General features: G+C 38.1%; 2 long non-coding RNA genes, 1 other non-coding gene and 1 pseudogene across 3 annotated transcripts; 1 reads left to right on the forward strand and 3 right to left on the reverse strand.

The window, feature by feature from the left end:
* Positions 1 to 586: 586 nt before the first annotated feature.
* LOC116268696 lies at positions 587 to 691 on the reverse strand. The gene has a single exon (XR_004175869.1). It is a non-coding gene; the product is annotated as a U6 spliceosomal RNA (small nuclear RNA).
* Positions 692 to 10,672: 9,981 nt separating this feature from the next.
* LOC101022232 lies at positions 10,673 to 12,899 on the reverse strand (annotated as a pseudogene).
* Positions 12,900 to 13,396: 497 nt separating this feature from the next.
* LOC108587203 lies at positions 13,397 to 39,859 on the forward strand. Its single transcript, XR_004185793.1, has 4 exons — positions 13,397 to 13,482; positions 15,069 to 15,124; positions 22,981 to 23,021; positions 39,778 to 39,859. It is a non-coding gene; the product is annotated as an uncharacterized LOC108587203 (long non-coding RNA).
* LOC108587204 lies at positions 33,562 to 106,507 on the reverse strand. Its single transcript, XR_002523762.2, has 3 exons — positions 104,995 to 106,507; positions 102,756 to 102,841; positions 33,562 to 35,516 (listed from the first exon to the last, which is right to left on the reverse strand). It is a non-coding gene; the product is annotated as an uncharacterized LOC108587204 (long non-coding RNA).
* Positions 106,508 to 144,179: the final 37,672 nt, after the last annotated feature.

Consider the following 144,179-nt stretch of genomic DNA (forward strand, 5'->3'; position numbering starts at 1 on the left):
CTTTCCCAAAATGGTGACATTGTGACTGTAGTTACAAAGAAAGCCACATAATAAAACATATCCATCCCCAAAGATTTCAAAATAAAAAATGGGAAACTGTACTTGTATCCATCCTGTCAAAATATGAATGTTGTTCTCAACATTGAATGACATTTGGATGATCTTTTAACCTTTATTTTTCTATAATACTGTAGCTCCTAAACTTTACTGCACATCAGAATCACTTGAGCATCTTTATTTTTTTATTTTTTAAAAAATTATATGGGCCGGGCGCGGTGGCTCACGCTTGTAATTCCAGCACTTTGGGAGGCCGAGGTGGGCGGATCACGAGGTCAGGAGATGGAGACCACAGTGAAATCCCGTCTCTACTGAAAAAAAAAAAAAAAAAAAAAAAAAAATTAGCCGGGCGTGGCGGGAGCCTGTAGTCCCAGCTACTCGGAGAGGCTGAGGCAGGAGAATGGCGTGAACCCGGGAGGCGGAGCTTGCAGTGAGCTGAGATGGCACCACTGCACTGCAGCCTGGGGGACAGAGGGAGACTCGGTCTCAAAATAAATAAATAAATACGTAAATAAATAAATAAATAAAAATAAAAATAAATTATGTGGAAGGCTTGCATGTCATCCTTGAGCAGCGGTCATGCTAATCCTCTCTGTATTGTTCCAGTTTTAGCGTATGCTCTGCCGAAGCCAGCACATCTTTAAAAATAATACTCTGCCTCGGCCTCCCAAAATGCTGGGATTACAGGCGTGAGCCTTCAAGACCAGCCTGGCCAACATGGCGAAATCCATCTCTACTAAAAATACAAAATTAGCTGGGCGTGGTGGCTCGCGCCTGTAATCCCAGCTACTCCGGAGGCTGAGGCGGGAGAATCGCTTGAACCCCGGAGATGGAGGTTGCAGTGAGCCAAGATCAAGACTGCACCACTGCACTTCAGCCTAGGCAACAAGAGTGAAACTCCGTCTCAATTAAAAAACAAAACAAAACAAAGCAAAAACTAAAGTCTGGGGTACCTTCCCCAAACATTGTGATTTAATTAAGATGGGATGTGACTGGGCATCAGGGTTAAAACGTCTTCAGGGGATTCAGTGTATAGCAAAGTTTGGGGATTCCTGTTTTAACCTGTAGCAGAGTTACTTCTGGTGACATGTACCTCAAAAGAGCAAGTCTAGACACTCTGAGGAATGTTTTCTGACACTTGAATTAAATTATATTGCACAGATACCATGCTTGTGTGAGAGCACCACAAGCTGCTTTGCTTTGTAATGGGTTTTCCATTTGTTGTTTGTTTTTCACATGGGGCTTTCTTTGTAACTACAGTCATGGTGTCACCATTTTATATCATGACAGCATAAAGACCTTTAATTTTCCACCCTAATTATACACTTGATATTTGTGTAATTTGGGGAAAGTAGTGTAATGCTTAGATGTAGTTACTTATAGCCTCCAAAATAATCTTCCAACAACCAACTGATATTTATTTATATAACAACTAATTTTTCTCCTCTAAATTAAATGATTGTTTTGAAAGCATACATTTCTTTAAGAAATTTGCCCAAATAGTGTTTTAGCTATTTACAAACAAAGGATGTTATTTTGTAATATATTCTCAGCTGAACTGTCTCCAGTTTAGGTTGTGAGCACTTACAAATAAGAAAAGGAAAATGAATAAATAAAAGCAAAAGTTTCCAGGAAGACTGGAGGTAAGTTTGATTTCTATTTGGTTTCAGATTCTATATCCTATTTATTCACTTGTACAAACTTAATAATTTCAGAATTAGTGCCTTCCCAGATGCATGTAATTTATGCCAACTTTATGAAGACACAGGAGAGGTTTGATTAAGTGTCTAGAACATGCTGGATTTCAACAATGAGATAAATAGCTTTTTCAGGGTTAAAAATGGGAATATAAAAGCACATAGATTCTTAACGTTGCAAAGAAATTGAGAAAAATTTAAATATTTTTCAACTGATGCAGAAGGAAACGTCTCCTAGTTGGTGATTGAGTTATAATGTAGCAAATTCACTTCAGTTTATGGAAAATGTTTTTTTATTGTTAAAGAAGGCGAATGAATTAGTGATAAGCTTTGTCAGCAGGGAGCCTGCGGCAGTCATTTTCTCAAGGGAAAAATGACTAAAAAGTATGCATTTAGTATTTGTCACAACTTAAAAGAAAATAACTTGCATTCACCACTGTCTATGTGGCTAGTTCTGTTACTGGAGCTTCAAAATGAGAATTTGTTTTCATAAACAGATGCTGTTTTTCTCAGCACCTTGCATTGCTAGCATCCAAACAATTAAGATACAGCCAGCTCCAGAATTTGTGAAGCAATATAGTGAGAAGCACACCTTTATTAAGCATTATTTAAAAGATGGTTTTGTTTGTTTGTTTGTTTGTTTTACCTGTTTTGCTCATCTAGAAACTGGAATCTCCACTGCAGTTGTCTGTCAATAGGAGGCTACTGAGAAGAGAGAGAAAATTCTGATAATTGGGGCATATCTTTTATTTGAGAGATCATAATAAGCAAACAAGGATTATCTGAGATGACCAGGTCCATACTGTGGAGTGAACTATTAAGTTAACTCTAAGTATGCTAAAGAATAAATATATATTTAGAATTGCAAGTGGTATGCTTGTGGTACCATTTAGCATCAGTGTTAGCGTCACGTCTTGCCTCACTAGGGAGCTGTTAAACCACCACTGGAGTATGAGAGAGAAATGTTATTTATGCTCTAAGCCAATGGAAATCTTCTTTTGTTGTAATGGTCTTAGTATGGGACACTTTGTCTTGGACTCTGCTGATCCTTCTCTGTGCCCTAAGCTTGCCTTCCCTGGAATAATTGCTTCCTTGTATTTGGGCTTATGAACCATTTGCAGAGAATTCTGTCTCTGTCTTCAGTTGCTCATAATTCACACTTCATCAGCTTTTTGAATCTACAGCTGCTGCTATTTCTAATGGGTATTACACAGATCCAGGCAAAGCAGAGAGTTAAAGTTTGAAAATTTTCTCTATGTCACAGTCTGCTATGCTGGGAAGAATTTCTTTCTATCCATAGTGTGCTCTTGTTCTCAGGGCTTGGTCTATCACTCTCCCTACCCCATCCCACCCTGAGCTGCACTTACGGTGTAAGAGCCCTTTGCCTTCAGCTTCAGGAGAAATGTGTAGGCAGTCATGGTGGAATGGAAAACTGCCAGTCTTCGTAGATTTTTTTTTTCTAGAAATACTCCCCTACAGGGCATAGTAACTCTAGAGCAGTCTCAAATATACCATGCACACCTCCTGCTCAACCCATGACAAACAAACAGAATCAATTCAAGATTTGTGGTTTGTTAATTGATCAATTTCACTCTGACTTCTGAGTGAGAAAGAGTAGTAGAGATGATAAGATTCTGAGGGTGAAGAACTCAATATCCAAATGAGTTCAATGTTTATCTTTACTTTGATTTATTGTATTTTATTTATTTTTTTATCTACCTCAAGTCCAGTCACTAGCAATCTTGCTATTTTATTCATTCAGGACACATTGATGAGGTTTCATATGGGGCAGACATCATGTCAGTTGCTGGGAATAAAACATGACCAGGATGCTCTTCTGCCCCCAGGTGTCTTCACTCATGGTCTACATGCATCTTTTTATTGCAGCTCAATTTCTAGCTGTGCGCCTTCGGGTGTAGTCGCACAAGGCCATCTTCTTTGGAGAACATCCTAGTCAAGGGCATCTATCACTTGGTCCTGGTCAGCTCCCAAAACCCCAAAGATCCCTTATATTAAGAGTGGTTCTCAGTTCCAAATGTCTATGCCCTGTATCTCCCCAAAGAAGACATCAGTACATTCATAAAAGACAATTTTGGTTTCTTCCATTACTTTTAAAGTTTTTTTTTTTTTTTTTTTTTTTTTTTTTTAATATGCAAGAGATCCGATAGGGGAGATAATCTGGCAGTACTTTTTTCTTGAAAGCAAGCAAAGAAAAAACAGTGGAAAAAAAGAAAAGAAAAACAGAAACATTGTGTAAACATCAATGCAGCATTGGATGCATGGGGGCGGGGCCCCTTAATAGATATTGAGTTAAATTGGGCTGAATTAAAACCTGAGTAGAGCTGTGTGTATTGTGAAGTCTCCCTGCCTTGTGAGTACAGCTATTTAATTGAGAATAGCTATTTCTTTCTAGATGTCCTGGAACATATTGTGTTGTTTACTCACACACCTTTTAACACTTCCACCTTTCCAGATTATGTAGTTATAAAACTAGATCCGCAAGTAGTCAGTGTCTGCATTAGTTTGTTCTCACACTGTTTTAAATAACTACCTGAGACTGGGTACTTTATAAAGAAAAGAGGTTTAATTGACTCGCAGTTCCACAGGCTGAACAGGAGGCATGGCTGGAAGGCTTCCAGAAACTTACAATCATGGCGGAAGTGAAGGGGAAGCAGGCACATCTTACCATGGCGGAGCAAGAGAAGGAGTGAGTGAAAAAGCAAGTGCTACACAGTAGAACTCCATCACAAGAGCAGCAAGGGAGAAGTCCACTCTCGTGATTCAATCACCTCCCACCAGACCCTCCTGCAACACGTGGGGATTTCAATGAAACATGGTATTTGGGTGGGGACACAGAGCCAAACCATATCAGTATCATTACTCTGTGTTTATACCAATATTTGACTCCATACCTTACCAGAATGAAAATGTGGATGGGAGGACAGGAAGGCATCCAAGGTAGATCTTGGCAGTAGGACTCAACACCCCAGTAATGGCGGATGGGAATGCCAGTGTCTGGGCTCTCCTTCTAACACTGAGATCACACCAGGCGTGCTTCAGAGCTGAGGGAAATGTGATGGGTATGACAGAACTTCACAATAATGTCTCCTTCATTCGAATTCTCCTCAGCTGCTTAATAATGCTCCCGTATCTAAACATTACGCTACCTAAAATGCATGACAAAAATTGACATTAGAGGTTGTTATTTTATTTTGAATTTTTGTGGAATTTTTTGCTTAACATAGCAATGGTAGCTATAACCCAAGCATTTCTTTGGGACTTAATGACTAGATGGGGTAATTGAGAATGAGTAGTTGAACAAGTGACATATCATAAGCCACCATCATGATGGCTTAAATGGCTTTTTTTGGAGGGGACAGGGTCTCACTCTCTTACCCACGCTGGAGTGCAGTGATGCCCTCATGGCTCACTGCACCCTCAACTTCCCCAGGCTCAGATGATTATCTCGCCTCAGTTTTCATATTTTTAGTAGAGATAGGGTTTCACCATGTTGTCCAGGCTTGTCTCAAAGTCCTAGCCTCAAGAAATCCTCCTGCTTCCACCTCCCAAAGTGCTGGGATTACCGGCATGAGCCACCATGCCCAGCCTCATGACCTCATTTTAACTTGCATACCTCTGTAACAACACTGTTTCTAAATAGGGTCATATTCTGGGATGCCAGATTTAAGATTTCAACATATCTTTTTTTTGGGGTAGGGGGATACAATTCAGCCCGCAACATCACATCTCCACCATTCTAGGTCCCCATCCTCAGTGTGATCTACCCGATTAGGTCATAGGCACAATCTTAAAGTGCAAGACGAGGTTATTCAGTTCTGTGGGTCTCTGTGGAAAGGGACATTAGCAAGTCAGTGGGCCGGCAATGCGTTCTCCTTCCCTCTCATCTGGTAAGGCCCTCCCTAGAAGATGGAGTACCCAGGACAAAGCAGTATTTGATCTTATTCCTAGATCATGTTTATCCATGTGAACACGTGCAACTCCCTCTACAGACACACACACACACACACACACACGTTTGAGGAAACTGTGTTAAAATAAGTATCCAGGGAAGTCCCTGAAAAGAAATAGCAAGAAATAATACCAGTGTGCATGCTCTATATGAATAAGAAGTGCCTTTTCAGGAGCACCTAGTAGTTATACAAGTTCTGTAGTTGAAAACTGTGTCTTTTTGTACACAAGCTGGCAGATTCTCCTCTTCCTCTTTCACTGACTACACAGCTCTCTAATGACCTAGGCCTCGCTCCAGGTTGGGAAGCCTCTCAGTTAGTTGGGCTCACAGAGGAGCTATTGGTGATAATGACAGCCCTTCTTAAGGATGACAGTTGAAAAAATTTTTCTGAGTACATAGTAGGTGTGCATATTTATCAGGTACATGAGATATTTTGATATGGACATAAAATGCATAATAATCACATCAGGGGAAATGAAGTACAGGGATGACAGTTTTGGCAAGGCTAATATAAGCCTACAACTCTGAGTGCAGCAACTGGAAAGCTGGAAAGAACAACAGAGTAAATCCTGGGCTATTATTGCTGATTTGATTTTCTTTCAAATGCAAAAGTTCCAATAAATGGGTAATGAAGAATACCAAAATCGGCTAATAAGCCACCTATATACCAAAGCTAATACATGTAATATGCATAGAAATCAAGGTTTTCCCTCAGGTAGAAATTAAATTTTAAAAGAAGAGCTGGAAATTTTTGATAAATAATGATCCATGAACATACCTTTCAAAAGGTATGTTCTTTTAAATATTTGTGTGCCCATGTTGCATGCAGGGAAGGTAATGTTTGAAGTTGTAACTCTGTCTGCCTTACTCTGGTATGTAACAGACCCAGCAGTCCTTTACAGGAGGTGGGTTTCCTCTGTTTTGTGCTTGTTAGACCTAGCCACAAGCTGATCTTTTACAGGGATGCAGAAAATGGCTGAACCTGAGGAGACACCTGGTGGAGAATGGAAGCATTCTTCTCTCTGGGTAAGGTACACTTATTTCTTTTTATCCGTAATATTTCAGATGACAAGAGAGCAAGACAATGTCACAGGATCTTTGTATTTGCTTCTGAGCAGTCTAGAGATGTGAAGCAATTATACAAGAAGTAAAAAAGATGTTGTACTAATTTAGCCTTCCTACTAGTGCAGCTCATACTCAATGAGTTTAATTACTTCCAACATTTATTTATTTATTCACTCATCTGTGCATATAGATGCACCAGGGGAAGAGAGGTCTTGGTTCCTGTGTGCAGTTCATGCTGAGCTATGGAGGCAAGAGTGGGATACAGTCCTCAAGAGTGGGGATTAAGGGTGTAATTGAGTGGGATTAGACCACATCAGAATGCTAAGTTCCAGGTAAGCAGAGAATTGATGAATTAGGGGAGCTCTCAAAATCGGGGATTAGAAGAGGGGTGCTCAATCAGTAGAAGATTCCGTTGAGCTGAGAGGGAGAAACAGGCACTATATCAGATTATATGGAGAAAGAAAATCAAGTGTAGGAATGGTTGGTGGACAGACGCTGGACTATCTGTCACAGAGGGCTATGTTTGGGAATCGAGAGATATTTTGGACTAGATAAGGTACGGCTTACTAAAAGAAAGTTTCTTAGCTGAGTGCAGTGGCTCCCTCCTATAATCCCACCACTTTGGGAGGACAAGACAGGTGGATCATTTGAGGTCAGGAGTTTGAGACCAGTCTGGCTAACATGGTGAAATCCTGTCTCTACTAAAAATACAAAAAATTAGCCTGCGGTGGTGGTGCTCACATATAATCCCAGCTACCCAGGGGGGTGAGGCAGGAGAATTGCTTGAACCCAGGAGGCAAAGGTTGCAGTGAGCCGAGATCACGCCACTGCACTCCAGCTTGTGCAACATAGCGAGACTCCAAAAAAAAAAAAAAAAAAAAAAAAAAAGAAAGTTTAAAAGCTGTCTACCCATAGATATGTTTAGGAGGAGATCTGGCTGGCATTATAGAATGTCAATGATTTTTAAGGCAAGAGGAATGACTGCTTCTCTGTCTCAGTTCCTAACTATCTGTGTAGTTTTTGGCAATGTGTTAGTTAGTCCTGCAAAACTAAGCCAAAACACAGTGGCTGCAATGACCAACCAATTCTTACTCCTCATAGGTCTGGTCAGCTGATTGCAGTTGGGTTTAGCCAGGGTGCTTGTGCTCCATGTCCTTCTCATCCTTCTCCTGGGACCCATGGATCAGCTTGGGCATGTCCTCATGGTGGCAGTGGAGGGTCAAGAGCGTAAACGGAAACATGCAAGTTGCTTTGAGGCTGGAACTCAGAATCATTGCTTCCCTCTTGTTCTGATGGCCAATGCAAATGATAAATCCAGCGTCCCAGTCAAGGAGTCGGGCAATATTCCCCACTCCTTATGTGACAAATGACAGTCCCATGGTAAAGAGGATGGATAGAAAAGAGTGAGAAACTTAGCCAGGCATGCCATCTACCACAGGCAATTCTCTTATATTCCCAGACATATTTTCCTCATTTCTAAAACAGGATAATAATCCATTTTTCAAAAGAAGACATACAAATAGCCAACAGGCATGTAAAAAAATTTTCAACATCACTAGTCATCAGCAAAATACAAATTAAAACCACAATGAGATATCTCACACCAGTCAGAGTGGTTATTATTAAGGTAAAAATATAACAGATGTTGGCAAGGATGTGGAGAAAAGGGAATGCTTATAAACTGTTGGTGGGAATAAAAATTAGTACAACCTCTATGGAAAACAGTATGAAGACTTCTCAAAGTACTGAAAATAGAACCACCATTTGATCCAGCAATCCCACTTTTGGGCATCTACCCAAAAGAAAAATAATTATATAAAAAGATACCTATATTCTTATGTTTCTCTCAGCACTGTTCACGACAGCAAAAACATGGAATCAACCTAAGTGCTCATCAACAAAGGATTGAATAAAGAAAATGTGGCATGTATACACCATGATATGCTACTCAGCCATGAAAAATGAAATTATGTTTTTTTACAGCAACCCGCAAGAAACTGCAGGCCATTATCTTGAGTGAAATAACTCAGAAACAGAAAGTCATATACCACATGTAGATGACTCACTTATAAGTGGGAGCTAAGTAATGTGTTCACATGGACATAGAGAATAGAATAATAGGCACTGGAGAACTGAAAAGGTGGGAGGGTCGGAGAGGAGGTGAATGATAAGAAATTACTTAACGGGTACCAAGGGCACTGTTTGAATGATGGTTACACTACAATCCCAGACTTCTCCGCTACACAATATATCCATGTAACAAAACTGCACTTATATCCCCTAAATCTATCAAAATAAAAAATATGTAAAAATAAATAAAATAAAAGACATTCATAGTATCTGTCCCTTCACCTCAGTCATAATGAAGGTAAATATAATACTTAGTGTATGTGGATGTTTTTGCTCAGTAGTAAAGCATAAGGCAACGTAAGGAGTAATTTTTTTTGCATGTGCTTATATTCTCTCCTGATAGCAGAAATGAAATTCCTGTAATAGCCTCCTTTCCCTAAGCCTCCAATGCCATCCCCGAACCTCTCGCATGAGATTCTGCATAGATTGTCCTCCCTGATAAATGCTTCCTGAAGAAGTGTAGGATGGAAGTTTCTACAGTGACCTTGAATGGATCCAGATAAACAATTTAGAAAAATAAAACCCTTGCACGTTGCTGATGTTTTCTGATAAGGGTGAAGACAATGGGAGAGAGGCCCCATTGATCAGCGAAGTCTTCTGCGAGCTCCTTTCCCCACAGCGTGTTTCCACTCTGCTCATTTCACACACTCCTGTCACTTGTAAGCCTAAAGCATCAGTGGCTAAGAGAGTTAGCCTGGGTTCCAGAAGTGGACAAATGAAAGGATGCTACCTAAAACTGATGTAGAATCTTTATCTTTTTAGCATTAGACTTCAGCTAAAAGTGAGTTAATCTGCCATAAGTGTTCAGAATATTGTTCTGAATTGAGAATATTGTTCTAAACATGTTCACATACTTGTTCAGAGTTACCAGTTTGTTAAAACAAACAAACAAACAAACAAACTATTGACTCCCTGGGGTAAATAATATAGAACTCAGCAATCGATGGGATATATTGGCGATTCCAATGGGGACAGTGGTGGAAGAGACAGAGTTTTGCCTATCCGTACTATGATTTTTAAAAACATTTTAAATCTTTAATATATTAAGTAGCAAGGAAAAATATTTTATTTATGATAACTAAATAATATTAACAACAACTTTATGGGTACATATATCTACATTTGTATATCAAAGTATTTTTAAAAAAGAAAATCATTTGTATCATTAAAATAATGTATAGAAACATAATCAAAGACCAAATACATCTTGGGCCATAATTTTACCACTTCTAAATTCTTATTTTCAAAAAAACATTAAGGGTAATTTAACTCACTACTGCTTTCCAAAATGTTCTAATCAATTTGTCACATAGTAAAACTAAGTTGCCACCATACTAATTTAGGCTTAGAGATTTGTAAGGGTAACAAATATTTTAGAAACTTAAAATATAACCTTTTTGTTGAAATTTTATTTTTGCTTAGAACACAAAAGAAGAAAACAAGGAGTTTCTTTTTTTTTTTTTTTTTTTTTTGCCTGCTAAAAGTATTTGGGTAAATACTTTTTAGGTTTAAGATGGATCTTCTTTTAAAGATTTTAAATACATTTCTGAAAAGGCACTGATATGAGTTCCAGTTCTGAATGCCATGGTTATTTTCCCAGATTGTAGTGTTTTTTGCTGTTGTTGATTTTGTTTTGTTTTCTTCTTGAGACAGGGTTTCATTCTGCCACTCTGCAGTCCAGGCTAAAGTGCAGTGGTGAGATCATAGCTCACTGCCGCCTTAGCCTCCTGGGTAGCTGGGACTACCGGTGAGCACCACCATGCTCGACTAATTCTTTAAAAAAAAAAAATTGTACAGATGAGGTCTCAGTATGTTATTCAGGCTGGTCTTGAACTTCTGGCCTCAAAGAATCCTCCTCCCTTGGTCTCCCATAGCACTACATTACTGGTATGAGCCATCATGCCTGGCCTCCCTAGATTGTTTTTAGGCAGATATGCAAAGCAGGAGATCGGTGGATATGAATATACTCGGAAATTTGAAAGATGAAAGAAGTGACCAAGCTGATTCAGAATTAAAGTCTGTACGAAGACCAAGCCATGCAGAGTAAAAGAGGTAAAAGTGGTAAAAGAGAAAACAGTCAGGAGAAAGAGGCACATCATGATCGTTTCCCACTGTTAGCAACTGAATCAAAAAGCATGCTAATGTTAAGCTTCAAAATGGTGTGCTTCTGCTGTAAAATTGCAGCTAAGTCTTTTCAAGGTAGCAATACCATTCAGGTAGCTCAAATGTTTTGATTGGATTAAAATAAAAACTTTTGGAAACAAATCTATTTACAAAGTCCATGCAATCCTTCAGATATGTGTGTTTTTTTCTCTCCCTAGCTTTCTTTTTCTTTGAAAAGCAGTGCCTTGCAGCTCCTTTTTCTGAGACAGAAAAAAAAAAAAAAAAAAAAAATCAATGATCAACAACAGTCTAGTACTCAAGAACAACCTAGAAATAACAAATCAGTCTGTGTGTGTGACAGAAAAGGAGAGTGTATGTGGTAAGGAAAGTTGCTACCGTTTCAGACTTCCACAGGGCAATTATAACAAACAGTGGGCAGCCGGGCAGAGGCCCTCCTCAGTTCCCAGATGGTGCGGGGACCAGGCCGAGACGCTCCTCAGGTCTCAATCTCTTGACCTTGTGATCCACCTGCCTCGGCCTCCCAAAGTGCTGGGATTACAGGTGTGAGCCACCGTGCCCGCCCTGCCATGTCTTCTTTCTCCTCCCAAGTGGCTGTTTTCATCTCCTGGATTTTGATGTTCTACTTAATACCCCCATGTTCTTAACTATGTTGCCCTGCTGGAGGCGTCTTTCCCTTTGGGAAGCCTGACGCAGCTCCAACAGTGCCTCAGGAGATAGGCAGGGAAGCTTAGCAGGTGGGGACAGCTCGTCTCTATCCCACCTCAATTGTAGGGGAGGGGTCGGTGGCAGCGGCAGCGGTGGCCCTGACAGTTTTCTTTTGCGGGACCTGTGGCTGACAGCTCTGGGTGGAGAAGAGCCACTTGATGCAAGAGCTGCAGGAATCTTGCGCTGTAACTCCTTCCCACCATCAGCAAGCCTGGAGAGCTGGGCAGGTGGTCTTTACCCAGCACCTTCAAGGCCGCCTTCTCTGGACACAGGAAGCAGCGCGGAACTGGGGCAGGGAGCACTGTTGGAACTGGGTCAGGCTTCCCAAAGGCAAGGACGCCTCCAGCACGACTGTGTGAGCTGGAGACTCCACGCCCTTGGAGTAGAAACTCACTGCATGCCCCTGGACCTTGTCAGTCTGGTTCTTTTCTGTCAAGCCCTTGAGATGGACATTTCCCTCCAAGGGCCTGGGACTGCACCAGGAGGAGGTGAGGTTTCCTTGAGTCTCTAGGGGCCTGAAGGTGGAGGCTGCATCCCCATTGCTACAGGGGTGCCTTTTATTGTCCTCCTGCCCCTGGGTCTCTACCTGATCCACCTCCAGTGGTTCTTGGGGCTCTTCTTCTGCCCTCACCTCTGTCTTTGGAAGCGTGGCTGGGATCGGGGTCAGATTCCAAGACCTGATCACCTGCTCATCTAGCGAAGGAAGTTGGAGGTTAAGCTTGCGTCTGAGACTAGGGATCCTCACGCGGCTGAGGTGTCCGAACATCATGGAGTTGCGAGCAGACAGCATGGGTTTCTTCCTTGAGGGGAGCTTCCAGACCGTAGAAGGCAGGACCTCCAGTGCCCGTGTTCCGAAGGAGAAGACACAGCCTTGTAGGGGCGCCGTCGCACCTGGCTGGAAAAGAAGGCTCAGGACCTCTCAGAGGGTAGAAGAGGAATTGGGAAGAGTACAGGGTTCCCGGGACAGGCACAGGCGCAGGAGCGGAGTGGGGATCCCCGCCAGCTGGGAAGGCCTCACTGACAAGACAAGCAGATTGCCAATGGCGTTGCCTGGACCTGTGGAGGAACCAGGAACAAAATATGCTTAGACAAGCACGTTGCCTATGGCGTGGCCGAGACCTGCGGTGGAACCTTGGGAGGTCGAGGCGGGTGGATCACGAGGTCAGGAGATCAAGACCATCATGGCTAACATGGTGAAACTCCGTCTCTACTAAAAATACAAAAAAAATTAGCCGGGCGTGGTGGCAGGCGCCTGTAGTCCCAGCTACTCAGGAGGCTGAGGAAGGAGAATGCCATTAACCCAGGAGGCAGAGCTTGCAGTGAGCAGAAAGCATGCCAGTGCCCTCCAGCCTGGGCGACAGAGCGAGATTCCGTGTCAAAAAAAAAAAAAAAAAAAAAAAAAAAAGGTTAGAAGAGCAAGTTGCCTATGACGTGGCCGGGACCTGCAGTGGAACCAGGGACAAAGTATGCTTAGTGAATTGCTCATTTTGAGCGAATTGTGCGCGGACGAAAGTGAGGGTCAGAAGCGGAGAGGATACTCCTTAGTCACCCACTTCTCTGTGTCCTGCGCACACTGGGCACCTGGGACATCACAATTGGGCTGGTGGTAGAGCCAGGGTGTGGAGGAGTGCGCAGGTGAGGGCGCCTACGAGAGGAGTCAAAGGACAAAGGGCTAGGCCCCTCCACTGGGCCAGCTGGACTCTAGCCTCAGGGACGTCTTGCTCCTGGGGTTAGGTGTGTGGCCCTGGATGGGCCCCCGCTGTGGGGCTATGGGGGGTGCAGGGCTGATCCACCAGAGCCTTTCCTGCCTGGCGCCTGGCCTAGGCGCTGGCTAGCACGCAGTGGACCTGTCTTGGCCAGCCCTTTCCCCTGGGTTACAGGGTCAGAACCTGCTGGAAGCACAGCACAGGACCAGCCAGATCCCACCAGGCTCCCCCGGCGCCTCTCCAGTGCCTCTGTGCCTCCTGGAGCCAGGTCTGCCTTCTCCATGGCGGCTCTGGCCTCGAGAGCTGCCACCCTCACTGTGCAGTTTTCCAAGTAGAGGACGTGGTGCCCTGACCTGACTGGATGCTGTCCTTTACCACATCCCTTCCTGGCAGGCAGGGTCTCCACTTCTTTTTACAAATTTGCCTGAAACCGTTCCTCAGGTCATTCAGGTGGTCATGGCCCAGCCACTCTGTGATTCCACAGCTGGCACTCTGTCCGGTGTGCCTCCTGATCATGGATACAGGATGTATTCTTATTTTTTCCTGCAGTCCTGGGGTACTTAGCACTGTGGCATATCTGTAATAAGCACACGCACACCTAGAAGGAGGTCTTCAACATGTAAGTTGACCGTGGTCCACTCTGGGCTCCAGTCCTCTACAAAGATGTAGGGCAGGGACTACCAGTTGTCAGCACAGCACCATCCCACATTGCTCTTCCAATGGAGCCTTTCAGCCCAGATAGTCTTCTTTGTCTGGTGGGAAGGATCCAAGTATGTAAAGATTATGTTCTAGATCAGCTTTGGTCTATCCTAAAAGAAATTCACCAGTGGATTATTCCATATAGATAAAATTCAGTTTCTCTGGTCTTCCTAGAATGTGTCTAGAAAGCAAGTATATTATTTATTTACAAGTTAATAGTGGGTTAATGTTTTGGACTAAAATATGACCAACATAATTTGGTCATTGTGAGCATGCCAGCTCGGTCCACTCTTCACCACACATTATGATACCCTAAATATAAGTCTAGATTTTCTTATCCCCAAGAGAAGGACATACTCTTGGGTGTCTGGACTAGTGAAACATGTATGAAAAAATATTCGGCCACTTTACATCTTTTTATTGGAGAATTGGAACCATCTACATTCAAAGATATTATTGAAAGGCAAGAAGTTAAAAAAAAAAAAAAAAAGAAACAGTGCAGAAAACATGATTGGGGAAAGGTGAGGGAGAGCACCAATTCCACCTAAAATTATGAAAACTCTAGAGTTTGTATTTAGCTGGCTTCCTCCCACCTTCTTTGTGTGGCCAGCTCTGCTGTCTTCCTCACCTTGCTGACACTGAGCAGATCTGTGTGTCTCTTTGCTGCTGCACAGGGACACAGGATCAGTCAGTAACAAGATCAGAGGCAGCAACAGTGGATGCCTGACTTGGGGTTCATTGAGTATGAGTGGCTAAAAGCTAGGGCTTTACAGCAAGCAGCAAAACAACTCAAACTTCTCGCAGGTAACAAAAGACAATAGATTTGGAAGTCAAATAGCTGTGATTTCTAATCCAGACTTCCTAGCATGGCCTTAGAGAAGTGTCTAACTCTTCGTATCCATTTTTCTCATCTAGGGGAGCACAAGAAATGAACACTTAGCACAAACATATTATTGTGACAATTACATCAGGTAAGCCATAGAAATGACCTAACACGACGGCTTAAACATGGTAGGCACTTATACACCTGATCTAAGTGGTATTAGGAAAACAGGGGGTGCTCTTTGCTGTACTAATTATTCATATGAGGATTTAGAGCCTGCTAAAAGCAATGGTAGCATGTGGATTTGTGTGTAACTCTGAGTGATTGACAACATCTGCTTGGAGAAATGGGATGAGAATGATTTTGAGAAAGGCTCAGCAAGAAATAATGTGGTGTTTTGAGTGAGAAAAGAGAGAATGGGGGCCAAATATGCCAAATACGCTATTTCACAGTTAGCACCAGTAGACAAATACAAATAAATAAAACTAATACACAATAATATACATATCTGATCTTCAAGCACCACATGACCTAGCAGGCAATAAACACCAATAAACTGTCTGGGTGCAGTGGACAGGAGCTCAAGAGTAGCCAGGGCAACATAGTGAGACTCCATCTCCACAAAACAATGTGTGTGTGTGTGTGTGTGTGAGCTAGGCATGGTGGTGCACACCTGTAGTCCCAGCTACTTGGGAGGCAGAGGTGGGAGATCACTTGAGCCTGGGGAGCGGTCCAGGCTCCAGTGAGCTATGATCATACCACTACACTCCAACCTGGGTGACAAAGCAAGACGTTATTTCCAGACAAATGAACAAACAGCCAACTAAGTATTATAAAAGCTATCATACTTTCTAGTACCTGAATAATCTGGGCAAATACTGTTGGCATGCTAATCACACAAGGGAGTGCCACTGAAAGCTTCCTAAAGGGACAATGACAAATAGCCATGTGGAAGGCAGAGGGAAAGTAGCAGGTATTCCTCTAAGACACAACAACACCGTCAAAAGCAGAGTCAGGTAAAACTTCACTATGGAGGTCAAAAGCATGTAAATTTGGATAAGAATATTTTTATAGGGAATTGGCTGGAGAGGAAATGGTTGAGATAGGGAGGTCTGTGTACCACATTAAGCTCTACTAAGGTACTTCATTGACTTGACTTGGGCTACGCAGGAAGGAGCGATCCAGTTCATAGCTCCCAGAAATCCCCATTCACATGTGTTGAAAACAATTTGCTTGACAAGTTGAAACTTACAAACTGATGAGATGCCATTCATTTTTATATGCAGCTTCATTCTACTGACATGATCTGTGCCACTTCAGTAATGAAGTAGAACCTAAAGATGGATTAAAATTGTGTGTACCTATAGTTTATTTTTCTGATTGATTACCATTGTTTCATCATAAATATAGGCAAAAACAATAATGGAAAGCATGGATTTCTAGTGGACAGCTTTTGTTCATTTGGTTTGCTAGGACTGCTATGTCCTTTCTTCATTACTAATTATTTTCTCATGCCCCTGGGAAGCCTGTAAAAATTTCCCCTGAAATAATTACCCATCCTGCCTCTGTGTATCCAGAGCACATTGCTTATATCTTTGTCATGGTCTTTGTTCTATTAAGCCAGAATCTTGTTAGTGTTTTCATTTGTAAGCTGATGGAAGATGTCAGCTCTGTTCTGTAAACTTCTGAAAGACAAGGACCAGAGCTTATTTGTCATTGTACCTCTCACAATACTCAGTCCTGTGCTTTGCAAACAGCAGATGCCCAATAAGTGTGTGCCTGCATGAACTGACTGATGAATATTATTTGATGTTTGAATTTTAGTCATCATTATAATGGCATTGGTCATCTATCAAGTTTACACTATAGTTCATAAAGCTGTGTTTCTAAATACTTGCCATGTTATCAAGTTATTTTTATTCCAAAAATAGATTAATGGATGAAGGCTGCAATGAGCTTAAATCAGATATTTGTGGCTTATGAAAATAAAGCACAAAGCAACTACAACTATGACTTTGGTTATAACTGTAGGATAGTAATACATTAAACCAACTGAACCCTCAGTAGACACATTAAGGTTTTCAGTTTTTAGGGTAAAATTCCACTGGTTTTATAACAAACAAGTATCTTCTGAATTTACATCAAAGAATTACAATGTCTTATTTTAACCACACAGTAGTGTGTAGTTAAATGTGGGGCATGTTCTAGGTCTAGCGGAGATTAGAGGACTAACTGAGGAAATGATGACTAATGAAAATTATTTGTTAAGCCTAGAAAGAACTGCAGGAGGAGTGAACTATGATAATTATGGGCAGAAGAAAGGAGAGGTGACTTTTCAAAAAGAGAAGCAACTATAACTTTTTCTGTTTCTTTAATAAAGGGCTATGAGGAAGGCATGGAAGACAAGGATAACTCAGGGAACAGAGAATATGGCAGCACAGATAGTGTCACTTGGGGTTTTGGGAAGGGATGTAGATACTGGCTGCCACTCAGATCATGTGGGATAATGACCCCAGAACAGGTTTCCACCTTCATTAATACACAGGAGGTACCATTCAAATATTTGATTTCAATCAGTGACACATTTTGGCATTCTATGAAATGCAATGTGATTTTAATTACATGTTATTTCATCATGTTACAAGTGTACACTGAAATAACAATACATTTGGATTATCTGCGATGGAGTTTAGATAGTTTCAGGAATGTTGCTGAGTGGGTTGCTTAGGCAAAGGAGATAAGCAAGCAAGGTGACATTCACGGAAAATAATTCTCATGGAACTGATTTTCACAGGCATTGACTCGAATGTGCCAGCTCCATAAGATGCCATGGATACATAGAGGAAACCATCTCAGTTTTAAAGAGGACTGACTTTGTTTCAATGCTCCTTAATTTCCAAACTTGTTTTAACTCTTCTACCAGAGACTGACTCTTTTAGATCTCAGTCCAATAGTCCCAGTGATTGCGGTGCTCACACCTTTACATCATCAACAATTCCATATCACTGTGGACATACCTTCCATTAACTATTGAAGTATTTCCTAAGTAGAGTAGTAAGACAAAGCCCAGGGTCATGAATTGCTGAAACTCTAAAGCCATTGCAGTTTATCCTGGATACCTTTTGTTCTAGTTCATTCTTTCTTGGCTTTTAGGTATAACTTTTTTCTTCCATAAAATTTTACACTCAGGGTAGAAAGCCATTGCAGTTTATCCTGGATACTTTTTGCTCTAGTTCATTCTTTCTTGGCTTTTAGGTGTAATTTTTTTCTCCCATCAAATTTTACACTCAGGGTAGAATCTAGAATTAGTTAACTAGACTTTGATATGAGTTAGACACCATGTTCACAGATATCATTGACTTTTAGATATGAAAATGATTGTAAATATATCCTAGTCCAATCTCCATATGTTGTATGTAAGAAAACTGTGTCTCAGAGATAAGCTTTGGATTCCACAGCATGTTAGTGGCAGATCAGGGAGCCTGGAGCTTAGGTTAGAGAGTACGATAATTGCTTTTGATTGCCAACAATGCAAGGCCCAATATAAATAGCCTTAAGAAAAAGGCAGGTTTGGAAGTAAGAAATATGCTGGCTCATGTAATTGGCCATTCTAGGGGATGATCTAAACATGGCATGCTTTTCCTTCTGCCAGTTTTCAAATGTTCTCCTCTGGAGTCACTTTCATTGCCACTCTGCTGCTCTTTGGTGCTTCTATGATGGCTACCAGCAGCTCTAGGTTGGATACCTCATTTACATTCTGGAGGAAAAGAGAGCCTTTTTATCTCAGCATTCTCAGCAAAATTCCAAGGTTCACACTAACTTGTCCAGCTGAGATTCCATGACTTCTGCTGAACCAACTGTGTGGACACCGAGAAGAAGATTTCTGACATTCTGCAGTTTCGGTTCCCCAGAACAGTGTATCAAAACTAAACAAGTAAAGAAACTGCTTCTTTCACCAATATAGTCCTGGGTATCCTGTGAAGCTGGCCTCCACTGGTTACAGAGGAGTGTTGGGCAGGTGGCTGGATGCTCATTGCAACTAGGATGAGCAGGAATTGACACTCAAATCATACCTTTTGTTCAGCCCTGTCGCCCACTCTGTCAGTAACCATGACTGCCAAGGACTTGAAGCCTGCATGCTTCTCTGGGTTGCATGGTACACTCAATATTTTTTTCTCCCACTGCCCCCTCTCTATGATGTTTTATATGTTATGAGTCATGGAACTGTGTTATATATCTCAGGTTGGCCCACAGGTAATGTTTCTACAGTGGTATCCCATTCTCTTTCCAAATACCTGCTGCTGTCCAGTCTGTAGACAAAGGCCGGGGAGTAACATCAAAAGTAGTAAAGTTCTTCCTTTGAATTGCCTCTGAGTCTCTGGCTTTTCCGGGATTTTTCACAACTGCTTGGACCCTGCTTTTGTGTTTCCTTAGGATTTTGCTCACAGAGTTACTGTGCACTTGGACCTCACAAATTAGAGCTCGTGGGGTTTGATACCACATCCAATAGGATAGATAGTCAAAGTCCTTACTCTTTCTGTCCCTTCCAAAAGCTGCTTGATTTCTGCTCACCTCCATCTCAAATTTTCTTACAGTTTTCCCTACTACTTCACCATCTATAGCTCCAAACCTCCTCCGGGGAGTTCATATGAGGATGATGATGTCCAGGAAGGTCAAGTGACTTTTCTAAGGCCACAGTATTAGTAAATAGCAGAGTATGACTAAGTCTCTTAATGATAATTGTCAACTTAATAGAAAAAAGCGGAAACAATTATCAAACTACTGAAATCACTTTCATTCCAGCACATGCTGAATACTTTGGCTATAGCAATGCTCAAAATAACTTCCAAATTTACAATTTAGGGCAACGGGTGTGAGAAGGTAGACATTAGTCACAATGAGACAAAACAAGAGAGAACTGATCGTCTATTACCTTAAGCATTCACCTTTCTAGGAAACTATCAGGAAGTCAGAAAATTGCATAAATATAATGAGAGTATGACTCAAAGTATTTTTCCTTAAACTTAATAGTAAAAATATATAATCTCTAAATTATTACTTGTTTTCTTGCTTCAAGGTCAAAGTGAATAGCACATCTTTGGAATGCTCTCCATTAGGAGTGATTGACAAGAATTTCTTGTAAATTAACTACTCCCAATGTAAACATATTCTTGAATAAAGGAATGAATGTATGTCCGTTAAAAGCACGTTACCGTTTAATAAATCAAGGAAACCATTGCCTATTAACTAGATGACACACTTGAAAAAATATATATTTTTTTCTGACTCTGAATTCAGTATTTGGAAGTTCAAACTCTTCTAGTTTTGATTTCAAGGCAGATAGTCTCATGTAGACCTGTAAAATATCTTATTGAAGAAATCAGAAAGTGACCTCTTCAAACTGAATTAATTTTATTCAAGTTCAATAGCAGAAAAAAATGGTTTAGATTAAAAAATAGCTCTAGTTAATTATGACATTCCATTCTACTCTGATTCTATCAAATTTTCAGATAAGGACTGATCTTTGGGAGCTTATCAGAGCTGCTAGAATATTTTTTCTCTTCATTTAGACTTTAAATCTTTCTTAGCAAATTGCACAATGCTGCTGATTAGCTGATATCTAGTGATTCTTAAAGTTTTGACTTGAAAGATGGTAATTGCTAACATAGTACTGCCATGAGTTTAACAGAAGAAAAATAAAGTCAAAACGCTTTACTTTGACTTTTTCTAGAATACTATTATTTTTTCTCTTTGGCAATGCTTTCCAAATCCTTTGCTTCAAGCTGATCTTGGTAATTAAAAGAATGATTTTTAAAACTCTCCAAAAGGATTCTGCATATTAAAATGCATTAAAATGCAATGTTCACAACACAGGATATTTTACTGTAACTACCTATGGAGGGTAAAATGGGAAGGAAATTAGGTGCTTCCTCTATATTCATTGCTCATGCGTGTTTATTAAAATTTAGTTATATAAATGAGAACTTGACACATTAACAAGCAGTTACATGACTGTTAACTCAATTTCTTTTTAAGGACTTGAGAAAATAAGGGAAAAATGAAAGTTAAAAAGAAGACCCTGTTTGTTGAACTGCAGCCATTTCATTCTCATGAAAATGGTATGTTCATGGCCAATGCAGTTAATTTACTGGTGAACAAAACTAGTCCAAACTAGTTCATTGAAATAATATAGTGCAAACTCATTGACCTCAGAAATGACCTCAGAAACTTATATCTAAGCTTAAAAGGGGTCATTGTCCGGGTGCGGTGGCTCATGCCTGTAAGCCCAGCACTTTGGGAGGCCGAGGCGGGTGGATCGCCTGAGGTCAGGAGTTCGAGACCAGCCTGGTCAACATAGTGAAACCCTGTCTCTACTAAAAATACAAAGAAATTTGCTGGGCATAGTGGTGGGCACCTATAACCCCGGCTACTCGGGAGGCTGAGGCAGGAGAATCACCGGGAGGCAGAGATTGCAGTGAGCCAAGATTGTACCATTCCACTCCAGCCTGGGCAACAAGAGTGAAACTCCATCTCAAAAAAAAAAAAAAAAAAAAAGGCTGGGGGGCATTGTACCCAAACAGGTAGGGGGATCATTCACATAAGTTACTGGACATTGTGGAAACATAGCAACTAGATAAAGTATGTAATTTCCCCTAGACTGAAGTGTTATCGTGGAGACACAACCAAAGTGAGCCATGTAGTAGAAGCCTGGTGGGGAACATCCATGCCAAAGTGTTAGTGACACCTGGCTGTAGCCAGCCCTGGAGATGGACTGACAAGTAAGAAGTCCTCACCTGGACTTCTTATACTCATAAATACTCTGGATAGCAATCATTGTGAGTGAAAGGAAGATTTAGGAAGAGTTGTTACAGGCATTCCAAGAGGTCTGACTTTTAAAAAATGCTACAAAATACATGGTGAGTTGCCCAGTAACATTAGCCCAAATCATAGATAGATTGATCAACCAAATCCCATCAAATCAGCAAATATTTACTTAAAGGCTGTGTAGAAGGAGTAATAGAAAGAATAGAGGTAAAAGAAGAATCATACATACCATTTATCCTCTAGATGATATTAGTCAACTTAGAAAGAATAAAATTTTCCCTCTTGAAAACTCTGGTTTGAGCCAGCACAACTGTTCTCAATCTACATGAAATGCTGCTCTTGACAATAGAGTGACATTTAAACGCAGATTTAAAAATGTGCCATGCTTAAAAAAATAATTAACCACTTGTCTCAAGGCATGTGACAAAAATCCATCCTCTATAAATGTCTTTGATAAGAAATTTTCATATAAAATTTTTCCACATTAGAATGTGTGTGTTTGTCTGTGTGTGTGTGTGTGTATGCGTAGGGAGCTTCTGAAGATAGATATGAACACATTATTGAGTTAGATCATTGTGACATCTGATGAAGGCATCAAATAAACACAAAAATAAACATTCGCTGTATTTGCCTTTTATTTTTGATAAATGCCTACACATTCCACTTAAAGTGTACAAAGAACTGGATCAGGGGACATACACATTTTGGCAGAGCTGAGGAGGTAAGGAAAGATCTATACCACAGTTAGCAGTGTGGTATTCTCACTTTGAGCAGATGGCATAAAAGGCCAGATTCTGGCGAGAGCTTGGTGCTACATTGGGAGAAGCACACCAACGTTAAAATGCTCAAAGCACAACTTTTGTAAACTTCACAATTTAGTTCAGAGGCTTTCATGAGTAGTGAGTTAGAATTTTTGCTGCCTATTCCAATAATTAGATCTTCTCAAAATGACTCTTCTTCCCTTTACCATGGTAAGCCCTTTTAGAATGGCTCATGAACTAGGTTAGAGTCATTGAAGTCAATTTCAAGATCTGGAAATACCAGAAATAAAATTAGAAAACAAGAAAAATATTTACCTTTGAATCTTCATAGACCGAGAACCTAATAGACATTTACCAAATAATAACCAAGAAATTATTTAGGAAATACTGAAGGAATAACAAGTGTCTACTATTTTAGGAAACCTTGAATGGAAACATAAATGGAGGAAAGATTTACAGGTAATTTTATTTTTCTTCTTTGTGGCTTTTTATCCTTTATCACAGTATACAATGATCATTCTTATTATAACTTATAAAATTTTGCATTTTTATAATTGTTTGAAATATGCTGTTCTGTCAGACTGAAAGTTTCATTAACAGATGGTTCCGACTATTGTGTTTATTACAATATCCACAGTCCCTAGGATAAGATCTAGCAAATGCGTGGTAAATATTTCTTATTCGATTAATTGATAAATGATGACTGAATGAAGAGTAAATGAATAAAAAATAAACCATAACCTCTGTTTCCATTCCCACATGTAGGGAGGTTGACAGCCACCAATCTGTCCAAACAGGTAAAAAGTTAAACAAATTGAAAAATCAATCCACTCTCCTTAGATTAATAAGGACGGACCCAGGTCAAACCTGTGTGTCTTACCTCCAGGACTTTGACCAGGTTCTCACGGTAAATATGGAAGAAAAATCTCCCCTAGCTTCTAGCAGGGAAAGAGAAAAGGAGATCACTTAGAAATATTCCAGAACACTTTGTTCTTCTTAACAAGGTCTATTCTCAGCAGAAACTAGTTAACCAGAGCCTAACTTATGGGGATTTTATTAGAGCTGATCTAACCTGCGGTAGTGAAATACCCAACTCCAGTCCACTCTAGCCTTCCATGTGCGAAAAAAAAATGACCAAATCCCGGCCCACTGTAGCCATGCTGTTCTACCTAAGAGACAGGGGAGAAAAAGCACTGAGAAACAGTTATGAAACTCACAGTTCAGAGGCATAGGCTCATTAAAAGACTGAGACTTAATCATAGCACTATAGAATGCTCTGACCACCTCATTACTAACAGACTATTTACAGCAATATCTCCTAATTAGTACGTCCTGTTCAGTTAACAAGAAAAATTTACAACACATACTAAAAGGAAAACATACAGTTTGAAGAGACAGAGCATACATCAGGATGAGGCATGTCAGGGGTGTTGGAAATATTATACAAGAAATATAAAACAACTTATGATTAGTATGCTAGAGCCTCTAAAGTGGAAAGTAGACAGCATGCAAGAACAAATGGGCAATGTATGCAGAGACATGGAAATCCTAAGAAAGAACCAAAGGGAAGTGCTAGAGACCAAAAACACCATAAAAGAAATGAAGAACGCCTTCATAGGGCTTATTAGGAGAGTGGACTTGGCTGAAGAAAAAGCCTCTGAACTTGAGGATATATCAATAGAAACCTCCAACATTGGAAAACAAAGTGAAGAAATAGTTCAGAAAAGAACAGAATATTCAAGAACTGTGAGAAAACTACCAAAGTTAGAGAGATGTGTAGTGGGAATATTAGAAGAAGAAACGAAGGAAGAGAAGCAATATTTAAAATATAAAGACTGAGAGTTCTCTCAAATTATTGTCAGACTCCAAATCACAGATCCAGAAAGCGCAGAGAACACAAGCAGAATAAGTGCTAAAAGCATTACAACTAGGTGCATATCATTTTCAAACTACAGAAAATCAAAGGAAAAAAATTCTGAAAGAAACCAGAGGGGAAAACACAGCTTACCTATAGAGGAGGAAAGACGAGAATTAAATATGACTTATTGGAAACCATGCAAAGAAGAAGAGAGTGGAGTGAAATATTTAAGTGTTGAGAGATTTTTAAAAAGCACACCAATCTCACCAATCTAGAAGTCTGTATTCTACAAAGTTACTTTTGATAACTGAAGAAAAAATAAAGGTTTTCTCAGACAAACGGAAACTGGAGGGAATTTGTTGCCAGTAGACCTGTCTTGTTAGAAATGTTTAAAAACATTCTTTAAAGAGAAAAAAGCAATACAGGTCAGAAACTTGCAACTACATACAGAAAGAAAGGGCATAGAAAAGAAGTAAGTGAAGGTAAAATAAAAGCTTACTTTCTTATTCTTCCCCCGCTCCCGCAAGACCTGTCTCTCTCTGTTGCCCAGGATGGAGTGGAATAATGCCATCACAGCCCACTGCAGCCTACATCTCCTAGACTCAAGTGATCCTCCCACCTCAGCCTCCGTAGTAGCTGGGACTACGTGCATGCACCATCATGCCCAGCTAATCTTTTTGTAGAGATGAAGTTTCACCATATTGCCTAGGCTGGCCTCAAACTCTTGGGCTCAAGCAATCTCCCTGCTTCGGCCTCCCAAATTGCTGGATTTACAGTAGTGAGTCACCATGCCTAGCCTATTTTTTAACTCTTGTTTGATCTAACAGATACAAGTTTGTTTGCAACAATAATGGCAGCAATATATTAATTAGTTATTAAATTTTTATTTAATAACTCAAATTGCTGGATTTATAGTAGTGAGTCACCATGCTTAGCCTATTTTTTAACTCTTATTTGATCTAACAGATACAAGTTTGTTTGCAACAATAATGGCAGCAATATATTTAATTAGTTATGCTTATATATACATTTTATGTATATATATGCTCATGTATAAGTGAAATGAATGGCAGCAATGATACAAAAGATGGGAGAGAAGAATTCGAATTATTTTGTTATTATAAGGTACTTACAGTACCTGTGAGCAGTATCATGTTATTTGAAAGTTACCTTGAATGGCAGGTGGAGGGCCCATCCTGAGTGCATGTTGCATCATTGCTGTCTTTTAAAAAAAGTAAGTAATCCTGAATTAGTCATAAATATTTATTGCAAACTCTAGTTTTAAAAAAAGTATAACTGATATGCTAAGAAAGGAGGAAACAATGCAGTCTTACAAAATGCTCAATTAAAACAACAGTAGGCAGAAAAAGAGTGGAAGTCAAAAACAGAAACAAAGAAGAAGGGTAACAAATGGAAAACAATAGCAAATGTGGTAGATATTAATCTAACATATCAATAATTACTTTGAGCATCAATAATTAAATGCATCAATTAAAAGATAGAGATTGGTGGCATGGATCAAAACACAAGGCCTGACATACGTTATCTACAAGAAACCCACTTTAAATATAAAGATATGTATAGCTTACAAGTAAAGGAATGGAGAAAGTTATACCATGCTAACACTGATAAAAGAAATGTGAGAGTATCTATATTAATTTTAGATAAAAGAGACTTCAAAGGAAGAAATTTATCAGGAATAAACAGGGGCATTAAATACTGATAAAGGGATCAATTGTCCAAGAAAACATAACAATTCTTAACATGTATATCCTTAACAGCAGAGCATCAAAATACTGGAGATAAAACTGATATAACTGCAAAGAGAAATAGATATAACTGATATAACTGCAAGGAGAAACTATTATAGTTTGCAGACTTCAACAAGTCTCTATCAAAAATAGACAGATACAGCATGTAGATAATCAGCAAGGACATAGGTGAGCTCAACAGCAGCACCAATTAACTGAATATAATTGACATCTTTAGACTACTTTATCCAACAACAGTAGAGCACATTCTTCTCAAGTTCACATGAAACATTCACAAAGACTGCCTATGTAGTAAATCCAAATCAATTAACAAGCAAACTCTTGGAACCTGTAAGAGATGATAGCAAAAATGCAGGATGCAAGGTTAATATATAAAAGTCAATTACTTTCCTACATATCAGCAATAAAAAAATGAAATTTGACTTTTAAAACAAAATATCATTTACATTAGCACCACCCAAAATGAAATATGTGGCACAAATTTAACAAAATGTGTAAAAGATGGAGATGAGAAAAACGATAAAACTCTGATAAAACAAATCAAAGAGGAATTAATGAAGAGATTGCATGGTTATTGATAGGAAGACTCAAATTGTCAAGATGTCAATTCTTCTCACCTTGATCTAGGAAACTCAATGCAATCCCAATGAAAATCTCAGCAAGTTATTTTGTGGATATCAACAAACAAATTCTAAAGTATACATGCGGAGGCAAAACATCCAGAACAGTCAACACAATATTGAAGAAGAACAAAATTGGAGGGCTAAAGTATTTAAATTAAAAAAAAATAACAAAAGTACAGTAATCAAGACAATGTAGTATTGGCAAAAAAATAAATGAATAGATTAATGAAAAGTAATAAAGAACCCAGAAATAGACCCACATACATATAGTCAAGTGATCTTCAACAACGAAGCAGAGACAATACAATGGAGAAAAGATAGTCTTTTTAACAAATTATTCTGGAACAACTGGACATCCACATTTAAAAAAAGAATCTAAACACAGATTTATACTCTTTACAAAAATAAAGTCAAAACTGATCACAGGCCTAATGTAATATGAATTTTATAAAACTGTAGAATATAACAGGAGAAAATCTAAATAGCCTTGGGTATGATAATGGCTTTTTAATTTTTATTTTTAGAAACAGGGTCTGTCTCTCTGTGTCACCCAGGGTGGAGTGCAGTGGCATGATCATAGCTGACTGGAGGCTCGAACTCTTGAGCTCAAGTGATTCTCCTGCCTCCTCCTCCTGAGTAGCTGGGACAACAGATGCATGCCACCATGCCCAGCTTATTTTTTTAATGTTTTGTAGAGATGTAGTCTTGTTATGTTGCCCAGGCTGGTCTTGAACTCTTGGGGTCAAGCAATCCTCCTACCTCAACCTCCCAAAATGCTGGGTATGAGTCACTATGCTCAGCCAATTATGACTTTTTAGATACAACACCAATGGCATGATCTATAAAAGAATTGATAAGCATGACTTCATTAAAATTAAAAATTTCTGTGCTGTGAAGGACACTATCAAGAGAATGAAAAGCAAAGCCACAGTCTGGAAGAAAATATTTTCAAAAAACACAGCTAATAAAGGATTTTTTTCCAAAATATGCAAACGCCTATTAAAAATTAACACTAAGAGAACAAACAATCTGATTATGAAAATGAGTCAAAGACCTTAACAGTCATTTCATCAAACAGAATATATATCAAATTAACATATGAAAAATGATCCACATCATGTGTCATTAGGCAAATGCAAATCAAACTATAAGATACCACCACACATCTGTTAGAATGGCCAAAATCCAGAACACTGACAGCACCAAATGTTAGTTAGGATGTGGAGCAACGGGAACTTTCATTCATTGCTGCCAGAAATGCAGCAATGAATTTCCCTCTGCGTATATACATTAGAAATTTTTTTGCCAGAAATGCAAAGTGTTACAGCTGCATTGGAAGACAGTTTGGTTCTTTCTTACCACACTGAACTACTCTTACCATACAACGTAGCATCAAAGCTTCTCAGTATTTAGGCAATAGAGTTGAAACATATCCATACAAAAACCTGCACATTGATCTTTACAACTACTTTGATTATAATTGCCAAAACTTGGATGCAACTAAAATGTCCTTCGGTAGGTCAATGGATCAATAACCTGTGGTACATTCAGGCAGTGGAATATTATGCAGTGCTAAGAAGGAATAAGTTATAAAGCAATGAAAGGATGTGGAGGAAATTTAAGTTTACATTAGTAAGTGAAGGAAGCCAATCTGAAAAGGCTCATTGCATTGACCTTCTAAAAAAGGCAAAACTATGCAGACAGTAAAATATCAGTAATTGCTAGTGGTTGGGGGGACAGAGGGATGAATAGAACACATAGGATGTTTAGGGCAGTGAAAATACTTGGTGTGACATGATAATGGTGGATACATATTATATATACATAATATATACATATTATACTTTTGTCCAAACCTACAGAATGTGTAACACCAAGAGCAAACTCTAATTTAAACTATGAACTTTGGGTGATAATGATGTGCTAATGTCAATGCAGGTTCATCAGTGGTAGTAAATGTACCACTCTGATCAGGGATGTTGATAGTGGGAGATGCTATGTATGTGTGTAGGCAGAATATATTTGGGATACATCCATACTTTTCTCTTAGTTTTCCTGTTAATGTAGAACTGCTCTAAAAACAGGAAGCCTTTTAAAAATAAAAATAATAATTAAAAAAATCACAAAGGAGCCAAAATTGGAATTAAAATTTATCACTAGGAGTATGGCCCAAGAAAGTATTATACAGGAAGGAGCGACCAAGCAAATAAAGAGCTAGAACACACTAAAAATTTAAAAATAAATAATTATCACTCATTTTTTTCATAGTCTAATTCTAAACTTCTTGATCATTTTTCACTCTAAATCTTATTTTGCTTCATATCCTCTGAGCTTCTGACATCATTATTTGGTTTCCTGTATATGACTTCCAAGTAACCCAGATCAATCTTATTATGCACCATCTGGAATTTCTCACTGCCTTGGCATGCCCTCCATATTGCAATCCCTGGGACCCAAATTTGAATGAATCATATACGAGGTTAGTATGATCTTTGACACAGTGCTGTGTGGGCTGCTGAATTTACTGCTTTCGCCTGACTGGGGCTCTGTGGCTAGATGTCCCAACTACATACAAGGTTTCAGCATACGCTGGGGGCCTACGATCCCTGTGTTGGCCATACTCCACTTAGCTCAGTCCTGACCATTTTCTGTGGTGACACAGGCTGTAGGTAGGTTTTCAAATGAAATTCAGAAAATCACTCACCTTTTGAAGAAATGTGTCTCAAGGCAGAAAGAAAAGGTTGACATCAGCAAAAATGGCGAATTAGAGAATTCCAAAAGTTTATTCCTACACAAAAGCAACAAATAAACTGGCAAACTGTCAGAATTGACTTTCACAGAACTCTGGAAACTAACCAAATATAACCAAATGCTTGCAAAAAACAGAGAAATGCTTAATAAAGAAAAACCAACCGAACGTCAATAAGAGAGCTTTGTGGCATTTTAACTTACCCTAATCCCACCCCCCAGAATTCTACCTATATCTGGTAAAACTATCCTTCAAAACTGAATAAAAATTAAAACATTTCCATTCAAACAAAAATTGGGAGTTTGTTACTAATAGATCTGCCCTACAATAAATGTTAACAATAATTGTTCAGGCTGAAATGAATATACTTTTGGTTTTTAACTCTTTTTCTTATATAATGAAGAAAACTGCATAATTCAATAATTATAAATTGATGGTGATGGCAGCACAGTATAAAAATACACAATCTGTGACAATAATAACATAAACAGAAGACAACAATATCATGTATATACTAACAAAAACAAATTGGTATTAATCTGAACTAAATCATCATAAATTAAGATGTAAATTGTAATCAGCAGAACAACCACTAAGAAACCACTAAGAAAATTACTAAAACATATTTAGTAAGAGAAAAAAAGGAAATTGTGATTCACTAGAAAATATTTAACACAAAAGAAGACAGTAATGTAGAAATTGAAGAACAAAAAAGATATAACAAATCAATGAAAAATGGCAGAAATATTTTTTATCAGTAATTACATTAAATGTAAATTTAATAAACTTTCTAATTAAATGGTAGAGACTTGCAGATTGGATCAAAAATGATCCAACTACAGACTTTCTACCAAACACTCATTTTAGATGTCAAGACACACATAAGTTGAAGGTAAAAGTATGGAAAAAGATATTTCAGGCAAATAGTAATCAAAAGAGAGCTGGAGTAGCTATACTAATACCAAACAAAATAGACTCAGATACAAAAATTTTTTTAAAGAGACAAGGATATTATATAATGATAAAAGTGTCAGTCACCTAAAATGTTGTAACAATTAGTTGATTTATGCCCCCTAATAACAGAGCATCAAAATATATGAATTGAATAACAAAAGAATTGATGGGGGAAATAGGTAGAGACTTTAATACTCCTGTTTCAGTAATGAAAAGAACAACCAAATATATGATCATCAAGAAAAAAGAAGATTAGAGTAACACATAAATTAGCTAGACCTGACAAACATGCACAGAACAATCCACTCAACAATAGAATACACATTCTTCTCAAGTGAAAATGAAACATTACTCAGCATGGACCATGTATGTGGCCACTAAACCAACCTCAATAAATCAAAAAAGATGGAAATCATACAAGGTATCATCCCTGATCATAGTGGAATAAAATTAGAAGTCAGTAGTAAAAGAAAATCTGGAAAATGTACAAATATGTGAAAACTAATCAACTCAAATAAACAATCTATCAAAGAAGAAATCACATAAAAATTAGAAAATTATTTGAGATAAATAAAAATGAAAACATAACATACCAAAATGTATGGGGATGCAGAAAAATCTGTGCTCAGAGGGAATTTATGGCTATGAATGTCTACATTAAAAAGAAATATAGATTACAAACATATAGTTCAATTTCTACTGTAAGAAATTAGAAAAAGAAGAACTAAACTCAATGTAAAAGAAAGAGAGGAAATAATAAAGATTTAGAATGGAAATAATAAAAAAAAGAATAGAAAAATCAGGTGACTCAACAAAACCAAAATTGGTTCTTTGAGATAATCAATAAAACCGACACATTTTAAGCTAGAATGACCAAAAGAAAAAGAAGATCATTGAATTAATGACACATTTGAAGTTGGAGTGGTAGTACCAACAATTACTCAAACTACTAAAATAAGGATGAAAAGTAGAACTATTGCTATTAACCCTAAAAAAACGATTTTTAAAAAATATTATGATAACTTGTGTTCCAACAAATTAGACAACCTAGATATAGCAGGCTATATCAAAATTGCAAAAAGTGGTGGCTCAATCCATTCTTCTGGGCCTTTATGATCTAGACTCAAATTATTTTGGAAGTATCTGTAACTCGTACTTATGGCAATTAAAGTTTAGACAAAAGCCCATGAGTGCTGTCCAACAGTGACCACTGGGATTTTGGAGTAATATTTTCACACACGGTGGTATGATACACATCATCTGAAAAATAATTATTGGCTTATTATTGGGCCTTAATTTAAACTTCCCATATGACTGAAGGCCATATAATATTCTTGAAACCTAAAATACTCATAATGTCAGAGAAACACTCTAACAAGGAGAACAGTGCCAAGAAGAGTTCCATAATAAAATGAAAATGGTTTATACAGGAAGACGGTACTGGAAGAATGCAAGATAATATTCATAGTATGCATGATAAGGTAGCCCCTTTTCCTTTTGGACTGACTTTGTAACCACTTGAGGAGCTTCCAGATTTTATGATCACATGGGCAGTATCCTATTAATAACTCTTCATTGACCAAGAAGAAGTTGTTTGGTTTATGAATTGCATTTCCAAGGTGGATGGACAGCATCCTGTTTGGAAGACCATCACATTACAACTAACTGATGGAAAACTCTGATTGAAGAAGGTAAGAACAAGCCATCTCTGGCTAAATTGCATGCTGTTTTCCTTGCAGTGATGGCGGAATTTAACAACACTGAAAGTTCTAACGTTTGGGTATATATTGATTCATGAGTGATGGCCAATGACCTGGCCATATGGGCAGGCAAAAGCAAAATGGAAAACTGAGTTATTAAAGGGACACCTGAATAGAGCACGGTCCTGATATAAATCACTCTATGGGAATTTAAGGGATGCATTAAAGTAGAAAATATAGATACCCATCAAAATAATCTTTCCTTAAGTCTGTCTGTACTCCAAACTTACTCCTTCAAATGTTAGACATATTCATGCTGATGCAATTGCTATATCAGGCATATAAATGCTCTATCAAAATAATCTTCTTAATTGAAAAGGCACTAGAACCAGTTAGAACCAGGATATCCCGGTGCACTCCCTTTAGGTGGCCACCTAGATCCAGAAATGAGTGTACATGAGGTTTCTGCAGTAATGCTGAGATGAGTGATTATCGATATATTCCTCTCATGTCTTCTAAAAGCAAAGTACCATCCTAAGAGATAGAAATTGTAGATGGCTATGAGACAGACCTCCAGGGGAAAGGCCCGGCATATATTCAGCACATAGAAATCACTGGATCACTACCAGTAACCCTGGGAAACTATAAATGGGTCCTGACAGTGGATAGACATTTGATCTCGACTGGGCTTTGCATACTTAGTGATAGATGCGAATTGTATTAGTCTGTTTGGGCGACCATATCAACATACACAGACTGGATGGCTAAAACTACAGATGTTTATTTTATCACAGTCTGGAGGCTGAAACTCCAAGATCAAGGTGCTAGCAGTATTGGTTTCCGGTAAGGTCTTTCTCCTTGGCTTGCAGATGATCATTTTCTCACCATAGTCTCAAACGGTCTTTTCTCTATGTGAGTGTAGAGAAAAAGAGAGAGAGAGAGAGAGAGAGAGAGAGGGACTGATACTAATAAGGAAGACCCAGCTTTTTTTGGTCCAGAACATGTATTGTAACTGTATTGAGACCACTAGTACACAATGTCAACAACATTCATAATGGATTAATTAACAGAAAAGGGGCTTTAGGAGAGCTAAGTGGCAGACTAAGCATCATGGGATAAGCTGAATTTGCTTTTTTTTTTTTTTTTTTTTTTGAGACAGTCTCACTCTGTTGCCCAGGCTGGAGTGCAGTGGTGCGATCTCGGCTCACTGCTGCAACCTCTGGCTCCTAGGCTCAAACAATTCTCATGCCTCAGCCCCCCGAGTAGCTGGGACTACAGGCATGTGCCACCATGCCTGGCTAATTTTTTGGTATTTTTAGCAGAGACGGGGTTTCACCATGTTGGTCAGGCTGGTCTTGAACTCCTGACCTCAAGTAATCTGCCTGCCTCGGCCTCCCAAAGTGCTGCGATTACAGGCATGAGCCACTGCACCCCACCAAGCTGAATTTGCTTTTAATGAGGAGTGGCATTTAGAGGAAGAGTTCTTAACTAGATTAGGCTGATTAAAAGCAAAGGATTGGAATAAGCAAAGGATTGGGATAAGCATGAAAAGAAGATGGGGATTTAGTGAAGTGGGTCATGCAGGCTCCACAGATAATGGTGGATAAAGTTAGGACCCAGTGTTGGGAAAGGGATAGTACCCTGACCCAGCAGGACCTCTTGACTACGTTAATAAAGGTGGAAGACAAAATAGTCATAGTGCAACAGCTCCCCTTTCTGGCTACAAAGGGCACATCTATGGGAATCTCATGGACCTCTGTATTCATGGGAAACCTCTAAGGGCACTTGCAATTTGCATTGATGCACTCTGATTGTACTCACTCCAATAATACATCAGAATAAAATATATTCTGTAGTACAGTTACCAAGAAAAATAACAATTCTTAATAACACTATTTTCCTCCTCATAGGAGGCAAGTGGGCCCCATTACACAAGAGCGTAAAATTGATACCAGTCGTGGCACAACTCTGTTAACTGAGACAAAGTGATTGGCTTTATCCCTAACTGTCTTGGAACCCAGAAATAATTGAATCGTGGGCTAATTGCAGTAACAATTATCCATCATGATATCTGGCATATGACCAAGGTCTGAGTCTGTTAAGGGAAATATCTCTGTAATTTTTACTGACTTATTCTGTGTTAAAACTGTACTGATTTGTTCTGTATTAAAACTGAATTGTGCTGTAACTATATTGTGATATCGTGCAACACTGGCATTTTGGGTTAGATTCACCTACCATGTGTACATAAGTCATACGATAATACCAGATAATCAAATACGTGGAGAGACTGAAGTAAAGCCTCCTCAGGATGTAATACAATGGAAAGTGAATGACCCAAGAAAGAATGGGATTTAACTACCATCAACTAATTTGTATTCTATTACAAATAGAAGTTGGTGCAAAAGTAATTTATTTAATAAATCGTTCTGCACAAGCTTATCACAAGGCACAATAATGGTATATCAAGAGAACAGTGCATAATCAAATTAGTATGAAAATAAGAAAATGTATGTAATCCCTTTAGAGAACAGATTTTTCCTTAAGTCTGTCTCTACTCCAAACTGACTCCTTCAAATGTTAGGCATATTCATTCTGATGCAATTGCTATATCAGGCATACAAATGCTCTATCAAATGCAGATGCTCCCCAAATCTGATCATTTTACTGTAAGAGAACCCATGCCAAGAGCCAGAGTGAGAGGGATTGTGTGGGAAATGATAAACTTAGCCAAATACTGCACATTCCCAAGAAGAAGCTGTCTTCAGGACTGGCCCTTGGCTAACAAATGTGCTTCATATCGAACACCTGTTTCTGTATGTCTGTGGCCTTGGGCCATGCAGTATCAGTTTGATGAGATAGTTTATGTTAACAAATGTGATTTACGGCGAATTTCTCTTTTTCTTTGAGGGGCTGGAACTTGAGTAGATGAGATTTTGTTGTGTAGTTGCTACATGCCAACAAGAGTGACACTTCATTAGAAATCTTAGGCAGCAAGGCTTGGTTGAGCTTCCCTTGTTGGTGACACTCTGCACGTGCTGGCATAAATTATTGCTGGGAGAATTAAACATGTTCATATGATACTACTAGGAAAAGACAACTGGAAGCTTGCATCTGGTTTCTTCTGGACGTTTCCCATGCATTTTTTCTTTAATTAGTTTTAATCTGCATCCTTTGGCTTTCATAAATCATAGCTCTGAATGTAACAGCTTATGAGTCTTTGAGTCCTTCTCACTGAGCCTGCCAGTGGTCTTGGCAATCCCCGACACAGAAAATTTCCCAGTACAATAAAGGGCATCTGTAAAAAATCCAGAGATTTAAAATCATACTTAATGGTGAAAGACTGAAAACATTCTTCCTGGATCAGAAATAAAACAAGGATGTTCACTCTTGCCATCACCTATCTACATTGTACTAGAAGTTCTAGCCGGGACAATTAGACAAGAAGAAATAAATGTATGCAGATTTGAAAGAAAGAAGTAAATGACTTATATTTGTAGATGGCATCATCTTATATGTAGAAAATCTTAAGGAAACCCTTCCACTCACAAAATTATTAGAGCTAATAAATGGGTTTAGCAGAGTTGTAGGATACAAGATTAATATGCCAAAATAAGCTGTATTTCTATCCAATAGGAACGACCCATCTGGAAGAAAATTAAGAAAAAAATTGCATTTACAAAAATAAAGCAAAAATTCCATTCCACAAAAAATAAAGCACTTAGGAATAAATGTATCCAAAGAAGGGTAAGACTTGTGTACCACAAGTCATTTTTGAAACACACAAAACACTGTTAAAAGAAATTAAAGACCTAAATAAATGGAAAGAGATCCTGTATTCAAGGGTAGGAAAACAATACTGATAAGATGGCAATACTCCCTCAAATTAATCTACAGATTCAATGTAATCTCTATCAAAATTTCAACAGACCCTTTTTTGCATAAATTAGGACAATGATCCTAAAATTCATATGGAATTTCAAGGGACCCGAAATAGTCAAAACATTCTTAAAAAATAAGAAAGTTGGAGAACTCATATTTCCTGATTACAAAACTTACTGAAAGCTACAATTATCAAAACATTGTAGTTCTAGCATAAGGAGACACATTTTGATCAGTGAATAATAATTGAGAGTCCAGAAATAAACAAATATGCCTATAGTAAATTAATTTTTGCTAAAGATGTCATGACCATTAGATGTGGTAAGAATGATGTCTTCAACAAGTGGTTCTGAGGCAACTGGATATTCACACACAATGAAATTGAACTCTATCTTACAGCATATACAAAATTGAACTAAAAATGGTTCAAACTCCTAGATGTAAGAGCCATGTATTAGTCCATTCTTATGCTGCTATCAAGAAATACCTGAGCCTGGGTAATTTATAAAGGAAAAAGGTTTAATTGACTCACAGTTCTCCAGAGCTGGGGAGACCTCAGGAAACTTACAATCATGGCAGAAGGGGAAGCAGACACGTTCTCCTTCACATGGTGGCATGAAGGAGAAGTGCCAAGCAAAGTGTGAGAAGCCCCTTATAAAACCATTAGATCTCATGAGAACTAACTCACTATCATGAGAATAGCATGGGGGTAATTGCTTCTAATGGGGGTAATCACTCCCATGATTCAATTACCTCTCATGGGGTCCCTCCCATGACATGTGGGGATTATGGGATTACAATTCAAGGTAAGATTTGGGTGGGGAAACAGAGCCAAACCATATCAAGCCAAAACTATACAACTCTTAGGAGGAAATGGATAAATTCTCATGATCTTAGATTCAGCAATATGACAACAAAAACATATGATCAAAAATTTAAAAAAAAAAAGTGGGCTTCATTAAAATGGAAACCTTTTGTGCATTAAAAGGCATTATCAAGAAAATGAAATAACAACCCATAGAAATGGAAAATATATTTGCAAATCATACATTTAATAAGGGTTTATTATGCAGAATATTAAGGAATTTTTAAAACTCTTACAACAAAAAGACAACCCAGTTAAAAAATACACAAAGAACTTGAATAGACATCTCTCTAAAGAAGATGTACAAATGGTCAATAAACACATGAAAGGATATTCAGCATCACTAATCATTAGGAAAATTCAAACCATAATGAAATACAAGTTCACATCCATTAGAATAGCAATAATATTAATAATAATACATGTTGGAAATATTGTGACAAAATTAGAATCTCTGCACATTGCTGCTAGGAATGTAAAATGGTACAGCTGTAGAAAGCAGTTTGTTGGTCTCCCAAAATGTTAAACATAGAATTATCATATGATCCAGCAATTCCACTCTCAGGTATATATCCAAAAGAATTTAAAACAGGGATTCAAACGGATACTGTATATTAATATTCATAACAGCAATATTCAGAATAGTCCCCAAAATAGAAGTGACCCATGTCCATGAAGAGAATGAATAAACAATATGTAATATGTACCTATATTGACCTATAATGAACTATTAAGATAATGAAGTACTGATATATGCTCCAACATGCATGAACCTTGAAACATTAAGTGAGAGAAACCAGACATAAAATGTCACATACTGTATAATCCCATTCATATAAAACATTCAGAATAGGAAAATCAATAGACACAGAAAGTAGATATATGGTTGCCAGGGCTTGGAGGGAGAGATAATGGGGAGTGCCCATTAATAGGTAGAGTTTCTTTTGGGAGGCGATTGGAATGTTCTGGAATGAGGTAGTCATGATGGCTTCACAATCCTGTGAATGTACTAAAAGCCACTGAATTATCGTGATGGTTAATTTTAGAAGTCAACTTGACTGGATTAAGGGATACCTGGAGAGCTCTGGAGAGCTGGTGAGGCATTACTTCTACATGTGTCTGTGAGGGTGTTTCCAGAGGAGATTGGTGTGAGAGTCTGTGGACTGAGTGAAGATCCACCCTCACTGTGGGCAGGCACTGTCCAGTTGAGTAGGGGCCTGAACAGAACAAAACGGCAGAAGAAACATGAATTCACTCTCCTGTAGTTGGAACATCTTTCTTCTCTTGCCCCTGGAAGTTAGAACTCCAGGTTCTCTGGCCTTCAGACTCCAGAATGCATCAGTGGCTCCCTGAATTCTCAGGCCATCTGCATTGGATTGAGAGTTATTAATACATCATCAGCTTCCTTGATCCTGAGACTTTCAGACTTGGACAGAGTGAGCATTCCTGGGTTTCCAGCTTGCAGACTGTCTGTCATGGGACCTCTCTGTTTCCGTAATCACCTGAGGCAATTCCCCTCATAAATCCCCTCTCGTCTCTCTCTCTCTCTCTCTCTCTCTCTCTCTCTCTCTCTCTCTCTACCTATCTATCTTATTGGGTCTGTCGTTTTGGAGAAATCTAACTAATACAATTATATACTTTAAAATGGCTAAAGTGGTATGTTTTATATTATGGAAATGTTATCTCTATTTAAAAAAAGCAGAAGAAAAACCAAAACTGGCCTCCTCTGAGTGTTTTGGTTAAGGAGAAATAAGAATCTTGGTTGGAGGGTCATGTAGTGTTTTCGATGCTGTTACAAAGACTAAAATTAAGTTACTTGGAAGATAATTGCTGAACTCCTTGAAGTTTTAGGGCACCATCTTTTAGCGCATGCCTGCCTCCACACACGTGGTTTTACTTTTTCTCAGATTTTATTTTTTCTACCACATAGATATTTGCCCTAAGACTTAGATCAAAATTCTCCTCTGTGAAGCCTTAGAAACTCAAATCAAGTCAGTCAAATAGAGAGCCAGACATGTGTGCTCTTATCCTAGCTTGGATACTAACTGTGTCCAAGGCAGGCCACCTAATCTCACGCCATCTCAGCTTCTCAATAAAATGATTGTTCAGATCAATCTGAGGACAGTCACAGTGGGTAGAAACTAAGATGACCAAGAGCTCAGAAAGACCTCAGAGGCTACAATTTATTGATGATAGATTGTAGGTCTGTATTAGTCTGTTTGTATTACTATAAAGAAGTATCAGAGACCGGTTAATGTATAAAGAAAAGAGGTTTCATTGGCTCGTGGAAGTGTAGTGCAAGAATCTGCTTCTGTTGTGGGCCTTAGGAAGCTCACAATTATGGTGGAAGGTGAAGCAGGAGTAGACACATCACACAGTGAAAGTGGGAGGAAGAGGGTGAGGGAATGAGGTTCTAGACTTTTAAACAACCAGATCCCAGATGAACTAACTGAAAACTCACTTATCACCAAGGGGGTCGTGCTAAACCATTCATGAGGGATCCACCCCCATAATCTGATCACCTCCCACCAGGTCCCACCTCCAACATTGGGAACCACATTTCAACATAAAATTTGAAGGAGACAAACATCCAAACCATATCAAGGTTTTACTGAAGATCTTTCATCTTTGCACTTAGAACCATTGACTAGCACATGCATTTGTAGACATTGAGATGCATATCATTTCTTGAGCCATGGGGAATTAGTCCCATAGTATCCTCCCCTCTGGAAAATGAACATTCACAAAGGTAGGATGAGCATAGCAGCTCAGAAACTGGAAAATAAACTTATTGTTTTATGTTCCTGGCCAGGGAGAATAGGAATCTGGCGAGAAGAGAATGGAAAGATGACAGATTTGGAAGCTGTGTGCAGGAGCGTTAAGTGCCTATGGGGAATACACCGGAGCATATTGCCTGTGTACACTTTCTGGAGCAGTTGCTGCCAGCACAGACAAACAAAGCCTATTTATCGAAGAGCACTGTTTCAGCTTCCCCGCAGCTGCGTCAGAGAGTACAGCGAGGCTTCTGAGTCCATACAAAGCTGCCGGCTCAGGGAGAATGGTCGACAACCTTCAACATACACTCTTTTCAGAATGTGGGAAGACAAAACACAAAAGAGCCTTGCAGAATAACCTCTGGTAAAATGTGTCTGAATTCTTTATTAAGCAATTGAATGTAGCCTTTCTTGCTGCAAGTTGGATAGGCGCTGGGTATCTGTGAAGGGAGGGTGTGGAGAAGAAATGAGAGGTAAATTTTTTGTGATTAGGCAAACCTTTACATTCAGTTTTGCAGTGAGTATTACTCAAATGGTTTGTGAATTCTACAAAGCATGCTGGAATATTTTTCATTAACATTCCTTGAGCTTTAATGGTAGGTAGTATCTGCTGACAGATAACAGCCATTGCGGTTACCTGATGATACAGTTTATTCCATGGAAGGCAGCGTAGATGTGAGAATCCACTCCACTAAAAGTGAATACCCAAAGAGTATCAATTAGGTGGGGAAAACATGAGCTCTAGGAGTGGGGTAATTCAGTGCTCCTTTATGTTTTGTTTTCAAGACCTTTGGTTTTATTTTTTATTTCTTCTTCTTCTTATTTTTTGAGATGGAGTTTTGCTCTTGTCTCCCAGGCTGGAGTGCAATGGCTTCATCTTGGCTCACTGCAACCTCCGCCTCCCTGGTTCAAGCGATTCTCCTGCCTCAGCCTCCCAAGTAGATGAGATTACAGGCACCCATCACCACTCCTGGCTACTTTTTGTATTTTTAGTAGAGATGGGGTTTCACTACGTTGGCCAAGCTGGTCTTGAACTTCTCACCTCAAGTGATCTGCCGCCTTGGCCTCCCAAAGTGCTGGGATTACAGGCATGAACAACTGTGCCCGGCCAAGACCTTTGGTTTTAATAATTAGATGAAACCTGTTTCTGGGCCCGAGGTCCCTTCAGTAGTTGTGACATTCATGTGGTCTCTATGGGGGAAAAGTGAAGCAGAGACTCTCTGTCTTTCAGCATCTTCTAAAGCTTGTGGCATTGTGATGTATCCTGGCACCTTGAGAGTAGGAAAGCTGATTGCTCAAGTCCATGTCCCATGAATATATTCACAAAAATTAGTATAACCCATAACCCCTTCCATCTTACAACATCATGGCTCTCCCAGGTCACGTCCCTTTTCTGTCACCATAATAACCAATAGTCACTGGAATGTAAGAACCAAGAGAGCAGAAACCTTGTCTGCCTTGTTTTCTCTTTACCAAGTGGCTCCCAGAGTCTCTGGCACATTAGAGGCATCAGTAAATACAGCTGGATAGAATAATACCCCATCATGACAATGTAGCACTGAGAAATAGACAAGGGAAAGCAAGTCTGTAAAGATGAGCTCTCCCCCAATTTGAAGGTGCGCGTTTGACTTCATCACCCCATCCAGGGATGAAGTCTTTCTTCCTTCTGGACTCTAGGTTGTTAGGTCCATATTTTCAGTGGAGAGAACGTTCAAATTCTATGTGTCCTCCACAGCATCTCGATTTAATATTTCATATTAAATAAACTTGAAATGAATAAACTTGACCATAAACTTGAAAATTTCTGTATTCATTAATTAGGTTTTATTTCCATTTGGGAAGAAGGTTTTCAGATGTCTACTTAAGAAACGTGTGCCCTTGACCTAGTTTTTCACCACTCCGTTCCTTTATATATTATTTGAACACAACAGCTTTTAACTCTGAGAAAAATAAACAAATAAACAATAAAAATAAAAGAAAGAAAAACACCACCACCACTAAAACTCCTTTAAATTTAACATTAAAAATGAGAAAGAATGTAATAACGTCTTTTGCACGTTAATATCCGAAGAACTGGAGGCCATTATTCAAAGGGAAGTAACTCAGGAATGAAAAACAAACTACTGCATGTTCTCACTTACAAGTGGGAACTAAGCTGTGGGTACACAGAGCCATAGGGACTGGCATAGTGGACACTGGAGATTCAGAAGTGGGGAGGGGTAATGTACAGTATTTGGGTGACAGGTACACTAAAAGCCTGGACTTCACTATGTAATTCATCTGTGTAACCAAAAGTCACTTGTACTCCTACAGCTATTTAAGCTATTGAAATAAAAATGAATAAATAATAAAAAAGAGAAGGTTTATTTTACAAAAAAAAAAAACAAAACGTAATTTAAATAAAAATGTGTATCAGGCAAGAAGAAGTTATTGGAATAATGAAATATTTAGAAATCAAGTAAAATCTGGAGACTCCAAAAGACTTAGTGGGCAGATACTGGTTAGTTTGGGTGGGAATAGGTAGGCTGTCAATCTTTAAAACCATTGCAGCATCCTGAGCTTCAGCAATCAGATCATGAATAAGACATGAATTAGTTCCAAACCTTATGTGTGATCAGAGCAAGAACAATTGACACATTGTCAATTCAGCCTCCAGGTTCCAGGCCAACGATCTTTACTCCTTTACATCTTTGTAGGAGCCTGGACTAATTACCATCGACTACTGCTAGCCTGGATCTCCTAGTGAGAGATATCACTTTGCACATCCTTAAGCCATACTGGTTTTCATTGTGAACATTTCACAACAGACTAAGTGTACTATAGCCCTGAGACAAATGAAGAAAAATCATGTCTCTCTACCTGGTAGATGACATTAACAACAGACTGCAAAATGACTCAATTTGTAGCTCTCCTCAGCCTCCTCATAATTTGTCATAATGATGTGTGCATTTTGGGGCAGCTCTTCAAATCCAAAAAAAGGTGGGGGGGGGGTGGAAATAATCGACTGAGTATGCTTTTTTTTTCTTTCATTCTGTCCTTTTGTAGCTATGCTTACTTTTGTTTTTATTAATGATAATATTGGAAAAGGACAAAATAACATCTCGGACTTTAAAAAAAAAAAAGTGAAGAATAAACTGCAGCCCCAAACTTTGTGATTTCTCACTTTATTAGCCAGATTTCTAGAAAATGATCCTGGTGAGGGCTGGGCACAGTGACTCATCCCTGTAATCCCAGCACTTTGGGAGGCTGAGTTCACTTGAGGTCAGGAGTTCACCAACATGGTGAAACCCTGTCTCTACTGAAAATACAAAAATTAGCTGGGTGTGGGGGTGCACGCCTGTAGTCCCAGCCACTCCAGAGGCTGAGGCAGGAGAATCGCTTGAACCTGGGAGGCAGAGGTTGCAGTGACCTGAGATCATGCCACTACACTACAGCCTGAGTGACAGAGTGGGGAAAAAAAAAAAAAAAAAAAAAAAAAAAAAATCCTGGCGAGATACTTTGAGGGACAAGGAGGCTGCTAGTGACAAAAAATACTAAAGCTTCCATAACACTGTAACACAGACAATCTAGTGCTCTGTAAACCTTGCTATGCAAAATATTACCTGGGGCCTTGTTACAATATAGAGTCTGATTCGGCAGCTTGGGTTGAGGGTCCAAGAGTCTGCATTTCTTCCAGTTCCCAGCTGATAATGATGCTGCCGGTTTACAGACATCCTTTAGTTAGCAAGTTCTAGAGATGTACCTCCATGATATACTAATTTGTAACTGAAGCAAATCACTTACCCTGTTGGAACAGCAGGTTTATTTATTTATTATTAATTGGGGTTAGTAATATCAATAATATAAATGCCTATCTCAGAAAGATGTTGTGAGACATAGGTGAATAATTATGTTTATTTTACATATTGATGTCCATGTTTACAGCATGTGCTGGAAGGCTTCATGAAAATATTATTGATGAGGCCGGGTGTGGTGGCTCATGCTTGTAATCCCAGCACTTTGGGAGGCCGAGGTTGGTGGATCACCAGAGATCAGGAGTTCGAGACTAGCCTGGCCAATATGGTGAAACCCCATCACTACTAAAAATACAAAAAAATTAGCCGAGGGTGGTGGGGCATACCTGTAATCCCAGCTACTAGGGGAGGCTGAGGCAGGAGAATTGCTTCAACCCAGGAGGCGGAGGTTGCAGTGAGCCGAGATCATGCCATTGCACTCCAGCCTGAGCGACAGAGTGAGACACTGCCTCAAAAAAAAAAAAAAGAAAGAAAAAGAAAAGAAAATATTATTGATTAATCATTAGCTCACATCTACTGTTTTATTGTTGCCATTGTTATGACAAAGGGCACATCGAAACCTGTTAAAAGTCACCTTTCTCTTTCAAAAACCATCTTCTGTTCACATTAACAGGACTTTGACTTACTAAAAATCTAGTAGGTGGGCTGGTGGACACACAAGGACTTGTCCTAGCCACAAAGGCCATTGCCTTTCGCAAGGAAAACTGTACAATGCAAGACACTTGGGAAATCTTAACCTTGGTGCCATGCGGATTGCCATTTGATTATTACTATGAAAGAATGACTAGATAAGAAAGGCTGCAGATTTAAAACCAGGTTGGAAGCAAATAAGTGTAAAACAAAGCTGCATTCCCTTGGGAAAGGATGTAATGAACTGAACAAGAACTGCTGGTTTGTTCAACCAAGCTCTGTGCTTCCATTTAGGGTCTCTCTCTCTTTTTCTTCCTTGCTCCCTCTCTTTCTCTTTCTCTCTCTCACATGCAGAGCCAGGAAGATAAAAATTAAACTTCAGAAAGGAGCTGTTTCTGGACTGCCAGCTTTAAGCCAAAATTGATAGCGAGACACTGCTATCAGACCATCGCTATCTGAAATGGTCTCATCACAGACTTGGCTTATCAGATCAGTGGAGGAGGTAGTTGTCTCTTAGCTCCGAAGCGAGCCAGATTCAGTATATAATTTTAGAGAAAATATTTTTTCTGTATGAATGTCCTTTGCTGTACAGCTTGTTTTGGGAGCTGACTGTGACTGACAGGATATGTGTTTTCTAGTACAATTAGGCAGAACAGGGCATGGGCTAGCCTGGCCGTCATCAAGAAGTCAACCTCAACTGGCTGCACCAAAACACAGCTTTGTAACACACAGCCTCTTGAAAGCAACGAAAGATGGGATGGTACCTTACTTGCGGGCAATAGAGACAGGCTCTGGCTAAGATAAACAAACAAACAAACAAACAAAAAAGGGAATCGATAGGAAAGACATGGGAAATTCATGAGGTTGAAAGCGGGTGGCAGAATCAAGCCTGAGTCACAGAAACAAGGCAGCTCTAGATGGTGCTCGTAGCAGGAACGGCTCCATAATTTCCCCTACTAGCTGAAACAAGCTCTGCAGCTTGTGTCTTGCTGCTGAGAAATCACAGTCCCAAATAAAAGTCAGGTGAGCCATGTCTTAGGTAAGGGGGCATTGAGAGAGAGCATCTGGCTATGGAACCTGCAATAACTGCCTTAGCTTCTATAGTGAAAGGGCAGGTGCCAGAACTTAGCACCCCAGGAAATGATAGGAGGTGCTGAGTGAGTCTGCCTAAAAAATGTTCACTGAAGGAGAAAGGTTTAGGTGAGAAACTTAAAACTCAGATTGTAATCTCTTCTCTTCAGACTTCCATGTTAACTAGGTCTACATAGACCTACTTGGTGGATTTTGGATTTCTCACCATGAAGCAGGGTACTTTAAGCCTGTAAAGGTGGAAGCTGAAACACTCGGGCATGATGTAGTCACAGGCAATCTTTTTTCCATCATTATGGGACACAGATCTTGGTGACAGTTGCTAGAAGTGATTTCTGTACATGTACCAGGTCATTGCTATTGCTGGCATTGTGAAATCTGAAAGAAAAGAAGGAAGGCAGGAAGGCAGAAAGGCAGGAAGGAAGTTAGGAAGAGAAAGAAAGAAGGAGAAGGATAAAGGAAAGGAAAGGAAAGGAAGGGAAGGGAAGGGAAGGGGAAGAAAAGAGAGAGAGAAAGAGAGAAAAAAGGGAAGGAGGATGGGAAGGAAGGAAGAAAGAAAATAAAGAAAGAAAAAAGAAAGAAAGAAGAAGGAAGGAAGGAGACAAAGGAAGCAAGCAAGGAAGGAAGGAAGGAAGGAAGGAAGGAAGGAAGGAAGGAAGAGGGGTCACAAACCTAAACAGATTCATCAAAGATTATAATCAAGATAGGAAGCTGAATGAGTTGGAGAATAAGGTTCAAATAGACTGGGGGAATGGAAAGCAGCAGGGTAGCTCTCCGGTCAGCTTCTCATTCCGTTCAGATGGAATGATTTGACTTCAAACATTAAGACAGTCTCAGGTCAATGCACAGGGAGGACATGGGGACATGGCAGTCTTCCTCACAGCTTGGGGAAGGTCATTATAGCCCTGCCCCAATTATTATGGACCCAGGCCCAAGAGCCACGCTAGGACTTCATTGTAGGCTGACGAAGTAAAGAAAATAATTTAGGATCTATGGCAGCATGTAAAGAACAACAACAAAAATCAGTGGTCTCCAGCAGCATGGGTTAAAGACAGAGTACCATCCATTTCTAATGACAGGACAGGTTAATCATGGCAAACTCAGGCCTGATTTTCACTGTTACTGATATCAAGAAGTCTAATTTTATGGCCAGAAGTTTCTGGGGAGTGGCAGCATAATCATTCTGGTCTGGTTAAGGGTTTTGTTTCTAAATGGACTCGATAATATATAAAGTTCAATCCCTGCATTGCAGAGATGAGCCAGTTCTTACAGGGGGCAAGACAAAGTCACATGAAACATCTGGCCTCCATGAGCAGTAACAAGTTTCAAAGCATGCTCAACTGCTCATGTAGCTGATTTGTTCTCCCATTTTTAAAACTGGGCACCTATTGGAGAGGTTGCATAAAGGAAGCAGCCTGATAGGAATGACTTTGCCAGCTTTTACTTCCCCGTTCTCCCTCAAATCCAGGGTGCTTAGTATCCAACTACAAATCTTTCATGGAAGAAAGCAGGGTGCACAGTTAAAATAAATCCTGAGTTCTTACTTCCAGTTCCTAAGAAACAAAGTATTTTTACTTCAACTGTCAACTCTTAAGAGAACTGCAGATCTGTTGAAGGCTGAACAAGAGCAAAAAGTAAAATAACTTAAGTATACACCTGAACGTAACCAGACAAGAGTAGGGGCTAACAATGTTTCCAAAGTAATGGCAAGTTTTAGACATTTTCATTAAGGAGAATATATTTGGAGATGAACTAGTTTGAACTCTCAAGAGTGGAGGAACAGGAATGACCTTATCCTGTATCTATGTCTTGCTTTATGGTAAAACCTTTGAGAATGGAGACCCCTCTGAATCCATATAACTACAAAACTAAACAGAAACCATCAGTGTCAAACTTATTTCACTCTTGTCCAGAAAGATCAGGCTGTAAACCAACAAACAATTTCATTGTTTGCTTCATGAAGTTTTTGCAAATTAATATATGGGAACAGTTTCCTCAATCTAGGTAAATAGCTCTCCTATCTGGAGAAATAAATTGTTCCCCTGGGCAAACAACTCATTTATCAAACAAAAAATTTCCATATCAAGATTGGCTTTAAGACCATCCCCTCACCCATCTTTAAGTATTACATAAAAATAATTCATCCAAATCTACTCAGCTCCTAGCCTTGAAATACCTGCCTTATACTCCTTGAGTCCAGTCTTCAAAATCCTCTAAATATCTTCCCCTGACATCCTCCTTCTGAGCTACTACTAAGGCCCTGCCAGCATTGTATCTTTCTCTACTGTGATGTGCCCAGCAAACCTAGATTTGCTTCATCAGAGTGATTTCTGGTGTCCTTTGGGGAGCCCAGAGTTGACTCTTTCCCGATCATCCTCTTCGCTTCCATATGCTGCTTACTGATACTGTTTATGGAGACTTTGCTCTGCGGAGAATCTTCAAGACAGGCAGGAGAAATGAAAGACCAAAGAAAATGAACTGATGTCAGCGTGAGAGGTGGTATGATCAAATCTCTTTCATCTCTCTTTATGAAGAACAAAGTCTGTCTCAACCCAGAGAGCGTGATAATCCCTTCAGTTTATTTTCATGAGAGCTCAGTGAAGTACTAATTTAAATAATGTAAAGTTATTTTTTAAATAGACGTTTTTATCTTAATTTTTCTATAACAGGCAGGAGAAAAAAGTCCAATTCCCTAGTCATGCTTAGTCATGCTTACTGGGAATTCAGAAAGGCCAAGTGCATCCCTCCCATTGAGCTGGCATCAGTGAAGGCTGTCAGTGGCCCCCTGGGCCAGAGAGCGCTGTGCTATGTGAGCCCGACATGGAGCCTGGAGGAACAGGCATTCACATCAGGTATAAAGCAGTGAAAGTCAAGCTGCAGAATAACTAAATCAGCTCATTCTGACATTATTGTTTTCAAGAGCTGTGACCATCATTGACATTTCCATGGCATTTTAAGGCATTCCATAAATATCTCATAAACATTGCCTAATCCAAAGCCTGACCTTCCACTTAAAATACAGCTACTTACGAGATTTATTTTTTTCTGCTCCATATTTTCTCTTTCTTTTGTGCTGTCCACGTATGCTTATTTATTTATACCACATTTACTTCCATCGAAGTGATTTGAGGCAGCTTACAATAGAAGTGAAAATAAAATGAGGCCAAAATGTGCCTTCCAGTAGGAGTAAAACACAGGCTGCCTACACTTTTCTTTTTTTTTTTTTTTTTTTTTTTTTTTTGAGACGGAGTCTTGCTCTGTCACCCAGGCTGGAGTGCAGTGGCCGGATCTCAGCTCACTGCAAGCTCCGCCTCCCGGGTTCACGCCATTCTCCTGCCTCAGCCTCCCGAGTAGCTGGGACTACAGGCGCCTGCCACCTCGCCAGGCTAAGTTTTTTTTGTATTTTTAGTAGAGACGGGGTTTCACTGTGTTAGCCAGGATGGTCTCGATCTCCTGACCTCGTGATCCGCCCACCTTGGCCTCCCAAAGTGCTGGGATTACAGGCTTGAGCCACCGCGCCCGGCCTACACTTTTCATAAAAATTTCAGCAATATTACTGCTTCTTATTCCTCCAGTCCAATGTCCTTAGCATCTAACTGCAACTCTTTCTTCATACACATCCTGCAGAGTTGAAGGAAATCCTGAATCCAAATTCCCAAATCCAGAAAACCAAAGCATTTTTCCTTCATTTGTCAAGTTGACAAATGAAGGACAGAACTGGCCAGGCGTGGTGGCTGACGCTTGTAATCCCAGCACTTTGGGAGGCTGAGGCAGGCGGATCACGAGGTCAAGAGTTCCAGACCAGCCTGGCCAACACAGTGGAACCCTGTCTCTACTAAAAATACAAAAATTAGCTGGGTATGGTGGCGGGCGCCTGTAATCCTAGCTGCTCGGGAGACTGAGACAGGAGAATCGCTTGAACCCAGGAGGCGGAGGTTGCAGTGAGCCGAGATTGCACCACTGCACTCTAGCCTGGGAGACAGAGCGAGACTCTATCTCAAAAAAAAAAAAAAAAAAGAACTAGGAGTTCCACTGAAAGTGGTGATTTTGATTCAAAATATGCATCACACCTACCCACATAGAGGTGCAATAAATTAATCCATCAAATTTACTTCCTCCTTATATCCATGTGGAGTCAATAATCTAATTCAAGGTGTGGCAAATGTTTTCTGCAAAGGAGCAGATACTTTTGGATTTGTAGGTCATACACTGTTTTTGTTGCAACTACTGAACTCTGCTGTGGAAGCACAAAAATAGCCATAAAAATATGTAAATATGTAAAGAATGAGCATGGCTGTTTCCCAATAAAACTTTATTTATAAATAGAGGTGGGAAGCTGGGTTTTGGCCACAGGCCATAGCTGGCTGACTCCTCACTGGATGTTCTTCCTTCCTCCAATCTAGGCTCAGAGTTGAAGGTTAAGTTGAGGAAAGAAAACAAGCTAGAAGTATTCAAAGGGAACAGAAAATTGGCCATATTGCTCTTATTACCCCCTCTTTTTCTTTTGGGTTTTTAGTTTGTTTTTGTTATTGTTATTATTTTGATAGGTTGTGTTTTTGTTATTCCTGTTATTGTGGGCAGAAAGGTAGCCCCAAAGATATATCCATGTACTAGTCCCTAGGACCTGTAAATAATATTTTATTTGGAAAAGGGTCTTTGAAGATGTGATTAAGTAAAGGATCTTAGAGATAAGGATGAGGATCTTGAGACCCTGAATAATTTGGATAGACCCTAAATTCCCCCACAGGTATGCTTGTGAATTAGACAGACACACACAGAAGAGAAAGTGATGTGACAATGGAGTCAGAAATTGGAAAGATGCTGCTGCAAACCAAGGGATGCTGGCTGGCAGTCACCAGAGCCGGAAGAGACAAGGAGCAGATTCTCCCCTGGAGCCAGCAGAGGAAGTGTGGTCCGTGAAACTGACTCAGCCCAGGGAAGCATGCAGAGCATCTGTCTCCAGGACTGTTAGAGAATACATTTCTGTTGTTTTCAGCCATCCAGTTTGTAGTAGTTGCAGCATCCATGGAAAAGTAATACCACCTCATTTCTCACTTATAAGTGGGAGCTGAGCAATATGAACACATGGACACAGGGAGGGGAACAACACACACTGAGGCCTGTCCAGGGGGTAGGGTGGGGGAGGGAGAGCATTAGGAAAAATAGCTAAGGCATGCGGGGATTAATACCTAGGTGATGGGTTGATAGGTGCAGCAAACCACCATGGCACATGTTTATCTATGTAACAAACCTGCACATCCTGCACATGTACCCTGGAACATAAAATTAAAATTAAAATTAAAAAAAGTGAAATAAAGAAAAGTAATAAACCTGTATTTCCTTCCTCTGCATTGGAAATAATTTCCTTTCTGTTCTTTTACCTTTAACATGTATATTTGACTTAGCAGCATGTAAATCCAATCAACATCTCTATATTTTTACCAGAACAACTGAGGAAAATCAGAAAAAATTTTTAACCCTGCCATGTCAAATTACATGCCATTATTATTCAGCATTTTGAATTTCCTTATGGTTAACTTTCCACATTCATTGTTAAAATTTAAATATTATTTTATCTTTTCTTTACAATTAACAATTGTTTACCTATATCCTTACGTTTACCAATTTTACCAGTTTATTTACTTATTATTGCTTTTATCTAATTTTCTTACTGAAGTACATTCTTTTTTTTTTTTTTTTTTTTGAGATGGAGTCTCACTCTGTCGCCCAGGCTGGAGTGCAGTGGCATGATCTCAGTTCACTGAAAGCTCCGCCTCCCGGGTTCATGCCATTCTCCTGCCTCAGCCTCCTGAGTAGCTGGGACTACAGGCTCCTACCACGCCTGGTTAATTTTTTTTGTACTTTTAGTAGAGACGAAGTCTCACCATGTTAGCCAGGATGGTCTCGATCTCCTGACCTTGTGATCCACCCGCAGGAGATCATTCAGAGAGAATCTACAGAGAACAATTCTCTTACGCCTTCTTTTATTGGGAAAAAAAAAGTTTCGAATTTTGCCTTTAAATGATACTTGAGCTAGATGAAAAAGTCTAGGTGGACAATTATTTCACTCGACATAGTGAAGTGATTGTTTTGTTATCTTCTCCTCTCTATTGTGCTGCAGAGAGGTCTTCTTACAGTCTAACTTGTGTTTATTTTGTGATAATCAGCCCTTCCCTTATGGATGCTTGTATGACTTTGTCTTTTTCTTTTTTTTTTTTGGCTTTTTTATGGAATTTTTTTTTTTTTTTTTTAATTTATTTATTATTATTATACTTTAAGTTGTAGGGTACATGTGCATAACGTGCAGGTTTGTTACATATGTATACTTGTGCCATGTTGGTGTGCTGCACCCATCAACTCGTCATTTACATCAGGTATAACTCCCAATGCAATCCCTCCCCCCTCCCCCCTCCCCCCTCCCCATGATAGGCCCCGGTGTGTGATGTTCCCCTTCCTGAGTCCAAGTGATCTCATTGTTCAGTTCCCACCTATGAGTGAGAACATGCGGTGTTTGGTTTTCTGTTCTTGTGATAGTTTGCTAAGAATGATGGTTTCCAGCTGCATCCATGTCCCTACAAAGGACACAAACTCATCCTTTTTTATGGCTGCATAGTATTCCATGGTGTATATGTGCCACATTTTCTTAATCCAGTCTGTCACTGATGGACATTTGGGCTGATTCCAAGTCTTTGCTATTGTGAATAGTGCTGCAATAAACATACGTGTGCATGTGTCTTTATAGCAGCATAATTTATAATCCTTTGGGTATATACCCAGTAATGGGATGGCTGGGTCATATGGTACATCTAGTTCTAGATCCTTGAGGAATCGCCATACTGTTTTCTATAATGGTTGAACTAGTTTACAATCCCACCAACAGTGTAAAAGTGTTCCTGTTTCTCCACATCCTCTCCAGCACCTGTTGTTTCCTGACTTTTTAATGATCGCCATTCTAACTGGTGTGAGATGGTATCTCATTGTGGTTTTGATTTGCATTTCTCTGATGGCCAGTGATGATGAGCATTTTTTCATGTGTCTGTTGGCTGTATGAATGTCTTCTTTTGAGAAATGTCTGTTCATATCCTTTGCCCACTTTTTGATGGGGTTGTTTGTTTTTTTCTTGTAAATTTGTTTGAGTTCTTTGTAGGTTCTGGATATTAGTCCTTTGTCAGATGAGTAGATTGCAAAAATTTTCTCCCATTCTGTAGGTTGCCTGTTCACTCTGATGGTAGTTTCTTTTGCTGTGCAGAAGCTCTTTAGTTTCATTAGATCCCATTTGTCAATTTTGGCTGAAACTGGATCCTTTCCTTACTCCTTATATGAAAATTAATTCAAGATGGATTAGAGACTTAAATGTTAGACCTAATACCATAAAAATCCTAGAGGAAAACCTAGGTAGTACCATTCAGGACATAGGCATGGGCAAAGACTTCATGTCTAAAACACCAAAAGCAATGGCAGCAAAAGACTTTGTCTTTTTCTTTGTTGTTCTACAGCGTTTTTGTCTAGGAGCTCAGAGCTTGGTGGGCTTCATCAATCTGAGAATCCATGCATCTTCCATTCTGGAAAAATAATTCAGTTTTTATCTCTTTAAATATTGCACTTCTCTCATTTCCATTTTTCTTTATTTCTAAACTTAATAAGGCATATGTTCAACCTTCTCATACTACCTTTTAGGTCTCTTAATCTCATTTTTATAGTGTTCACCTATTTTTGCCTCTGGGCTGAACACTCAGTAATTTCAACCTTTTTTCTTCTAAGTTTTTGTCTTTCTAAGTCTTTGTTAAATCTTTTTAACCAATTAATTGAGTTATTACTATTATCATTATTTTTGTCATTAGTTTGATTTGTTTCTTTTAAATGTCTTCCTATTTTTCATGGTATCTTTTTTATTGTGATTTTATTTATTTATTTGTTTGTTTGTTTGTTTGTTTATTGAGATGGAGTCTCGCTCTTGTCGCCAGGCTGGAGTGCAATGGTGCGATCTCGGCTCACTATAACCTCCGCCGCCCGGGTTCAAGCGATTCTGCTGCCTCAGCCTCCCGAGTAACTGGGACCACAGGCACACACCACCATGCCACATTATTTTTGTAGAGGTAGGGTTTCGCTATGTTGCCCAGGCTGGTCTTGAAGTCCAAGTCACATACAAGGGAAAGTGCTTATAAATTTAAAAGCCTAAACATCTTACAATGAGCTCATATTCAGTGGAATATGATTTTTCTGTAGGAGATCTGTGCACCTTGGGTTTTGGAAATTTCCAAATTGAATGTTATGGCATCAACTGCTACTGTGGATCATTGGAGAAATTGCTACTCAGTTCCTATGTTCATTCACCGTAAGTCTCAGATTAGTCTTGAGATTTGTAATGTCTTATTATGAGCTCATCTTCAGTACAAGCTCTTTTGTTGGTCTGTTTCTTTGCGCATGTATGTGCACACACAGGGGAAACTTGTGCCCTGTGGATTTTGAGAGTTTCAAAATAGAGTGTCAAGGCATGCATGAGTTTCTACTTAGGGTCCTGGGAGATTACTACCCTGAGTTCAGTTTATATGCCAATTTACTGTCTTGGGATACTTATAGCACACGTGAGCTGAATTCAAGAATCACATCTGTTCATGGTGAAATTGTGAGATTTGCAAAGCCTTATCATGAGCTTATCTCATAATGAGTCGGAGTTTGTGGATGCGAGTGTGTGTATGTGTGGTGGAGATTGGGGGAGATTTGTGCAAGATGTCCTCTGGAAATTTACAAATAGAGCAGTACAGCATGTGCTTCTAATGAGGGCCTTGGATAATTTACTGTTTAAAATTCAGTTTATATGCTAATTTATCAAATTGGGATACCTAGAGCATGTGTTGATATGAATAAAGGTTTCACATCTGTCTATGGTAAAGTTTTGGGATTTGATTTGAATAAAATATTTTTCTCTGTGAAAGATCCTGGAAGATGTTATGTTTTCTTGTTGCTGTTCATGGCAGTGAGTGGAGTTTTTCAAACTCATTTTTTTTTTTTCCCGAAAAAGAGAGTCCTTCAGAGACTTTACTTGGTGCATAGCTCTTAGTTGTGGCTTTCCATATCATACGGTCTTCAAGGATACAGCTACAGTTCCTGGATGGATGTTAAATCACAACCTCTCAAAGGGCTCAGGCTTATATGCTGCTTTTGCCCTCTGGACTGCTACTGAGTCAGCTTTTACAATAACTGCCTTGTTTATGAATTTTCTCTTTTTTTGTGTAAAAGAAAGTTAGATTACCATCTTTTAAACTTGACTGTATATATTTCTGATACTTTTCAAAAAAAAAATCCAGGATTACTATGTGTTTCAAGATAAAAGAGTGTCCGTGTTAGTTTTACTATTTTTTATTTAGTTTATTTAGTCCATGTTAGTTTTATTACTCAGCCATGCTGCTGAAGATATTTCTTAGCAACTCTAAATTGAAAAGCCAAGAGCGAGGCCAGGCATGGTGGCTTACTCCTGTAACCCCAGCATGTTGGGAGGCCAAGGCTGGAGGATTGCTTGAAGCTGTGAGTTTGAGACCAGCCTCGGCAAGCTAGTGAGATCACATCTCTACAAAAAAAAAAAAGAAAGAAATAAAAAAATCAGCCAGGGATCATGGTGGACACCTGGAGTCCCAGCTGGTCTGGAAGCTGAGGTGGGAAGAGTTGGAGGCTGCAGTGAGCTGTGATTGCACTACTGCACTCCAGCCTGGATGACAGTGAGACGTGTTTTCTAAAGATATGGGAAAAAAAACAAAAAAAAAACAAAAAAAAACGCCAAAAGCTAAAGAAGATCTATCAGTTAATGTTTCCAATGGCACTGTGAGTCCCAGACAAAGAAAGCACTGATGTCAAGGCAGGGTAAGGAATGAGAAAGTGGGCAGTGGGGTCACGAGGCAGGAAGTACCAAAACAAGACTGGTCAAAAAGAGAGGGCGATGGTGAGGAGGAGAAGGGAAGAGACTGCGGCCAAGACCACTGCCATCAAGGAAAGGAACTCTCTCGTGTGCTTGCTGCTGACCCGGAGCCAATCCAAACACTGAGTCCAGCAGAATCCATAGATTGGAGCAGCAGAGGCACATCTAAACAACTGCATCTCCTCAGCGGGTGGTCTATACAGCAACAGCATCCTCTCAGTGTGAATTAGGAATGTAGAATCTCTGGCCTCAGCTTAGAGCTACCAAAATCAGAATCTGCATTTTAACAAGATCCCCAGTCATTTGCTACATTCACATTAAGTTGCAAAAAGCCCTTGTGGAGCATTCTGATTAAAGTACAGCCTTGGGATCAGAGAGAACTGAGTTTGAATACCCAATCCGCCACTTATTAGCTATGTAAATTTAGGGAAGTTGCTAACATTCTTGAAAGTCTCGATTTCTTCATTTGTAAAATGGGACTAATAATATCCGTCTCACAGGATTTTTGTGAAAATTAAGTGAAACCATGTAAATAGTGTAAAACATTTAGCCCAGAGTCTGGTATGTAGTGATAGTTACTTTGAAAATAAAAAAGTTACTTTTTTCTTTTTTAAAGATTAACCTGTTTAAAATTAATTTTTCATAGGCCCAAAAAATTAATAAGGCCTTGTTCTTTAAAAAAGCAAAGAAGGAGGAGATATAATGAAATAATTATGTTTATTCACAGCCCTTATTTTCATGGTTCAATAACTCATTATCATTCAACAAACATGTAGTAATCACCTATAGGAGGCCAGATATTATATTTTATATATTAGGAAAGTCAAATGTGAATAGAATGCCATCTTTGCCCTTGAGAAGCTTGCTGTTTCAGGGAAGAAGACATTTAACCAGAAATATGGGATGCTTGAGTTGAATCAGAAAGTATTTATAAGACTTTACCAAGAAGAAAAGGGGGCATCCATTCCAGGAAGAGGGAAATCTATATGTTATTCTCAGATTTAGAAAGTGAATCTAAGAACCTGTTAGGATTCTCAGAACAACATAGAATATGAATGTAGTCAACTTACCCAATGCCACTACTAGGTAGGAATAGAAATAGCAGATATTTATAGAGTAGCAACTATTCTGATTTTCTGAAACTTTGATGAGATACACGTGCCAGCAATTCTAAGTCTCTATATAGGGATTTACATGCACGTTTCATCCTCACAATCATTGCATGGAGGTGATACTTTCAAGGTTTCTTACAGATGAGGATACTGATTTATGGCAAGACCAAGTGACAAGCAGAGCTAGGCTTTGACCCTATGCCACCTGGCTATGGAATGCACTGTTAACCACATGCTACATTCTCATTAGATAATATGGCTCTTAAAAACAGAATATGAAATCTTTAATTGATATGTGTAGGCATTCTTAATGAGGATGTTCATCAGAAAAGTGGAGCATCTGAGGGGCTCCATCTTCCTTCCTTAGCTGTTCCACTGGGCTCGCCTGTGCAGCAGAAGCACATCTGCAAGTAGCAGTACCAAATGTTAGATTCCACTAAAATTCCTGTGGTCACAGCATCGATAGCAGTGACCGTCTTATGATAAAACTGTTGGTAAACACCATACAGGGATCCCTGCCTTTAGTCATCATCTGGGGATTAAGTTAAGACGGGAATTTTAAACAATGCCTAATTGGAAAAAAGAAGGAAGAAGCTGGAGATGTGAGGAGTATGATCACTATTCTTAGAAACCAAATGCTGTCCTAGTGAAGAAGAAATTGATATTTTTGATGATGCTCATTAATTAGATCCAGGAACAATGAGTATAAATCCATTCTTTCCTTTAATAAAAACTTCCTGCCAGCATTTATGGGGTGAACAATGGATATAAAGTTCCAATAAGACTTTCAAATACCTCTTATAGATCATTTTTAAGATCAATTTTTATCATTTTGAACTGTAATGTATTGTACTATATATAATAAAACATTGATTTAATATAATAGAAGTTTATTTCTCTTTCATTTAAACAAGTCTTATAGATAAGTATCCAGCTTGGGTGTGTATGGCAGCTTTAGTCATTAGAAACCAACACTCCTTCTCTCTTTCTAATCCACAATCTTCAAGGTTACCTCATAGCCCATTATGATTGCTGGAGCTCCTGCCCTTGCATGGCAAAAAGTAGAAAGGAGAAAAGACCAAAAAAAAAAGTGTACTCCTGTAAGAATCAGTGCTCTTTAAGGATCCTTTTTGGAAGTCATAATCAACATTTCTGTCATTTGCTGTCATTTGTTATTACCCTAGGTGCAAAGATCTCAGAAGTAGACTCATTAATAGCTCAAAATGAATAGATATTGAGTAAGCAACTAGCAGCCTCTATCACACCTCCAACCTGAAGATTATCTTATTCAGCTTTCTTTCTTTCCCCCTTCTTTTTTCTGTACTTTCTTCCATTAACTCAAAAAATATTAAGCATTGTCCAGGCATGGTGGCTCACACCTGTAGTCCCAGTACTTTGGGAGGCTGAGGTGGGCAGATCAAGAGGTCAGGAGATCGAGACCATCCTGGCCAACATGGTGAAATGCCACCTCTATTAAAAATGCAAAAATTAGCTAGGCATGGCGACGCAAGCCTGTAATCCCAGCTACTCTGGAGGTTGAGGTAGGAGATTTGCTTGAACCTAGGAGGAGGAGGTTGCAGTGAGCCGAGATCGCATCACTGTACTCCAGTCTGGCGGCAGAGCTAGACTTCATCTCCAAAAAAAAAAAAAAAAAAAAAACCATTTCTTTTCCTACACACAGAGAAAGGGGTGGACACACACACACACACACACACACACACACACACAGATACAAGTCAGTGGGGAACTCATGAGGAAGACTATTTCCTCTCCTGGATTTTTGAGTAATTTCACATATTCTCTAAAATATTAACTACTACAAATGTATTAGGAGTTTCACAAAAATATTTAAGGCCACCTATTAGCACCTAGGGCTGGGGCATGAGGGAAAGCCAGGGATTCTCAGAACCTTCCAGCACGGGGGGAGAAGCCTTGCAGAGCTAGACCTCAGGCTTTTTGAAGAGGAGACACTGCTGACTTATCATAATGCCTCAGCATCCCAGAGCGGGTCTAGCAGAGCTAGGATTCTGTGAGGAGGCAGGAAGTGCTGTCTAAGTGGTGTTCTTATCTTTCAGGAGGTAAAAAATGAGGCTGCTTCTGGATGCACCTTAAAACAAAACAAAGCAAAACAAAAAACACTAGGCTGGGTATGGTGGCTCACACCTGTAATCCCAGTACTTTGGAAGGCCCAGGTGCAAGGATTGCTTGAGCCCAGGAGTTTGAGACCAGCCCGGGCACCATGATGAGACTCTTATCTCTCCAAAAATTTTTAAAAATTAGCCAAGTGTGGTTACGCACCTGTGGTTCCAGCTACTTGGGAGACTGAGGCGGGAAGATTGCTTGAGCCTAGGAAGTTGAGGCCGCAGTGAGCCATGTTAACGCCACTGCACTCTAGTTTGGGTGACAGAGCATGACCCTATCTCAAAAACAAACAAACACACACACAAAACCTGGAGATTGGAGCCAATGCTACTGCCAGGAAAAGAGCTAATTGCTGAAGTGTCTCTTACAGGAACAACAAGCAATTCAGGAAGGGACAGGGCTCTTATCCCTCTCTACCTGCCATTTATTTCACTCTGGTCCTGCTTAAAGGGAGGCAACTGACAAAGCAGAAAAACTGACAAAGCAGAAAGATTGCTTGCAGAGGTCCAGCCCCAGCTCCATGAAGCAGAGCAGAGGAGGATGTCTTCACAGCCCAGAGACAGTGGCTTCTACCAGTATAGTCTGCTTGATTGGCCACTCCGCATTTACACATACTTCTCTACACATACTTGAACTTCCAGATGATAGCAATCATACATTTTCACTTTTTCCTAATAGGTTGTAGCTACCCTTTGTAAAACGAAGACTTGCTTACTCTCTTTCCAAAAATGGGAAACAAAATCTGTTCATGAACTAATTAAAGTCATTTTAATTTCCTCTTAACCTTTTACCCTTCTGTCCCAATTAATCCCTAAATCTCACTTTTTAGTACCATTTCCCCTCCACTCTGTCTCGACCATGATTGCCTTTTGGGTTTGTACCAGCTTTTACATGGGCTATCGCAAGGGTTTTCAAACGCTCCTCCTGCCTTTTTTGTTCTTTCTTTTGTAGGATCTCTATACTATGTGCAGAATAATCCACGTACACCATGTATATTTTTTCTCTGCCACCCTACATCCTTCAAAATAAAAGTTAGAGCCTTAGCTTGGCCTTCAAGATCTTCAATCAGAGGGCCTGGAAGAGGCTTTTCATCTCCGTTGCAATGACTTCAAGCCTTCTACTTGAGATGTGAGTCTTTGAAAACTTTCAAAATTCTTACCCTCCATCATATGTCACCTCTATGTCTTTGCTTATGTCCTCTGCATAGAGTGGCCTTTCTACCTTTCCTCACCTGGCTTTCAAGACTCAGCTCAGACAGCATCCCCTTCAAGAGCCCTCCCGCCCCCCACCGCCAAAATCCTAAGCCATCATGTGCACTTCTTTTATGCTCTGCTCGCATCTCTAGGTCTTATTTTCCTTATTATACAACGATATAATTTTAGGTGTCTTTTATTCCCATTAGACTGTAAGTCTTTCAAAGCAGAGTTGGTATTTTTTTTTCCCTTTATATCTCTGCAGGTAGCACAGGAGCTGGCACCAAACATCTGCTTGAAACATGTTTGTCTCTGTGTGTGAAATTCAGTTCAACAGATCCCAAATTCAGGCGACTGTCTCCCTTAAGGGCACCTTACATTGTTCTCTCATTAACTCATTTTCAAAAGTCTAATGGTTTGTTCCCTTTTCACCTATGAATCAGAGGGCACACCTTTTCTTTCCCTGAAGTACAGCACCTTGGGGTTTGACGTAGAAGTGATATATGAAGTTCAAACATTTAACCTTTAATTTGTGCAGGAAGCAGCATGTTAATTTGTAAAGATGCCCCCCTGGGGCTCTGGCTGAATGTTCTTTAGAGAATGCTGGAGGTGCCCTCTGGAATCGATTCTAACGGAGTCAAAACCACTCACTGTTTCTCTGTTTTTGCTTCTCAGCCACAGTTTGGTCCACTGTGCCTTTTTCAGCTATGGAATTTAAAGGAAGGGCATTTTACAGACAAAACAGGAGGACACATTTCACAATGTATCATACAGTGGAGTAATGGGCTCTGGGAGGACCTCCGGACTGGGCACCAATTCACATGGATTTTTTTTTCCCAGGTCTGATCTAAAACTAGCATTGACCAATTGCTGTACCTCTCCAGACCCACCTTTCCCCGCTTTTTGGTAAGAGAAATGGGTAGTCTCTTAGGTTGATCCCTGAGCTTACATTCTTTGCTGAATGTGTGTAGTTTCTAACACGTACTTAATGTAAAGGTCCAGAAAGCCACAAACTGCAAAAGTAAATTCCAGTGACTGAGTTTTCATGTTAAACAAAGAGCGATTGGGAATAAAAGTCATTGAATTGGAATTCAGGGTTTGTGAGATTGCACCATATAGTATTGTGTTTTGTCCAACAATGAAATTCCTGCTGGGCTTGATGATAACATCCTGATAATTCTCTACAGTTGTAGCTTACAATTCTCTTTCTCCCTTGCCTCTGAAGTAATGAGAACCTGACACTGTTAACTAACCTGTCATAAACTTTATTGAAGAATAAACTATATTCTCAAATTTGCAATTTTACTCATTTGCAGATCTATTTACAGATATGCTCAAAGACACTTATTTGTCACATGTTAAGAGTTCTTAAAAGCAGAAGCCTGCCTCCACTCCTGAACTTTCTTCTAAATAGTAGTTTGTGGGCCCCTTAAAGGTGTGCTGGTTTGCTTTAGTTAGTTAGCCACAAATCTTGAGATTCACAGAGAGATTAGTCACAGTTTTATGTCTCTTTACAAATCTACAAAAGACTTAATACAACAAAACCCCAGCCTAGATTAATATTCATGAAACTCTACAGATCATAGGGGAAAAATAGCTCTATTTAATTAATGTAAGGGAAAAAAAGCAGACAAATTTTCAAGAAAATTCCACAGGCATGATAAATACTATCATATTAGGAATGTGAATCAAGGTTTGAAAGGAAACAAGGAAAGGGAATAAGCTGAACTGAAGCATGGAAGAAAACTGAGGATCAAATGCTAAGCTGTACTGGGGTGGAGGGGCCAGCAGCATTGGCTGGGGTGGTATTTGATAGTTTCAAGGTAGAGATACTAACCAATGGAACCATTGGTTCAGTATATAGATACTTATATAGAGAGATATTTCATAGCTTATATTCATTTTGGAATGAAAAGGAATAGGAGTAATTTACAAATTATTCATGTGTATAAATATGCTTAATATTGGTAAGATATTCCATATCTTAATATATAATACTGAGAACAGTGTACACTCATTAGGGAAAATCTCATGTGTCCCTCTATTGGTCAGGGTTCTCCAGAGAAACAGAACCAAGAGGAAAGATAAGGTTACAGATACAGATACAGATATAGATACAGATACAGATACATAGATAGATACAGAGAGACATCTTCATATATATCTATACATCTTATATATCATATATAAATGTTACATATAGACCTTATGTATAGATGTCTTATAGTTTTATATATATAATAGATATATATCATATACATAGATCTCTGTATATATAATATACATATACACACATACATACATACACACACACACACGCACAAAGGAATTTGTTATAAGGAATTGGTTCACACAATAAGAGAGACCAAGAAGTCGAAGATCTGTTGTCTGAAGCCCTGAGAACTAGGAGACCTGACAATGTAAGTTACAGTCCAAGTCTAAAGGCAGAAGAAGACCAATGGCCTCACTTAAAGACAGCCAGGCAGAGAGAGTGAGTTATTTCTTGCTTAGCCTTTTCTTCTATTCAGACCTTCAACATATGAGGTTCAACATATGAGGTCCCACCATACTGGGGAGGGCCATCTGCTTTACTCAGTCTAACAACTGAAATGCTAATCTCATCCAGAAACTCCTTCACATACATACCCAGAATAATGTTTAACCAAATATCTGGACACCCTGTGGCCCAGTCAAGTTGACATATAAAATTAATGGCTAGGATCCTTTCCTAAGGAAAAGTGCCATAGTTATAACTGATTATAACAGAGTGATATTCAGGCAACACAGATGTTTGATGTTTGGGAGGAACCTGGAAGTAGTAGATAAGAGCGCAGCCTCCTAAGCTAAACTGCCTGAGTTCAAAGCCTTTCCCCACTGTTACTATCAATGGGCCGTTGAGCTGACTTACTTCAATTCTCCATTACTTTATCTGTAAAGTTGGTATAATAATAATGACAAATTCATAGAGTTATTGTGAGGATTAAATTAGTTAATCCATATTAAGTTCTTTAATCAATGCCTGACATGTTCTAAATGTTTGATAAATCTTAATTACTTTAAATATTTATCCAAATTTCAAAAAATTAGGAAATACATTTTTTCCCTAGCCAGACACACTAATGGTAACATCTAGAAGCATATTTTGGAAGAATAGGGCTAAAAAATAAGGGTTGGCAATAAGTGGTGTCATTATTTACTTCCATGAGATGTAAACATGTGTAGATGAGAGAGAGAAAGTAAAAAGAGAACAAGAAAACGGAATTTTTAAAAGTAAATATAATAAGAACCTAGAGGATATTAAAAACCATTTGTAATAATCTGTGTCTCTATCCCATTCCTTTAAAGAGTCTTTTAAAAAATATTAACGATTTTAGAGGCCTCTTGCTCCACTGCCCAGACTAGAGTGCAGTGGTACAATCGTAGCTCACTGCAGTCTCGAACTCACAGGCTGAAGCATTCCTCCCACTCCAGCCTCCCAAAGTGCTCTGATTACAGGCATGAGCCACCATGCCCAGCTTCCTTTAAAGGGTCTTAGAAAAATCAGCACCGCGTATTGCAATTTTCAGCAAATCACTTATTTAACTTCGGACGGTGTCATAGAGTGTTTATGTGTACTGCAAGATGGTATAAAACCGGATTTACTCTAAAAGCCAATTTGAACTAACACGGCAGTTTGATTTAAATTAGTGAAAAATCTAAACTATAGAATACCTTTTAGCAACACTCATTTACATTAGATTTATTTAACTTACTTCACATACTTGAAAGTGATGAAGTTGTAGCTTGATAAATAGCCATTGGGGACCAGTTTTAAAGACTAGATAAGAACATTTTATTTTTACATGTCATTTGATGTATATTTTAAGTGCAATTAATGTACACATGGAAATAGTGTTTGATTTGTTAACTACATTAAAAATTCTTTCTAAAATTTTCCCCACATTGTTAATCTTTGAAGTAGGTTTAGCTGAGCAAAGGTAAGTAACAGAGGGCTTATCTTTATCCAGTTTTCACAAATACTGAATCAAGCTTGCATTAATGAGATAAAATCTACTGTGCAATTATTTTTCTTAGGCTCCACTAGGTCCTGAACATTTGAAACCTGAGATGAAATGTAGGGTCTATATAGCTGCTTAAATTCAAAGAGTTTCTGGGTTACTATGTCTACTAAATATTTTGGTGGAAAATTTTATAGAATTTGTATAGAAGAGATAATTCATTCCCATTATCACAGAAATGTCAAGAAGGAGAGACCTGCTAACTGAGAGTGTGGAACGGAGTTTCCAGTTTTTATACCTTCTGAAATTCCCAGAGTAATGCCAATTAATGGCTAGGAAAGGAACTTACTTTAGTTCACTAAGCATTGTGTACCAGAGAGCATACTATGTTTCACATATGTCATTTTATAATTATCACAACATCCCTCTGATACTGTCATTATTACCATCTCCATTTCACTGTGTAAGAAATTGAGGCCCTGAGGTGGTTATACTAAAAGCTGTTAAGTCTTGAATGTAGAATTTGAATTCAGATCTGCATGACACCAGAGCTCTTTCAACAGCATTATGACATTTTCATACTACATCAGTTTCTATCAATTGCTGCATCGTCCACAACCTTATCTTGCAAGCCTTGTCTCATAACCCCCAACCCCATTGATATGGCTGAATGTTTGTGTCTCTCTGCCCTCCTCAAATCCATATGCTGACTCCCTAATCCCCAATGTGGTGGCATTTGGAGCTGGGGCCTTTGGGAGGGAATTAGATAAGGTAATGAGGATGGAGCCCTCATGGTGAGATCTGTGTCCTTCTAAGAAGAGGAAGAGAGATCAGAGCTCACTCTCTCTTGGCCATGTGAAGACACAGTGAGAAAGCAGTTGTCTACAAGTCAGGAGAGGGCCCTCACCAGGAACCAAATCTGCTAACATCTTGACCTTGGACTTTCCAGGCTCCAAAACTGTGCAAAATAAATGTGTGTTATTTAAGCCTCCCAGTCTACGGTACTTCGTATAACAGCCCAAGCTGACTGATGTGCCCATTCTCCCAGAAATTGTTCCTATTGCTGTCATATAATTAGTTTTAAAAATATTTAAAACATGACTCTCATATGAATAAAGACTAAACATGTATAAAATATTTTATTCAGTTTCTTCATTAACATGTACGCTGATAGATTGGTAAAGCTAGTTCAAAGAACATTTTGAGGAATAAGGTATTTATAGTCCACCAGGTTAGGTGTTTTAAAATAAGTTTGCTGAGCTAGAGATAAAACTGGTTAAAGTTCTACAGGGTAATGACACTGTAAACTTTAGGGTTAACTTCTCTTCCAGACAGAAATCTACAAGTTAACATGTAAATTTATGGAGTCTGAGCCCTCAGTAGTAAACAGCAAAGTCAAACACTGGTACCGTTCCATAAATAATTACATAATCCTTGTTGAACTGACATGTTACCCCTTACTTTGTCTTAGTGCCAAGTTTTTAATAATTTTTCTTAACACTGTATTGCTCTTTGCTTTCCTAGCACTTGCTTGACTTAACTTAAAATTTATTACAGTTTGTATTCCTAATTTTGTCATCTTACCCTCTTTTAATTTCAAGCTATTTTAAGGCAGAAACAATATCTATCTCCTCTTCCCAGTAGGTTAAGCTCCTAGCTAGCACAGTGCCTAACATATAAAGAATGCTTGATATTTGCAATTGAATAAATAAATGCATTTGAATTATATTTAATGCATTCATCAGTGGGTTGCTCAAAGCTTTCTCTAATGGGTAGAAATTCCAATAATAGTAGAAACCTCAGCTTTTTCTGTCAGCAGCAGTGACAGATCCCCACAAGGCAATGACACCCAACATTGCTAAACTTTTGTAGGTAGTTCTCATGGGGTCACCTAATTTCTCAGATATCAGTCTCTTACGTATAAGAAAAAATCACCAGGCCCTTCAGCAGCAAAGCAGCCTGATTTGATTATCTCGTTATCATTTCCTTAAAACTTTTCACAGTAGAGCTCCTTAGACCATAGAATGCTACCTAGCTTTCTCAGGAAATATATTCAATAACTTTTAGGAGAGAAAGAAAATAACAAGTCTTAATGTATAAAATTCTAGTTTCCTCCTGATATTTCCTTTTCCTGTCACCCAAGAGTCTGACCAATGGTGAGATATCCTACTTGTTAGGTTACAAATGCTCAACTTTTCTTGCCCTATCCATCATGAAAAATATAGGCCAGGCGCAGTGGCTCCTGCCTGTAATCCCAGCACTTTGGGAGGCTGAGGCAGGCAAATCACGAGGTCAGGAGACCAAGACCATCCTGGCTAACACAATGAAACCCTGTCTCTAATAAAAATACAAAAAAAAAAAAAAAAAGAAAAAGAAAGAAAAAAGCATTAGCAGGGCATGGTGGCAGGCGCCTGTAATCCCAGCTACTCAGGAGGCTGAGGCAGGAGAATGGCATGAACCTGGGAGGCAGAGCTTGCAGTGAGCCGAGATCGCACCACTGCACTCCAGCCTGGGCGACAGAGCAAGACTCCGTCTCAAAAAAAAATTAAATAAATAAATAAATAATAATAATTATTATTATATATATATATATGATTGGCTATTGCTTGCTCCTGCCCTGATCCTCATAGGGCATATGAACATCAAGATGTTCACGTCAGAATCACGAGGGGGATCAATGACACTTGCAACTTTCTAGGCAAGTGCACAGCTTCTTGCAGTGCAGAACTGATGACCCTGCTGTGCTCTAGCAACTTGGGAATCTTGCAACAACCCCATGTTACTTTTGCTGTAAACTCCAAAGGCCTCAGAATTGCTTATACAGAGAAAATCTCAGGAAGATTTTGGGGCATCCCTGAATACTCTCTTTTAAAACTCTGCTCCATTTTGCATTTGTTTCTTTGATGTACATTATTTTAGTTATTTTTCTGGATCTGCCTCCTATAAGCTGTATAACCTCAGAGCCTTAATTTTCTAACCCATAGATGAAACTTATGCCTTTGTTACAAGATTGTGATGAACGTCAAATGAAATGTGAATAAATTTACTTTGTGCAGTACCAAGAACATAGTACAAATAACGTAAGTTAAATTACCTAGCATAGTACCAAGCATATAGTGTGATATTATAAGCCTCCCTACTCATCTCCTTTACTTTTTCTATGATAAAATTCATATTTATATTTTTCCTTCACAGTTGTGCATTCCTGAACTCCAGGTCTGTTCAAACAGACATTATGTCCCTTATATATAACATATCTCCTTCTCTGGAGATGAGCTTGGCCAGCCCAGCCTGGAGAGCTCACTTGCAATCTAGAACACAGAGGAAGGTCTGCCACAGTGGAAGAAAAAACTGTTACCATTGGCAGCAGCAACCAGTGGACATCCATGAAGGGACAGCTGAGGACTAGTCACAGACAAAACTGTGAAGTACTCATTATGGCACATCAAGTGCTTGTCACATGACATATGCTATGCTAAGTACTTACTTAATATTTTGTTTATTTTTACAATGATCTTGAGAGGAAAATATTAATGCACTCATGTTAGGGTCAGAACGTTGAGGTTAAAGGAGTTTTAATTAAATGAGTGGGTATAAAAACTAGGATGTGAGCCCAGGCTAACTGCCTTTAAAACCTATAGTCTTAATGGTGAAGCTATACTGAGCATTGTCTGCCACTCTTAGATTCCCTTTCTCCAGGTTAAGTGCTAACCTGAACTTCTTAGTGTCTTTATAACATCCATTTCTATCCAGAAACACACACGTTTAAAGCACTGTCTGTATCCACTCTTTCTGGCTGGTTCTTCTGCCACTAGATTTTCTCTTCCTCCTGCTCCCATCAGAGTGGCTTCTGCCATGGCTTCCATTGTTCTTTGGGGTTTAATATGACCATGTGTGGAAATTCCAAAATAACACATTTGTATTGCATTTATTTATTTTTTGAAATAGAGTCTTGCTCTGTTGCCCAGACCAGAGTGTAGTGGCACAATTTTGGCTCACTGCAACCTCTGCCTGCCGGGTTCAAGCAATTTTCCTCCCAAGTAGCTGGGACCACAGGTGTGTGCCATCATGCCTGGCTAATTTTTTTTTTAGTAGAAACGGGGTTTTGCCATGTTGGCCAGGCTGGTCTCAAACTCCCGACCTCAAGTGATCCACCTGCCTCAGCCTCCCAAAATACTGGGATTACAGGCATGAGCCACAATGCTCGGCCCCCAACACAATTGTATTTTAATAAGAGTTACTATTTATCTGCTAAAACTTAGCCCAAGTGATAACTTAAGTGGTGTGAATTTTAGGAACAGAGCCATCTCATGGTGTTAGAACCTTATTCTCATCCACAGACTTGTACTCTTCCTATAAGTAGTTTCACTTTTCTGCAAAAACCATGTTTATGTTTTAATACTCAGCACTACTCCAGGTTTAATGCTTTCAATGTCATTTAAAAAATTGCTATATTTGGGACAAACTCTGCTATGCTATGACTCTTTTTCTTTTTTTTAAGTTTTGTTGTAGGAGTGGGATCTCACTTATCCTGCCCAGGCTAACCTCAAGCTCCCGACCTCAAACCAATCCTCCCACCTTGGCCAACCAAAGTGCTGGGATTATAGGTGTGAACCACCTGGCCTTTAGGCCATCACTCTTCTAGAGAAGATGATTCCTTAGAAGTGAATGTGGTAAACAACCCATTCTTTCCTTATTTGCAAAGCAGTATTTTGGATAATATTTTTTTTGAGGGCTAAGCTTGGCACATTGTTTTGGACATAGTTTTGAGGATTTCATGCCCTTTTTGGTTTCTTGAAAAATATACCAATGGTCTTTGTTGCCTCCTTTGCAATCTATCAGGTATTTTCTAGGTTCCTCCCACGTTTCACCTTAGCAGTTGAAAATTTTGAAAACTGGTTGTTGTTTAGGTAGGCCTGGTCTATTGCAGAATTACAGTAAATATCCTTTGTAACGCAACACTGATTGAATGGTCTAAAATATACTGTTATCTTCAGCATCAGTATTTTTCCATTACTTCTTCATGAATTAATTTTCCATGAACAACTAAATGGATCAACATTCTATAAGGCACAAGACATGATACAATATTAATACGAATTGCTCAAGGTATTTTTATGCCTTTGAGAAATAGATCTTTTTTAAAAGATAAGAAAGGAAGTAGCCTGTTTGTTGTTAAATATTAAAGCATTTTGAAACGTTTGTTATACCTGTGTCTGTGACTGTGTTGGTAATCTTTATTTTGATTTGTAAAGTACAGATCATGTTGAAGCTAAGTTTCATCTTGTGCTCATTAACATTAACTTCCTCAGAAGAACTGCAAAAGGAAAAATTGGATCCTGGTCTTGGAGTCAAACAGAAACTGTTTATTTACATGAAATAAAAGTCTCTGTAGTTAGTGCCTTGGCCAGATACACCTGAATCATTTCACTTGCTCTGAGGACCCAATCTCCCGGGTTCTGTCCATGGTGCTGATAGCTGGTTCCATTGAGAAGCAGGACACAGTGCATGAATGCACCCAGGGAAGAACCTGTGAGGGCATGTTCCTTCCCTTCTTCCAGTAGAAAGATGGAAAACACCTTTCTATGGAACATAGCAGACCCAGCCCTCACAAACAAACAAAATATAGATGTATTAATGGCCCTCATAGTTTTGGAACAAAGAAAGGCACATATTTAGAGTAAACAGAAGAAAGACATGAACAAGCCATTTTATTTTATTTTATTTTATTTTATTTTATTTTATTTTATTTTATTTTATTTATTTTTTGACACAGAATCTCGCTCTGTCCCCCAAGCCGGAGTACAGTGGCTCAATCTTGGCTCACTGCAACCTCCGCCTCCAGGGTTCAAGCAATTCTCCAGCCTCAGCCTCCCAAGTAGCTGAGATTACAGGCATGCACCAACATGTCCGGCTAATTTTTGTATTTTTAGTAGAGACGGGGTTTCATCATGTTGGCTAGGCTGCTCTTGAACTCCTGACCTCAGGTGATCCGCCTGCCTCAGCCTGCCAAAGTTCTGGGATTATAGGCGTGAGCCACCGTACCCAGCCAAACAAACCATTTTCAATACATCAAGTGGCTAAGATTTAATAATAAAAAGAGCTCTTTATAAATTTATCAGAGAAAGGCAAGCAACCACAGAAAAGTAGAAGAAGCACAAAAGTAAGCAATTCAAGAAACCAAATGGTGAATAAATGTGTGAAAATACATTCAGCCTCACTGATAGGGAAAGAAATGCACAATAAAGAACCCAGTGAAATCTCACATTGTTTCAATCACCATATTTGCAACTGTTAAGCCGAGATCTAATATCTAACTCTCACAAGGACACAGGGTAAAGCGCTTTGAGAATGGATGTTGGAATTATTCTAAATTTTATTAAATAAATCCTACAATAGCTATTTAAATGAAATGATAAAAGCAAGGTGCTTCATTAAACAAGAATAGCTATTCAACTTTGTAACTAGACAAGGCAAATGAATATAATTAGTATAATTTTATGTCCAGCAAATAGAAATAAAATAAGTATGACAATAACAAAATTTGACAAGAATGAGAAAACTGATGCTCTGCTATTTAGAAAAAAAAAGAAACTGTTTATAAGGTTATTTTTGTGTCATCTAGTAAAATAATAGATATCTATATCTTATGCCCCAGTGATTTTACCTCTAGAAACATATTCTATAAAATATTTGCATATATACACAGAAAGGCAGGTACAAAAATATACATTGCTGCTTTGTGGATAGTAGTGAAATCCTCTGCCAAACTAAACTTCCATCAATAAATGAATGAATACATTTTGGCACATTCGTATAACCTATGAATGCTACCTAGAGCTATTCAAGTAAGTTAAAGTAAGTGTGTATGTGGATAGATCTCAAAAATAAAATGTTGAGTAAAAATACAATTCAGTACATAATGTATTTAGAAAAAGCACAAAACGATCCAAAACATTTTTACAAATCTATCTATCTATCTATCTATGATATGTGTATATGTGTGTTTAAATTAGGTCTTCACATGGATGTATAAGTTTTAGAACTTAATCAGGAAACATTCATGCCAGGTCTGTGACAGCAGCTGTCTAGGTAATAGAACTGGGTTAGATACCAACTGTATCTTTAACATGGTTTCTTTAAAACATGAGAAAATATGGCAAACTCTTAGTTTTTAAATCACTGAAGGTGCTGCTTACTTGGTGTTTATTTTACTACTCTGGACTCCTGTATGCTTGAAATTTTTCATAATTAAAAATAAAACAAATTGCATAATCATGTGCACAGTAGAAACCCATTTAGGGAAGAACAAACATCCTTATGCAAATGCTATGTGCATGTCAGCACAGAGGAGGCTGTGGAAGGGAGAACATCAGATCATTAATCCCCTGGGTTGGGAAAGGAGTGTGCAGATGAGAGGAGAACATTTTTTATAACTTATATATATTTGCATATACATTGTTTCATTAGTGGCAAGGAGGGCAGCTAGGTTTAGTAATTAAAAAATTTAATAAAGAAAATTTGATTTAAAAAATGAGCAAATAGCATGAAGAAATAATTCACAGTAGAATAAATATAGATGACTTATAAATATTTGAAAAGAATGTCAATCCTCATAGTTATAAAAATTCAAATTGAAACAAGAATGAACTGCCTTTCTTCCACCTCTAACTGATTGGAGAAATCAAAAAAGGTATGGAGAAAAAGGCGCTATAGATAAGTATGTAAATTGGTCTAACCTTTCCAGAGGGCAATCTGGCAATATATAAAAAGATTTTTAGGGAGAGTATTTGGAAAGCCCTGAAAAATTATTTATGAGTATATTCATCATCACATGTTGATGATAAAGAAAAAATGATAACAGTCTTCATACCTATTAATAGGAAATGAAAAATAAATTATGGTGTATCTAAGCAAACATAGGATATATAGCTATTAAAAATTGCAATGTAAATAACAATGTGTTTATGAGAATGAATGACAATATTACATTGTTAAGTGAAAAAAAGGTTAAAAAGACTAGTTTGCATGATTCTGTTTTGTAAAAAAATTAGTAAATAAAATGCATGAGTGCGTAAAGTAATACAAATTGTTATCAAAATGTTAACTCTAGAATGTGAGTTACAGATTATTGGCTCCAGAATGTGATCATAGATTTAATACATCCAGTTTTTAGTATGTTCTCTGATTTCTTCACAATGGAAACATATTTCTTTAAATATCAAAAGAATTTAATATAAGTACAAAAGTCCAATGAGAAATACAAACATCAGTCCATAAAAAATGGGTATAATTAAATATCAAGGTAATAATATGAAAGATGAATTCAGGGAAATCTTTTGAAGTTAAGGAAAAAAAATAGAAAATATGAGAGAAGTGTAAACAAAATATGCAAGATACTGTGTAACTATGATGCTAAACATTCATAGAATGAGCTAACTACAGGAGAGGGGAGACACAATGGGAATGGAAATAAGACAAAACAAAACCAAAAAATCAAAGCAATGAAAATGCAAGTCATTTTATTTCAAGCTGATGAATAAAAAGAAAGTTCAGGCCAGAAGCAGTGACTCACGCTGTAATACCAACACTTCGGAAGGCTGAGGTGGGAAGGTCACCTGAGGTCAAGAGTTCTAGACCAGCCTGCCTAACATGTTGAAACACAGTCTCTACTTTAATAAAATACAAAATGAGCCTGGTGTAGTGGTGCAGGCCTGTAATCCCAGCTACTCGGGAGGCCGTGGCATGGTGATCGCTTGAACTCAGGAGTGGAGGTTGCAGTAAACCAAGATGGAGCCCCTGCACTCCAACCTGGGCCACAGAGTGAGACTTCATCTCAAAAAAAAAAAAAAAAAAAAAAAAAAAAAATTAGCCGGCGATGGGGCACGCACCTGTAATCACAGCTACTCAGGAGGCTGAGGTGAGAGGATCACGTGAGCCTGGGAGGTGGAGGTTGAAGGGAGCTGAGATCGTGCCACTGCACTCCAGCCTGGGTGACCAGAGTGAAATCCTGTCTCAACACACAGACACACACACCCCAAAAGTCCCTTCCTGTCCACCCATCCCCACCAAGTGTAGTGGAACTTACTTATGCATAGACACATATATACTGGTAAAATATTATAAAAATCTCAGGAGTAAAATTACAAGGTGTCATGGGTTCTGTCTTTAAGTTAAAAACTGAAAACATGTTATCTCTACTTCCTCCTGGAAACCTCTAGCATAACAATAAATGGTTAAAGAACTCAACACAATGCTGAATAAAAAACAGGACAAGCAGAGGATGAGTGTAACTGACACAGAAGGCAGGATGGAGCTGAGACTTTGTCTGGCAGTGGGGGAGCTGAGCAGGATAAAACGGTGTTACTACTAGTGCTATCAGTAGGAGCAATAGCAATCAATATAGGCACTAACCATTAATATTTTGTGAAAAATTTGAAAAGAAAACGCATTCATGAAACAAAAATAGCACATGCCAAAGAGGACATAAGGACAAAACTTCTTGAAATTAGAAGTTTAGTAGCAGAAATGAAAAGTGCAATAGGAACACTGAAAACTAAAGCCATTGAAATCTCCCAAACATACAAAATAAAACACACAAAGAAAATTAGAGTTTCAATCCAGGAAGTCCACAGTCAAATGGTAAGCGTTCCAGATAGAAAGAAGAGAAAAAAGAGAGGAAATTATTAAAGAAAAAATTCCAACAGTATATCTCAAAATGAAAAGACACACAAAATGGAAACTTCCAAACACACCAGCGCGCGCACACACACACATTTGCACACACACACACTCAGAATAAACAGCTCTATTTTTTTTGAAGTCAGAATCCAAATGGTATTAGACTTCTCCCCAGCAATATTAGAAGCGGAAAGACAGTAAAGAATTATGTTCAGGGCTGGGCGCGGTGGCTCACACCTGTAATCTCAGCACTTTGGGAGGCCGAGGTGGGCGGATCACAAGGTCGGAGATCGAGATCATGCTGGCTAACACTGTGAAACCCTGTCTCTACTAAAAATCAAAACAACAACAACAACAACAACAACAACAACAACAAAAACCTAGCTGGGTGTGGTGGCGGCGCCTGTAGTCCCAGCTACTCAGGAGGCTGAGGCAGGAGAATGGCGTGAACCCGGGAGGCGGAGCTTGCAGTGAGCGGAGATCGCGCCACTGCACTCCAGCCTGGGCGACAGAGCGAGAATCCGTTTCAAGAAAAAAAAAAAAAAATTATGTTCAGAATTCTGAGGGAAATGATACCCAGTAAGTGGAAGCGAAAATAAATATTTTAAGCCTTTAAAAAATCTACCTCTCTTGTTCCCTTTCTTAGGAATGACTAGATATTGTCCTGCACTAAAACACAAAAGCAAACCAAGAAACAAAGACATGGAATCTAGGAAACAGAAATGCTAGTAAAGGACAGAGAGAAGATTTTCTAGAAAAAGGGTAAGAGGAGATCTTGGGAGGACAGGTCTGCAGTCACCTGTATGCATATCTTCGTTTGACCAGGCAGTCCGGGATAAACCTATGGGAGGTGAGGGAGTGAATGGGTAGAGGATGTAACAAAGTTTCTGGATATTATGATGTGTTTCCTTAAACTGCCAGAAGATTTACAGTTCCTCCAAGGGGTTTGAGCCTGAATTGGTGGTAGGTATGTACATAAGCCAAAAGATGAGGGAAGAATGAGAGGAGGGAAGGGAGTTAAACAATAAAGGAAATATAATCATAGAACATGGCACAGCTTAGCTGTTGATATTAAATTGTTTGTATAAATAAAAATACTAAATTTAGAGTTAGTAATTGGTGATGTCTCTACATAGGAAGCATGAAAGCATTCTGCCTATATATTTGTACTGTGTGGGGAAATCGTAAGAGCAACATTCTGTATTTTTCATACGAGGAACTCTGGATAATATATAGACTCAAATACCACTATTAAATGACTGCATAAACAAAATACTTAGGGATACGGACACTAAATGTAAAAAAAATTCAAGAAAGAAGATGACATAGGACACAAGAAGCTGTGATAAATGACAAGAAGCTGTGATAATCAGAAGCAGTGACTAATCATGACAGCAAACATCTAATTTAAAAATAAATCAACAAGATGGGTACCGATATTTTCCCTATGTAAGGTGCAGAAAGCTTCCAAGTCCCCACCACATTCTCTGAGCTGCTGTTGGAGCCAGGGTCTGGCCAGCTCCAGAGCTGTACACTCTTAACCACTCTGCAGCCCTGTCTCTTCCAGTATAAATGAATGAACTTCAGCAGAAATTCAAAGAGGATCCATTTGGTCTTTAACCCTTAAAAGATTTTCTTCTTAATGAATGGTAAAGTTTAATGGCCCAGGATTACAAGTAATTTTCTATTAGTTCAATCACACCACTTGATTAATAGTATATGTTTATGCATACAGGTATTATACTTACTGAATAGATTGCACATTTTAAAAGCAAATAACCATACAACTAATGAAATTTATAGATCAGATAGTACTAAAAATAGTTAAAAGAGAAATTATTGGCATTCATAGCTTTGAGGGAGTGGAATTGTGTTTTAAAAAGTCTAACTGTGTGTATGTGTATCTGAGTGTATGTCTGCTATTAAGGGCTATGATGCTCATTAACTCTGTAATGTTGGGAGGAAAGTGGAGTGAAGTTAATCAGCATGGGAGAGTGAAGAAGCAGGCAGACAATAGGATTTTTAAAGTTCACTATCTCACTCCACTTTTCACTCTGGCTTTTTATACAGTAAGAAATTATTGCTCCCAACAGAACGATAGATTCATACTTTTCCCCCAATGCTTCACCAAATACTTAATCTTTACTTCAGCTCTGCTCGGCTAGCTTTGATCTTTGGGGAAATAGAAAAGCCCATAATGTACATAAATTAGTTCTAGACTTCCCTCCCAGGGAATTTTGGAGCCCAGTTAAGAAGGAAATTCCTTAAAATTATAGAGTCGAATCAGCTGGTCAGGTTGTTATGTTAGTTTCCATGGGAACTAGTGCGCCCCTCCTCAGGCCACTTTTCCTCCATCCTTCTCCCCAGACACACAGGCTACTAATGAATGTCACCCTGGGTACTTTTCCTGAACAAGGTAATATATCTCCACAGAAAGAACTACTGGAGCTTCCCTACTTTTCTCGAATGCAGGGATATTACAGAGTCACAGATCACCTGAGCCAATTAAACTGGGGAATATAGCTACAATTTCCTCTAGCATTTTGATGCATTCGTTTGTTAATGAGGAGAGCTTGGGCGAGAGCTGGCAGTTGCTACACACACAACAGCTCAACCCTCCCTAAACAGCTCAGGAAGGAGCCCAGTCTGCACATCCTTAGTCAAGGCTGACGACACTCAAGACAGTCAGAATTCATGGTAGTTAGTAATTAGAGATTTTCTATGGCCAAAGCAAAGGCTATTAATGCTACTAAAAATGCACGTTTTCAAGGCTCAGGCAGAATTCAGTAGGTACAGGTCCACCCCTAGGAGGAGGAGAGGCGTGAGCAGTGGTGCAGCTGGAGTTGATTGGACATGCTCTGTGAGTCAGAAACTCTTCTGAGAGGAGACACACATGTAAATCTCACCCCAGCCTCTGAGGTAGGAGCCATGATGATTCCCTTTTGTAGATGAGAACACTTAGGGATCGAATTTCTTTTTCTAAATCCATTCTTCTCTTCTTCTGCAATGATAATTTCAGTCTCTTCATTTTTATGACACTATTCCCTGAACCTTGAGTCAGAGCTACCGGCTCTCAATCCTAACACATCTGTGTGGCTGTTGAGTTTTTATTTGGTATAATTATACAGAAGAAGTTGAAAGGATCGGTTTTAAAGCTGTTATCAATACTGAATTTAGATTTGCAAACCTTACATGGATTCATATATAGTATGATTTCCAGAAAACTGAAATTCATGCAATATATGTGTGTGTGCACATGTTATACACATAAACATACTCACACATACATAGTTCGCTAAAATGCAAAATTCATCAGCAGCACATTGCACCTCATCCCTTTACTATTTTCTCTGTTAATATAACTAACCCTCCCTCCACCTCACTTCACTTCTTTTATTGTTTGTTTGTTTTTTGAGACAGAGTCTCACTCTGTCACCCAGGCTGGAGTGCAGTGGCACAATCTCGGCTCACCACAACCTCTGTCTCCTGGGTTCAAGTGATTCTCCTGCCTCAGTCTCTCAAGTAGCTAGGATTACAGGCACCCACCACCGTGCCAGCTAATTTTTGTATTTTTAGCAGAGACAAGGTTTCACCATGTTGGTCAGGCTAGTCTCTTAACTGCTGACCTCAGGTGATCCACCCACCTCGGCCTCCCAAAGTGCTAAGAGGTAGGGTTTTGCTCTGTTGCCCAATCTAGAGAGTAGAAGTGTGATCATAGCTCACTGCAGCCTCAAATTCCTGGACTCAAATGATCCTTCTGTCTCAGCCTCCCTAGTAGCTAGCACTACAGGTGAACACAATCATGCCTGGCTAATTAAAAAAAAAAAAAAAAAAGGGATGGTGTCTCACTATGATGCCCAGGCTGGTTCAAGTTCCTGAGCTCAAGTGAGACTCCCATCTCGACCTCTCAAAGCATTGAGATCACACGCATGAGGCACTCTGCCTAGCCTCACCTCACTTCTGACTTGATTTTAGATCTAGACTTTACTTCTCTCACTTTAATGTCTTAGCCATGACTTTGATAATAGGAGAGGGGTGCTGCCCAGAGAATTTCAAGGAGGTGGTAAAATCTATTAAGAGGGCAACTTTAGCAAAGATTTGACCACTTAAGCAAAACTCTTGAATTCCTGTATTGTGGGACATAAAGGGAGGATGGAACATTGCCATGGAGGTGTCATTGAAAGAGAAGCTTTGTTGTAAATGTTCCAGGAAAAGATTGGCTATGTTTTTCTATCACCGCAGGAGGGTGATGATAAGGATGGCTGCCTGGAATGTCAGTCCAGGAAAACTGGTGCATTCATTCATTCATTATATTATTCATCAACACTCCAAACATGTGTGAAACTTCTATATGTCTAGATGTCCAGGGCACATAAAGCTGAATGCACAACCCAGAACCCATGTAAAGATTTAAAGTCTATTTATACTTTGCAAGGTAAAGAATTCTTAGTATATCTTAGAATAGAGTGGATAAACTTTTTCTCTAAAGTGTCAGATAATAAATATTAGTAAATATTTTAGGATGTGTGGGCTACATATTCTATGACTTTTCTTCCTTTCTTCTCCTTCTTCCTCCCATTTGCCCCTCCTCCTCCGCCTCTTCCTCTTCCTCTTCCCCCTCCCACTTGCCCCTCCTCCTCTTCCCCCTCCTCTTCCTCTTCCCCTTCCTCCTCCTGCTTTCTCTTCTCCTCCTTCTCCTTCTGCTTCTCCTCCCCCTTCCTCCTCCTGCTTTCTCTTCTCCTCCTTCTCCTTCTTCTCCTTCTGCTTCTCCTCCCCGTCCTCTGCCTCTATCCTCCTTCCTCCTCCCTCCCCCCTTCCTCCTCCCTCCTCCTCCTCTCCCTGTTCCTCCTCTCCCCTCCTCCTCCTCCTCCTTCCTCCTCCTCTTCTTCTTCTTCTTCTTCTTCTTCTTCTTCTTCTTCTTCTTCTTCTTCTTCTTCTTCTTCCTTCTTCTTCTTCCTTCTTCCTTCTTCTTCCTTCTTTCTGAATATAAAAACTATTCTTACTTAAATCACTGGTCATACAAAAACAGGCTGTAGACTGAATTTGGTGCATAGGCTACACGGTTTTCCACTTCCTGTCCCAGAGCCTTGCTACTCAGTGTGGTCCATGAATCAGCAGCATCGGTAACATCTTGGGTCTTGTTTGAAATGTAGGATATCAAACCCTAATCTAGACCTACTATATCAGTAAAGTATCACTGTGCAGTAAAGTACCACAAAACACAGTGGCTCAAAACAACAGTCATTTATAATTGTTCATGAGCATATGGATTGGCTGGGAGGTTCTTTTCGTCCTGGCTTGGTTCCCTCATGCATCTACTACAGTAACCTGCAGGTGAGCCAGATGACTCTACTTCTAGATTTTTGACTATCATCTGGGGTACCTGGGTTCTCCTTCATGTGGCCTCTCATTCTCCAGCAGGTTAGTTTGGGCTTATTCTATAGTAGTTGTAACATTCTAAGAAAGGAAATGGCCTAGGGGTAGCATAATGTAACTTTTGTCATATTCTGTTGGTTAAAGCAAGCCACAGGCCAAAGTAGATTCAGATAGAAGGCAAAGAGCTTCTATCCCTTGTTGGGAGGGGCTGCAGAGTCATGTTGTGAAGGACATGGGCATAAGGAGAGACGGAGAACTATGGCCATGTTTATAATCGGCCACACCTACTAAATCAGAATCTCTGCATAGTAGCAAGATTCCCATGTTGTTCATAGGCACATTGAAGGAGATTTGTTCTAAGTATTTTCACAGTTATCTCTAGATGCCAATTTTCCATGCTTTCCTCCCGAAACAGTTCCATATTCATGTTCCATATCCAACGTATTTATGTTAGAATATTTATTATTCTCAAAAAACAACCAGAAGTCAGACAGGGCTCAGAATAGGTACTCAGATACCTAGCATCAACCGGGAAAGAGAGTGAATTAAAACTATTGCAGCTCCAACTGTAAGAGAGTGTATTCTGTCAAGAGGCATAGCACTACGCAGCTTAATTTCCTCTGCACTCACCACCTGAATTCCTCAGTGCTTCAGACAACCTTGTTTCCGAACCCAAGGTGGTATTTTTCTGTGACCTTCAGCTTGTGAAGGAGGTGTTTCTATTGACAAATTGACGTTTACCTTGTAGTTACATAAGGCCAAATTCTATGTATGAGCCATTCGTGTGTCATAAACATGAACAGGGAAGCCCTCTGAAGCAATAGAGGAATAACGATGAAGACTTTTCTCTGAATGCTGTGAAGACTCTTCCTTCCTACAAAACTTGAATGGATTCACAGCACAAATAGAAGAGTGCTTATGTAGGATATGTTGCCTGATATCTAACAGCACAGGCTTCAAATCCAGACTGCCTGGGTTCACATCCTAGCTCTGCTGCTGACTATGTGTGACCTTGGGCAAACTACTGAATCTCTATGTGTTTTAGTATTTTAAGCTGCGAAATGAGAGTAGTAGTAGTCACTCATGCATATAGGTCTTAGGGGATTAAATTACTTGCTATTTGCAAATAATCAGAAGAGTATTGCATTACTATTATTATTAATATAATTATCATGACTATTTCTTATTATCAGAGAAGTAATTCAGTCTGTACACAACCTCCTTGAGATTGTAACTGAATAATGAAACATTTTTAACTAAAAATTTATTTTCATTTTTTTGAGATGGAGTCTTGCTCTGTTGCCCAGGCTGGAGTGCAGCGGCACGATCTTGGCTCATTGTAACTTTTGCCTCCCAGGTTCCAGCGATTCTCCTGCCTCAGCCTCCCTAGTAGCTGGGATTACAGGTGCATGCCACCGTGCCTGGCTAATTTTTGTATTTTTAGTAGAGAAGGGGTTTCTCCATGTTGGCCAGGCTGGTCTTGAACTCCTGACCTCAGGTGATCCACTCTCCTTGTCCTCCTACAGTGCTGGGATTACAGACATGAGCTATGGTGCCCAGTCTGAAAACTTCAATCTACTTTTCTTGGCAGCATCCTTAAACTTTGTGTATTAGTCAGATTTCTGTGACACCATAATATTTTGGATATATATGGATGTATATACATCCTGAGTTTAAAGAAATGGCCAATTTTCCATAGTTGGTAATACTTCTAAATCTTAACCTATGTAATTATGCTGTTTGCAAATGTGACAGCTCTGGATACTAGCACAACTGCATTACCATGCTGTTACCTTAAAATCATAATGATCATAATTATTCTAATTAGTACTCTTATGTGTGGTTTGTTTCCAGCACAAACGTTCCCTGGGGGTAACATTAGTTATCACCCTTGACTCTTGTTCATGTTGACCAAGGGGTTGATTCATCACAGACTTGTCATCTATGAGCAATATGCAGAGCTTGGGGCGGGGGCGTGGAAATAATAGAATACAGAGGAGAAAAGTTGGAAGGAAGAGAGAAGTGAGAAGGAATAACGAAGGCTAATGCTGATCATCTATAGCAGTTTTTAAAATAAATTATTTATACGCTCAGAAACAGTCACACAGTAAAATATTTAATATCAACCACGAGTGGCCCAACATAATTCTCTCTAAGTGTCATTAGCATGACAATAAGACATCTCTAATTCTCTAGCAAGAGAGTCCTGCACATAAAAGGGAAGGAGTATTAGGTGCTATTGATATGAGCAAACTGTACCAACTACACCATGAGTGTAGATTCCTCACCAAATGCATTAGAGTCATAAATAGTTTTTATGAAGGTACAAAAGTTCTTTGGGTAAGCCCCTGAAGTTGGACAAAAATAGTGACCGCCAGAAAACTATATGGTCTTTCTTATATTTTGGTGCCATATATTTTGTTAAAATTCTTCAGTTATAAAAAGAAAAGGCAGCATCAACAATATGTAATTTTCACCTTGAAAAATAAATTGGTCTCAGTAGCTTCTGACCATCTGTCCACCATATGTGAAGACTTTCTAACAAAAGAAAGCCTCTCCTCTAACAATTATTTTTTGTTAATTTATTTTCTTTTATGTAAAAGTAAGTTTTGCATAAATATAGATTTTATGGATATAGAATTAATGCATGTCTGAGGTAGAGAATTTAGAAATTATAAAAAATTAGAAAGATGAAAATAAAAACTAGCCACAATCCAACTACTCAGAAAACCACTTTAAATATTTGTATGTAACTTATCTTAGTATTAAAAAATTAGGAAATATTAATCATATATTCCCTCTTGATTAATGATAAATGATAATTAAATCATTCCTGACTAAATCATGTCTAAAATGGTAAAAATGAACTCTTATTCACTCTCTGAATCTCAATAGATCAACATAGTACTTACCTATTAAAAATATTTTTTAGAAAATATTTAGAAAAATGCACAAATCATAGGTGTATAGTTTAATGCATTTCAATGAAATGAACATACTAGTATATCCAGCATGCAGGTTAAGAAGTAAAACATCACCATCATCACACATGCCCCCTCTTTTGTCCTCTTCCAGTCATTACACCCTCCCCACTATCCTGACTTCTAACACTACATATTACTTTTGCCTGTTTTAGAACATTATATCCATGGAATCATATGACTTGTCTTTTTTGGACTCTGGCTTTATTCCATCAACATTACAGTTATGAGATGTCTATTCTTTTGTAGTATGTATTTTTCTGTATATAAAAATATTATATGTGACAATTCCAATATGATTAATGTTTAAAACTCAAGGTTTTTAAAAATATATTGCAACAAGACCAGGTGCAGTGGCTCATGCCCATAATCCTAGCACTTTGGGAGGCTAAGGCAGGTGGATTTCCTGAGTTCAGGAGTTTGAGACAAGTCTGGGCAACATGGTGAAACCCCATCTTTACTAAAATACAAAAAATTAGCCGGGCATGGCAGCGTGTGCCTGTAATCCCAGCCACTGGGGAGGCTGAAACAGGAGAATGGTTTGAACCCAGGAGACAGAGATTGCAGTGAGCTGAGATTGCGCCATTGCACTCCAGCCTGAGTGGCAGAGAGAGACTCCATCTCTCTATACTATACTATATATACTATACTATACTATACTATACTATACTATACTATATATTATACATACTATATTATAATAATATACATACTACACTATAATATATGTATAATAATATACATATTATACTATATATATCCATACTATATATTACTATATATGTATTGCAATTACTTGGACTGATACGCAAGAAATAGTAAGCTGCTAATTCGGGGTTTTATGATCAATTATCTAGATTAGGGGTGTCCAAACTTTTGACTTCCCTGGGCCACATTGGAAAAAGAAGAATTGTTTTGGGCCATACATAAAATACACTAACACTAATGATAACTGATGAACTAAAAAAAAAAAAATCACACAAAAAATCCCATAATGTTTAAGAAAGTTTACGAATTTGTGTTGGCCACATTCAAAGCTGTCCTGGGCCACATGTGGCCCACAGGTTGTGGGTTGAACAAGCTTGTTCTATATCTTCAAGAATGCACTTGCCTGATAAAGGCTAATATAATAAACTGAAATGCATGCTTTTTGATCTTCTTATGCTTTGTTTTTTATCATCAGACTTTGCTTTCCTCTTTAAATGGCAGCGGAGAGGAGCATTACTTTGAACATTAATTCTTTGTTGAGAGTCTAGTGAAAACATGAGAGCTAGAAAGAAGCACATCCTACATCATAATATTTCAGAGCTAGAAGAGACATTAGGTATTAAGTCTAAGCCCCCTTGACTTGGGGCCAAGACAAGGTAAGTTTACTGATGTCACACAGTTGTTAGAGGCAAGCCCTGCCTGACATTCTCTCTCACGTGCCTTGATATCTCACAATTTTAGTTTGGATTGATTGGGAAACATTTGCTGAGAAAAATATAATAATCTTACATTTGGCAGCTTCTCTACACCTCTTGTTTAGTTTAATGGTCAGCTTTATTCCTCTATGTTTTAAAGAATGGTACTGGAAAGAATTAAATTGTGTAAAATCATGTCATGTTTCACTGTAAGTTCACAGGTTTTATCTAACTCAACACTTATTTTACAGATGACAAAACTGAGACCATAGAGATTAAATTTTGGTCGAGTCATCTTGACAGTATAAATTTGGTATCTTTTTTGTTTTCTCAGAATTTTTCTTTTTGTGCCAGTTGTTATTACTCTACTAGAGTTGGAAGCAAATTTCGGGTTTCCATTTCCTCCTTCCTACTACTCCCACCACCTGGTGAGATATCTCCAGGAAGAAGATGGTGCTCTTTTTCTTACCAGGGCATCAGAACTCCAACCTTGAGTGCAAGCTGTATTTACTACCACTTTTGAGGCAAGACCAAACATGCTTGATGAGCTCAGGTGGCAAACTCACCAAAAGCCTGCTTGTGGGGTTGGGGAAATTTGGGAAGATTAGAAGAATGCACACATATCTAAGAGGGAAGACTATTTAGAGAACTGCATAAGTTATGTCTAAGGCTTTTGTTTTTCCTTAAGTAATTAGGCTCCAAAAACTTAGTCTGCAACTTCTGGAGAGAAGGATTTCCAGCAGAAGCTCAAGGAACTCTTCTAAAGAACTCTATGAGCTGAGTGATCCCAAGCCACACACATTCACATCCATCCATCTTGCTTCCTAGGCTCCTACCATAGAGTTTGAAAATAACAAGTAATTCTGGTCATTAATCTTGTTGGGTGAATAGTTTTCAAGTATTTTCTCCCACTCCGTTGTTTGTCTCTTCACTTTGTGGATTTTTTGCTGTGTAGAAGCATTTTAACTTGATGTAATCCCATTTGTCAATTTTTGCTTTGATTGCTGGGAAGCATAGTGGGAAGGGGTGGATGAATAGGAGTTGGTTAATGGGCACAAATACATTGTTAGGTAGAAGAAATAAGATCTAGTGTTTGATAGCACCATAGGGTGACTACAGTTAACACTGATTTATTGTGTACTTCGAAATAGCTAGAAGAGAAGATTTGGAATGTTCTCAACACAAAGAAATGATAAATGTTTGAGGTGATGGATATTTCAATTACCCAGATTTTATCATTATATGTTGTATTCTTGTATCAAAATATCACGTGTACCTCATACATGTGTACAACTATTATGCGTCTATTAAATGAAAAATTTTAAAAAGTTAAAAAGGAGGCTAGAGGAAAGTTTGTTGCATTAAGACAATCAGAATGTATATTGGCCAATGGAAGTGAAAATATGTTATTTGTCAATATGATACTAACAATGTTTTTTTAAAGAGAGAAATGTCTTCTAAGAGTAGCTAGCCCTGTACTTCTTCCTTGCTTCCTGAGATGTGTTAGAATATAATTAAAAAATAAAAAGGTAAAATCATGACTGTCATACAATATAAAAATACAAATGTCATTAATTAATAAGGAAACAAATACAATGTTACAATTGATTCAATGGAAAACTTAAAAAGTACACTTCAGAAATGTTAAAATAAATTTACAAATTATTGCAAAATCATTATATATAAAAGTTGATAAGTGCATTCTACTGGACACAATTCATTTGCATTTCTGTGGACAAAAATCATGTGTAATATTTTCAGTGTTTTATAATTTACAAAATTATGAAGTAGCTGAAAGACAATGAAAGCTAAAAGGGTACAGTAGATAGGAAATGCAGTATTCTTTTTTGCTCATTTCAAAGTTTATAATTATTCTTGATAGAGGTTGTCATGTGATAATGTGAAATGCTGTGCTCCTGCAGTTATTATGTGACCAAAACAGGTGACATTGCCTACTGGCTAAAGAAAAAAGAAAGGATAGGATGAGCCAGGCTTCCTGCTAAGGAAGGTATTCAATGTCTACATTATTTATTATTAGGCAATTTTTCTTCTACTTCAGTTGATGAAGTGTACTATTTATTTATTTATTTATTTATTTAAGACAGAGTCTCGCTCTGTCTCCAGGCTGGAGTGCAGTGGTATGATCTCAGCTCACTGCAACCTCTGCCTCCCCGGTTCAAGTGATTCTCCTGCTCCAGCCTCCCGATAGCTGGGATTATAGGCACCCACCACCGCATCCAGCTAATTTATGTATTTTTAGTAGAAATGGGGTTTCACCATCTTGGCCAGGCTGTCTTGAACTTCGACCTCGTGATCCACCTGCCTCTGTCTCCCAACGTGCTGGGATTACAGGCGTGAGCCACCGCGCCCGGCCCAGTACTGTTTTATTTTTAGTGATACATATAAACAGAGAGTGAAGAGGAGATGCTCCACACCTCTTGGGGAATACGGTATTGCTTCAGTGGAGGCCTGAAGGTGGTACTTCAATAGATTTTGGATTTGTGAGCTTGAGAAACAGCACCTTTAGGGCTAATATAGCTCAGTCCTGATGGACAACGAATAAGCAGGAATGGGAGGCACCTTTAAGAGGCTTCAGAGGAGGAGATATCAACAAGGGATCACAGAGCAGAGCAAAATCCACACTGCATGTTTTTAGAATGGACTATGTAAGAATACAAGTGATCTATTCTGAAGAACTTCCAGGAATAACAATGAAATTTAGAAGAGGGCTGGATGTCCTGCTCTGGCAGGCAAAGCCTAGAGCTATCAAAATATAAGACCTAAGAAAATCCAGGGTGTACAATTATTTTCAATCAAGATTTATTTCTTATATCATTAACCAAAGTTAAGATAATCACCTGCTGGATTTTTTTTTTCTTTTTTGACATTTGAAGTTTTTAAATAAATGCTTTTCATAATATTTATATTTAAAATTCCCATTTTAGAAATGACAAAAGCGAAGCTTAGAAAATAGGATTGGTCAGTCTCTAAATTTCTTCTAGATATGACATTCTCCATTTATAAAGTTCTACCCAGGTATAATGCATTATCCTCGTATCTGCACTACCCATGGGAGAACTGAGACATCACAAACTGCAAGAGAAGACTTGACAGTTTAGCTTAGATTCGTCTTGGCAAATCAAGCCCACATTTGAACACACTTTAGAATTGAATTGAGACTTTCTTTTCCCCAAATACTCATTGAAATATCTAATCAGCAAAATAAACGGGTTTTACCAAATGTTCAGAGATTACAAATTGTATTTAGCACTCATCAACAAATTAAAACATTTCTCTGGGATCTCTCTCTCAGCACCTTACCAAAGATATATTCTTGCATTGAGATTCGTCTGATACTTTGCATTCATTATGTGCTTTTTCAACTTAGAAGTTAATTTCAGGGGGTTGATGTTGAGATCATTATTTATAATATGGTGACTCACATTCCCATGGAGGCAGCTGTAAGAAATTTGTCTAAAGGTAGACTAGCCCAGGTCAAAACTGTTAAAATCCAATTTTTTTCATCTGAAATTTAAAAAGCAATGGCCCACCCATACCTAATCTAGTTGTCAAATATGCAGACATATATGGAGATATACAGGTAAGACATAGCATACAATCCAGTCCAATTCATAAATGTATTCAGAGATTTCTAAATAAGAAAGATGCTATCTTAATGTCTGTCGGGACTGCTGAGGCTGAGGTAGACATTCTTTAGGCTCCTAAGAATTATATAATGTGAAGGTGGTATGTGTGTGACAGAGGTGTAGAAAATATAGTTATACAATATTATGTTATTAGATAGAGATGAATAAATGTCATCAAAGAAACAGGCTCTCTTGAAATGGATAAAGCAGAAAATATATAAACAGTTGAGGAAATCCAAAAGACTTCATGGAGTATTTATTATTGTGATGAAGTTCTAAATCATTTGTAATATTTGAATCATCAGAAATTTTGGAAAAACACAGGACTGTAATTCTTAATAGTATTAGCTAAGGCATAAATACAAGAATGTGTGGACAAGTTCAGGGGAAGCATTTAGATCAATTTGAATGTCACCTGGAAAATAAGTTGGGACCATAATGTTGATTATTATGGTGAGTGACATGAGATAAATTCAGACTACACATGGGAACCAATGGAGAGCTTTGGAACAATATGATCTGCACCTGAGAAAGACGATTCTGGCTATGGTGTAATTCTGTTAGATGAGATAAAGACAAGGAGATTAAATGAGAAATGTTTTTACACATATTATTTCATTGACACTAGAATTTATCACAGTCAATGTTTTTCTTGTTCCCACATGGTTTCACAACTTCCTAGATTGCTCATAATAAGGAAAATAAATTAATATAAAGTATTGAGCATTTAATAATAAGAAATTAAAATAAATCTGACTATAGCCATTTCTATGACTTGGTGAATTCTTAAGTAGTCATAAAATGTAGTGTTTTATGTTTCTAATCTGATAGTACCATTAACATTCAGAAAACACAGTAGTAAAATTTTTGAAATAGATTTGGTAGCTCATGAACTAGAAGAGACAAATTTATAATTAGGATTTTATAGATACTGATCAATAGCCTTGAAATCTTTTCATCATTTGTCACCAAATACTCTTAAAATACTCTTAGATATAATTATGATTTCAAATGGATCAGGAAAAACATAAAACAGTCGTCCCTCTTGTCAAATATTTCAAATTATGGTAAAAATGTTAAGGGAATACATAATCATGCTCAGAAATAGAAGGGAAAATTTCAGGGCAAAAGAAACTGTGAGATAGCCCTGGGTGATTAAAGAGGACTGGATTGAAGAAGAATTGGCAATTCATAAGCATGCAGGTGTCTTTCAGGAGTTTCATTTTTAAAAGCTGACAGTAGTGTAATTTAATAAAAAGAAATATTATTCAAAGTGGATAGAGAGATATATGGAAAGTGGTAGTAAGAATACAGATTAGTAAATTTTACAGACTTAATAAAGCATTACTTGTTTAGAGAAAGGATTTCTTCTTGCCATCTAAGACAAAAAAATATTATTGCATGAACATGTGAGAGGAGGTGGAGACTCAGGGTAGAAGTATAGTGATATTGATTAAAACGAATTTTATTGGAAAATATTAACTTCACTACAAGTGCAACGTTAAAATACTTGCAAGAATAGAAATCAAACAATGTTTAAACCAATATAGAAGAATGGAATAAAAGAAATTTAATACATCCAAGCAAAGGCAGAAAAATGGACAAAGATAGAGAAGGCACGATAAATGAAAAGACTAAGAAAAAAAGAATGAGTCCAAAAATGTTGGTAATTATAATAACTGTGACTAGGCTAAATGAATCTACTAAAATTTTCAGAGTAATAAAAACAAAGCGAATCAAATCTTGCCACTTTTTGTTTACAAAAGACATTGTTCAAATAATAAAAAAAAAAAATCATGTAACTACTCATATAGTTCTTACCACAGGCCAGGTACAATTCCAGGAAGTAGACATTATCGTTTATGTTATAGACAAAGTAACTGGAGCACAGAGAGGTTAGTCACCTTGCTCTAACTCACACAGGTAGTAAGTAGCAGAGCCAGGATTAGAACGAAGGTAGTTTGGCTTTAGAATCTTGTGTTTAATTTATTTACAACATAAATTGGTAAAAATAGTAAAAAAATAAGCTTGTGCAGTAATATTATCACAGAAGATAAGATTTAAGGCAAAAACCTCAATAAAGGACAAAGGAACATATTTTTTCAGTTATAAACATAATTCACCAGTAAGATATAAATCATGAAGCAAGTATGCATATAGCAATATTGCTTTAAAATGTACAGAGACAAACTAACACAACCTCAAAAGGAATAGTCAGTCCCACAATCAAACTGTAAGAATTTAATACATTTCTTTAAAAACTGAGATATCAGATAGAAATAGAAAATGAGGTATTCTGAACTGGATATGGACTAGGCTTTATTGCATATGTTAGAGTTCATTACTCTCAAAATATCTGCTGCCTTCCTTACCAGTTCTTTCCTACTAGGCTCATCATAATAGAACTATAATCCTTCTATCCCACTGACACCAAGCTTGGCTATGTGACGTGCTCTTTGGCCAAAGCAATAGAGTGGATGTGGCACGTGCTGCTGCTTCTGGGCGCAAGTTTTAAGAGTCATTTGTGCATACCACCAGCTCTGTTTTTCCCTATGCCGTGGGATCAGCAATGTCTCAGAGGGACTACTCCTTCATCCTGGGTCCAAGATGAAAATGCAAAGCCAAATCCATAGGCTAACCCACATGAGTAAGAGGTGAGCCTTTGCTGCTAAAGACCACCACAATTTTGGGGCTACTTGTTGTAACAGCACACATTGGCCCAAGGCAATTGATGATACATTGCACTAGCAAATAATCCCCGAATTTCAGAGCTTAAAAAATGAATTTTTTCTCATTCATGCTATGTGTTCCAATGTCTCAGCAGGGTGCTCTGCTCTGCACAGTTAATACTTGGGGAATCAGGCTGAGAGAGGCTCCACCATTTTGTTGTTGTGGTGGTTGTTATTTTAAGAGATAGTGTCTCACTTTGTGTCCCAGGCTGGAGGGCAGTGGTGTGATCATAGCTCATTGCTATTGTGAACTCCTGGGCTCAAGCGATCCTCCTGCTTTGATTTCCTGAATTGCTGGGATTACAGGCATGATCACCACACCTTGCCCTCCACCATCTTTGGATGCTGCAGTCTCAAAGTGGAGCCCCAGGGACCACAGAAACAGTGGAAGACAGCACAGAGAATTGGACACTAGCTATTTTGTTACCATGAAGAGGAACACATGTCACTTCCACTCACATTTTAGTCTCACAAGCAAGTAACCGGGTCATGGCTGAGTTTAAGGGGGTAGGGAAATAAAATCTTCCAGTGTGTCAAGGAGTGAAGACTTGGAAATATTGATGAGAATATCGATACCAATGCATTGCTCACCAAACTCAACAAGTGCAGAATACGTATTTTCAAATACACATGAAAATTTGAGAAATTTGAGCACATAGCATGAAGAAAAAGAATCTCAACAAATTCCAAAATATTGATATCATATAAACCAAACATCAGAGATGTCTGATGAAATATAATTAGAAATCACCCCACGAAAGATAGCTTTAAAATACCGTATTTTAAAACTCTGTTTTGTATAGTTAAAAAATTGAAGAGTAAAGTGAAGATGAAAGTTAAATACTTAGAAAAGTGAACAAGGGATATAATACACATAAAAATATTTTATATGTGTATGTGTAGAATAGAAACAAAGATGAAAATTAACAAATACCTAGAAAAGTAAACAAGGGATGTAATATACATTGAATTTTTAGAATATAAACAATGCAATGCTCAGGAAAAACTATGTCATATTAAATCAGTTTTTAACTAACGGGAAAATAAATGATAATCCTTTAATTTAAAAAATATATTAAAATAAACTAAAAGACAAAAATTATAAAGAAAAATTAAAAATTAAGCAAATGGACATAAAATACGAGTATATAAACAGAATCAACTTTATAAAAGATTAATAAATTCTTGAGAAGTATGCTGAAGGAAAATAAAAATAATAACACATGTAAACAGTAGCAAAAATGGAAATGTGATTTAAGAAGAGACAACGGGCAGGGCACAGTGACTCATGCCTGTAATCCCACCACTTTGGGAGGCTGAGGCAGGAGGATCACTTAAGGCCAGGATTTTGAGAACAGCCTGGGCAACATAGCAAGACCCTATCCCTATTTATTTTTAATGGTACAAGCAATCTTTCTATTCTCCTTGGATCATTTCTTTAAGATGAATGTATGTGATACTCAAAGATTTACCACTCGAAACACACCACTCATAATTTATAGATGAATTCTGTATAATGACATCAAAAAAAGAAGGAATAGATAATTCATTTTTTTACAGTTGTTCTAGAAAATTTAAAAAGATGTATATAAAGATAAATTGCTACCCAACTCACTTTGCAAGCTAGCATAACCTTGATATGGAAACAAAAATTAAAATTAAAATGTAGGACAGAATAACTTAAAATTTATTGCAGACAACATAATCATCTGCCTTGAAACTTCAACAGAATCAATTGAAAAAAAAAAAAACTATATTGGAAGTAAGACATGGCCAGATGCATAATCAGTACGTACAAGCCATTACCTTTGCATACTCCTGAAAGAACAAATTCAAAATTGTAGCAAGGAAAAAAAAAAGATTCTATTTACTGAAGCTACAGAAATGTCAAAATATCTTGAAATTAACTTAACAAAAATGTATTAAGCCTTTATTCCATATGGAGACAATATTAAATTGATTGAAGGAATTAAAAGATCTTAATAAAAGGAAAAAAGTCAGAGTTCAATATTCAATATTATGATAGAAGGAGCACTTCAAATCAGTGGGGAAACAAATTATTCGATAAGTGTTTCTAGGAAAATGTAAAATGTTATAAAAAGTAGATCCTCACATCACACCCTTCAAAACAACAAATTCCACAGGGAATAAAGACACAAACGCATATACAAAACAAATCTTTTAAACCTTCTGAAAGAAAATATTAAAAACAAGTCATAGAAAGCAAGAACCATAAAGAATACAAAATGGAAATATTTTTATTCAGAGGAGGATTTACTTTAATGCTGATGATGTTTAAAATTTAACAACGCCCTTCAGGGGCCACTAGGGACCTTAAATGTTCCCCAGGAGTCAGATATTTATGTGAGATGGTTACAATCAGCACTGGGCAAATCCAGCCCACTGTTTCTCTAAATAAAGTTTTATTAGAGCACAACACACTTACTCATTTTCATATTATCTGTGATGTTTTGGTGCTACAATGACAGAGTTGAATAGCTCTTACAAAGGACTTAGGTTCCCCGAATTTAAAATACTTACTCTCTGGCCCTTTATAGAAAAAGTTTGCCAAACCCTCATTTACATCCCTCTCTCCTTCCACTCAAACTTTCCTTTTGTCACATTTGCTTCCATATCAGGAGGCACTGAATTTGTCAGGAACACTTTCTGGGGTTTGGCTAAAGTAGTGTTGAAAGGAGGATGTTGTTAGGAGTTAGGCTAGAGTTAATTGGCATTTATTTAGAGGATTTGCAATAACTCGTGTGCATGGAAACAAAGCATTTTGGAAATTACAGAGCCAGAGCTAGCTTATGGAAAATTCTCGCGGGTATCAGAGACATTACAGAGGATTTGGTTTTCATCAATGGCTAGTCAAAATAGAAGTTCTCTCCTGTTGGAAATGTACTTATTAATGCAGCATATATAATTATAAACTTGCCGTGCTTATTTTACTTTCTTAGGAATTGGATTAAATAAAATTTATCAGGATTCCTGTGCTTATAGAGCCCAAGTTCATAACAGTTCTCTAGACAGTGAGTTTATTTGTGATTAAAATCTCTGGTTTTATGAATCTCAACTTTCAGTAATACAATACAAATTTTAACTAATAAAGCTATAGAAAAGATTAAATTATCTTTCTATCTTCTTGCTATAAAATGTTATAAAAATTTGATATATGAAAATATCAATAAGATTTTGTGATATTTTTATTTAAAATCTATTTAATATTTTTAGTTTTTTCCTCATTAAAAATGTTACATTTTACCTAAAATTCCTTTTATAGTTATGTATTTTTTCCTAAAGACAGCCCTGGAGATTGTATAACATTTGTGTCCTTACAAATCCTGGTTCTAACCTTCTATGTGGCAAAAAAAATTATTCTATAAACTAGGATAAAAGGCAAATGGTAAACTTTGAAAACCTATTTGCACATGCACAGCAGGTTTAGTATCAAAGTATCCAGACTAATTTATAAAAACAAAACAAACAGATTTTTAAAAACCCTTCCAAATAATTAGCTTTAAAAATTATTTCATAACTTTTATCATCATAGGCAGGAAAAAAAAAAAAAAACAAAACAAAACCGGGAAACCTTACCCAGACTGGCTTAAACAATAAGAAGTTCAACGTACATTGAACTTCCAATATACTTTTATTATACTTTGAGTAGTATTATTCTCTTTTCCTGTAATTTCCAACACTGAAGTTTGTTTTCTTCATAGGCTCAAACGATTGCCAAGATTACCTGGAGTTACACGAATCCTTATTAACATCTCACCACATAAATATTCTGAACTTTGTACTGACTGGGACACCCATGAATCAATTATTCCTGTGCACAGGAAACTAACAGGTAGTCATTGATTTAAATCTGTGTTACTTGGACCAATTACTGTAGGAAGGAGGATGGGATTACCCTAATTGGTTTATGATAATCACCTTGAATAGGTGCTTTACTGGGTATTGTGGAGACCATAAAAACAAATGAGATAATTGACAAAGGATATAGACAGATAATTCTCCAGAAAGAAATACAGTCTGTAAACTTCAACACAAAGCTTGGAGACAGGCACATAGTGGTTTATAATACTATTCTGTTCACTTTTGGAAATATTAAAAAATTTCCAAAATGAAACATGATTTTAAAATTTCCCACCATGCTTGTGAATTTGTCTACTTTTTTTTTTTAACAATTTTTGTTTTAAGTATTTTGAAGATATGGTATTAAATACATACAAATTTAGATCTGTAATGTCCTTATGATGAATTGAGTCTTTTATTATATTATGACTTGCTTTTCTCCAGTAATAGTTTTGGGCTTGAAGTCTATTTTATCAAACATTAATGTAATTTCACAACACATTTTTTTTGCCGGAATTTTTCTGGTATTTCTTTTCCATCATATGACTTAATTCTTCTGTATGTTTTAATTCTCATGTAAACAACACACAATTGTATTACTTTCAGCTAGTTAAATAATCTTCATCTTTATCTTTCAAGTTTAGTCCGTTTACAGTTATTGTTGAAACAGAGAAAAGCAGTCCCTCATACCCATGAAGTGACCTGGCAATAAGAGCTAAGCCTGAATGTTTCTAGGAGCTGTCTAGGCACTAAAAACTGGGTTGTGGTGTTATTCTGTTGAACATGAACAATTTCACAGAGTATTAACATCAGACAAAGCCTCTCTGTGAGCATGACACAAACTAGAATTTTCCTTAAGTGTGTCTCGGCAGGAACAAAAACATTGTCCAAACAAAAAAAATGGTCAAAAAGTCCTCTTGTCTGATTAAACTAGTAACTGTTGCTTCTGCACTAATTATGGATTTAGCTCTGTTTTATTTCTCCTACCTCTTAAATAAAATTCATTAAAATACTAATTTATAGAATTTCTCCTGTGTCCTAACCATGTGCCATCAGTATTTAAGTCTTATTTAAATAGTATTTAAATCAGTATTTAAGCAAATCAGTATTTAAGTCTTCTCTCACATCTCAACATGACTAAGTCTTATATTAATATAAGTCCCTTCTAAGATCTCCTTTCGAGATGTCCTATGGCTTCCTGGTATACTGTCTTCCTTGTGACAATGAGCCAATAAACCCAATGTTCTTTGACTATTGGTGTGTCCCTGGTGATCTTTGACAGATGGGCATCAACACCATAACTGCTGATATATTTCAACTAATCTTATTAAGCAGCTTCTGTTTTTCCTGTTTTCTAGATTTCTTTCCCTCTTTTATTGTCTTTTGGATTTCTTTTCTCCTTCTCATTCAATTTTCTCTTCATTTCCAGTCATTCTACATCAATTATTTAATGTTTTCCCTATTTTAATGTTCATATTTAACATACAGGTTGTTTTTATATTTATAGCCTCTTTTCCTCCCACGAAATACACATTGCTGTTATTATGCAATCCATATTTGTTAAGTTGTGTCTAAATATTTGTCATTACCTTTGCCCATCATTCAGTTATTCAGTATGACCTTCCCTCTGGGTTCATCTGTTTAAGGTATACCCTTTAAATTGTTTATACAAAATGTTTTTGGTAACAATATTTTCATATTTTTAAATCTATTATTTCATACTTACTCTTGAAAGATGTTTTACTTGGTAAAAAATTCAAGATTAACTTGCATCTCTCAACACATTGAAGATACTCTTCGACTGTTTTCCAGGATCCTTTCTTGTTAATAAAAATTCAGGCTAAGAATGAATTGTCAGTTATTTGTAGATGACTGGCTTTTCCTCTCTGGCTGTTTTTTAAGGCTATCTATTTTTCTTTGGTGTTCTACAGTTTCACTTTGATGTGTTAAGGTAAGAATTTCTTTTTATTCATCTTGTTTGGAATATACAGGACTTCCTAGATCTAAGTGCTGGTGTCTTTCAACATATCTGGAAAATGTCAGTCCTTTTGTCTTTGAATATTTCTTCTTCTCCATTCTATTTTCCTCCTGTAAACTATGATGAAGTGTATTTTAGATGTTCTAATGATTTCTCTTAGTCTCTCACCCTCCTTCTATATTTGCAATCTATTGATTGTTGTCTGAATAATCACCTCAGATGTTTTTTATAGGACATTTTGTCTTCAGCTGCATCAAATCGGTTGTTTAAACTATCCACTTAGGTTTAAAATACAATTACATTTTCCAATTATAGCAGTTTTATTTTTTCACATCTGCTTGTTCTCAAATTTCAAGCTCCTTTGCTATTCAAGCTCCTTTTAAAGATATTAAATATAGTTATTTTGAATTTTGTGTCTAAAGCTAACATCTGAACTATTTGTCATTCTGTCTCTACTCTCCCTTATTTCTGTTGGTTCCCATCATGCTGTCTTTTGCCCTGAGCTGTTTTATGATTTTTGACTGCAAAATGTCCTTTTACTGGGAACTTTATCTGTGGAATTCTTTGAAGCCTGAATTAAACTTGAATTCCTTCGAAGAGGATTTGCATTTGCTTCTACCAAACATATAGTTACTACCAACCTGAGACCACTTTAAACTAAATTCTTCATTTTAAGTTTTTCAAACCACAATGGTAACATAAATTTAACTATAATCCTGCATGAGACCCAGCATATAAATATGAATTCTCAGGGCTTTATATTTCTCCCTACATATATCCAGCATCAGAGTCCAAATAGCCAGTTGACCTTGCTGTGGGGAAAAGAAAGAGAGATCAGCCTGTTACTGTGTCTATATAGAAAGAAGTAGACATAAGAGACTCCATTTTGTTCTGTATTTGAGATGCTGTTAATCTGTGACCCTACCCCCAACCTTGTCCTTGTAAGAGACATGTGCTACAGTGACTCAAGGTTTAATGGATTTTGGACTGTGCAGGATGTGTCTTTGTTAAACAAGTGCCTGAAGGCAGCTTGCTGGTTAAAAGTCATCACCATTCTCTTAATTTCAACTACCCAGGGACAGGTACACGGCCAAAGGTCACAGGGACCTCTGCCTAGGAAAGCTAGGTATTGTCCAAGGTTTCTTCCCATGTGATAGGCTGAAGTAATGCTAAGAGGTTTATGGAGATGTTTGCATATGCATCTCAAGGCACAGCATTTTCCTTTAAACTTATTCATGTCACAGAGGTTTTTGTTCATATGTCTTACTGCCGATTTCCTCCCTACAATGATCCTATTGTCCTGCCACTCCCTTATCTTTAAGATGGTAAAGATAATTATCAATAAATACTAAGGGAACTCAGAGACCGGGGCCGGCGTAGGTCCTCTGTAAGCTGAGCGCCGGTCCCCTGGGCCCCCGCTTTTCTTTCTCTATACTTTGTCTCTGTGTCTCATTTCTTTTCTCAAGCCTCTCGTTCCACCTAACGAGAAACACCCACAGGTGTGGAGGGGCAGGCCACCCCTTCACCTTGCTATAGCCTTCTGCATGGGAGGTTTATTTTTCTTTTATGCTTAATTTGACAGTAGAGCTCTTGGCTTTTCTAGTTTTATTCATGGATTTCCTATTGACTTCCTAACCCTCATTGAGACCAATGAAGTCATCAAAGGAAGCTTTACAATCTCTAGGGTTTTGATAGAAGCATTCGTATCAAAAGCCCACACTGTTACTGGTTTACCTCATATAGAGGTACTCATAGAACCCATAAGGATTCTATGGATTTCTTATTTTGTGCCAGCTCAACAATATGTTGTAAATTTCATTTATCTGTAAGTTTCATTTTTTTTAAGGAGGCATTTTTCTCAGAAAATGTAATCTGTCATACTAAATGTTGCTAGATTTTGTCATTAGTTTAAGTCTCTAAACTTAAATTTCCTCATTTAGTCCTTAAGGGGATATGATATCATTTGATTGATATTACATCATAACATGTGTAAAATACTGCTACTCAGCATTAAGCTATAGTGAGGACTTGAGGGTAAGGAACAGGGGAAGCTTTACTGATGGGTACAGGATGGCATCTCCCAAACTGTGTTCTTTGGACGTTAGTGACTTTCACAATATTAATTGGTATTCTGCCAACAAATAAAAAATAAAAAATAAATAACGTGTCCTATTGACAAAACGTTGGGAAAATTCTGCACATACTTTTACCCTCTTGGGGAAATATATGAATATTAACATAGGGAACACTCTGAGAAGCCTTATAATAAGAGCACCTGATGAAAAAATTGTTAACCAAATATTTTTAACCACACCCTATCAAAGAATCTATTTTTTTAAAGAACACTGATGTCCAGAGATCACAGTTTGGGAAACAATGGTGTCAGGGAATATAGTTAATCCCTCTCCTCTTTGAGGATTCAAAATACAACTTTTCCACACAAAGAGGCATCTCGTATGGAAAAGTAAAGGTAATAGGGGAAGGAGTGCTAGGGTATGTGGGGAAGTTCTGTGGAGCAAGGGAGGCATTACTGTGGTGTACTCTCAAGAGTTTAGGCCAGGTGTGGTGGCTCACATCTTTAATCTCAGCACTTTGGGAGGCCAAGGGAGGAGAACCACTTGGGATCAGGAGTTTGAAACCAGCCTGGACAACATAGCAAGACCCTGTCTCTTCAAAAATTAGAAAAATTAGCCAGGAATAGTAATAATCACAATGCATGACTGCAGGTCTGCTAAGGTCTTCAATTTGGATTAATCCATATAAAGCCAATTTATCAGAAAATACTTGTGTTGTGTTATGTAAGACTATAAAAGCATGAGTTGAGGGAGGGCAGAAGGAATATAGCTGACAAGTGTCAACATCGCCTTCCATGCCATTACTTCTAGAAAGCGTAAGTAAATCTTGAGAGTTTCTTTGAGTGTACATTGGATAGGAATCACTGAGAGGTAAAAGGATTAAGGAGAAGATGGAGAAATTAGAGGAAACAAAAAAGCCAGCCATGAAGAAATGCTCAGGGTTTGAGGCAGATCCCAAAAGTAGAAAGGTCATTACTGCTCATCCTCACAGCACTAAAAGGCTCTTCACAGTGGAATGGTTCATAGATCACAGAGGAAGAAAGACTGACACAGTAGCTATTATGCCAAATATCTGTAAGCAACTACTGGGTTAGAGACTGCATATATTCACGGTGACTGTTGTGGAACAAAAGCCAGGGAAGCCCAAAATAAGACCCGTGTTCTAGAATCTTTGAGAGTCAAGAAAGTTTCAACCATGGAAATTGAGAATAGCCAATTTCTGGCTACATGAAGAAAGTTTTTTTTTAATATTACTGCGGCTTTTTATAGCCTCACATGTTATTGTGGAGTATAATGTATCCATCCGAAAGCAGTTGTAAACAAATTTTGATCCAATCTGACAACAGTTAGACAGGAGCCAGGAGACAATGCAATTATATCTTCAAGAGGCTAAGAACCCTATCAAATTGCAATTCTCCCTGCCCATGTTCTTTCTCCTTTCTTTTTTTGTGTTATCTGGAGCACATGTGACCTTCTAACATTTTGTACATTAACAATGTTTATCATTTGTCTTCTTCAACTAGAAGGTAACCTACAGTAGGGCAGGGATTTTTGTCTATTTTATCCATAAATTTATCCCCAAGGCCCGGAAGATTGGTTAATATATAGTAGGTGCTCAGTAAATACTGGATGAATAAATAAATCATTTCACAGCAACATAGGGAGCATTTAGCTTCATTTTAGTTTTAAGCAAAAGCCACAATATTTGCCCCATAAATCGACATAAATTTTATACCCTCAAGGGTATAAAAACTCAGACAAAACCGTCTTCTCATTTTTCTCCTTCACACTGTTAACACAGTAAATTTTCTGTAGTTGAGATTTTATGCAAAAGCAAAAAAGAAATGGCAAAAATCCCAACTCAAACAAGCAAATATAAGCAAATGAGCAAACTTTTATTTGCATCTACTGTGTGTCAAGCTAAATTGGACTCTGTGTATTATTTTAATTGAAAATAATCCCCTTGAGTACAAATGAGAAAGAAAAAAATTGTAATCATTGGCCAACCTGTAAATTACTTTAAATAGTGTTTCTGGAGCCTTAATGCAGATGGCATATTCTGGTTGTTAATAGTCCCTTATTTCAGAGAAAATTACTCTTTGCCATTTGCTTAATTTGCCACACAGAAATATGGGCTTATTTGGATCTAATGCTCTTGAATAGAATGTGAACTTTGAACTTCTTCTAGTTATATAATCAATATTCCTTATGTGGCAAAGTGTCTTCTTAAGAAAGTGCAGTTATTTTTCCCAAACATTTTTTCCTCTGAAACATACAGTATATGCTCACACACACATCAATTTGGATAAAGTCTGTTTTCTACCTAATTTTATATTCCCAGGTAATTAAAATCCTACATGATTTCAGTTCACTATTGTTCTAAGACATCTGCTAAAAACAGCTATTTACAAAAAAAAGTATTGAAATTCTGTTAATTGGTCCTACTTTTATAAAAAAATTTTAAGTACACGATTTTGAGTCGTAGCATCTCTAAAACTCAAATATTTAAATGTTCTACATTATACGCTTTACTGAGTACTGGAGTAGGAATAGGAGGCAATAATTGTTCATGAAAAAATATATATAAATTAAGAAAGATTGACAATAAAATGATTACAAAATAACTTCCAAATGTCTGACAAGCTATAGCAGCCTTACAAAATTAAACAATTTTAAAGGTTTGTCTGCCAAGTTTGGTGGGTCTTGTCTATAATCCCAGCACTTAGGGATTGCTTGAGCCCAGGAGTTCAAGACCAGCCTGGGCAACATGATGAGACCCTGCCTCAGAAAAAAAAAAAAAAAGTCTAAAATAAGATAAATATATATATTTTTAAAAATAAAACTTTCTTACCATCTGAGATTATTGTGTTCACCATATGATATGGTTTGATGGTGTTGTCACATAAATCTCATCTTGAATTGTAGCTTCCATAATTCCCACTTGTTGTAGGAGAGACCTGGTGGGAGATAATTGAATCATGGGGGCGGTTTCCTTCATACTGTTCTCATGGTAGTGAATAAGTTTCAAGAGATCTGATGGATTTATAAGGGGTTTCCTTTTTGGCTTGGCTCTCATTATCTCTTGCCTGTTGTCATGTAAGACGTGCCTTTGCTTCTCCTTTCCCTTCCACCAAGACTGTGAGACCTCCCCAGCCATGTGGAACTGTGAGTCCATTAAACCTCTTTCCTTTATCAATTACCCAGTCTCAGGCATGTCTTTATTAGCAGTGTGAAAACAGATTGATACACCAGAGCTCTATAAAATAATATTGATGTCATGGAATAGCCAAATCCATATTTGCTATTTAATCTTTGGCTGCAAGGTCATAGTTAATTTATCAATAGATAGGAGTGATCTTAGAAGACAGAAAACAGGCCTCATTGAAAAGACCAAGGTGACAGAACGCAACATGTTTATTATGGCCTTATATACACACGTTGTTTCTGAGGTTAGCTTTTTTCAGCGTGTGATCATTGTTTCTCATTTTTGTCTTGATTCAAAGTTGAATGTCTTGTATTTATAACTCTGAAAAATCTCTTTGTACTCAATTCAATGAAGAAAAAGAGAAAATGGAGGAGTGCTCCTCCTGTAGATGTAGACTGAGGAACTCAGTGTTTTGCTCAAATGTTGCTTGAAGAAATTAATTCCAACTTACAGCTAACAAAATCAGTCACACTTAATATGAGAAATATGTATAAACACGCCTGACTGAGAGATTACCAAGTTCTGAGAGCTTAAATTTGATAGATTTCTTTGGAACAGAGAAATAATAATAAAATCAGTTTATCCTGAATAAAATAGATGAGAGTGATGGCGAACTGGAAGTATTAATTAAGGAGCTCTTATTGTGCAGTTTCCTTCTTTAAGAGTTAGGAAATTTACTAGATTCAATCATTTTTGAAATCCAGGTTCTGTTTTGTAATCAAATAAGGCACACTGTGTTGTTTTGTTAAAAGCAGTAGTGTTGGAATTGAGATAATCCATTTCAATATTTTGCCTGGTTCTCACTGTAGCTAACATAGCATTTATGTAAGCAGATGTGTAGACAGAAAACAAATGGAAATCTTCAGAAAAAGAGCTTAAAACTCGATTTCTATTTTCTATCTTTTTACCTCTCACCAGTGATCTTGACTCCAACCCTCTCTCAGAAGCACCACTGACTAATAACTAGACCCCTCCACAATTTTAGTTTCAATCATTTATTCTCTGACTGCTACCTCCTGTCTTTCCAGCTTACTGCCTTTCTTAACTCAACTCACAGTGGTTTCTAAAATTCTAAGTGTTCTGCTCCATTGCTACCTTTTAGACACCATCTCCCTCTGCTGGGTTCCCACAGAAGTCACTCTGTTTCAACTCTGAAAGATGTCCTGAGTTCCTCAAACACCCCCATGCTCCCTCCATGAGACGTTTGTACTTGGAATTTTTCTTCCTGAATTACTCTTACTCAAGATATCCTCATGGCTCAGGAATTAGTGATCTATTACCCCAAATTAGCAGCTTAATACAACTCATATTTATTATCTGAGTTTCTGAAGGTCAAGAATCTGGGAGTAGCACAGACTCTAGGAAGCATGGATCAGTCTCAGGGTCTCTTGTGAGGTTGCCGGGAAGATATTGGCCAGAGTTGCAGTCTCAATAGATGTGCCTCTGCTGCCAGATGTAGGCAGGAGGCTTCAGGAGCTCCCCAAATGACATGCTGCATTCTGTGAACAACTGAGTCCAGTCTGTGCTCAAGAGAGAGAAATTAAGCTCCATTTCTTTAAGGAAGGAGTATCAAGACATTTGTTGGCTTTTTAAACATTATTTATTGCTTCATTTATTTATTTACATACAGGGCCTTGCTCTGTCACCCAGGCTAGAGTGCAGTGGCCCAATCTAGCTCCAATCTAGCTCACTGTAGTCTTGAACTCCTTAGCTCAAGTGATCCATCTCAGCTATCGGAGTACCTGGGACTACAGGCACAAACCACCATGCCAGGTCTCCTAAAGCTTTGGGATTACACGCATGAGCCATTTTTCCCTGCCCTGCTGGCATGCTTTAAAAGTCATCTGAGCTCATCTCTCATGAACTCTGGGTCTCCACTCCAATGCCTCCTTATCAGCGAAACTTTTTCTATTTGCTTTATATGAAATAAGAAGCCTTCCCTCTAAGCATTTTCTGGCTCCATTCACTTCAGTAATGCCTATCACCATCTAAAATATTATATGCTCATTTCTTTCTTTATTATATATCTCCCCACCCAACCCCTGGAATAAAAGCTCTAACAGGAGAGGAAATGTATGTATGTTGTTTACTGCTATATCCTCAGCACTTGGAACAGTGCCTGGCATATAACAGGCAAAATCAATAAATAACTGCTGAATGATTAAATGAATGAATAAATAATATAAGAATAAATGCTTATTTTAGTTACCCTGAAGGCAATGTAGACATCGAAAGATCCTGACCGGCTTATGGTTAAAGCTTCTCTCTGTGCTCATTCTTTGGTGCAGGAAACCCCTACAAGGACATGAAATTTGCCGTTGTGTTATACAGGAGTATATACCCTTATCAGATCAAGTCTTTCCTTTGGACCACAAATAGAGACTTTCAAGTCCCTCATACAAATAAGCCTCAAAGGGGAGTGAACAGCTCCTGCCCAAGGATTCGGGGTCCCTTGGTGACCTGACTTTTGGGCTTTCCATCAGCACACTGACTAGACAATTGAAATCTGCTGACTTTTTTTCTTTTCATTTATTCTTTTGTTTCAAAGTGTTCCCTTAAATGAACCAATTTCTTGCCTGTTTATCCCTCATCAAACCCCTGACCTCATCTATCCCCCCGACTCAGTATCTCACCTGAGTAGCCTGCCATAGTGGTCTAATTCTTATCATCATTAACTCCCTGTGTGGTGCGTGGCATCTGAGAGACTTCTGAGCCTGACTTCTCCTACTCAGCCCTTCTTTGCTCTTTCCATGTCATGGCATGACACACAAATTCAATGCACAATAAGAATCCTGCATGTAAAATGCTTACAGGTTAACTATATCAATGTGAAATTATTATTTCAAAAAAAGGTCAGCAATGTAGAAGAGCAAGTATTAAAAACACATGCGCTACGCTGAAATCTCAGCTGTCTCTCTAGCAAGTTGCTCAAATACTCTTAGATTAAGTCCTCCTCATGATTAGGGATTTGCACTGTCATGAATGTTCAAAACCATCGGGATGCTAATTGGCCAAAAAGTCTCTCCAGTATACCTGAATATGTATGGGAAACAGTGATTGAGAGAGTAGCCTAACCACAGGAACTGAGAATCAAAAGTGACAGGGTTTTCATTTTGCTGAATGAGCAGGCTTGACATTTGCTTAACATCAAGGTGCTCAACAGGTCCAATTTTAATTTCAGTATCCATATACCAAAAGGGAAAAATACACAAAATTTCGGGAATTCAAAGTTACTAATTGAAATTTTTATTTGTTTTTCCTTTTCTTCCTTATTACATTCGAGGAACTAACAATGAAAAAGAATTTTTTCATTGTTTTCATTTTTTACAAGGAGTCTGTCAGTGCAAAGGGTGAAAGTCTCCAAATTTAAGAAGTCAATTTCTTAAAAACAAAACAAAACTAAACTAAACAACAAAAAAAACTACTTTCTGCTAATTTTCTATCCACTTTTTCTTGTGATAAATAAAACAATACAAATAATAGCTATATATCTAAATATGAATCTCCAGTTAATGTCCCTGAGCTTGGATTTTACAGAAGCCTCATTTAGCCACCTTCTTTTCCTCTTTTTTCCACTCCTCCCAGGGAGTTGGACATATGGTAAGTTGGAGAGAATGCAGCACAAATTAAGACAGAAGCAGAGTATATGTGAGCTATGGTGGGACTGCAAGGTCTTTACGCCACAAATTTCCCCTCCACTCATCTGTGAACTCATCTGTTCTCCAAAACAGCTAACACAGGTCTTGAATACATGAAAAAATTAATGTGCAGTATACAACATGTAGAACTGACTTGCTTAGAGGGAACTGATCCTAACAACCAACATCTCTAATAAAGTGCTAGTAAGACTATTTCCAGACCTCCATGGGTACGATAGTAGAACAAAGCAGTCAAAAGGGAATATTCTAGTTATTGGCCAACCTTGAATTTTCGCTTATGATTGTAAATAACGAAAAGGAAGTAAGGGTAGTAAATACCATGAAGATCCATCTTGAGTGTAACTATACCGGTGAAACCAACAGTAGTATCACTACATTTAATTTCTTATACGTTTACATTGACCATTTCAGAATATTATATACTTTATTATTATCTGTACCACATAATTCAGCAGAACCTCATTATATCTCTCTCCTACATGAAGGCTTTAGAAATATTGTTTCTCTTCATACCCCAAATATGTTTTCCTTCAGTTTTTCCTACTCTTCTTCATATGACTTGGTTTTAGCCTCATGCATGACCTCTGAATAAATGCCAGTTGAACATGCCTGAATTAGTTTCCTATTGCTGCTCTATAAATTACCACAAACTTAGTGGTGTAAAACAACAGCAGTTTACTGTCTTAAATTTCCATAGTCCAGAAATCTGAAATGGGTCTCAGTGGGCTATCAAGATGCAGCGGGCATAAGTTCTTTTTGGAGGCTCTAAGGGAGAAGATATTTCCTTACCTTGCCAACTGCTAGAGGCCACTACATTCCTTCAATCAGGGCATTCTTCTTCCATTTTCAAAGCCAGCAATAGGTGTTTAAATTTTTCTGGAAAGAAAAAAAAAGTTATCAGTTAGTTTGAAATCCACCCTTCCTATCCTGGAGACTCCTGAGGAAAGTGAAAACAAGAAACAGAGAGGAATAACTTGGTCAAATTTTATCAACATGTTAATTTGACTTGTTGCTAGTATCTACTTAAGAAATACCTTTATCCATGGCACGTCTTTAACAGGATATACCTGGTCTACTAGGATTGCTTATGGTAAATAAGACTGTAATCTATGAATGTATGGGGAATGACACTCTAGAAAACATCAATTCTATAGTTTTCTGAGACCAAAGTGGAAAGCTTGCGTGTCTGAAACAGCTACCTTTGTGTAAGTGGTGTTCCACACACATCACTAGGGGCCTCATGTGTTTTATCTGGATGAGGAATTTTTTGGATCTTGCCAAAAATAAGGTGCATCCAAATGCGGCATAGGAAGACCAGTGAGCTGTTGTGGGAGTCACAGACATGTCTTTGCTTTGCCTGTATCTCTTGATTACCTGTACCCTGGGAATTAGTAAAGTTTGATATTGGGTAAAAATCTACGATTCTTTTCAGTCTGACAATAGGACCATTGTGTTACCTCAAATATTTGGGCCAAAAGACGAATGTCCAAAAATGAAATTTCAGATATTGTTAATTCCTTCTCAGGACCAGGAAAACTGTGTTCTGTAATTAATTCATTTTTTCCTATGTACATAAAACTTGGTTTTAGTCAATAACAAGGCTAACAAATGGTTGTGGGAATTACTGAACATTACTAGCTGTTCCACCATGAGAAGTAAATAAAAGAAAATAAAAGGGGGAAAAAGGTAAAGGAAACAATTAGAATAATAAAAGGAAAAAGGAAAAGAATAAAAAGATAGAGGAAGAAAAGAATACAAAGAGTTGCCTGTTCTGGGAAATTGTAGAGCTTTCTCAGGAATTGCCTCATATTCTGCTGGACTCTGGCTCATGTGTAGCACACAGCTGAGTTAGAGCAGAGGTGCCCAATGACAACTCGCCTAGTTTCCCCTGGGCCCTCAAGTTGAAAAAAGTTTAACTTAAGGAAAATAGGTTGCTTAAGGAGAGCACGTGAAACTATTCTGAATGTAGGAAAATTAACTGCCTTGAACTAATGTGAATCATAGCAATTAACAGAGATGAAGATATATAATGTACTTAGTACTGGTCATCAAATTTATAGAGGGTTAAAATTTATAGAGGTTTATACCTCTAAAGATGGACCTGAGAAAAATGACCAGAAAGATTCAATTCTATATCAGATCAAGACATGATGAATTATTTTAGAGATAAATCAGAGGCAAAATATACAAATGGCTTTCATTCAGAAGAAACCTTGTCCTGTGAATACAATTATAACATAATGGCAAAAAATGCAGGACCACAGATTCTCTTTTCAAATGGGGGAAAAATATTTAGACATATATATATATATATATATTTATATATTTATATATTTTAACTTACAAGATTTGGATTGGATATCTTGGAGGGGTGATTTCTTTGGCATTTGATGACTCTGAGGAGGAATGTAGATTAGGTAACAGAAGAGTGTTTGAAAATAACACACATTGTTTACTTCTAATTAGAATATCTATTATTGAATTGCACAATAATGGGTAATACTGTATGGTTTCTGATGACTCTCATTTAACTCAGCATAATAACATCTGACCCTCTTACCACAGTCGACATCGCTCTCCAAGGTCTGGCTCTTCACTATATTTTAACATCATTATCTGCCACACAATCTCGCTTTCTTTGTTCTAGTCACATAGAAATTTTTGTAGTTTCTTGAATATGTCTGTTTTTTCACTTTCTGTTCTATTTTCCTATGGTTTCCCTTCAGCTATCTATATCCATATAGATCACTTCCTCCCTTCAGTGATGTCTCTGCTCAAATGTCCCTTCACCAGAACGACTTCTATGATCATGGTGTCTAAAATATTGCTCCCTCATTCTCTTTTTTATTCTTCTTTACACATTTTTATGAAAGCTAATGTTGCTAATTGAATTTTTTCTTGTTTTTCTCTTTTCTTACTATATTTGAGGAATTAACAATAAAATAGGAATAATTTTACTTTTGCAAAAAGGCTGTCAACACAAAGGGTGAAAGCGTCTCCAAATGTAAGAAGTGCATTTCTTAGAAACAAAGAAAATCAATTTTCCCTGATTTTTAACCTACTTTGCTTGTGTTATATGCAATAATACAACTAATTATTTACATTATATTTATTTACTTATTGTCTATCTCCCCCAACTAGAATGTAAGCTGCATAACAGCAGTGACGAGGATTTCATTACTACTAAATCTCCAGAGCTTCGAATAACCTGATACATACTACCAGATCAATAAACCTACCCAATCATGTTTGGTACTTTCAAAAAGACATCTAAGAATAGTTTGGTAATTCTAATATTTTTTGATATTAAAGAGTAAGTACATGTATGTGTTTGTGTGTGTGTGTGTGTGTGTATGTGTATGTGTGTATGTGCATTGCAAATTTACATGTTTAAAGCTCCAGCATCCTGTTCACATTTGGCTAATTTGACCACCAGGGTTACACATATAGGACATGGCTAGGGACAGAGCGAACTGAACACAGTAGCACAGACATCATTGTTTCCCTTCTGAAACTCATATTCTGGGATATCTCAATGATTAGGCTGGAACTAAACACATTTGAAAGACCCATTATATACAACATTGAAAATCTCCGCTCACAGGGCAGCCATCTTGTATCTAGTATGTCCTTTCACTACTTAGAAAATAATGAGATGACCTGCTACTACAAGTTTCCATTTTATATACAGGGAAATATAGGTTAAGTGGATTGCTCAGCTTCAAACAGCAGGGTAAACCACAGCTTGGTCACCACACTCCATTCCCCCACTGCCACCTCTTTTTTTTTTTTTGTCAATTTTTCATGTACACGTCTGCACTCAAAATTCAGGAAATCGAATATAGTTTAGAACATTTCCATATGAATGCCTCCCTTTCCATTGCTTGTATTCTCAAACCGGATGCTTCATAATCCACAAGCCTTGGAAATCATAAGCTTCAGAACAAGCTGTTATCACTCTGATAGCAGCTGGTGAGTCAGTGTGCCAGTCCCCTCTGAGGAGAAGTGCTTGTCAAGACAGTTCAGAGAACACAAAGGCTGTAGGAGCTCACTCCAGAAATAGAGGAGGAGTTCCCAGGACTCTGTCAAAGGACAACTCACTTTCAAGAAATACAACTGAAAATCAAGACAGTGGAATCACAAATTGAATACAGTATATTAAAGCTGAAAGTGGCTTAGAGTCTATGTGGTCTCATCTATTCATTTCACAGATGAAGAATGGATGCCCCAGAGTAAAAATAATTTGCCCAAATTAAGAGGCAGATTTGTCTCTTAGATACAGTCCTCAACACCTATTTTCCCACTTTGATCACAATTAAAAGTCACCACAAAAATGCAAAGAGGAAATAAAACTGTCTTTGTTTACAGATGACATGATTGTCTATGTAGAAAATCCAAAAGAACAGACAAGAAACTCCTACAATTAATAAGCAGTTATAGAAAGAGTATAGAATACAAAGTTAATATACAAACATCAGTTGCATTTCCCTATACCAGTAATGAACAAAATAATTTTGAAATTAAAACATGGTATTTTTATATAAGCACACCCCAAAATGAAATACTTCAACACTGTTTTATTCCATTTTTTGTTGCTTAAACAGAATACCTGAAACACGGAAATTTATAAAATGAAATTTAATTTTCACAGTTCTGGAGACTGGGAAATCCATTGTCAAGGGGGCACATCTGGTGAGGGCCTTTTTGCTGGTGGGGACTCTCTGCAGAGTACTGAGGTGGGCATTCCACAGTGAGGAGAATGAGTGTGCTAGCTGAGGTCTCTCTTCTTATGCAGCCACCAGTCCCTCTCCCGTGACAGCCTACGATTCCATCAACTCACTAATCCACTTATGAGGGCAGAGACCTCATCACTCAATCATCTCTTAAAGTCACCACCTTTCAATACTGCAACATTGGAGATTAAGTTTCAACATGAATTTCACAAGAGACAAACACTCAAAGGGTATAAATCTAACAAAATATGTACAACATCTCTGTGAGTGAAACTACGAAGCTGTGGTGAAAGAAACTGAAGAATTAAATAGATATTTCATGTTCATTGATAGGAAGACTCAATATTGCTAAGACGTCAAGTCTTCCCAATTTGCTCTAGAGAGTCAACACAGTCTTAATTAAAGTCCCAGCAAATTATTTTGTAATTATTTACATACTGATTACGAAGTTTGTATGGAGATGCAAAAGATCCAGAATAGCCAACACAATATTGAAGGAGAAGAACAAAGTTAGAAGACTAACACTATTCAATTTTAAGAATTATTATAAAAACATAGTAATCGGCCGGGCGCGGTGGCTCAAGCCTGTAATCCGAGCACTTTGGGAGGCCAAGACGGGCGGATCACGAGGTCAGGAGATAGAGACCATCCTGGTTAACACGGTGAAACCCCGTCTCTACTAAAAAATACAAAAAATTAGCCGGGCGATGTGGTGGGCGCCTGTAGTCCCAGCTACTCGGGAGGCTGAGGCAGGAGAATGGCGTGAACCCGGGAGGTGGAGTTTGCAGTGAGCTGAGATCCAGCCACTGCACTCCAGCCTGGGCGACAGAGCGAGACTCCGTCTCAAAAAAAAAACAAAAACAAAACAAACAAACAAAAAAAGACATAGTAATCAAGACAGCATGCTATTGGCAAGAGAACAGACAAAAAGATCAATAGAACAGAATACAGATCCCAACACAGACTCACATAAATAGAGTCAAGTAATCTTTGAGAAAGGAACAAAGGCAATACAATGGAGAAAAGATAGTCACATCAGCAAATGGTGCTAGAACAACTAGACATCTACATGCAAAAAATAAAAATAGAATCTAGACACAGACTTTACACTCTTCACAAATAACTCAAATGGCATCATAGGTCTAAATGTGAAACAAACTATAAACTTCTGGAAGATAACAAAAGACAAAACCTAATTGACTTGGGTATGATGATGACTTTTTAGATACCACACCAAAGGTATAATTCATTTTTAAAAAAGGATTGAAAAGCTAGACTTTATTGAAAATAAAACCTTCTGTTCTATGAAAGATACTGTTAAAAGATTAGAAGAGAAGCCAAAAGACTAGAAGAAAATATTCACAAAAGATATATGTGATAAAAGACTGTTATTCAAAATACTCCAAAACCTATTAAAATTCAACAAGAAGAAAAAAAGAACTCAATTTAAGAATCTGCAAAAGCTATTCATTATGGGAAAGGCATGGAATCAACTTAGGTGCTCATCAGTGTAGAATGGATAAAGAAAATGTGGTACATATACACTGTGGAATACCATGCAGCCATGTGAAAGAATGAAATCATGTCCTTTGCAGCAACATGGAGGCAGCTGGAGGCCATTATCCTAAGTGAATTAACACAGAAACAGAACACAAAATACTGCACGTTCTCATGTACAAGTGGGAGCTAAACATTGGATACACGTGAATGTAAAGATGGGAACGATAGACACCGGAGACTATAAGAGCAGGGAAGGGGGAGTGCGAGAAGGCTTGAAAAATGACCTGTTGGGTACTGTGTTCACTGTTTAGGTGATAGGATCAACAGAAGCTCAGCATCATGCAATATATCTATGTAACAAACCTGCACATGTACCCCCGAATCTAAAATTTAAAAATTAAAAAAAATGTGCAAAAGACCTGAATAGACACCTCACCAAAGAAGATGTACAAAGGGAAAAGAAGCATATGAAAAGATGTTCAGCATCATGTCACTAGAAAATTCCAAATTAAAACTGCACACCTATTAGAATGGCTAAAGTCAAAAACACTGATGACTCCAAATGCTGACAAGGATGTGGAGCAACAGGAACTCTCATTCATTGCTGGTGGAAGTGCAAAATGTTGCAGTCAGTTTGGAAGATAGTTTGGTACTTTCTTACATAAGTAAACATACTCTTATGCTTCTTCTTTCATTGTCTCAGGTGTGGAGTGCTTCTCTCAATTACATGTGCCAGCCTTGGTATGTTCTCATTGCTGTACCACACTGCCTGAGACATCCAAGATCACGTCTTCCTTTGGGGGCACATTGGACCTTTGTCATTGGCACTGGCAGTGAAGCTTTTATTGCACCAGGTCTAAGGCAATTCTTCCAAAAAAGTCACAAATAGTGAAATAATTGATTTATTCTTCTAGAGTTTAAGCAAATGTAAAAAAAAAAAGTTAAATCAGTTATGTATTTTCAGATTTTGGATCAGTGAGACTTCATTAAAACACTTTGAGGCTATAAAGCAAGTAATTTTTGTTTCCAGAAAAGTTAGTTTCCTTTGGCTGAGTAAGAGTAATCGTATGAGGATAAAATGGGATAAGTATATAAATCATATGGCAGAGTTAACAACTGTATTTGACTAAAAGTGATACATTTATTCTCTTTTGAAAATTATTATTTAAACCTTTTTCTAAATGTACAAGCAGTCTAGAGGTAAGTAATTTTTTGTCTGTAGAAGAAATTCAGCATTGCCAGAACCATCGACCTTCACTTAGTCTGCTATCCTTAGGTTTTACTTGTTGCTACATCATCGTGAGATCGCTAATCCACTTTTAAAATCCTATTCACCCTTCCTAGAGAAATGGAGAGGGAGGGAGGAGGGCGAGAAGGAGGAAGGAGGGAAGGGAGGCAGGGAGGGAAGGAAGGAAGGAAGGAAGGATGGAGGGAGTGAGAGAGGGAGGGAAGAAGGGAGAGAAGGAAGAAAAGCAGCAAAGAAGGAAGGGAAAGAAAGAAGGAAGGCAGGCAAAGAGAGAGGGAGAGAGAGTGAAAAGGGAGTTCATGCCAACTGAGTTAGTACCCTGTAAAGAGTTTCAGTAGCAGTACCTCTCAATGACTCCATGTACATCTCACAGGTCATGATCTGGTCACCTGAGCACTTCTTGTTTCAAGGGAGACTAGCTTTTTGTTTATATGCATGTTGACTTTTTCATTGTTTGTAAGCTGACACATTGCCATTGTAAATAAGAGGTGGGCAGATCCCGAGGTCAGGAGATCGAGATCATCCTGGCTAACATGGTAAAACCCCATCTCTACTAAAAATACAAAATATTAGCCAGGCATGGTGGCGGCCGCCTGTAGTCCCAGCTACTTGGGAGGCTGAGGCAGGAAAATGGTGTGAACCCGGAAACCGGAGCTTGCAGCGAGCCGAGATCGCGCCACTGCAGCCTGGGCAACAGAGTAAGACTCTGTCTCAACAAAAAAAAATATATATATATATATATATATATGGAACAAGAGGAAAACAGATATCAGTAGTACTGCTAGCATTAGTTGTTTCTGCCACAGGAACAAGGTATCCCAAATTCTCAAAAGAAAAAGTCTGGTTTCTATGGTATAGTAGAAAAAAAGAAAATGCAAAGGAGGGGGAGGTTTCTTCTCTTTTTTTTTTTTTTTTTTTTTTAAGATAAATATTCCAGGCAATTATGTGCATTTGTGAATCACTCTAATTTCAGCTTTAGTATTCAGTTGAGTGGCAGGACAATCTATGTTTCTCTTGATTCTCTTCCCCAATAAAACATCTGGCTACATACTAGAATTTTCATTAAAGGATCACAGGGAGCTTCAACATAATTCATTTCTAAATCTTTTTCTGGCAAGTCCTTGTATAAAACAATCTTCCCTTTAATATGAATCTGATAATCTTTTCCTGGCATGAGAATTACTTTCAACTGTTATAATGAAGATTTGTTTTTGAATAAAGGGACCTTTTGCCAACAAGATGAGAGAGAATATGAGGGAGGATGGATGTTATATTGTTATAGGATGACATATTATTATTTTCAAAGCTCTGAGGAAAGAGACTCAACCTTGTCAGCCTTGATTTATGTTTGTTCATTCTGTGATTCAATAGGAAGGGCAGGTGAGCTTTACTAAAATGTTTTGTTATATATTTTTCTACTGAATGCATTGAAAGGCCTCTCACACACCTTGTCTCACTTTCCCTCATTAGTGCTGTGAAGAGTTGAGCTTTCAGTGAGTGGAGGTTGTATATCATTATGACCACAAAGCCATTCACACACCTATGTGTATGTACCTGAACTCAAAATGACTTCAAATAAGCACAGGGGTCCTTGTGATCAGATTACTAATGGAAAGATTAGGATATATACTTGGAAAAGTTTTAAAACTCATTTATAGGGGACCAGGTATGGTGGCTTATGCTTGTAATCCCAGCATTTTGGGAGGCCAAGGCAGGTGGATCACTTGGGGTCAGCACTCGGAGACCAGCCTGGCCAACACGGGGAAACCCCATCTCTACTAAAAATACAAAAATTAGCTGGGTGTGGTGGCGCAAACCTGTAATCCCAGCTACTAGAGAGGCTGAGGCAGAAGAATCGCTTGAACCTGGGAGGCTGAGGTTGCAGTGAGCCGAGATCATGCCACTGCACTCCAGCCTGGGTGGCAGAGTGAGACTCCATCTCAAAAACAAACAAACAAAGAAAAAAATACAAAAACTCATTTACAGGGCAGCTACATTTTGAGCAAAATTTCAAAATATTTTACTACTTATAAAGATTTTCCTAAAAATACATAAATAATAAAATCTCCTACTTAAAAGCAAATACAGAGACATATCCATATCCTACCTGAGAATACAAAAGTAACACCTGAAGTATACCTAGATTACTTCCGTGCAAAGTTGTTTTCTTTTTAATCTGCTTCATGATTTATAGTTATATGGTAACTCATTGTGTCATCAGATTTATTAATTTCACCCTGTATGATGCTTAGGTTGCATGTCCTGATTATGAATATCCTACTTCCTTGAACATTGTCAAGCACATGACCCATGTTTATGAAACTAACTTTTATATAATGAATAACTTACATATCTAGCTTTATTTTATCTTATTGCTAAACTACTGTTTCAATGCTATTTTTAAACAATTTTATCCTGTTTTCCTATATTTTATAATATAATTGTTATCATACATTGTCTTCCTATATGGATTGGAGGCCATTTATGGACTTCTGATAATTAAATGTCTTTTCCTTTCTGCTTCATAATTTTTACGTCATGTTTACATTGAGGGTGTGGCACTTTTTTTTTTTTTTTTTGAGATGGAGTCTCACTTTGTCACCTAGGCTAGAGTGCAGTGGCACAATCTCAGCTTACTGCAACTTCCACCTCCTGGGTTCAAGCAATTCTCCTCCCTCAGCCTCCCAAGTACCTGGGATTACAGGCATCCACCACCATGCCGGGCTAATTGTTTTTGTATTTTTGTTAGAGACAGGATTTCTCTATGCTGGCCAGGCTGTTTTCAAACTCCCGACCTCAAATGATCCACCCATCTCGGCCTCCCAAAGTGCTGCAATTACAAGCATGAGCCACTGCGCCTGGCCACACATTTTTATTATATTCATCTCTAAGTAGTTTTAAAAGATATACTATTTCAAGCATTTTCAAGAATTCAGGAGTGGAGCTGTTTAGGCCTGAAGTTTTCCATGTGGGAGACTGCAGTGTTTTTCATAGAGTTCAGATATTTGTTAAATTTTCATTTTGTAGGGATTTTTCCAATGTATCTAAATTTTCAAATTAATCTTGGTATTCGTAACATTACTTCCATTGGTGGCATAATGGCTGTAATGTTTAAGCTCATTCTGTATTTTCTATATATTTTTTCTACTTGCTTCAGTCTGGTTATTTTATATTGGCCTACGTTTCACTCTACTTTTTTTTCCAATATGCATTTTTAAAATTTCAACTATCACATGTCAGTTTTAAAAAACTCCAGTTTGAGGCCAGGTGTGGTGGCTCATGCCTATAATCCCAACACTTTGGGAAGCCAAGGCAGATGGATCGTTTGAGCTCAGGCGTTTGAGACCGGTCTGGGCAACATGGCAAAACCCCATCTCTACCCAAAATACAAAAATTAGCCGGGTGTGGTGGTGCATGCTTGTGGTCCCAGCTACTCAGGAGGCTGAGGTGGGAGAATCGATTGAGCCTAGGAGGTCAAGGCTACAGTGAGCTGTCATCACACCACGGCACTCCAGCCTGGGTGGCAGAGTGAGACCCTGTCTCAAAAAATAAAATAAAATAAAATAAAAATAGAATACTCCTGTTTTTTGTGAAAGCACTGTCATGTAAATTATTTTATTAAATATATATATGAGTTGTTTTAAAATCCATGTTTGATAAATACAATATAGAAATCACTTGTGGGCTTGCTCCTATTGTCTATTTTTTCAGTTGTGGCATGTTATTTACATATTATATATATGTAATGTTATTTAGATTTTTTGTAATATGTCAATGTTTGCTCTAAGTTTTACAAAATGTTTGTGTTTTTACATCATAGCTTACCTTCAAACAATATCACGCTTCTTCATATAAAATGTTAAATAATATACGTCTACTATCCTCTGTACTATTGTCAAAAATTTTACATCTATATATGTTAAATATCCTATAATACTTTACTAATATTTTTTATTTTAGACAGCTAATTACCTTTTAGTGAAATTTTTAAATGAAAGCAAAAATTATATTGCATATTCTCTCTCAAAATTACCACTTTTGGCCTTCATTAACATGGGTAAATCAGTGGTTAACATGATGAGGCATGGGATTTTGACTTCCAGGTGATTTAGGAATATCTGTAGATATTTTTAGTAGTTGCAGCTAGGCTAGGGTGGGGGAGCGACTGCCACTGGCATCTAGTGGGTAGAGGCCAGAAATGGTGATAGCACCCCGTAGTGAACGTGACAGCCTCCTCCACAAAGAATTATTTGTTTCTCTCCACTCTCTATGCTCTGGTATTTGTGCCAACAGTCCCGAGTTTGAGAAACTCCGGTATAAATTCAAGTTTCTACACTATATATAGAAGGTCTATAGTGTAGGCCAACTGGCATGGAATAACTTCAGCTCTCATTGTCTATAAAACCATCATTCTCAGCAAACTATCGCAAGAACAGAAAACCAAATACCGCATGTTCTCACTCATAGGTGGAAACTGAACAATGAGATAACTTGGACACAGGAAGGGGATCATCACACACCGGGTCCTGTTGTGGGGAGGGAGGGGGGAGGGATAGCATTAGGAGATATACCTTATGTAAACGACAAGTTAATGGGTGCAGCACACCAAAATGGCACATGTATATATATGTAACAAACCTGCACGTTGTGCACATGTACCCTAGAACTTAAAGTATAATAATAATAAGAGGAAAAACATGTATTTCTAGTCCCATAATGTGCCAGAAACAAACAAACAAAAAAAGTCTTCATTTGACCTTCATTTTTAAAATACACTTTCACTAGGTATAGAGTTCTGTATTGAGAGTATTTAATTTCAGCACTTTAAAGAAATCATCCATTGTTTTCTGGTTTGCATAGCTTCTGTCGACTCATCCGTCATTATTCCACTGTGGGTAACATAGGCTTTTTCTCTGGCTGATTTTAACATTTTCTGCTTATCTCTTAGTTTCAGTAATTTGATTATGGTTTCTTTTGAAGTGATTGTGTTTATCCTGGTTGGAATATACTGGAATTTTTGAATCTGTATAGATATTAACAACTTAAAAAAATCTTAACCATTATTTCTTCCAATTTTTTTTCTGTTCCCTTCACTTCTGGGACTCCAACTCCCCATGTGTTTGACTGCATTCTGTGCTCCTAGTGTTCACTGAGGCTCTGCTCATTTATCTATTTTGCCTTTGTGCTTCATATTGGATAGTTATTGCCATACCTTCAATTTCACTGATATTTTTTCGGCAGTGTCTAATATCCTTTAATTATGTTCATTATGTTATTTTTTCCCCTATATTGAATTTTATTCTCTAGGAGTTCCATTTGTGCCTTATTGCATCTTCCAAATCTCCTCTAATTATTTTTGTTTTATTTTAAACCCTTGAGTATATTTATAATGACTGTTTTAAAGTTCTTGTCTGCTCTTGTGGCCATGAGACTGCCTCAGAAACCTTCATGGAGGATCATAGACTGAGGACTCAAGCTGCTGCACTTTGAAATCTATCACTGTATTTGCACCAAAGCCATATCTCCCATAGGCTTCTTTCTGTCAATAGCTGAGTATGATGGAACTGCTAAGGCTGGTCCACTTCAGAGAGACAAAGGACTCCTTAGTTGGGAGACTTTGGTTCAAGGACAGAACAATGATTTTGTCAAACCTTACTTACCCTGCATGGAGTGTAGGATTTTATCACCAAACCTTCTCTACCTTTTCTCTTCACTTGGGTCAGAGTTTAATTCTGGTTTGGTTGCCTTATCAGCCTTCCCCAGATCACTCTCTATTTCCTTTCACCAGCCTTAATCCTGTTGAAATCCTTTTTACCTTTAATTCTATTGTCACATCTGCTTCTTGGAGAACCCAATAACGTGTTAATTTTGTCTTCTGTTTGACTTCTGTTCTCTTCTATTGACCAATTTTTATCCTAATCCTGAATCAAATTTATCTGTTACTTCACATGTCTATTAACTTTTTTATGGCTGCAGGGCAGTGGTACAATCATAGCCCACCGTTGCCTTGACCTCCTGGGCTCAGGTGATCCTCCCACCTCAGCCTCCTGGATATCTGGGACTGCAGGTGCTTGCCAACACACCTGGCTAATATTTTATTTTTATTTTTTGCAGAGATGGGTTTTGCCATGTTACCCGGGCTGGTCTTGAACTCCTGGGCTCAAGTGATCTACCCACCTCAACCTCCCAAAGCATGGGGATTACAGGAATGAGCCACAGCACCCAGCCAAATTTTGCATTGTTGACTACTGAACTTTGTATTCCTAAAGAGTACTGACCTTCAATCAGTAAGCAATGAAATTATTTACAAATAAGCTTGATCCTTTAAGACTTGGTTTTAATTATTTTAGGGCAGTTTCAAGGAAATCTTGCCTCTAGATTTGGCTTAGTCTAGTGACCTATGTGTCAGTGTTCTAAAGTCCTTGCTGAATACCTCATGTATCCAGCAGAGTGTTTTTTTGTTTTTGTTTTTGTTTTTTTACTGTGACTGCAAGTCATTCAGGAGATCCTCAAGTTTGCATGAGCTTTGGAAGCTGTTTAGTTTATAGTGTCCAGTATCTTCTTTCCCTGTTGTTTTTATTAGCGAGCATCATGGAGTTTTCACCTCCAAAAGTAAAGACTGACATTCAACAAGACTCAAGTGGCCTCTTTTACAGATTTCAGCAGCTCTTTCTCACCTTAGCTTTTTCCTCTCTGGCACACTGAACTGCAGTTCTAGCCCCTTTCACCTCTTGAAATTCAGTATCTGTTTTATCTACTCAAAGAGGCCACCGAGCTCTGAGTTTTTCTGTCTTCACCACAGACAAGAGATTGCTATCAGTCAGAAAATGGGGCAATCAAAAGGCTTATTGTTTGTTTTCATTGTTTTTCAACTCTGGCTTGTATTGCTTTTATCTAGTCTCTGAAAAGTTTTCCCTTTTGTTTTCCAACTTTCAAGTGATTTAAGACAAGAGAGACTATCCTGTGGGAATTACCCCTTCATAAGCAGGAAGAGTAATCTATTGTCTGTATTTTTGCCTTTATTTTCAGGCATTTAGTCTTGTCTCCTTCCATGCTTGTTATCTTTTTATTTGTATGATCTATTAAAAAAAATGCTGAGGTTCTGGGTGATGTTTTCTTTCTCCAGAGGGAATTTGACTTCTGGTTATTAGAGGCAAATTACAGCCTAAATTTCCACTAATAGATTCATGTAAAACCAATGATATCATATCTATAATTAGAATCAATATTATACAACTGTCATGACATAGATCTATTATGAGCTGATCTGTAGAGATAGATATGATATATTGCATTAGTTTGACAGGCCTGCCATAACAAAGTACTACAGACTGGGAGGGAGCTAAACAAGATAAATTTATTTTATCCAAGCTCTGGAGACTAGCTGTCTAAGATCAAAGTGTCAGCAGGATTACTTGCTTCTAACAGCCCCTCTCTTAGGCTTTTTAATGGCTTCCTTCTTCTAGTGTCTCACGTGGTCTTCTGTCTGTGCCAGCCTGTGTTCTAATCTCCTCTTCTTACAACGAGGTCATGTAATAGCCCAACAGGTTCTTCCTGTCTGCTGCACAGACAAAAACCATTCACTGAGACTGTGGTATTGCAGTAACGAAGGAGTTTAATTGACACAAGGCTGGCCATGTGGGAGAACTGAAGTTATCACTTAAAACAGTCTTCCTGAGAACTCAGAGGTTAGAATTTTTGTGAATAATTTGATGGGCAGGGGGCTAGGGAATGGGTACTGCTGATTGATTGGAGATGAAATCATAGGGGTATGGGTTTGGGCATGGTGGCTCATGCCTGTAATCTCAGCATTTTGGGAGGCTAAGGTGGGCAGATCATTTGAGGCCAAGAGTTTGAGACCAGCTTGACCAACATGATGAAATTCCATCTCTACTAAAAATACAAAAATTAGCCAGGTGTGGTGGTGTACACCTGTAATTCCAGCTACTCAGGAGGCTGAGGCAAGAGAACAGCTTGAATCTGGGAGGTGGAGGTGAGCCTAGATTGTGGCACTGCACTCCAGCCTTGGCCACAGAGTGAGACTCAGTCTCAAAAAAAAAAAAAAAAAAAAAAAAATCACAGGAGTGTGGAAAACAGTCCTTGTGGAAAACAGTCCTTGTGCATGGAGTCCACCTCTGGCTGGGACCATGGGACTGGCAGAGTCATGAGTCACGGGTCCAGGTGCAGTCAGTTGGTTATCAGAATGCAAATTCTGCAAAACATCTCAACAGACCAATTTTAGGTTCTACAATAGTGATGTTATCTATAGAAGCAATTGAGGAAGTCACAAATCTTGTGACCTCTGGCCACATAACTCCTGAGCAGTAAGAGGTTATAGAAACTATGCTTACCTTCTAGCAGAATTCAGAGCCCTCCCATAATCCTAATCTTGTGGCTTTTCATTCTAATCTTGTGGCCTTTCATTGGTTTTTGGTTCCTCAGCAAGGAGGGGGTTTGTTTTAGGGAAGGACTACTATCATCCTTGCTTTCAATTTAATCAACCAACTAAATTTCCCTTGTGGTTAGCTTGGCCTATGCTCAGTAATTGGTGAAGACAGCCAGCCTGTGAGGCTGACGCAAGATGACCGAGCAAGATGCAGTCAGCCCTGTTAGGTTTCTCTCACTGTTATAATCTTTGCAAAGGTGCTCATATCGCGATAGGGCTCACCACGTGACATCATTTTACCTTGATGACCTCTTTAAAGGCCCTATCTCTAAATATAGTCACATACTGGGGTACTGAGTGCTGGGATTTTGACATATGAATTTTTTGAGGGGAAACACAATTCAGCCCATAATATATACTTTAATGTAAATAAGATAATATGGCTCGGGCACAGTGGCTCATGCCTATAATCCCAGCACTTAGGGTGGCCTAGGTGGGCAGATCACTTGAGGCCAAGAGTTTGAATCCAGTCTGGCCAACATGGTGAAACCCATCTCTCCATAAAAATACAAAAATTAGCTGAGCATGGTGGCATATGTCTGTAATCCCAGTTACTCAGGAGGCTGAGGCAGGAGAATTACTTGATCCCAGAAGGCGAGGATGCAGTGAGCAAAGATGGTGCCAATAAATAAATAAACAAACAAACAAACAAACAATATATTAATAGTACATATAAGATTTTACTTGCCTCTAAAGCATTTATAGATATGTATTTACATACATTTTTATTAGACCTCAAAGAAAGTATTAATAACATTTTTTTTCCCCTGAAAAATTGGACTGAGAGTTTATAGAGACAGAGGAGAGAAAGGGAATAAATGCACTTTTAAAGTCTTTTTTTTTACAGTTTGAGTCCTTTATCACACTTCTGTATTACTTTTATAATGAAGAGAGATATAACTTTATCAACTTTCACATTTCAGTGATGAATAAATCAAGGCTCAAATTTACCTGGAGTCACTCAATTATTTCCTGATAAAGCCAGGACTGCAATACAAGGTTTATGAGTCATACCAGTTATCTTTTATGCCTTCCAAATAGTCATTCGACCCTTACATAGTGATTGTATATGCAGATCGTAACTTTCCATTTCATTACTTGCTTAGGTAATTTGAATCACATGATAATCTCTTAGTGTAAGCAAGTTATTCCAAGCACTTAGTGGAAGCCATTACGTTTAGATTCTCATTCTTCATCACCTTGGTTATTTCATGTTGCCTGGTCTATATTTAATATGACTTTACCTTAAGGTATTACTGTGTAATAGGTCATTCTGCCCTAAATTTTTAGCTCCTGTCTTTAAATATCCCATTATCATCTTTGTTACAGTAGAAAGTCTGGCAACTCCAGGCCTCCTTGATCTTTGGCTTTCTCTGTAAAGCCCGATGTTCATCCAACTTCCAACCCAACAGTAGGTTCAATTCTTACCACATTTCCTTTATTACCTGGTACTATTGTAATGGTTGCCCCTAATTGTCTTCAGTGATCAGACCTGGATTGACATCCTGGGATGGACTAAGCTTAACTCTGTGCCACCCTGTAATTCCCAGAAATATACATAAGGCTGCCAGACCCCTCATGCGGTGTCCTGTCACTTGAACAGAGTTGAGAAAAAGCAATTGTGAATGCTCCCCTCATGTGAAAGACTACAGAATTCACTGTGAACAGTCAAATGTCACTTCATTACAGGGATCTTCACTTTAAACACAGGAGTTCTTCGGCTGAAATTAGAAAGAACCTGATGTGGCAGAAACAGCAGCAGGATTTCAAAGAATTCCACTTTTAGGTGGCTTGGACAATTTGTTCTGAAACCGCACACGGTTTTGAATTTATTCCCTTTTAAGTGACTCTCTCATCTGGTTCTGTGAAGATGGAAGACTCAATTAAGGAACCACTGTGTGGCAGTCACAACTGGGTCCTTTATCTTGCTCAGTATGGAGGGGGAAAAAAAGACTCTGGAACAAAATGTGCCGTAGCAGTTTCACTTGACCTTTCTTTACTGACTAGGCTCATCCAAAGTTGTATTTTTTTTTTTTAAAGAAGAAGCATAAAAGACATCAAATGGCTTAGCTGTTTCCTTTAAGCACTGTGGCTGTAGTGGGAAGAGGTCCTTATGCCATAGGTGTGCAGAAAATGGTTCATCCTGTCTTTTACTCCCTTAGGGGATTGCTGAAACTTCTCCTCCTTCACTATAGCATCCCATACACTCTCATCCAAATTCATTATTCTTATCCGCTTTTACCCACAGAGTTCAAAATAGGGAATTCAGGTGGACCTGGGTGATGTCAAGAGAAGAAAGAGAGAAGAATGTCACAGTTGATTCTAGGAACCCCATGAGACTTCATGGACAGAATAAAGTGAATTGGGATCAGCCCTGAGAAAATACGTATTTGTTAAACAAGTAAAATGAATCTTCAGTTTTGTAAGGGATTGACACAGAGGCATTTTAGCTAATAAGTATCCTTATGGAATTTTAATTGATCCTATTGACAAAAACAGAATTAGCTCAACTTTTCACAAACAAGTCTTGTAGAAAGAGATAATTATGTGCTCTGTTAAATAAGGACTTCTAAAGCAGGGTATAGGAATGCTAGGTGCATAAGATGATCATTTGGAGTACTGAAAGAAAACTTAATAGAATTAAAATTTCTATTTATACATCTATTTTACCTAAAAATAAGAAAAAAATTACTCTCCAGAATGTGTATGAGTTGAAAGGCACACTCTTCAGTCATATCTAAAATACAGAGGGCCAGGTGTCCTGAGGGATTAGTGAGAGAGGGCAATACGATCAAAAGTGGCAATTTAACTAGTCCTTTTGTTTTTATCTGTTGTTGTTATCATAGTTTATACACAGGTGAGTAAGTTGATCTATTGATTGCATCATCTAGATTTAACTAAACCAAATCATTTCAACTTGTTTAGTAAAATTCCTGCAAATTATACGCAGAAAACATAAACCACAAATGAAACACAAAAGTATCAAAATAGAAGAATTAGCACTTTTACCCTTAAAATGAGCTTCTCATCATTCATCTTAAAAATTAAAGACAAAAATGGCTTAAAAACACCTACTATATTTCATCAGACTTCTCCAAGTCTAAAATAAATCGTTGATAATAAATTCATGAAAACATGGTGGATTCTGTTTTACAGGTTAAACGGGACAAAATTTTGTTTAAATACTTGTCTTTCATTTTTTACTGCATCTTCTTGAATGTTACATTTGTAGTAGACTTTCTGAGGTTCAGTAGTAAATATATATAATTTATAATAATATAATAATACAACAATTAGTGATATATGATTCAAATATTTTATCGATAGAGCGTATCATCCAAAGAATTTAGAGACCACTGGTGAGATTTTCACTTCCCTCTGACCAGAGGGAAAAATCACTGTGCTTTGAACCAAAGAAAGTCCTTGTTAGTCATCACTGGAGCAAACCATGTGCCTTTTCCAGAAACAAACATCAAAATAGAGGAGTTGGGAAACAATGGTGCCATATTTTGTGGGTCATGCACATTTGGATAAACAAAGGGAGTGACATGAGCTCAGGGAAAGGTGAAGACCTTTCAGGAGTTGTTTTCAGGTGATACTTGGGCATTCACATTCTTAAAAGATTAGCACATTTCAGATGGAGCAAGAAAGGCTGTATTAAATTACAAATTCCCCAGATAAAGTTTAAAAATTGTATTATTCTCTTTAGCTCTATCCCCTTTCCCAGCCTGGCTCCAGCAAAAAGTCAGCATAAAATTCCACATGCGGTGGGGCACGGTGGCTTTTAATCCCAGGACTTTGGGAGGCCGAGGCCGGCAGATCATGAGGTCAGGAGCTCGAGCCTGACCAACATGGTGAAACCTTGTCTCTACTGAAAATACAAAAATTAGCCCAGCGTGGTGGCGCACACCAGTAATCCCAGCTACTCACGGGACTGAGGCAGGAGAGTTGCTGGAACCCGGGAGGCAGAGGTTACAGAGAGCCAAGATCGTGCCATTGCACTCCAGCCTGGGCAACAGAGTGAGATTCCATCTCAAGAAAAAAAAAAAAATTCCACGTGCATTATTAACCATTTGCTAGTGCATCAGACAAAAGCTAGATCTATTCAAGGAGGTAGAATACTACTCACAGAATCTCTTGTTCAGAGATAAGGAAACTCCCAAGAAGAATGAGCTGCTTTGCTTTTTGATAAACCATGCATCCCATAGCTCACGTATAACTTTTTAATGATATTGATTTCTACTAATAGCCATTGAGGAAGGCCAGGTCTTCTGGAAAAGGCTAGCAAACCTGAATATCAGCAAATAAGTCTCATTAGCAAATAATTCTTATGGAGACTCCAGACAAGATAGAAGAAGATGAAGCCATCCTTTCTGTTCTACTGCCCACAGATTTGGGTCAGTGCACTGATTGCCCTTTCCTGAGGTTTCCATAATGTCAGGCTTCCATAATCCTGCTCTTGACCAGCCTTCGTTTTGCTTAGTAACTTTATTATGAACTACTTAAAGACTTTAGCACTTGTATGTTCATGAATAAAATCTACTACACTGCAGGACTGTGGTTTTATAGCGTCTGCCTGGATTGCACTTATTTAGGTGGAATGCAATCAAGCATGACTGTAAGAAAAAAAGAGATAAAATCCAGTATGACTTTTTTTTAATGCATTAAAGCTACACCATTCACATTCTGCTAAGAAAGAGAAAGTGAACATATGTGTACCTAGACGAAAGAGTTTTCCCAAAAGCAAACATGCTTTCATAAGAACTAGTTTAAGCTTCTTTTGATTTTCACAACTGGAATGAACATTTTCCTGAGTCGGAAGCAAGATATGGGATTGGTACATCTACATTTTGTCTGGAATATGGGATCAAGAAAGCTATGAGCAATCTATTTGCAAAACTGGATACAAAACCTAACCTTTGGGAGAATTTTACGTCCTTGAGCTGTTATTTCCTGCAAGCAGGTTGAGTGAAATTCACTCAGATTTACTGTTATTAAAATTCTTCCTCATCACTCTAAGCCTCATTATCACCCCCAGGTGTACATAGCACTTTTCTTTCCAGATGCTTAAGTTGTTTTACTTCTATTACGGTAGTCATTTTTAAATATGCCTAAAATATCAGCTCACACACTTATCCCTACAATATCTCCCTGTGGAGAAAAAGGAAAAGTAAAATGATTTAAATTGACATTTTTTCCCTCAGTCTCTGGCTAGAGAATCCAATGGCCATTCCAAAGCCATATCACTTTACTTCATTTATTCTTATAGTAGTATTCCAGTGAGATAAGAAGTGGAAGGCATTTCCACCACATGATAACAAATGGAATAGAGGTACAGAATATTTTTAAAAAGACTTGTCCAAGGACACATTCTGAATTAGCAATATGCCAATAAGTTAGCCAAAGCCTTATGATCTTTGCACCAATCTTCTTCCTTCTCAGATATGCAAATTCAATGATATAGACTTTTTGAGATCTACTCTGTGCAAGCCATGTGCTTTGAACTCCTGCACACATAGAAACTATGAACCTCAGGGATGGTAAGTAGGGCAGGCGTAAGCACGTACAATCAGAGAGTCACAGCAGTTTTATGGAAAGAACATAGATTTTAGATTGAGGTCAAAGCAGATTTGAAGCAACTATCTTGATGTGGCTTTTGGTACTGCTATTACCTCGGGTAAGTTTTTAAAGCAGAGATTTCTCATCAAGAATAATTTTAAGGATTAAAATTATTACAGAGTCATTTTAAGGATTAAATAAGATTGGTACATGTGGAGAACATCATGTTTTATATTTGTTGTTTTTGTTATCATTATGGTTATTATTGCTATTATTGTTTTAATGACATTGTGTCCTTTAGCTTTAGAGTGCAAAGACTCTTGACTACCATTTATGATTAGGAGGCTTTCGTGAGTATAATATATGACTTGTTTGCTTTCTGGTTCCATGAACCCTCCCTCCACTGCTTTCACTCAATACCCAAATTTGGGTTCAGCTCTGCTCCAAACCCAGACTTCCCATGGCCAGTGGGACTTTAATGAATGTTCATAAGTCAAGTGAGAAACACCACCTCTTCCTGTCTGGGGATACTTTTGTAGTAAGCTCTTTTTTTGTAACTGGTCTCCTGCCTTGTGATCATATCCTCATCTTGAAGTATACTTGGTGTATTAGTCCATTTTCACACTGCTCTAAAGAAATATCCGAGACTGGGTAATTTATAAAGGAAAGAGGTTTAATTATTTCACAGTTCTCCGTGGCTGGGGAGGCCTCAGCAAACTTACAATCACGGCAGAAGGCAAAGGAGAAGCAGGCATCTTCTCCACAAGGTGACAGGAGAGAGAGAGTGTGAAGGAGGAACTGGCAAACACTTACAAAACCATCAGATCTCGGGAGAACTCACTCAGTATCATAAGAACAGCATGGGGGAAGCCGCCCCCATGATCCAGTCAACTCCCTCCCTGTACACATGGGTATTAAAGGTTCTACCCTAGACACATGGGGGTTACAATTTGAGATGGGATTTGGGTGGAGACACAGAGCCAAACCATATCCCTTGGCATCTACTTTTGCCTTTTTTACCTGTACAGCAACTTGGATCCCTCAAACTCAGGACGTGGAGACTTGCTTTGGTCAGTTTTCATGATTCTGAAACATATCTCCCTCTTTGTCCCATGAGTGGTCCCTGAACTCAGCTGTTGGTGCTATTTATTTTTTCCAGGTTCACAGCATATCCTTTGCCCCAAACTGCTTATTTATGAAAAAACTGCTTCCTAAGTAAGGGACAGCTCATTTTCTGAATTGCTACTGTCCTCCCAGCATCTGGGCCTCCTAACTGTCACCAGAGCCTCTGGATAGAGTGATTGTCTGACTACATGGACTTCCTCCCAGTGCATCAAACTTTGAACCATTCATGTCTACTCCATGCTGGTTGGCACGTTCAGATGTCTGACCCTCACCCCTTCTGCTCACCTCTGACTTAACTTTTGTTGACACTTCCTTCTCTCAGTTCCAACAGGAAGAGGAGTACCTTAGAGGTTTCCAATCCAAACAAGATTTGCAGCCAATATTGATATCCAAGGAAATTCAGATTATACTGAATATCAATAGAAGACTGACATTGTAAAAACGGTCATCAGATGGAAGTCTGAGGGACATTCTGAAGCAGCTAAGACTGACATGGGGTGGCTAGGTGGAGGCCAGCGGTAAGCATAGACCTTCAGGTCACTCTATATCAGTTGGCAGAGACACCCACTTCTTCTTCCTTCCTTCTCATTTGCTGCCAGTACAACGGTGTTTCCCCAGTCACAGTTTTGTGGCCCCAATAACCTCACCAGTTACCTGATGATCAAAATTTTTCATAAATTAGAACACTCTGTGAGATTTTACAGTACTATAAGGCTTTATCTAGAAGGAATCAGGTAGACTTTTCAGTATAAACTATATTCCCAATTTTTCCTGGGTCTAAAACAAACTTTATGTGTTGCATTTGATTCTTCATTTTGCTATTATTTTGCCTGTAGGCCAAGAGTGTGATGGTTAATTTTGTCTCAACTTGACTGACTCAGCACGTACCCAGACATTTAGGTCAACATTATTTCTGGGTGTATACATGAGGGTGCTTCCAGAGGAGATGAGCATTTGAATTGGTGGACTGAGTGAAGCAGACGGCCCTCCTTGATGTGAGTGGACATCACTCAATCTGTTGAGGGCCTGAACACACCAAAAAGTCACAGGAAGAGAGAACTTACTCTCTCTGTCAGATTGTCTTTGACCTGAGACATCAATCTTCTCCTGCCTTCAAAATGAGACTTATGCCATCAGCATTCCTGGTTCTCATACCTTCAGACTTGCACTGGAGTTTCAGTATCAGGTCTCCTGGCTCTCAGACCTTCAGACTCAGACTGGAACTATAAGAGCAAGCTTTCCTGGGTCTTCAGCTTGCAGACAAAAAAACATGGGACTTATCAGCTTCCATAATTATTGCATAAGCCAATTACTTATAATAAGACTCTCTCTCTCACCCCTTTCTCTCTCTCTCTCTCCCCTTCTCTCTCTCTCTCCCCTTTCTCTCTCTCTCTATCCCGCACCCCACCTCTCCTAGTAACTCTGTTTCTATGGAGAACTCTGATTAATACAGGCTAATTTTAAAAGGTTAAAAATGAAATTAGAAACAAAAATTTTAAAAAACAGTTGAAGGAGTAACCAGTGCCAAGGCTTATAATAGTAATAAGAACTTCCCTCACCTGCCACAGTAGCACTATGAGGAGTGAAGAGTGCACTCTGGGTACTGCTGGAAAGTCCTATATCTTCTCTTCCCCACCCCACAACACCTTGACTCTCACTAACACTGCTTACCTCAATGCCATTAGGATAATCATCATTATGAATTTTATCCCTTTTAACATCATCTCTTATCTCTTGATGTTAATACCCATATAGATCCATGGGAAGGAAGGAGTGCCCCTACTCTCTGACCACACCCAGACTGTGGACAACTATCCAGCTCTCATTTTCTCAGTAATTTGTGTTATCACTTTTCATGTTTTTTTTTTTTTTTTCTCTTCCCTTACTAGAATGTAAGTTTCATGGGGGCAGACATTATGTATTAGACTGGTGCAAAAGTAATTGTGATTTTTGCCATTAAAAGTAATTGCAGTTTTGCCATGTTGGTGTTTTTGTATATTTCATTTACTGAAGTATTCTCAGCATTTAAAACAGTGCTGACATGGAGTGGCATACTTGTTCAAAAATTCAACCATAATTGTAATGATGATGATAATATTCTATTTATTAAGCACTTTTAATAAGTCAAGTATTATGCTAGGTTCTTTGAGTATGTTATTTCAGTTTATCTTTGCACAACTCTATGAAATAGGCTCTTTCACCAGCCCTATAGCATAGAGAAGTTGAATAATTTGTTTAAGGCTATTCAGTTGATAAGTGACAGAGTTCACAAGAAGTCCCCATTCAGGCAGCTCTTAGAATGACTTGACTTCCTGGACTCTGGACACCATCTGCAGATGCCCTAGTCAAGATACCATGCTTTTTAGGAGAAATACTGGCAATCTGTTGTATCAGATCACAGTTCTGCTGAACTTCATAGTATATTGTGCCTCTGACTAGATTTTTGGGTTCTCCATCTTTAGGTAGGCTTAAGTTTTCCTTTCACTGACTTAATATAGAAAGCTGGCTGCTTCTTGTCTTTACTCCTAGTTTACCCAAGCTAAGTGTCACTGAAGACCCCACACTCTCCCTGGCCTCTATTTTTTAGACTGTGCCCTGCTTTAGGTTTGTAATTCTCTTGTTAAGGTTATTAGAGTGACTCTATCTTGTTCCATGGCATGGGTGAAGATAATATCTACTCCATTCGACTTTTATTACCTATTGTGGACAGGACACAGCTACAGGACCTGCTACATAGCTTCTGACCAAAACCTTGGTTCTTTTTGATGAATCTTGTTCCTTTGTCCCTACATCTCACCATGATATTAAAACTTCTAAAGTGGAAGAGAAGAAAAAGAAACTGCTTAGCTTAGCTAGAATACAAAAGCTCTATCTTTGGTCCTATGATTATTATCTACATGGTCCCAATGCACGCAGTATTTATACTAGAGAGAAATATAGGACAGGATAGCCATACCCTGAATGTTCTATCTTTAAACAATTGTATTGTATCCATTGCATTTTTTTTTTCATCAGTATATACTTTTCTTCTCCCTCTCAGATAACAATTTAATTTTGGTCTGAGGAAATAAATTTATTTGAAAACAAATATGATGCAGTGCAGAAAGCCAATTAAAAATCTTGCCTTAGATCCTAAGTAGGACCACCCATTTGAAATTATCAATGTATATTTCAAGTTTCAATGTATATATCTATATTTCTGACTCATTCTCTGGCTTTGACCTATCTCTAGGCATTAAATAACAACTGTAAACTACCAATCTTTCTTATGCATAACTCTGTTTTTCATGCTTTTAACAATGGCGCAAACTATTATATTTCCCTTTCACCTCAGAGTCTTAAAATTCACTCTTGTCTAATCAATTCTGGGCACAGATTACCAAAGCTTCAAGTTTCTTTGCAAATGCAGTTTTCTTAATATACATAACCTTGATTTAGAGTTACAACTTTCCTTCACCTTTTTCATACTTTTAAAACCTTTTCTTCCTTTCTTCCTTCCCTTCTTCCCCAATTCATCTTTCTTTTATTTTTTCTGTCTGTCTTTTTAAAAATGTTTCTTAGCATTTAATACAAGAAATTCACTGTATCAAACATGAGAAACAAGGATCCATAAAACATAGTCCCTTTGCTAAAAGGACTATGGGGCAGAGACTTACACAATGGGCAGAGACTTTATAGGGCAGAGACTTACACAATGGAAAAAAATATGTGTTTGTTATCCCAACAAGATGGCACTAAGGCTTTTCCCTTAGCCCTCATTGAAATGAGTAATACAGGCATTATCAGAATTAGTTGTGGAAACTAGTAAAGAATCTATCCACTAACTTGAAACATTGCAAAGTCTCAAATATAGCTGAGACATCATACAGAAGGATGGAATAGCAGGCCAATTTGAAGTTCCTCCTATCTTATCTCTCCTCTAATTATAAAACAACATATATGCTCCTAACTTATGAGGAAAGAATGGAGTTGAGAGAAAGTCATAGATTTGCTTGGAAAACTATGTTGGACTCCTTTTTGCCAGTCTTTTTTGGCCACAATCTAGCAGAAGAGAGGGTACCATTCCTATTTCCCTGAGGGGGAGCAGGGAATTATTCTCAAGTACTTAAAGATACTTTCTTTAGCTTTTAATACGTATGTTTCTATTTGACTTGATAGATCAAAATTAGATAGACTTCTGGCCAAAACCTTAGTTCTTTTTGATGAATCTTGTTCTCTTGTCCCTACATCTCACCATGGTATTCAAAAAAGCTAAAATTAACTAAAAAAAATAATAATAAGAGAAAGTAGAGTTAAAGAAATAACAAAAGATGATGAAAGTGTGAATTAACATGTAAAAATAACAAGTATATTTTACAGCATGTTTTTCAAAACTTAACAAGATAGAAAAACTACCAGCTAACTTAATTAAGAAATAAGGAAGAAAGCACAAATGTGCCAAATAAACAAAAAAAGTGATAGAAAAATATTATATTTCAATGAATTCAGTACTGCATTAAAACATAAGAAATATTATTAAAATATGAGACTAATTTGAAAAATATTATGCACATAAATTTGGAAACTTAGATAAAACAAAAAATCCTCAGGAAATTTTTACTCACCCAATTGTACTTGATACAGAAAATTTAAAATCTTAATTTCTTTACAAGAAATTGAGAATTTACCAAAGAGATATGCCCCCCATTGGCAGAAAGAAAAAAGAAAAAAAAAAAAACAAAAGAAAACAAACAAACAAAAACCTCAAAAAAAAAAAAACCACACACACATAAAACACTAGGTCCAGAAGTTTTCACGGCAAAATTTCACAATAGCTTCAAAGACTAAATGAGTTCGATGCTACCTTAACTATTAGAAAGAGTATATTCAAATTTTTATTAGGAAGCCAGTAAAACACTTCTATTTAAATTCAGTAAAGCTTGCACAATTAAAAAAAAAAAAAAAACCCTAAAAGGTAATTTTCTATCATAGTTATGGGCACAAAATTTGGAAATAAAATAGAGTATACATATTTTTATAAACCTCCATGACTATAGTGATATAATATCTCTGAGAAAAATTATATAATTGTCTATTAAGCTGTTGAAAAAGTCTTTGAAAAATTCAACACTTATTTCTGATTAAAACAAATAAACATTATAAAAGTGTACATAACTCACATTAAAATCCAGAATTTTACCTAACGGAAAAAAACTGTAGGCTTTTCTAAGGAAATGTTGCTCACAATATTTACTACTATTTAACTATAAACTAAAGATATTATGAAATAGATTCTTTTAAAACAGTATTAGAATCATGAGACTTAAAAGGAGAAAAGGATAAAGTTATCTGTAATTACAGATGTGCCTGTAATTATATGCCTGGAAACCCCAAGATAATTAATAATAAATGTAATACAAACAAAAGAAAAAATTCAGAAATAAAGGATACAAAATTAACATAGAAGGCTGGGCACCATGGCCTATGCCTGTAATCCCAGCACTTATTTGAGCCCAGGAGTTCGAGACCAGCCTGGCCAACATGGCGAAATTTCGGTACTACTAAAAATTTCAAAATATAGCCGGGCATGGTGGCAGGTGCCTGTAGTCCCAGCTACTCAGGATGCTGAGGCACAAGAATTGCTTAAATGTAGGAGATGGAGGTTGCAGTGAGCCAAGACGCCATTGCACTCCAGCCTGGGTGACAGAGGAAGACTCTGTCTCAAAAAAAAGAAAAAACAAAAAAAGAAGTTAACATACAAAAGCCAAGAGCCTTCATATATACAAAGAATATTTTGTGAGAAGACATAATGGAAGAGAAAATCTGATTTGTAATATCAGAAAAATAAAATTAACTACTAAGTAATAAACTTCATAAACTTAACTGGAAGTATGCAAAACTCATACAATGAAAACCTTGATACAATTCATAGTCAAAAAAAGTGAACTTCAGTAAATGAGAAGACACTTTACGTTATTAGAAATAGAATCTCTCAACATCATACAAATTATTCTTGCATTAATATATAAATTTAACATTATTGCAATAAATATACCAAGATTATTTTTCCTCCAGAGATAGGCAAATTCATCATAAATTTTATATAGAAAATGAATAAGAATAGCAACAAACAAACTAATTAACCAATAAAAAGAGAGTAAAATGTATTAAAGTATCCAGCCCTATTATTATATCCAGCCTTATATTAAAATATACTAAGAAGTATCTATAATTAACATAGCATATTATTGGCTCTTGAATAGAGAGTAAGTTAGTAGAAAAGAATATGAAGCCCAGAAATTGATGCAAGGATATAAGCAAACCTGGTATATGCTAACAATGGCATGTTAAATAAATAGGTGGTATTAGAACAACTCAATAATCACTGGGAAAGATAAATCAGTGTGGCAATTCCTCAAGGATTTAGAACCAGAAGTACCATTTGACCCAGCAATCCCATGAATCAGTATATAACCAAAGGATTATAAGTTATTCTACTATAAAGATATATGCACATGTGTGCTTATTGCAGCACTGTTCACAAGAGCAAAGACTTGGAACCAATCCAAATGCCCATCAATGATAGACTGGATAAAGAAAATGTGGTACATATATATCATGGAATCCTATGCAACCATAAAAAAGGATGAATTCATGTCCTTTGCAGGGACATGGATGAAGCTGGAAACCATCATTCTCAGCTAACTAACACAGGAACAGAAAACCAAACACTAAATGTTCTCATTCATAAGTGGGAGTTGAACAATGAGAAAATGTGGACACAGGGAGGGGAACATCACACACTGGGGCCTGTCGGTGGGTAGGGGGAGCTAGGGGAGGGATAGCACTAGGAGAAATACCTAATGTAGATGACAGGCTGATGGGTGAAGCAAACCACCATGGCGTGTGTATACCTATGTAACAAACCTGCACGTTCTGCATATGTATCCTAGAACTTAAAGTGTATTAAAAAAAGATAAATCACAGTGCATGCCTCCCAATATACATTATAATAAATTTTAAATGGATCTAATACTTAAGAAAAAGATTGAGTTCATATAACTATTAGAGGAAAACTTGGGTCAATTTCTTTAAAACTTCAGAGTGGCAAAAGTTTGTTTTCGCCATGACTCAAAATCCGGAAACAATGAAGTATTGATATATTTTATTGCTTAATAATTACACAGAAATCAGAAACTTCTTCACAGCCAAAAAACTAATAATAATAATAAAGAGAATGAGAAAGACAGATCAGAAGAAAATATTTGAAATGCATGTCACATTAACACCAGGTTCAAGTGATTCTCCTGCCTCAGCCTCCTGAGTAGCAGGGATTACAGGCCCACACCACCACACCTGGCTAATTTCTGTAATTTTTAGTAGAGACAGAGTTTCTCCACATTGGCCAGGCTGGCCTCAAACTCCTGATCTCAGGTGATCCACCCTCCTCGGCCTCCCAAAGTGTGAGGATTCAATTATCTTAATATTTAAGGAACTTACAAAAATCAAGAGCAAAGAGCAAATCCACTTCCAGAATAGTAGAAAGAGGAGCACAAGAAAACAACTCTTTACAGAAAATTATTTTTAAACCTTAATTGTTTAAATTGTGTTTTAAATTAAATTTTAATTAAATTGTTAATTTGGAAATTGTCCTAAGAGCATACAACAAATGGAGACATATTTAATATTAAGGAAATTCTACTAAATTTCAACAAGAATAGCAAGAGGGTAGCATGAGAGCCACTATCCATTCCTCCCAGCCACTTCAAGGTGCATCTTACAGAAATGACTCCAGATGCTCTATTCTGAGCAGATGTGGCCAAGATGAGTGTTTTTTTCCCCCCCAGCTCCTAGTCTAGACCTACAATTTCATCCAAGGAGAAGTAATGTTGTTTTTCCTCTGCCCCACTCTCATGTTAGAGAGCTTCTCTGGCTAGCGTGTGTGGCCAAAATAATCAGTGTTCTCTTCACTTCAACCTCTACTAATAGGATGAAAGCTCTAATCCTAGGTACAGACAACTGAGCATACTGGACCCTTTTCATGCCCTCCCCAGCTTCTTCATAAGACTGTTTATAGTAGGGGCAAGCCAAGATTACCAGGGGCTACCATACTCTCATCTCTCTACTTTACAGAACAAGTGTCATTCTGGAAAAAGCAGGACACTGCCCTCACCCACAGATCCAGTCCACTGACAGAAAGTCTTGTAAGGAAGGAGAGGCAGGCGTTAAAGAGAAGAGTTCTTCAGCTCTACCTGAAGGAACTAAATTTATTTGGAATAGGGCTTAGAGAATCCATGCCTAAAGGCATTGTCAAAAACAATGGTGTTCTTGGCTGGAAAAAATTAAGAAGCTCTCATAATTCTACAATACTGGTGGCAGCAAGCAAAAAATGGAATAGCAACCAGTTTACCAGAGAGAGCCTGGCTAAAAATACAGCTAAGAAGAGTCCCCATGGAATCACAGTCAACCCTGGAGGATGAGAAGGCTATATGCTTCTGCTAGGCTGTCTCCACTCAGAAACAATTACAACAGTATGTGAAGCAGTATTGAAAACTTCCCAAGCTGCACACAAATTCATCGAAAAGGGCAGAAGCCTCATTAATACCAGAGTGTGAAGCGTAACCTACGACAGAACACTGGCTGAACAATAAGCTACTCTGACCAAGTGACAAATCCTATGAAGCTAGACATAAAAAGAAAATCACACATTCCTGCTGGTATGGAATAATGTGTGCATGACCAAGGCTTCACACCCTGATAATCAAAGACAGAAAATGCAAGCTACTAGTCCCTGGTAGAACTAGTGGACAAAACACATAAACTCCTTAAACTGTGATAGCAGCCTTGGAAGTATATACATATTCAATAATAAGTGATAAGTATCTGTCTGGCCATGCTGGTTTAAGTACTCTTTGACCATTTATTAATGGCTTATGCTGATCCAGAGGTTACTGCTAGGTCATCATTCTAAAAGATACAAACAAGAAAAAAATGGTGCAGGGACACAGAGGCTATACACAATGAGGGAAATAGACTTCAGAGAGTAAGTTCAGCCAGGTAACTGATAAATAAATGAAAAAGCAAACAACAAAAATACCAGCACCCCAAGGGAATCAGTATCCAGAGTAGCTACAATATATTATTACAAATGTCCAATCGTCAGTCAAAAAAATTTATAAGACATGAAAAGGAACAGAAAAGTATGATCTGTGCCCAGGGAACAAACACAGGACCTGTAAAATGATTTTGAAGGGTTTTCAATGTTGGACTTAGCAGACAAACACATCAAAGAAGCTATTATAAATATGTTCGAAGAACTAAGTAAATCACATCTCAAAAAGTAAATGTATAATGACAATATCTAAACAAAGAATATTGATAATAAGATAGAAATATAAAAATGGAAATAAGAATTTTGAAAAGTATGAGCCATATGAAAAATTATCTAATGAAGCTCAAAATAGACGTGAGCTGGCAGAAGAAATAATCAGTGAATTAAAGATGGATGGAGATTATGCAATTAGAAGAACAGAGGGAAAAATACAATGAAGAAAAATGCATCGACCCTCAAATAAATGTGAGATGCCATTAAGTACACCAACACCTAATGGAGGAGAGAGAAAAAGACAGAAAAAAATTGAAGATATAATGCTTGAAAATTTCCCAAATTTGAAGAAAACCTTATTCGATACATCCAAGAAGCTCAAGGAACTCCAAATATGACAAACACAAAAGATCCACATCTAGACACATTGTAGCCAAAATGTTAAAAGCCAAAGATAAAGAGAAAATCTTGAAAACAATAAGAAGGAAAATGACTCATCATACACAAAGGAAACCAAATAACATTAACAGCTAAGTTCTCATCCAATATAATGGAAGGTAGAAGGCAGTGGGATGACATATTTAAAGCACTAAAAGAAAAAGAAAACATCAACTAAGAATGTTATAACTAGGAAAAATACCTATCAAAAATAAAGGTAAAATAAGAACATTCCAAGATTAAAACAATACTGAGGGCTGGGCGCCATGGCTCACGCCTGTAATCCCAGCATTTTGGGAGGCCAGGGCAGGCAGATCATGAGGTAAGGAGTTTGAGACCAGCCTGACCAACATGGTGAAACCCTGTCTCTACTAAAAAGACAAAAATTAGCTGGGTGTGGTGGCAAGTGCCTGTAATCCCAGCTACTCAGGAGGCTGAGGCAGGAGAATTGCTTGAACCTGGGAGGTGGAGGTTGCAGTGAGCCGAGATCGTGCCATTGCACTCCAGCCTGGGCAAGAAAGCAAGACTCCATCTCAAAAAAAAAAAAAAAAAAAAAAAAAATACTGACACAACTTGTTGCTAGCAGAAATGCAATACATTTGACAATAACAGGATAAAAGAGTTGACTGGAAACTGTATTGGAAGTGGGTGGAAAGCTGTGTTGAAGTAAGACACGACACTAGATGGTAAATAGAATTCACAAGAAAGAATGAAGGGAATCAGAAATAGTAAATAAAAAAGTAGCTATATAAGTCAGGGTTCTCTAGAGGGACAGAACCTAATTGGATGTATATCTAATAGGATATATATATAAACCTCATATATATATGTATATACATATATATGTATGTATATGTGTATATGTATGTATATATACGTGTGTGTGTGTGTATATGAGGGGACCACATATACATAGAGGAATCGACTAAGTATTAACTTACACAATCACAAGATCCCACAATAGGCTGCAAGATTGAGGAGCAAGGAGAGTCAGTCCGAGTCTCAAAACTGAAGAACTTGGAGTCTGATATTTGAGGGCAGGAAACATCCAGCATGGGAGAAAAATGTAGGCTGGGAGGCTAGACTGGTCTTGCTTTTTAACGTTTTTCTGCTGGCTTTATATTCTCTGGAAGCTGATTAGTTGGTGCCCACCAGATTAAGGCAGGTCTGTGTTCCCCGTGCACTGACTCAAATGTGAATCTCCTTTGACAACACTCTCACAGACACACCCAGGATCAACACTTTGCATCCTTCAATCTACTCAAGTTGATATTCAGTATTAACCATCACAAGCCCACCCGGTGTCAACTTGAACACATACACATCTCCTGATATCATAATAATCTTCAAATAAAGACAATAATAAGGTCATAATTACACCTAACATAATGCAACCATCCTCTGTACAAGTGGAAATGCACCAATTCCCTACCAAAATACTATTACATAAAGTTAACAATACTTAATTGCTGATATGAAGTCAACACATCTTATGTCACATGATAATGGAAAATAAAATAAAATGAACATACTTTCTTATTACAAAGGCATACATGCACAAGCATGTTTTCAACAAAAGAAAGAGGAAATACTTATGACAATTACAGTCCTAATTTCTGCAGCTGGTCACACAGTGGTAGCTGGTATTGATGACTACCTTCTTCTACTATCCGTTCTGTATTCCCATTACCTTCAGTAAGCATCTCAGCAAGTTGTGGATTTTTTCCCGGTAGAGTGACCAAACCTTTCATTCCTAAGCGGTCTGGACCATTTGTAGTCCTGCCTGGATTGGGCTGTCATAGTTTCCCATTGACCTTAATCACAGGGCATGGTAATACTAAGAGACACCCTAATGGATCTCCTGTATTTCATGCACACTCTTCTTTACTTCTGTTATGGAGTAGTAGAGTGATTTCATCTCGATAGTCCGGTTCAATCACCATAGCCAACACTGCAGTTCCCTTCTTAGCCTGTTGACTTAAGGTAGGAGGAGCTCAAAGTGTCCAGGTGGCAATCTTAACTTCCAGTTTAATGGAATTGTTGTTGTGTCTCTTGGTAGCAGCATTCCTCCTTCTGTAATTAAGGCCTCTAGGACAGCAGAAGGTAATGTCATGGGAAGAGGAAGCAATATTTTGCTAGTGGCTCACTAGGGGTGATGATGAGTGGTGCCACTTCCACTTCCACCCCTTGATTCCTGGACCCGCGAATCCTGGCTATGGGAGAAAGAGTGCCATATATTGGATGCTGATTCAGAGCATACTCGGCCTTCCACAGAACTCTGCCCCAGCTTGCAAAGTATTGTCACCTAGCTGGCATTGTAATTGTGACTTCAAAAGGCCATTCCTTCGTTCTATCAATCCAGCTGCTTCAGGATAATGGGGAACATGGTAATACCAGTGAATTCCATGAGAATCTGCCCATGGATGCACTTTTTTAGCCATAGATTGAGTGCCTTGGTCAGAGGCAATGCTGTATGGAATACCATGACAGTGGATAAGGCATTCTGTGAGTCCACAGATGGTAGTCTTGGCAGAAGCATTGCGTGCAGAATAGGAAAACCCAGGATACGAAAACTGTCTATTCCAGTGAGGACAGACCTCTGCCCTTTCCATGATGGAAGACGTCCAGTATAATCAACCTGCTACCAGGTAGCTGGCTGATCACCCCAAGGAATGGTGCCATATTGAGGGCTCAGTGTTGGTCTCTGCTACTGGCAAATTGGGCACTCAGTAGTGGCCATAGTCAGGTCAGCTTTGGTGAGTAGAAGTCCATGTTGCTGAGCCCATGCTTAACCTCCATCACTGCCACTATGGCCACTTTTTTCATGGACCCATTGGACGATGACAGGAATGGCTGGGGAAAGAGGCTGAATGGTGTCCACAGAATGAGTCATCCTATCCACTTGATTATTAAAATCCTCCTCTGCTGAGGTCACCCATTGGTGAGCACTCACATGGGATACAAGTATCTTCACAGTCTTGACCACTCAGAGAGGTCCATCCACATACCTCTTCTCCAAATTTCTTTGTCACCAATTTTCCAATCATGCTTCTTCCAAGTCCCTGACCATCCAGCCAAACCATTGGCTATAGTCAATGAATCAGTATGTAATTGCACATCTGGCTATTTCTTTTTCCATATAAAGTGCACAACCAGGTGCACTGCCCACTGGGAAGATTCCCCTTTACCTCTGTCCTTCAGGGATGTCCTAGAAAGGGGCTGTAGTGCTGCAGCTTTCCACTTTCGGGTGGTGCCTGCATATCGGCAGAACCCTCTATGAACCTAGCCTTCTCTTCCTCTGTCAACTGATCATAGGGAACTCCCCATGAGGCCATTGATGCCTGATGGGGGAGAAAAGGCAGGGTGGCAGGTGTGGAGACTATGGGCATTTGAGCCACTTCCTCATGTAACTTACTTGTGCCTTCAGGACCTGCTGGTGTATATCATATATACCACTATCATTTGATGATGGAATGCTGCTGTGCATGACCCACTTTTGGCTAGAAGGGTCATAAAGGACCCAGTTCATAATAGGCAGTTCAAGTTGTATGGTGACTTGATGACCCATAGTCAAATGTTCAGTTTCCACCAAAGCCCAGTAACAGGCCAAGGGCTATCTCTCCAAAGTAGTTATCTGCAGAAGATGTCAGGGACTTGCTCCAAAATCCTAGAGGCCTTCCCTGTGATTCACCTATGGGGGCCTGCCAAAGGCTCCAAACAGCATCCTTATCTGCCACTGACATCTCAAGCACAATTGGATCTACTAGGTCATATGGCCCAAGTGGCAGAGCAGTTTGCACAGCAGCCCAGACCTGTTGCAGAGCCTTCTCCTGTTCTGAGCCCCACTCAAAACTGGCAGCCTTTTGGATCACTCAATAAATGGACTGGAGTAACACACCCAAATGAGGAATGTGTTACCTCCAAAATCCAAATAGGCTTACTAGGCATTGTGGCTCTTTCTTGGTTGTAGGAGAGGCCAAATGAAGCAACTTATCCGTCACCTTAGAAAGAGTATCTCTACAGGCCCTACATCACTGGACCCCTAGAAATTTTCCTGAGGTAGAAGATCCCTGAATCTTAGTTGAATTTATTTCCCATCCTCTGGCATGCATATGTCTCACCAATAAGTCCAGTGTATTTGTTACTTCCTGCTCACTGGATCCAATCAGCACAATGTCATCAATGTAAGGAACCAGCATGATATCTTGTGGAAGCAAGAAGCAATCAGGGTCTCTCCAAATAAGATGATGACACAAAGCTGGAGTTGATATACCCCTAAGGTAGGACAGTAAAGGCATATTGCTGGCCTGGCCAGCTGAGGGCAAATTGCTTCTGGTGGGCCTTATGGACAGGAATGGAGAAAAAGGGATGTGCCAAGTCAGTGGTTGCATACCAGGTACCAGGAGATGGTTAATTTGCTCAAGCAATGAAACCACATCTGGTACAGCAGCTGCAATTGGAGTCACCACTTGGTTACGCTTACAATAATCCACTGTCATTCTCCAAGATCACCTGTCTTCTGCACAGGCCAAATGGGAGAGTTGAACAGGGATGTGGTGGGGATCACCACACTTGCATCTTTCAAGTCAATGTCATAGGTTTAAAAAAAAAATGGGAGGGCCATTATAGAATAAAAGTAACCAAAGAGATATAGAAACAAAATGCAATGTGTAGACCTTAACGGGATCTCATTCAAATAAAAGTAGCTTTAGAAAACATGTTTGGAAATATTAGAGGAAACTAAATAAAGGCTATAAAACTGTATATTAGTTGGCTGGGTGTGGTGGCTCATGCCTGTAATCCCAGCAATTTGGAAGGCAGAGGCAGGTGGATCACGAGGTCAAGAGATCAAGACTATCCTGGCCAACGTGGTGAAACCCCGTCTCTACTAACAAACAAACAAAAACAAATTAGCTGGGCATGGTGACACATACCTGTAGTCCCAGCCGCTCAGGAGGCTGAGGCAGGAGAATTGCTTCAACCTGTGAGGCTGAGGTTGCAGTCAGCTGAGATTGCACCACTGCACTCCAGCCTGGTGACAGAGCAAGATTCCGTCTCAAAACAACAACCACCACCACCACCACCACCACCACCCCCCTATATATTAGTTGATATCAGGGATTGTTTGCTTTCCTTCGTGTGATAATAAAATAGTGATTATACGTACGAATGTACTTATTTCTAGAAATCTGTGCTACAATATTTAGAAGTGTCATATCCAAAAATTTCTTTAAAATGTTCTGCAGCCGGCTCTGGTGGTGCTTGCCTGTAATCCCAGCTACTCAGGAAGTTGAGGCTGGGGCATCATTTGAACCCAGGAGTTTGAGGTTGCAGTGTGGGTATAACACTGCACTCCAGCTCGAGTGACAGAGGGAGACCCAAGACCCCCCCGCCGTCCCTCAAAAAAGGAAAAAACAATATTCAGCAAATACACGAACACAAAGAGAGCTAAAGCAACTATAAAATATTAATTCTTGAATATAGTTGATGGGTATGTTGGTGTTCATTAAACTATTGTTTTGACTTTTATGTTTACCTTTTTATAATAAAAATTAGAAAATATCTTTTTCATGCCTCAGTTTTTATGATAATAGTTTATCAACAGGTATAAAACTTAATCTTATTAAGATACATGATATTAAACTCTGCTTAATTTTTTAAAAATATTTTTGTTTAGAGAGACTATTGATTAATCAATATTTATATTTTGAGATAAATTTTAGCTAAATATTGTTCCTGTTAAAAACTGCTGAACAGCAAATACCTGTAGGTGGTGGGATTCTGTGTTATTTATTTTCTGAATTTTCTGGTTATCTAATAATAATTATTATGAACCTTTATTAGATATTTGCTCTGTTTTAAGCACCATGCTACATTTTTTACACATAATTTCTTCTTTATTTCTCACAAAAGCATTTGAACGATTAGAGGGATAGGATTGATGGGAGATGAGACAAACTAGGTGAAATTTTAAAAGGTTTGCATAAGCACTATGAGAAATGAGAGAGGGATATATTCAGGGATGCACAATGGGATTTCCAAGTATGGTTGAGAGCCTAGCTTAGGGAGGATACATGAGGTGATATCATAAAATATAGGTCGTCTACCGTGTGCAACAGTGGTATTTCTTCTTGTTTCAAAGCCCATATGGAGGAACAGAGAAGGTAGATAGATGGATGGGTCCAAGAGTGGGATTGGCAGGGAAAATGCAATAAAAGGATAAGAACACGTGAATTGATCAGGCTGACAAAAAGAGTGATTGAAGGTAATGTACCACGTGATTGAAGGTAATGTACCACATGATTCAGAGAAGCAGTGAAGCCTTGGCTGGAAGATGGTAGGTCATGGGTAAGGGTTATGAGTATGTGGGAGTCATGCACAACAAAGCAACCTTTTTTTTTATAGACAAGGACATTAACTGAAGTCAGAATCCACCCATTAGGACATTCTCAAATATACAAACTACCCACTGCAGACAGGCAGAATTTTAAAGTGATAAGACATCCACACTTTCAGTCTTATTTACTAGGAAAAGAGAGCCTTCATGTAGGAAGGTAGTTGAAACTTAAAGAATTGAAGATGTTTGAGACAGAATTTGGGAGACAAAGATGTGACAAGCTTCTCCCTTAGAAGTATAGAAATGCATCTGGCTTCCAGATGCCCTTTAAGCAGAGAAATCAGGAACAATAGATCATGGATGAAGGATCTAAGAAATCTGTGAAATGTATGAAATAGCTAAGAAATATAAGAAATCTGTGAAATATATACCATATATATGGTATAGATGGTGTGTTTATTACTGTTTTCTTTATTTGCCCCTAAAGACTAGAGATAAAATTTTCAATAAAAAGATAATACATGATATATTTAGGAGGCAGCAAAAAAGTAGATAGTTTTTTTTTCAAATTTAGTTTTGTAGAGAGAAGAATCTTGAGAAACAGAGTAGGCAGTGGCTTATTTGGAAAGGGAAAGGAGACAAGCTCACTTCTGTGTCTTATGAAAACTATGAGAAATCAAGCCTGAGAAGTTGAGGTTTGACATTTGGGGATTAATAGGCAATAAACTCTATCCATGTTGGCCACACATGATGTTAGTACACCTGCCACTATTTATGGTTTCTTTGAAAACGGAATTTCTACTTTTATCTGTCTTTGTTCTTCTAATTGAAGATTATGTTAAGTGTATTTAACTAATGACAGTATGAATGAAAATCCATGCCTAGCACTAGATCAGTTACAATAAGGAACGCCAAAGAGGCACAAGATACGGTGCCTTCTCAAAAGAAATCTACAAATTAAATGTAGAGAGAAGACTTGAACTCAGGAACCAAATGAAGAGGTGGTGCGAACAGATGTTTGAGTTTGCTTAGAACCAATCAGTAATGGAGGAAACAACTCTTGTAACTGAAAAAGTTTTATAGAGACGAGCTTTCAAGTGCATTTTGAATGAAGTGCAAAATTTATTGGCGGGTGTTGGCGGCAAACACTGGTTCAGAAAACAGCAATATGGTGAAAATGGGCATGATTTCTATGTGTGTATGTGTGGGGTGGGGTCAAGAGAGAGGGAGAATATTTATAAATTGAACAGCCAAATCTAAGTAAAGAGTCCATTGAGGTTTAAAAA

The sequence above is a fragment of the Papio anubis genome, chromosome 8 (assembly GCF_008728515.1).
Source record: "Papio anubis isolate 15944 chromosome 8, Panubis1.0, whole genome shotgun sequence".
Taxonomy (NCBI): domain Eukaryota; kingdom Metazoa; phylum Chordata; class Mammalia; order Primates; family Cercopithecidae; genus Papio; species Papio anubis.